This window comes from Oryctolagus cuniculus, chromosome 14, assembly GCF_051225735.1.
Source record: "Oryctolagus cuniculus isolate XC-2025 breed Fujian yellow rabbit chromosome 14, ASM5122573v1, whole genome shotgun sequence".
Taxonomy (NCBI): Eukaryota; Metazoa; Chordata; class Mammalia; order Lagomorpha; family Leporidae; genus Oryctolagus; species Oryctolagus cuniculus.
Window position 1 is genome coordinate 58,928,717 of NC_142880.1, and position 144,179 is coordinate 59,072,895.

At 44.2% G+C, this 144,179-nt stretch overlaps 1 protein-coding gene and 1 long non-coding RNA gene across 5 annotated transcripts; one reads left to right on the forward strand and one right to left on the reverse strand.

Annotated features, from left to right (window-relative positions):
- Positions 1 to 8,205: 8,205 nt before the first annotated feature.
- Positions 8,206 to 12,502, reverse strand: LOC149122338 (uncharacterized). Its single transcript, XR_016220122.1, has 2 exons — positions 12,177 to 12,502; positions 8,206 to 8,578 (listed from the first exon to the last, which is right to left on the reverse strand). It is a non-coding gene; the product is annotated as an uncharacterized LOC149122338 (long non-coding RNA).
- Positions 11,788 to 94,661, forward strand: NPR3 (natriuretic peptide receptor 3). 4 transcript variants are annotated; one of them, XM_051853840.3, is made up of 8 exons: positions 11,788 to 12,013; positions 26,087 to 26,209; positions 36,839 to 37,005; positions 75,868 to 76,003; positions 82,662 to 82,756; positions 85,623 to 85,758; positions 87,860 to 87,947; positions 88,929 to 94,661. In XM_051853840.3, the coding sequence occupies exons 2-8, from the start codon at positions 26,095 to 26,097 to the stop codon at positions 89,038 to 89,040; spliced, it is 849 nt and encodes a 282-aa protein (XP_051709800.1). In that variant the 5' UTR covers positions 11,788 to 12,013; positions 26,087 to 26,094; the 3' UTR covers positions 89,041 to 94,661. The 4 variants fall into 4 exon arrangements, with proteins under 4 accessions (XP_051709800.1, XP_089168816.1, XP_069912728.1 ...); XM_089312690.1 differs by having other exon boundaries at positions 11,792 to 12,013; positions 87,863 to 87,947; XM_070056627.2 differs by lacking the exon at positions 11,788 to 12,013 and adding an exon at positions 12,563 to 13,741.
- The last annotated feature ends 49,518 nt before the right edge of the window (positions 94,662 to 144,179 follow it).

Genomic DNA, 144,179 nt, shown 5'->3' on the forward strand with positions numbered 1-144,179 from the left:
CTCCGCCTGCGGCGCTGGCATCCCATATGGGTGCCGGGTTCTAGTCATGGTTGCTCCTCTTCCAGTCCAGCTCTCTGCTGTGGCCCGGGTGGGCAGTGGAGGATGGCCCAAGTGCTTGGGTCCCTGCACCCGCATGGGAGACTAGGAAGAAGCACCTGGCTCCTGGCTTTGGATCGGCGTAGCGCAGGCCGTAGCGGCCATTTGGGGGGTGAACCAATGGAAGGAAGACCTTTCTCTCTTTCTCTCTCTCTGTCTATAACTCTACCTGTCAAATAAAAAAAAAAATAATGGGATTGTTCAGGTCAAATATGACTATTTTTTCTTTGAATATTTTAACTGCTTCTGTTCTCAGGTACACTTTGATTGGGTACCTGGCTTAGACAGAGACTTTCCCTGAAAGCATTTTGTAAAAACTTGCAGTAATTTTTTTTAGTTTCATAGTTTTTCAGGCAAAAAGCTCCTATGACATAAAACTTCGGAGTCTTTGATACCTGTAAGTCGTTTTGTCCTGATGACTTCCTTCAGTGTGTCTTTATTTTTTTATTTTTAAAGATTTATTTATTTATTTGAAAGAGTTACAGAGTTGTAGAGGCAGGGAGAGAGAGAAGTCTTCCATCCACTGGTTCACTCCCCAAATGGTTGCAACAGCTGGAGCTGGGCTGATCTGAAGCCAGGAGCCAGGAGCTTCTTATGGGTCTCCCACGTGGGTGTAGGGCCATCTTCTACTGCTTTCTCAGGCTGTGACAGAGAGCTGGTTGGGAAGTGGAAAAGCCAGGACTTGAACTGGTGCCCATATGTGATGCTGGCACCGCAGGCGGCAGCTTTACCTGCTAAGCTACAGCGCCGGGCCACCAATGTGTCTTTAGTGTTGCGCTCATCACCACCATTCCTGTTGCTATCACATTAGTCTATCCAGGAAATATGATTTCACCTACCTCTGGACTGGCATACGGACCCTTCAAGGTGCTCCTTTCCTGTAGACTCCTTCAGCTCCAAACCCATTTTTTATATCAATACGAGGCTGACCTTTTATTTTTTTTTTTATGGTGAAAAAACATATATTTAGAATTAGCCAGCTGGACTCCGTTCAGATGATCCCAATTTTGTTGGCGACGTCCAGAGCATCATAGTCAGGAGCCAGCTGCACACACGCCTTCTTCTCTCCGTCAGGGCTGATCAGGGTGTTGACTTTGGCCACATCAATGTCATAGAGTTTCTTCACAGCTTGTTTGATCTGGTGCTTGTTGGCCTTGACATCCACAATGAACACCAGTGTGTTGTTGTCTTCTATCTTCTTCATGGCCGACTCCGTGGTCAGGGGGAACTTGATGATGGCATAGTGGTCAAGCTTGTTTCTCCTGGGGGCGCTCTTCTGAGGGTATTTGGGCTGCCGTCGGAGGCGTAGTGTCTTGGGCCGCCGGAAGGTGGGGGGATGTGTGGATCTTCTTCTTCTTGTGGTTGTGGATGCCGTTCAGCACTGCCTTCTTGGCCTTCAAGGCCTTTGCTTTGGCTTCGACTTTAAGAGGGGCAGGAGCTTCCTTCTTCGCCTTCGGCGCCATCTTGGTGAAAAGGAGGCTGACCTTTTAAATGGTTAGTTTCAACAGGTTGTCCTCCTGCTCAAAACTTTTCAGGCCCTACTCAATGATTTTAGGAGAAACCCCGAAGTGTAAAATGTTGTGAAGTGCTTTCCATGTTCTCCCACTCCAACTGTCCCTCCAACAAGCTATGTCATCCAAACTCACTTTCTGTGTCCAAACTAACTTGCTGCAGTTGCCCAACAGGAGCTTCGTCTCCCAGGGAGCCTCATTCCTTCGAGTCCACCCAGCATCCCGCACTCCACTGCGAAGCTCCTGCTTATGCTGGAACTTCTGTTGGGAATAATCGGTGTCCTTCCTTTGCTGTGTCCAAATGTTTTTCATCTTTTAAAGAAAGTTTCGAGGTTTATCTGATGGCTCTCCAGGGTCTTCAAGGGAATGTCCTTTACTTAGTAATTCAGAGTGTCTGATGTTTAAGTATGACTGTGTGTCCAAGTGTAAAGGAGAGGGCTATTCGTGGTTCCAATCGTGTTCTCTCATTTTGTCATTACCAACACCACTTGTTGCCCCTTGGAAAACCTTGCTTGTTTATAAGCAAAGTCCTCTCCTTCTGCACTCCCTGGATAGAGGTGAGACCAAGGCAGAACTGCCAAAGACTTTTCCATATAGAAGGGAAGAACAAAAGAAAAATAAACACCAGAGTCCACAACCAATCCAATTTATTAATACAAGTTACTTAACCCATCTTGATGTATTTGCTAGGATTAGATTCAAAGGTAATGGCCAGGGACTGGCATTGTGGTATAGCAGGTAAACCCACTACCTGCAATGCTGACATTCTAGATGGGTGCTGGTTCAAGTCCTGGCTGCTCCACTTCTGATCCAGCCCCCTGCTAATGCACCTGGGGAAAGCAGCAGTAGATGGCCCAAATGTTTGGACCCCTGCAGTCTGCCTGGGAGATCAAAAAAATCCTGGCTCTTGGCTTTGGCCTGCCCCAGCCCTGGTCATTGTGGTCATCTGGGAAGTGAACCAGTGGACAGAAGATCTCTCTCTCTGTCTCTTCCTCTCTCTCTGTAACTGACTTTCTTTATTATTTTTTTTAAAGATTTATTTATTTATTTGAAAGAGTTACACACAGAGAGAAGGAGAGGCAGAGAGAGAGAGAGAGAGATATGTCTTCATCCACTGGTTCACTCCCCAACTGGCTGCAACAGCCAGAGCTGTGCAGATCCGAAGCCAGGAGCCAGGAGCTTCTCCTGGGTCTTCCACACGGGTATAGGGGTCCAAGGACTTGGGCCATTTTCTTCTGCTTTCTTAGGCCATAGCAGAGAACTGCATCTGAAGTGGAGCATCCAGGACGTGAACCAGTGCCCATATAGGATGCCGGCACTGCAAGCGGTGGCTTTACCCGTTACATCACAGCATTGGCTCCTGTAATTGACTTTCAAATGCACAACTCTTTTTTTTTTTAAATGAAATGTAATTGCCAAAGCTCAAAGAACTGGGTAAAAATATGAGTTTATTCACTTTTGTAAAAGAAAGCTGCAGGTCTGTCACTGAAGTCTCAGATCTTGATTTCTTATTTATTTATTTGAAAGTCATAGTTACAGAGAGATGGAGAGACAGAGAGATTTCCATCGGCTGTTTCACTCCCCAGATGGCCACAACAACTGGAGCTGTGCTGGTCTGAAGCCATGAGCTAGAAGCTTCTTCCAAGTCTCCCACATGGGCAGCAGGACCCCAAGCACTGGGGCCATCTTCTACTGCCTTCCCAGCCACATTAGCAGGGAGCTGGATCTGAAGTGGAGCAGCAGAGACTGGAACCAGTGCCCATATGGGATGCCGGCACTGCAGGTGGCAGCTTTACCTGCTGTGCCACAACACCAACCCCAGATCTTGAGTTTTACCTCACATTCTTTGCACAAGGGCCCCGTTGTCAGCATAATTTTCTGGCCTGCTGTGACTGATGGAGTTCTAGCCATCATGTTTGTATTCCAGAAAGGAAAAAGAAGTTTAATTGGCCTTAGTCTATGTCCTCCTTTAAAGAAGTTTCTTGACCATTTTCCCAACAATTTCTACCTCCATCAGTACAGTTTTTAAGCAGAGCAAATTGCTGCCTTGAATAAAGTAGGGTTCTATTAGTAAGGACAAAGAGGAGAAGGAGCATGGCAGGACAGAGAGCCATCTCCTCCACAGATCACTTCCACGGCTCAAAAGCCCTATTCAGTAGAAGTCTTCAAGCTCCAAAAATCTGGCAAGAGCTCAAAGCCCCATTGCCTGTGCTTTGAGCTTCTCTGCAGTCTCTCTATGTGGAGGTGTCACCCTATAGTCTGTTTCCATGGTGCTCCCTCCTTATGTTATGGGCTGGCTCAAGTCAGAAGAGCGAGATGTTTCTATGGGCTTGTCACAGATGGTTTTAGTTACTGGGCCATTTTTTTAAACAATATTTATTCATTTATTTATTTGAAAGGCAAAGTGACAGAGGAGTGAGGGAAAGAAGGAGGGAGGGATGGGTACAGAGAGAGAGAGAGAGAGAAAGAAATTTTATCCACTGATTCCTTCCCCAAATGTCCAAAACTGCCAGGGCTGATCCAGGCCAAAGCCAGGAACCTACAATTCTACCCAGGGTTTTCGTGTGGGTAGTAGGAGCCTAGGTACTTGAGGCATCTTCCACTGCTTTCCAAGGTGCATTAGCAGGGAACTGGATTAGAAGCGGAGCATCTGAGAAATTCCTAGAAACAGCACTCTGATATAGGATGCAGGTGTCACAAGTGGCTGCTTAACCCACTGTGCTACAATGCTGTCCCCAGGTTGTAGTTTTAAACATATACTCTCCAGTGAGCACTTGCTTTTGATAATTAAGCACCTCTCTCTCTCTCTCATAACAACACAGAGATTTTACTTGAGGAAAACAGTGATTCAACTATCACACACAGTTCCTCTGCCCACAGTGATTAGACAGGAAGAGGCAGGTGACCTAATCAGGACAATGAAAGGTCAGGTCCAGGACTTGTGTTCAAACTGTCTTTTCATCTGGAAGACAGAATCTAAAGTTAGGAAGGATCTCAGGTAATTGGTTCAGTCCTTCTCTTTGATGATGGAGACAAGCATTAGAAACATACTAAACTTAGACCCAAGGAAACCCATGTAGAGTTGGTGCAAATGTCAATGGATGTGCCGTTCTGCGGAGCGCTCTAACTGTAGTAAGGAAAATCAAAGCACATTATTCATACCTCTGAGTCCAAAACACATACACCTAAGAAATGCTCATACATGTCCATATGGGGACACAAGATGAGGCCCTTCATCAGAGCAATACTGGTAGCAGGGAATTAACACAGTTGTCAACAGCTGGGAGAATGAGTACAGAAAATTACGGTAAAATATTCAGCATGCAGTAGTCATGATGTCGATTTCACACAACATTGTTCTTTACATCTATCTCTGTTACTCTCTGGAAAAATAAGAATTAACACAAAATAATTTCTGTATTGGAATGCATAGCATGCATACACAAGAAACTTTCTGAAGAGTATAGATTTATCTGCAGTGTGTATTAAGCACATTAAAAAGGATCCTATGGAATGAAAAGAATTTGAAGAGAGCAGTGAAGGGGAGAAATCAAAATAAGACACGGACCTTGCAGACTGATAATGTTGATAATGAGAGCGTGCCAAGAATTGTGGATGTGATTAATTAAAAAATTGTGTGTGAGGTTAGCAAAGATTAATAAAGTGATTCACTATAATGCGAATGATTTGCAATGTGAGATAATGTTTGAATATAATAATATTTGAAATTGCCGAAGTTGAATGTCATTTCCATGTCAGACCACAGGACAACTCAAAATCTGAAAAACAACAGGGTTCAAGTTAAAACAGTCCTTCCTGTTTCTCCCAGGCAGCTTGCAAAGGGAAAATGAAGATGAAGGCTAGAAAGAGAGTATGTTTGCAGAACAGATGAAGAGCAAAGAAGAACAATTCATGTCAAAGGAGTTACAACAATTGAGTAGGAACAATGTCAACTTGATGGAACAATTTTCTCCACTAATAAGAGGGGGAAATTTGATGTCACAACATGATTACCAAAAATATGAGAGGGCAAATGTCAAGAATTTTCCTGATGTTTTCCTCATGCATTCTATTCTATTTTAGTCTCAGGCATCAGCTATTCAAGATTTAATACCAAGTGGAATGTACTAGTTGGAAAGAAATAAAAAACTGCATCTCATAGCCTTGCACATGAGGTAACAGAAATTTTCCTCATTACCTTTAATTTCTGTTCATAGCATGATAAAAGATAATGCATGTTTTTTTAAAAGAATACTGCAATTTTTTTCTCATTAGAAAGGAAATAATCAAGAATTAAGTATGAATGATGAGTGCTGTAATTTGACACCCTAAGACCTCTTAAAGTTGGTATTTAGGATCTTTGGCCTCTTATATTATTTTCATAATCAGAAATCCAATGTGCTCATATCTGAATGTTTTGAAAATTACGCCTTTAGGAGTTTGTATATATGAATTTATATATGTGATCAATGCTCTTTATCTTTCCTTTCCTTTTATTATTTCTTTTAAATTATTTTCCCAAAATAATCTTTGCATTCTTTTGATTAGTCATTGATAAAATGAAATTGAGTACCAACCTAGTGTTCAGGAAGGAAGGAAAATAAATCACAGCTCTCGTGAGTTTATATTTTAATGACTTAATGCTCATAAGAGTATAAAATGTTCAATATTAATAAAAGATCAGAAAAATGATTTTTATTATATTTTTTAAAAATTTGACATATTTTTGTCCTGATAATGTTGCTGTTAAACAAAGGGGCATATTTGACTGTTATGTTGCCTCTCAGACAGTCAAAAATATTATTTATTTGAGAGACAGAAACAAAGAGAGAGAGAGCTGTCACCCCTTGGTTCACTCTCCAAATGCCTGCAACAGTCGTGGGTGGACCAGGATGAAGCCAAGTGCTGGGATTTCAACCTAGATTTCCTTTGTGCGTGGCAGGGACCTAAAAACTTGAGCCGTCACCACTGCCTCTTGGGGTGTGCAATAGCAGGAAGCTGGAGTTAGGAGCTTGAACCCTCAAACAAAGGAAAAGTATCTCAAGCTATGGAACACCATGGTCTTTGACACCCTACAAATGTTGGAAAAGATTTGTTGAATTGGACATACGCATTAAGCCCAATATTTATCAATCCTGAGTATTTGGTACATCAAGGTGTATTCTTTCCTCTATTTATGGTAATATCCACAACTATAAATTAAATGCATTTCTCCTAATACAGTTCTCTTTCTGTTTTAATACAGTCTTCCCCCATCCTCCGAGTCCTGCACCTTGCATAGCTCTCTGTTTTTGTTACTCCCTAATTCATCCCTGTGTCCTCTTGATCCCTGGAGTCCTCTCAGCCTGCGTTTCTGGAGGAGTCTGAGAGCTGTTCAGGGCAGCTGATGGGCGGAAACATGAGCTCCTGCTTTCTTTGCCCAATTATGTAGGAGAAAGGATAAGGAATAAGTTCTTGTCTCCAGCTTACTAGTAAATATCCAAGGCTGGGAATCCAGGGGGCCAATATCAAAGTGATCGCCAACAGAGTTCCCCCAGGGAAGCCACTGTTACCAAACATTGCAAAAGAAGGTCTGTTGTATCAGGCAGTAGATAATCTTAAACAAACTACATATAAAGTCTATCGTTTGAGTTTTGAATTCATTTATTCATTCCATAAGTACTTACAGGACACTTACTTGGTGTAAGAATTTTTTAACAGGCACTGAAGAGACTGTAAGAAGAATTGCCACTTATTAATTTTCTACTGAATACCAAGGATTTTGCATTTGCTTTTTTTTCAACATTAGAACAATATCTCTATCTTGCAAGAGGAGAATGGAGGAGAGTGAAGAAGCTGATGGTCAAAACGGTTAGGTGATAATCTAGCAACATATTTGTAAGGCTTTTTTTTTTTTTAAAGATTTATTTATTTATTTGAAAGTCAGAGTTATACACAGAGAGAAGGAGAGGCTGACAGAGAGGTCTTCCATCTGCTGGTTCACTCCCCCAATTGGCTGCAACAGCTGGAACTGCTCTGATCAGAAGCCAGGAGCCAGGAGCTTCTTCCAGGTCTCCCATGTGGGTGCAGGTGCCCAAGCACTTGGACCATCTTCCACTGCTTTCCCAGGCCACAGCAGAGACCTGGAATGGAAGAGGAGCAGCCGGGACTGGAACTAGCGCCCATATGGGATGCCAGCGCTTCAGGCCAGGGCATTAACCCGCTGCGCCACAGCGCCAGCCCCTGTGAGGCTTCTAAATGCGTGCTCTCTCTGCATTATGCCACCCTGGAGACTGGATCCCAATTCAGGCACACCTCCTTGTGAATGGAAATAAAGTTTAGTGTGATCATGAACTCAAGGAATGCTACGGAAACTCAGATGGGAAAGCAGAAAATTTCTGAGCCTTGGAGCCATTGCTAACAGCTCATAGAATAAAGTACAGACCAGGAGAGGAGGATTCAGTGACTATATGTTGTCAGGAGGAAAATTTTCTAAAATTCCATTTTGTATTTTTATGAGCCTTCTTATATCCATTTCTGGAAGAATGCAATGCACAACTAAAGAAACCAATTCAATGTAATCAGTATTGGTAGGCATGAAGTTGAGGCAATGCACTTATTCTTTTTGTTAACTTTTATTTAATAAGTATAAATTTCCAAAGTACAGCTTTTGGATTACAGTGGCTTTTCCCCCCATAACTTCCCTCCCATCCGCAACCCTCCCATCTCCTGCTCCCTCTCCCATTCCATTCACATCAAGATTAATTTTCAATTCTCTTTATATACAGAAGATCAATTTAGTATATATCAAGTAAAGATTTCAACAGTTAATGCACTTATTCTTATAAATGCAATACTCTGTTAAATAATTGGCCTATCCGTCAGTGATAAAGGAATTCTTCATGTAGCTTGCAAGCCTCATGCCAGTGTCACAGTGAAATCACAGATGTCTTTTTCAGAAGTGTTTCTAGTGTCACTATGTCTCGGATCACCTTCAAAGACATGAAAAAAAGATCAAGGTAAATGATTATACAGCAACAACTCTGCATTTTCAGAAGAATCTCAAGCTTACATTTCTGATGAAATCATATAAATTTAAATAAAGAAACATGTGAGATTATTATTGTTTGGAGTGCTAGCAAAGAGAATCAGAGACTTGTATAGTATGTAGGAGAAAAGGGGTCAGTTAACAGAACCCTTGCAAAGCAAACTAAAACCCAGAGGCAAAGTTTTAATTTATTTTTTTTGGCATCTATAGACTTTTTTCTACATCTGGAATGGTTTCCTCTAAAACATCAACTATATGCTAAAAATGAAATCCCAACACATTAAATTACAGAAATGCACTTGACTTATGTGGAACGTTCTTTCATCTTTTCTGCCTCTAGGGGGAAGTGTGTTTTCAACAATTCTGTCCCCAGAAGGCATTCTCTTGCGAGCAGCAGACTTGCTGGGGTATTCTTTACTGTCACTCCGGAGCTGGCCAGGAAAGTGAGATGAGGCCCATCCAGTATCGGCCTGGGCTCTTACTGTGGCACTTGCTGCCAGGGTTCCGAGGGAGAAGGGTGAGAGATGCTGTTTAAACCTTAGTGGAGAAAACCTCCTTCTGAGAACATTTCTAGTGCATTAGAGAATCTCACATTTGGTTCGCTGTGTAATGCTGTCTTCCCTGATAGTAGAGGAGTAACTTCTGGACATTAAGTTTCATTTCATAGAGCTGGAAAGCTAACAGTTGAATACATTAAAGAAAACTTGCCATCTTACTTTAGTAGGTTATAGCTAAAAACAAATCATGGTTTGTGGCTACTCATGAAAATATTTCTAAATCCTACAGAAAGTCTATTAGTTTCTATAGCACCACGTTTAGGGCTAACATTGCCCAAAGACTTTCAAACGGTTAATTTTGTTCTATTTTATGGCATTTCTACATGCTTTTCCTTTGTTTTTATCCAACAGATGAACAGTAAAAGGTAGTTTTTGGACCTGAGGAATGAATTGTTTTTATTTCCCCTTCTTTGTTGTTTGGTTCATTTTTCTGATTAAAGTACTGCAAAAATTCTTTTAAAAAGTGATGTTACACCACTATAATCCAAATAGTTGTACCTATGAAATTTATATTTATTAAATAAAAGCTTTCTATAAAAAAAGTGATGTTACTTTTGGTTTTACTGTACTGAGCAACCTCAAAAGTTAGCTATATGAAATAAAGTTTTGATATAAAGGGTGTTACTACTTAAAGCAGGTGATAGCTTCATCGCCCCCACCCTCTTTCACATGGCATCATAGGTGGTATATTTTTAAAAACGAATGTCTCTTAAAAAATTTATTTATTTGAAAGGGGGGGAGAGAGAGAGAGAGAAAGAGATCTTCCATTCACTAGTTTACTCTCCATATGGCTTCAACAGCCATGTCTGGGCCAGGCCTAAGTCAGAAATTCCATCCTGGTCTCCCACATGGGTGACAGGGCCCCAACTGCTTCTGCTGAATTCTAGGCCACATTAGCCAGAAACTGGATTGGAAGCAGAGCAGTTGGGACTTGAATTCAGACCAGGACATGGGATACCACAACGGCAATGGGTGGCTTGACCCGCTATACCACAACCCCAACCCTTGCTCCTAGGAATGGCCAGGGGTACGTTTTGAGCATCAGCAAGTGCAGTAGCACAGGTTTCCCTCCTCCTGTGTGTGTGTGTGTGTGTGTGTTCCCCTCCACAGCTTGCTCCTGATGCTCTCTGGTGACAGGCTGGCGGGCGAGAGCTCCTATTTAAAGACCACGGAGAGGCCACCGTGCTCACCCCAAGGTAATCGTGCTGCCCTGCGGGTGACCCAAGGGCGAGGGTGATGGGCGAGGCATTCATGCCCAGTGCCACTGAAACCCCAGACTCTCTGAGTAAGCCCACATCACACACTGCAGAATCAAATCGCCATTGGCTGGTGTTTCAGACCAGGGCATAGGGGAGTAATAGGAAACCTCGGTTCCCTCGTGTCTCCTGGCAACCCATTTCGAAATCCACTAAGACCCTTGGAATTCGGAGTTTAGCTGTTGTTCTGTTCTCTCTCTCCTCTCTCTTTCTCCCCCACTTCCAAAAACAAAACAAAACAAAACAAAACCAAAAAACCAAAAAACCAAAAACCAAAACTCTGATATAACCGCCTGCCCCTCCGAGGAGTCCAGGATGGATTGAGTTGCTGTGGAGTGCGAAATTCCAGTTTTTACTACAGGTGGCTTTCCCCACTTGGGGAATGAGATTTTATGTAGATGCGTCTTTTGTAAAAATTTTTAAAAGCAGCTTGAATTAAACAAATGAACATTCTCACGGCTTCTCCACTGTGAAGATTTTGGGACCACAGTGCATAATGTGCAATCTGAGAGACTCCGAGGAGAAAGCGTCTCCCCTAACAGCGCTAGCGGTGCCAGACAGGGGAAGGCGGTGGAGGGCGGCGGCCGCTGAGGCCAGCAGTTGCCACATGGCCGGACACCTCCGATGGCCTCTTCGCTGTCGCGGTGGAGGAGCGCCAGCGTGTTTCAGGGCCTTGGCCAAAGAAACGCGGCGCCCGGGGGAGTAGGGGGGGAGGCGGTAGCACCATGGTTAGGCGTCGGGTGCAAGTTTCTGCCGAAAGAGGGCGTCGGTCTAAGACGAATCGAAAAGGGTCGACACCGACGCCCAGGCCAGCCAAAGGCCGTTTTAAAAACATTTTCAACTTCTTTTAACTTGTGAGCCTTCGGCGGCGGCATTCCCCGGCCCCAGCGCCTCTTGGGTCCCACCATACGCCACTTGGGTCCAGACCCGCTGCGTCCCGCCCCGCCGCGGCTTCCCTGGGCGGTGGACCTCCCCACAGCGCTTCCGCAGCCCGCCTGCTCTGCTGTCGTCCCCGCGGCCGGTGGGGGGACTCGGGTCTCTGAGGCAGGAGCTTTCTTGGCACCGCAGATCCCCGAGCGCAGTGCCTCGAGCACCGAGGAGGCGAAGCTTTGGGAGCTCTGCGCGCTCGGGCTGGAGGGGAGCGCGCATCCCTAGCCGGGGACCCTCCCGGGTCGCTTGGTCCAGTTACCTGGTGTAGCAAACATGGCCCCGGAGGACGCCCGGGAGATGCGTTTCAAGCTTTGCCGAACCGTTCTCTCACCTTCGGGAGCAACAAGTTTCTCTTTCAGGCTCTCAGCGAACCGGCGGGGACTGTGCGCGCGGGCACGCCTTGACCCCGGCGCCGCTGCGACTCCGCCGCGAACCCGCGCGGCTCAGAGAGAGGGGCCGGGGGCCGGCGGGGGCGCGGGGGACGCGCGGGCCGGCTCGGCACCCCAGGTTTGCAATCAAGCCGTCTGCACCGGGACCTTGGTTCTTGTCCCCTGTCCTTGCGCCGGGCACCGGGGAGGTCAGGTGCCGGCCAGGAGTTGGCGCGTCAGGAGGGACCGCGGCGGGCGCAAGGAAAAGGTGAGAGCCAGCGGGACCCCCGGATCTTTGCACCGAAACTACCCATTGCTAGGGCCACCTCGTCCGCCCCCCCCCCCCATCCTGTTGGTTTTTTGAGGGGGCGGTGTGTGTGTGTGTGTGTGTGTGAGAGAGAGAGAGAGAGAGCTCGCGAGCATTGCCTTACTTTTCAAACACATTTCCTTTTCATAAACCCTGGAGCCGGAGGGAGCGTGGTCGGGCAGAGGCGGGCCGGGCCCGCAGGCGTGCGCTGCGCTGCGGGAGCTCTCCGCGGATGCAGACTTGGGTGGCTGCGTCTTGAAGGAAAAGGCAGCGGGCCAGCAAGGAGTGGGTGTCAGGACCCGGGAGCGCCGGGCGGGGAAGGGGTGCGGGGAGGAGCCCTGATGTAGGAATGCTAATGAGAGGCTCCCCCGGCCCAGCCTCCACCTCCCACACCCGCGCCCACCCCACCCGCTGGAAACACAAGCCCAGCCCGGGCGCGCCATGTGTGGTAACGCGCGCCGCTGCTGCCACGCTATTTAAACGCAGGCTGGGCATCCAGGAACCGGCGCGAATCAATGAGATCAAACGCGAGGGAGATGCACCGTCAATTACAAGCACTTGGACAAGTCTAACTTTTTTTTTTTTTCCTCAAAAAGCAACCTTAGCAACGCCCAAATAAGAAGCTACCTCTAAGCAAAATAGTATATGTATCAAGGGAGGGCGAATATATATATATATTTATAATAAGTCGATGTGTATATTACAGACGCACAGGTTTACACTTGGTGAACTTTTTCTTTTTTGCGAAAAACTAGTAACATTGCGGAGGACTCTTCCGCTCTCTCTTCGGGCGCGTTAGGGAAGGGGTATTCTGTTTCCTTGGAGCGCCCAAGGGGGCGCAGGGACCTCGGAGAGAAGAGTGGGGAGGAAAGAGGGAGGTGGGTGGGGGGCCGAGGGCGAGTCGGCGCCGAGGGCCAGCGCTTTCTGGCCGCACGATGCCGTCCCTGCTGGTGCTCACTTTCTCCGCGTGCGCCCTGCTTGGCTGGGCGTCGCTGGCCGGCGGCGCGGGTGGCGGTGGCGGGGGCGCGGGCCCCGGCGGCGGGCGCCGGGAGCGAGAGGCGCTCCCGCCGCAGAAGATCGAGGTGCTGGTGCTGTTGCCCCGGGACGACTCGTACTTGTTCTCGCTGGCCCGGGTGCGGCCGGCCATCGAGTATGCGCTGCGCAGCGTGGAGGGCAACGGCACCGGCAGGCGGCTTCTGCCGCCCGGCACTCGCTTCCAGGTGGCCTACGAGGACTCGGACTGCGGCAACCGCGCGCTCTTCACCCTGGTGGACCGCGTGGCGGCGGCGCGGGGCGCCAAGCCCGACCTCATCCTGGGGCCGGTGTGCGAGTACGCCGCGGCGCCGGTGGCCCGGCTAGCGTCGCACTGGGACCTGCCCATGCTGTCTGCCGGGGCGCTGGCCGCCGGCTTCCAGCATAAGGACTCTGAGTACTCGCATCTCACGCGCGTGGCACCCGCCTACGCCAAGATGGGCGAGATGATGCTAGCCCTGTTCCGCCACCACCACTGGAGCCGCGCCGCGCTGGTCTACAGCGACGACAAGCTGGAGCGGAACTGCTACTTCACCCTCGAGGGGGTCCACGAGGTCTTCCAGGAGGAGGGCTTGCACACGTCCGCCTACAATTTCGACGAGACCAAAGATCTGGATCTGGACGACATCGTGCGTTACATCCAGGCGAGTGAGCGAGGTGAGCGGGAGCGCGTCCCGGGCCCTTGGTCCTAACCCAGCTGCTCTCCGTGGCTCTCCTCACGCACCGGTCCACTCCTCTGCGGACCCCATTGCCCTCTTTGGAACCGAGGATTCGGGGAGGGAGCGCGCGGGGATGGGTTCAGGCGTGCGCTTTCTGGCTGCAAGGACCTCTGCGGATCGCTCAGCGCAGCGGAGGGGTGTATGCTTAGGGTGCCCGGGAAGTGTAAGGGGCTTGGGGAGGAGGCGTCCGAGCCCGCCGCCCCGGCAAGCGCAGGTCTGACAGGTGCTGTCGAACCACCTGGGTGTTTTTTCCCTTCGTCTTTCCCCTTTGGCTGGCCGGTGGGGGCGCACTCTCGGCGCTCTGCGCCGTCCGGGGTCTGCAGCCTACGGAGGACAGAACTTGTCGCCCTATTTTTCTCCTGGCGTGCGCCCCTCTTAGAGCCGAGGCGTCGGCGGACGCTCTTGCAGCCGCGCGCCGCGGCTCGGCTAGGTCGGGTGCCCCGGTTTGCCTGGCTGCGCCTTCCACAGACCTCAGGTTTCTTTTAAAGGCTCATTGTATCACCCTTCTCATTCCCTGCATGGTCCCTCCAGTCCCTTATAAACGAGCTTCTGTGGTTTCCACCGAAAAGCCCTGCTATGTCTGGACTCAGGCGACGCTCAGTTGTCCCGGCCCCTCACCTCCCTGGCGCGTTTGGCGTCTCCGTCTCCAAAGCGCCCGGGGCTAGGCTTGGCAGGACAGCGCCCTGGAGCAGTGGACTCTGACCCTCTTTTCCCCTTGGCGCCCTTGCTGCCACCAAGTTTTCTCCGCAGGTCTCCAGAGGTTTGGAATAATAGCAAAACTGTCCAGAGAGCTCAAGGCTGGGGATAGTGGCCATGGCTACAGGGAGTGGGTGGTGGCGGACGCAGAATCGCGGCAGCCCCCGGTGCAGCCGGTTTGTCTGGAGGGTAGACTGGGCTGGCGGGCGGGCTGCGGCGCAGTGTCCTCCTCCTGGGATCTGGGCTGGGTGCGCGGTGCGCATGGAATCCCACCTCGGCTTCCTCTCGGTGCGCACACGCCTGGGATGTCCGAGGTGTAGCCCTGGCAGAACTCCCAGCGACCCCTGGTGCCAGGAGCAGAGCTGAGCAGGCAAAGCGCTTGTCCACTGCTTGGCAGGGTTGGGCACCTGGGCGCGGCTCTGGGGGACAGCACTACCTGAGGCTAGAAGCAGGACAGGTGAAGTGGGCAGAGAAACCATCGAGGGTGGGGCTGCAGCTATCCCTCTTCCCAATTTGGCCACCTGCGACTCTAGTGAACGCACCCTGTGGAGCGAAGAAGTAAGAGGTGTTGACAGTGGGGATGTGTGGCCAAGGTTGGAGAGTTCGAACTCTAGGCTGTCTGCGCCCAATCCCTGCCAGCTGAGCGGGCGGGGCGCCGGCTTTTCTGATTACGCAAAAGGGCGTCTGTGCGCGCCGGCTGCGGACTGTGCCATCTGTTTCTCAGTCCTCGGGTAACCGTAGCCTCCTCCAGCCCTCGGTACCCGAACCTGCTGCCTTCAAGCTCGCCTCTTTCACGGGCTGGGGGCTAGAAAGTGGAGACGTTCCAGTGCTGACTGGGGCTGGGGGTGTGTCTCCCCTTCAGCGGGCTCTTCGTTTGTGAACACCGCGCTGTAGGTCCCAAGGGCGGCAGTGGCAGCCACTGGGCCCCTCAGCCATACAGCGGTGGCTGGGGTCAGAGGGCACTGACCCTGTGGGCCTGGGGGTTGGTGCGCCCGGCTAAAGAGGACTTGGGTCGCATCCTGCTGCGGATTCTTTTTTTTGTTGTTTTTGTTTTTAAATCCCCAAAGCCTTGTAGATGTTCTCAAGTCTCCTCGCCCCCCTTTTTCCCCTCCCAAGTTTGAATTCAGCAGTGAAATATCTCCCTGCTGAGATGCGCGTGTTACAGGTGGCAGATCTTCAGAAATGAGAAACAAATAGTTTCTCCCCTAAGTTTCTCCAACACCACCTCCCCCTCCCAAGTTCCTTACTCAGGAGAGAAAGCTGATAACAAAACTCCTTAGGGAGATGTTTGATAAACACATAAAGTGCATTTCTTGGCGGAGGCAGTCCTTGTGTTAAACAGAAGCGCAGGATACAAGCTCGGCCAGTCACTGGCTAGTGGCAGCAACCTCATCTTTTGGGGGTGCCTGGAGGCTTAAACGGAGGTTAAACGAGGGTTAAACCCACAGACTGCGGCCAGCATGTCCCAGACACATACTAACTGCTCAAAGTGTGGTTTTATTGTAGCTGTTTTGTTTGGTAGAAAGTGAGTCCACACAATGGGAAAGAACCTAGCCAGAAGCAGGTGCATCTGGGTTTGAGGTTTCCCCTCTTCAGCTTGTGGCCTGTGCAAGACACTGACTGGCCTTCTCAAAGCATGAGCTTTCTCCTCTGTGAAACTCAGCCGGATGAGAATGGGGCCTCTTCGAACTGATGTGCCATGGTCCCGATTTGTGACTATGAACTGGAGTAGAGAAGAGGTCCTTTCCACACTCACCTTTTGGAGAGAACATTTTTAGCACTTTTTTTTGGGGGGGGGGGCTTACATTAATCTTTAAAATCCAGTCACAGATGCTTGAATTTCTTAACAGGTACAGTGCCACCCTCTCAGACATTATTAGGGCTAACATTTCATTTGGCTGTGTGCTATACTGGATAAATAAAAAAAGGGCTTTAGTTATTCTTTTAAGGATATTTCAGGCAATAGTTAAAAATCTTGAGATTTTTCTTTTATGCTTTTAGCTAGTGTCATTGAAGTGCACAAACCTGAGCATTTTTTAAAAAGTTTATTTAAGAAGGATTCACTTTCTCTCAATATTCCATACTTAAGGATACATCTATTTTTAAAACTATAGGTTTAGAAATAAATGAGTTTTAAAAGACATATTATTTGAAGGGAAAAATAACAGATAGAGGCAGAGGGAGAGGGAGAGGGAGAGGGAGAGAGAGAGAGAGAGAGAGAGAGAGAGAGAAAGAGAGAGATCTTCCATTCACTGGTTCACTGTCCAAATGACTGCAGCAGTCAGGGTTAGCCCTGCTGAAACCAATATCCTGGTCTTCCACGTGGGTGCAGGAGCACAAGTACGTGGCCCATCTTCCACTGTCTTCCCAAGCACATTAACAGGGAACTGGATTGGAAGTGGAGCAGGCTGGCATTTGAACTGGTGCCCATATGGGATGCTGGTATTGCAAGTGGCAGCTTAACTCACTGTACCACATGTCAGCCCAGTAGAAATAAATGATTTTTTAAATGATAAAAAACAGTAGTAGTTCTGTATTTGTATCTTAAAAGATGCAGAACTGAAAGTATATTATATGCAAACATTCATGTATGAGGAAGTGAAGTTTTATTCTTTTTGTTATTAATATGTCATCAACCTGAACCTATATAATTTGTAGAGATAATGGCATTTAATCAGTACGGGAGTCATTCAAAAAATTTTTTTTTAATCTAAAAGTTTTTTTTTTTTTTTAAAATCTAAAAGCCCCTTGGAGAAGGGCTTGCAAGAGAAGAAAATCCAAAGGGGACTGGTGGCAGTTGGCTTAAGTACAATTTTGAAGGAAAAAAAAAAACTTAACAATCAGATTGGCATTCAGTTACCAGGTGGGGACAAAAACCATCAAAAGGCCTCATTTAAAATTCTCCATCCTACCTGGCATGCTAAGGGTGGGGTAGATAATTTGTTTTCACAATAAGCCATGAGCTCTGGAGGAGTCATTTATTTTTAGAATTGGGATAAATGACCAAGTGGTTGATCAGCAGTATTTTTTTTTTTTTTAGTATTTGTTTACTTGAGAGGTAGAGTTAGAGAGAGAAAGAGAGAGAGAGAGAGAGAGAGAGAGAGAGAGAGAGAGGTCTTCCATCTACTGGTTCACTCCCCAAATGGCTTCAACAGCTGGAGCTGGGCCTGTCTGAAGCCAGGAGCCTGGAGCTTCTTCTGGGTCTCCCACATGGATGCAGGAGCCCACGACCTTGGGCCATCTTCTACTGTTTTCCCAGGCCTTAGCAGAGAGCTGGATTGGAAGAGGAGCAGCCAGGATATGAACCTGTGCCCATATGGGATGCCGGTGCCACACGGGTGGATGCATAGCTCACTAAGCCGCAGCACCGGCCCCGGATCAGCAATGTTTTATAACAGAGCCCATGATAAGTTTAGAATAACTAATGCAAGGCAGGGGAAAAAGGGCACAGTGCAGGCTGCAGCACAGACCTCTCCCAGTGGATGGAGCTCTGTGAACATCAGAGTTAAGGATGTGCTCTGTATTCTGCAGGTGATGTCCACTGCTCTGTGGGGAAGTCCTTTTTTTTAAAAAAAATAAAAAAGTGGATTTTTCTTTTTAGCTATATAGCTACATAATCTAAAATTAGATTATACAAGTCTTAGTAGGAAAAGTAGTTTCCCATTTCCCATTTTATTTTTTTAAAGACTTATTTATTTGAAAGGCAGAGCTACAGAGAGGCAGAGACAGAGAGTGAGAGAGAGAGAGAGAGAGAGAGGGAGAGGTCTTCCATCCGCTGGTTCACTCCCGAGATAGCTGCAATGGCCAGAGCTGAGCTGATTTGAAGCCAGGAGCCAGGAGTTTCTCCTGGGTCTCCCATGCAGGTGCAGGAGCCCAAGGATTTGGGCCATCTTCTTCTGCTTTCCCAAGTCATAGCAGAGAGCTGGATCAGAAGTGGAGCAGCTGGGACATGAACTGGCCACCATAAGGGATGCCGGCAGTGCAGGTGGCGGCTTTACCCACTACACCACAGCACTGGTCCCATCACTTTATTTATTTATTTATTTATTTATTGACAGGCAGGGTGGACAGTGAGAGAGAGAGACAGAGAGAAAGGTCTTCCTTTGCTGTTGGTTCACCCTCCAATGACCACTGCGGCCGGCGCACCGCGCTGATCCAAAGCCAGGAGCCAGGTGCTTCTCCTGGTCTCCCATGGGGTGCAGGGCCCAAGCACTTGGGCCATCCTCCACTGCACTCCCTGGCCACAGCAGAGAGCTGGCCTGGAAGAGGGGCAACCGGGACAGAATCGGGCGCCCCGACCGGGACTAGAACCCGGTGTGCCAGAGCCGTGGGTGGAGGATTAGCCTATTGAGCTGCGGCGCTGGCCCACTTTATTTATTTTTTAAAAAGATTTATTTATTTATTTTAAAGTCAGAGTTACAGAGAGAGAGAGAGAGAGAGGAGGGAGGGAAAGAGAGCGAATGAGAGAGAAAGAGAGAGAGAAAGAGGGGGAAAGAGCTTTCATTTGCTGGTTCACTCCTGAGATGACCACAGTGGCCAGGGCTGGGCCAGGCCAAAACCAGGATCTGGGAGCTTCATCAGGATCTCCCACATGTGTGGAAGGGGCCCAAACACTCAGGGGATGCCAGCATTGTAGGTGGTGGCTTTACCTGATAGGCAACAATGCCAGCACCCCCATTTCTCACTTTAGAGTGACCATTTTTGTCCCTTGTAGCTGTTTCTGGAGGAATTTGTCTTTGTATCTTTAGATGACTGCTACTCTTGAATTTTTCAGTTTTATATCTTATCTCCTGGTGTCCTAGCACAAGATGATGATTTGTTCTCTCCTAGGACTCGCTAACCACAGTCATCCTCAAGTATGGCTCAGTGAAACTTTCCAATTAGCTCAGTTTTCAGTATCGATATCATCTTAACTTCTAAATGCTATTTGCAGTTGAGCTATATGGGGTACTATCATGACACTTCCTTTCTTGTCTGTTTTTTCCCTTGGGGTTAAAAAAAAGTCTGTTTTGCTTGGCTTGTATAGTTTCAGATGGACTTGTAACTGAATCACCTTCCAATTCTCAGTGTTGAGCCTCCCAAGCTGAGTCATTTCCCAGACAAGTCGCACAGTTGTCACTCTGTGTTCTTTCTTCCATTTCTTCCTGGGACTCGCCTTGCCTCTGTCTTGGCCTGGACTCCTGTGTGCTGCTCTTTCTTCAGTTATGCTTTTGTTTTGGTGGAGCACATCCTCTGGGAGCTTTTGGAGAAAAGATGGATGAGAACTACATTTTGACACCATTCATAATTGAAAAGTTCTTCATCCCACCCGCACACATAATATAGAATTCTGGATTGGAAATAATTCCCCCTCCAGCTTTGATAGTGATGCTCTGTGTAGTTCCAATTCTGTTGTTGCTATGGGGAAGTTTGAATGAATTAAGATTCTGCATATTGGGGCCAGCGTCGTGGCTCACTTGGCGAATCCTCTGCCTGCAGCACCGGCATCCCATATGGGCGCCGGATTCTGTCCCGGTTGCTCCTCTTCCAGTCTAGCTCTCTGCTGTGGCCCGGGAAAGCAGTGAATGATGGCTCAAGTGCTTGGGCGCCTGTACCCGCGTGGGAGACCAGGAGGAAGCACCTGGCTCCTGGCTTCGGATCTGTGCAGCGCCAGCCGTGGCGGCCATTTGGGGAGTGATCCAACGGAAGGAAGACCTTTCTCTCTCTGTCTATAACTCTACCTGTTAAATAAATTAAAAAAAAATATTCTGGATATGTTGTTTGTTACCTGTTTCTCCCCCTGGAATTTTTGCACCGTCTGTTTTGATGTTTCACTTATGATGTGCTTTGGGGCCAGTATTTTGCCTTGTGCACTCAGTGGGCTCTTTCTAACCAGAGCCTCATTTTGAGAAAAATCTCTGAAAGCATTTCTTTGATTTCATCCTCTTTCTACATTCCCCTCCTTATTTGGATGTTAGGTCTCCTATACTGATTCCCTACTCTGATGATTTATTGTTATTATTTATTCTTTATCCTATTTACTGCCTTTTGTTTTTAAAATCCTTTTGATTGGATTTAAAAAAAGACTTCCAAAATTACTATTGAGTTTTGGTTTTTCATTTCTGTTATATTTTCAGTTTTAGGACATGGCACACCCTGCCTTATTCCCATGCAGTAACATCCCTCTTTTCCTCCTAGGTTTAGAAATAAATGGAAGATGGGTATAGGAGTCAGATGGAGAATATGAAAATATCCTTTTTATTACTGATAAAACTGACTGGAGAATTTGGGTTTAGATCTATTGCTAAAGGTGCTTTCTAGCTATTACTTCCTCTCCAAATTAGGCAGGAATGTTCACCAAATCACAGACAACTCTGCTCAACTGCTAGTCTGCTCTACAGGGGTAGGTCCCTTATCATGTGACACAAGTAGGCAATAAAAATATGCTCTCTGCAAGCAGGCATGTCCCAAAGAGGAAGAGAGATAGGCCTGAGGCCAGTATGCCCAGTTACTTCCTCCAGCTCACCATTCAGACAGTTCACTCCATTTCCTCTTTTTAGAGTTGAGGAGGGGGAAATTGCAGGCACATTGAGAGATGAGGAACGTTAACCCATTAGATGCTGCACCAGAGGGAAACCCGAGGCTGGGCACAGGATATCCACTTAACGCAGGTTTATCACCTGGGATGTTGTTGGTTCTCTGAGTTGACTTCTGGAGCCATCCTTTTGCACTTCTATCTGCCATTCTTTGGGTGCAAGAGTGTGCTGCAGTAGTGAGAGGTCATTTACAGAAGGTGTTGTGGGAACCAGACAGTGGGGATGGCTCAGAAGTTTACAAGGTCTTTGGAAAGGAGCAGGAGATAGAGCAGAGTGAAGAAAAGTCTATCCAGACACTTAGAGTCACACCTTATGCCTTCAGTTTAACAAAAATTAGTATTTGAATATCGTTAGAACAGGAATGGGTCTCCCAGATCTGCATGGATGCAGTTTGTAAGGTTAGCTGATGCTCTCTGTTCATCTGTGAATCTTGCTAACTCTTGGTACGTGTGGGCCTGCCGAGTATGGTACTCATGTCCTAGACCTCTGTGTACACCTTCCAAGAGTTGTCCCCAGAACTGTTTATGTCAGCTGTGCTTATTGTTTTAAGTATGTAATTACGTTAGTTACTACGAGAGGTCTTCAAGCAGTTCATGGAAAATGTGCCTTATGAAAAACTTCACATGGATTTCAATCCTTTTTGCATCTAAATGAACTTATTTTTTAATCTTGTGAACTTTTTGAAGTACCCTCATGTAAACAAAAACTGATGAAACTTGAGTAGGAGGGGATAGCTGTTTCAATGAAAGCTATTTTAATCTTCTGATAGATTGTCTAAAGGCCAGTTACTAAAAATACTCATTGTTCAATCAGGCATGAATGAGACAACCAGGAGAGACTGGGGATCAGCAGGAAAATCTGGGGTTCTGCATTCTGCCTTGCCACTGAAACGAGGTGATACTGTGCACTATGAGTATTTTTTTTTTAAGAAAATTGTCTTATCCATGAACTTGGAAATTAGGGTTTCCTGTTAAACCACAACACAAAAAATGTTTCCTGTTAAACCACAACACAAAAATGGATAGAATTTAAATAATCAAAGTCTTGTTAAGACAGGCAAATGCTGCACCATGTCACTCTTGCTGTCTAAGTAGGTACTAACGTTTGTCCATCAGATGGGATTGGTGGTGGTGGTGGTGATGGGGAGAGAGAAGGAGACAGGCTAGAAATGTTAAAACGGAAGAGCCACAGAGGCTAGTATTGGGCAGAACCCACTGGAACTCTGGGAAGCTTGGGCCCAGGACATAGCCTGTTTATTCCTGGACCAGGTACATGCCTCAGGTGTGTGCTTAGCATTGTCACAGCCCAGTGCCTTTGGACACCTGATCCTCCCATTGAATGCCCTGACTGTGAAATCACCCACACCAGCATCCTTCTGCTTATAATTTGGCTTCCCTAATTAGCATGTCCACTTACAGGGCATGTGGACACAGACATGTTCTCGATCTTTCTGGTCCTCGCTGAATTTAAGTAATCTGCAGTTCAGATGATCTATAAATATCTGAGTTCGTTCACTGGGACTCTGACCCTACATGATGAATCTACTCTCTCTCTATGTGCTGACAGAAGAAGATTCTGCTTCTGAGGACCCAGATCAGTTGATCCAAAAATGATGAGGGCTGCTTGGTGGACAGCCAGCCTGGGTGGGCTTCCTGGGCCTCATGGAGATGCCTACTCTAGGGGTCCACACTTTATTTTAAGATGATTTTATTCAAAAGAGTTACAAAGAGAGATAGAGACAGAGAAAGAGAGGTCTTCCATTTGCTGGTTTACTCCCCAAATGGCCACAATGACCAGAGCTGAGCTGATCTGAAGTCAGAAGCCAAGAGGTTTTTCTGGGTCTACCACGTGGGTGCAGTGGCCCAAGCACTTGGGCCATCTTCTGCTGCTTTCCCAGGAGCATTAACAGGGAGCTGGATCAGAAGTGGAGCAGCTGGGACTTGAACTGGCACCAATATGGGATGCTTGTGCTGTAGGCTAAGGCTTTAACCTACTGTGCCACAGCGCTGGCCTTGGGTCCATACTTTACTTTTTTTTTTTTAAGATATATTTATTTATTTGAAAGTCAGAGTTACACAGGGAGATTAGAGGCAGAGAGAGAGAGAGAGAGAGAGAGAGAATGAATCTTCCATTTGATGGTTCACTCCCCAGTTGGCTGCAATGGCTGGAGTTGTGTCCATCTGAAGCCAGGAGCTAGGAGTTTCTTCCTGGTCTCCCACGTTGGTGCAGGGGCCCAAGGACTTGGGCCATGTTCTGCTGCTTTCCCAGGCCATAGCAGAGAGCTGGATTGGAAGTGGAGCAGCCGGGTCTTGAACCAGCGCCCATATGGGATGCCAGCACTGCAGGCTAGGGTGTTAACCTGCTGTGCCACAGCACCGGCTCCAGGTCCATACTTTTCGAATTGGTCCAGCCACAGCTCCTTGTTGGCTGCTTTGTGGGATAACTTGGCTTTTCTTTTTTTTAACTGAAGGTGCTGGGATCAAATCAGAACTAAAGCAACAGTTAAGATCATTGTAATAGGAGTTTCTTTGAAAGCTTCATCACTGAGGCATCTTCAATTGATTATCTAGCCCAAATATATATCTGTACATCTAGGCACAAAGGACACCTTTGCCTGTGGTTACAGGCCTTGGGGAGTTTCACATTGTTTTAAAACTGGTCCTCCAGGGCTTGTACCCTGTACACCGAGCCCTTTTGTAGTGAGAAATGTTAGAGTTCTGATCTAACACTGAGTTTATGTGTGCAGTAAGCTAAAGATCAGTCAGAGCGGAGCCCTCCACACAGGTTGCCAAGGCCACTTTAGCATGGCCTGAAGCTCGTTTTACGTCTTTCAGCACCTGTGCTTTTACAAAGAACATACACGTCTCAGAGGGCTGGCATCCATCAGGGTAACGCGGTGAGAGCACCCAGATCTCTGTGAGCTTGCCTCCACATGGTGCGTGTGTGCAGCACAGCCTGGTTTGCTGGTGGGGCCTGGGGTCCATCTGCTGTGAACAGAGTCACTGGGTAACGGCCAGGTCCCCACTTCACTGCAGCCCGTGTGGCTCTTACAGGTCAGGCCACAATCTTCTGGAACTGCTTAGAGCCCTCAAATCCGACGGTGTGGATGTGAACTGAGGGGACGTGGGGGAGGGACCTGGGGTCTTGGTAACGATTTCCTGTGTGTGTGGAGACAACCTGAGAATGCTGTTGTAGCATGCAGGCAGCACAAACCCTGTTGCATTCACCATGTCCTCTATTTGCCAGAGGAATATTCTCTCTAAAACTCTGAGTTTGCTTTTCCAGGAAAATGTTATTAAGTAGAAAGAGCAGGTGGCTGCCTTCACTGTGTTACATTGGTCTACTCTAATGATTTAATTGATGCATTAAAAATATTTTGAATTCATTTTACACTATTGAAAATGATGTAAGAAAATTTAAAGAATCTCTGTACAGCCTCCATTCCCAGATTTTCACCAATTGTAAATATTTTGCTGCATTTGCTTTTCCATTCCATATCTCTCCCTGTCCCTTTCCTTCCGCCTCCCTTCCCTATCTGTCTGTCAATATACATACATATGCATGTATACCCAGTCTTCAAAAAGTTCACGGAAAACAATTTATGAAAGAACTGCACATAGATTAAATTTTTTTGCACTAAAATAAACTTCCCTTTTAATTCTATTTTTCCATAAATTTTTTGAAGCATCCTCATACTTACACTGAGAATATTATCTTTTCATGAACCATTTGAGACAAGATTATGCTTAAAAAAAACCCATTTACCTGAAAGCTAGAGTGACAGAAGGAGAAGGGGGGGGGGCGGAGAGAGAAAGAGAGAGAGAGAGAGAGAGAGAAATTTTCCACCCACTGGTTCACTCCTCAAATGCCTGCAACAGTTGGGGTTGGGCCAGGCTGAAGTCAGAGCCAGGAATCCCATCTGGGTCTCCCATGTGGACAGCAGGAACCCAGGTTCTTGGGCTACCATCTCCCAGGCTTGTTAACAGGAAGTTGGATCAGAAGCAGGAAGTAGCTGGGACTCCAGCTTGCATTCCAGTATGGAATTCAGGTGTCCCAGATGGTGGCATAACCCAGAGAGCCACATGCCTGCCTCAGGGTGGTACTTCTCACCTCTAAATATTCAAGTGAGTGTTTCCTTAGAACAAGGACAGTCACTTTCCTAACAACAGTGTAGGTATGAAAGGCAAGAATTCCAACACAAATCATTCTGTTATCTAGTTTGCAGACCTTAGTCAAATTTCATTAGTTGTCTCAGTAATGGCCTTCATCATAAAATTTATTTATTTATATATTTAAGGTTCTGAACCCAGTCCAATATCACATGTTGTGTTTAGCGTTTTGCTCCTTTAAATTACGTTCAGTCTGGAATTTTCCTTAGCCTTTCTTTCTTTCTTTCTTTCTTTTTTTTTTTTTTTCATGAAATTGGTTATTTTAAAGAGCATAGGTCAGCTACAGTACAGACTTTCCCCAGGTTGTGTTTGTAGACAAGATGCAGGCTGGCCATGTTTATGTTTCTGGCCCTCCTTGAGCTGCACTGGGAGGCTGAAAATCTCATTCCCGTGGTTGGTCATGTTGGTCCCCATCATTTAGTTATGGTGGTGTCTACTCGATTTCTCCCTGGCAAAGTTACTATTTTTCCCTTGGTTGTTAAATTAGTTCTGCATATCTGTGACTTCATTTTCCAAGGTTTCAGTCAATCATGGTCCAAAAGTACTACACAAACCATTCCAGAAAGAAACAATTCATAAGTTTTCAGACACTTTTATGACAATGCATTGTTATAAGAATCCCATTTTATTATTGTTGTTGGTCTTGTCTTACTGAGTTTAATTTGTAAACTGAACTTTATCATGGTCCATATAAGGCTTTGTTGCTGTCCATGGTTTTAAGCATCTGTTGGGATCCTGGGACATGTCACCTGTGAGGATGTAGCCCAGGACCAGGGAAACACCCATCCTGGTCCCATTGTCACCATGCAGGCATCTCACACATGTCCTCTGTTCCTCCTGCAGTGGTGATCATGTGTGCGAGCGGTGACACAGTGCGGAGCATCATGCTGGCGGCACACAGGCACGGCATGACGGGTGGAGACTACGCCTTCTTCAACATCGAGCTCTTCAACAGCTCTTCCTACGGTAACTTGCTCAGGGCGTCGCCACCTGCGGCTGAGGTGCCAGAGAGGGTTTCTGAGGAGGATTCAGAAACTTGAGTTATGCAACCCTGGAAAATAGGATTGGGGAAATTTGTGATCCTGAACACTTGCATTTTCTGATGATTTCTCAAGCTTTTCTTTCTCTCTGAGACCTCAGTGAGGCACCATGTGCCCATGATGTCAAGGCATGCAGCTGGAGGGGGGCATAAATCCAAGTGATCTTAAACCTAGGCCCCAGGACCCCTGCCCAGTGCTTTTCCAATTGCAAATGACTACAATCATAATGGACTGCTGAGATTATTTTAGTGAGATTTAGGTCCAATTTTTAATGGGATGAAACAGAGTAAAGCTAACATAACAGAACGTGTCAAAGTGTGCTACACTTAGCACATGAAGGATCTCCTAAAGTTCTTGGAAAATGTGTATTATGGAAAAAACTACATAGATTTCAAATTTTATTTTGCACCCAAAAGTCTTATTTTTAGGTTCTATTTTCCATGAACATTTTGAGATACCCATTACTTGTTGTTTCATGCAAATATTTATTTCAGACATAATTGCCCCCTGGCTTACTAGAGAGTTAGGTCCCAACAAACCCATTGGAAAGTTGAAAAATCACAAATCAAACCATGGTATGTCAGGACTGTGTGTATAGTTGTGTGTGCGCATGTATTTATGCATTTTGCATATATGTTGTTGGTTGTGGATATCAGTGTAAGATAAAATGTTATTACTACATATGGAGATAAAAACATTTGAAAACGACTTCTTTCAGTCCCCTTTCTTTCCAGATTACTGTGCCTTAAGCCTCTCCTCTATAGAAATTCAAGAGCCAGTAAGATACAGGATTGGAACCATTGGATTCCTTACAATGGGTTTGGGGAAGTTCCCAGGGTTCCTGTGATGGAGGGTGTTTAAGGAGGTCATCCAAATCACAGGCCCAAAACATTTCCCCTCTGACTGTAGCTCGGGCTTTCTCTGAAGTGGACACTGTAGGGCTAGAGAATGTCACGTCGGGCTCTGCGTGCAGCTGCTCAAAGCTGAGCAGTTACAGGGAACTGTCAGTGCGCCTATCACAAACGGCATATTTATCCTGAGCTCCACTTCCCAGTTCTTGATAATCAGACCAGCTGAGACCGGATCTAAACCTTAAACATACACCCCGGTTTCCTGCCCTGATATGCTGGCTTACTTAAGCAGTAGATCATTGTGTATACACAGATAATAGAACACACTTCTCATGGGGTTAAAGAAAAGTGGATGAAACAAAAAGTAGCTGTCACTTCCTGTAGTGGATAAAACTGGAGATTTGAGGCCTGCAGGATAAACACTCCCCTCTTTTTATTTTTTTCCCCCTACTTGCTGCTCTTTCCTTCATGTAAGCAGAGTGGTGCTCTCACTTCTTGACCCAAGATCAGAACACCATTACACTATTGTCTACAGTATTGAATTCATTGAGCTGGTTGCAGTGACTGGTGAAAATGAAAAAATTGGTTCTGAGTTTGTAAGTTGGTAATTGCAAACATAGAATGTGGAGGTGACACCTGTGAGTGATGCTACAGATGGGCAGTTGTGTCTATCTTGTGCATTCACATGTGTTGGGCACCTGGTCCTCATGCACATATTTGCTGCTAGGATTCTTTTCAGGCACAGATAAATCTTGTCTTACTTTTCCAATTTGCATAGTTAATTCCAATGTGAGAATGCATAGGCTTCAAAAATTTTCGCATCCAAAACAAACTTGCCTTTTAATTTCATTGTCCCTGAACGTTTTGAAGTACCCTGAGATGTATTACAGAAAATTTGGAAAACATAGAAAAGCAAAGGGAAGAAAATAAGTACCATAACTGTGCTCTACATAAAAGTATATTGCTAATTTTTACAACTCTGTACATCCTGCTTTTGAAATAGGTACATTTTGCAGAAATATTTTAATAAGATGATCATACCATTTATGGCATAGCTATATTGTTGACTTGCCATCTTTAGTCAGCCTCCTAGTTTTCAATATTTATGTTCCCAGCTCTTTGCTATTAAGAACAATGTGATACTGTAGGATAAATTTCTAGGAGTAGAATTGCTGGCTCAGAGCTTGTGCACATTTAAATTTTTTTAGGTATTGCCAACTTGCCCTATGGAGATGTTTACCAATTTACACTTCTAAGATTATCTGTTTTCCTACATCTTTGTTAATCCTGCATTATCTACAAGTAACTTTTAAAATTATTTTGTTTGAATTTTTTATGTTCATATCCATAAGCAAAATTTTGAAGTTAATTAATGCATACATTTATTACTTAAAATTTAAATTTTATTGATATAAAATGAACTATTTTAAAGTGAATAGTAACTTGACATATCCATTACCTCATTAACTTGACATGTGTTTGTGGTGATAATTTGAAATTCTTTCTTAGTTATTTGGAAATATTTGATTATCATTCTTGTTGAGTCTAGTTTTAGGAATTTTATGTATTTATTTTTAATTTAATTTATTTAAAAAGTTATTTGAGAGGTGGAGAGAAGAACTCCCATTTGCTGGTCCATTCCTCAAATGCCCATAATGCCTAAGACTGGGCTGGGGCCAAATCTAGGAGCCTGGAGTCAGTCTGGGTCTCCCACATAATACGCAGAGACCCAATTACTTGATCCATCACCTGCTGCCACCGCAGTGCACATTAGCAGGAAGCTGGAATTGTGAGTGGAGCTGAGACTCAAACCCAGATACTCTGATGCAAGATGCAGATGTTTCAAGTGTTATGGTAACTGCTGTCCTAAGTGCCCACCCTATGACTTGACACTTGGGAGGAGTCTGTTGTATGGTAGAATGTCTCTCAGTTTAGATTTAGCCGATATTTTCCTATGGGAAGATTGAGTTTATGCGTTTTGGCAAGAATACTCCAGACGTGAGGTTGTGTCCATCTCGGTCATAATATCAGTGCAAAAGAAGTCCTGTCCGTACGTATGACTTACTGCTGGCGAAGTCTGGACAACTTTTAAAACTTACTTTTCCATGAGTTCAGTTTTCCTGCTTGAAAGTTTCACTGGCCAGTTATACAGAGTGCTCTTCTATAGCTCACAGAGTGTTTCTGATTAGATGCCCTTTATGCTTCCTTTTACACTGTGGTTGCTCAGACCCTGGGCTGTGGAGTCAGTCTTCCTGACCGAGCTGTGCTGCATGGTTTCTCTCGATGATAAAAGCTAAGGGCAAAAACCCTGCAAAGTAACTCAAGCCTGCCCTCCTCCCAGAAACTTAGTTTCTTCTAATGCTGTTAATTGTCCTTACCTAATGCGTTCAGGTCTGTGAAATCTATAGCAAACTTCTTGGCCTATAATAACTGTTTAATAAATGTCAGCTTTGCTTACTGTTAGTCTTCATTTACTCTGACCATTATGTGTAATAATTTAAAATTATAAGTAAAGTTTACATTTATTTCTGTGGTGGTAGTTTTAGGATAGTGGATATTTTATAGCTAGGTTCAGGACCACATATTCTGTTACCAAGATAGCCAGTTTTTATGATATATCCCAAAGGCCCAGATACATTAGGAATTGCATCTGCATGTGCACAACCAAGTTACCCAACTGTAGTGAATTAAATAAATGTAGAGGTTTATTCTCTTGCCTGAGAGAAGTCTGGAGGTCGGAAGTCTGGCCAGGGATGGTGGTTCCATGATGTCCACGTTATGTTTCTCTCTTCCCTCAGCCTTAGTGCATGATGTCCATTCTCAGGCTTGCAGAGGGCTGCAAGGGTCCAGGAATCATGGTGGCAAAGCCAAGAGGAAAGACAGTAGGCAAAAGAGGCTCTCCTGGCTGTCTTGGTTCTCTTGGAAGGGCTCCTCTGGCAGCCTCGCTCGTTAACTTCTGCTTTCTTATCTTTGGCTACTCCTGGTTGCTAGGGTGGTCAGGAAGCACATGCTTTCAGTTGGACTCACTGATGTCCTAAATCAGCTTAGGAATCTGTCACTGAGGAAGATGGGGGAATGGATGTCGGGAGACATCTGTCCTTGCCTTCCAGCAAGCCTGAGGCTCCCCCCTTCTCCGAGTGGAATCATGTGGTGTGCAGAGTGACCAGACCAAGTTTCTTGTGTACATCATTAGGAAGGGGCTTTTTTTGAGATTTTATGTCCTTATAATCAGATCTGTGTTCATCAGAATTTCTTCAATGCCCACCTCTCCCTCTGCTTCATCACATTACGTCCTATGTCTGTTATAGACAAAGACCTCTATTTTAACTGACGCTTGCTGGATATCATTTTTAAAACTACTGATAACGTGTCCATTTTTACTGATTACAGGATTGTTTGGCTTTGGTGAACTCACAAAAGAATTCTCAGAGTTGCCCAAAGTGTATGGTTACAAGAGGTCAGTGGGTAATAAATTATGGGAGACTCAAGTGATTGAGAATAAGACTTAAAAGGCAAGTTTAAAAAAATCCAGAGAGAGGATGATATACACTTCCTGGTAGAGTTTTTAATAGCACCTCTTGGTGGCATTTTTGTCCATTGCATTATCCTCTTAGAATGTAAATTGTGTGGGAAGTTGTTGGAGTGAACCTGGACGGGATTACTAAGATGATTGTAGAGCTTTCTGGCCTTCCTGAGAACTCAGAGGGTACTAGAGAAAGTGAGGGCAGAAGCATAGTGGAGACTGGTGATGCACACATATTAAATTACTTGCCTAAGAGTAGAAAATTCACTGGGGAGGGACTGAACTTATTTTGCTACAGAAGTGATATTTGCACATTGAAGTCAATTTAGAACAAAGGGAAAAGGAAAAGAATTCTTACGTAATCCTTCAACTGTCACAGTCGCCAAACAGCATTTGGGAGTTTCTTTCTCTAACATTTTTTCCACTGCTATTTAATGTATTTATGTGTTTTTTTTCTTTTTGTTATCAACTGCATGTGCAGTATTATTTTTAAGAAGGCTTATACTTGTTTTATTTGACTCATGCATAGAACAAGAAAGAAGAGAGAGAGACAGAGATTTCTTCTATCCAGCGGCTCACTCTAAATGCCTGCAACAGCCGGGACTAGGCCAGGCTGAAGCCAGGAGCCAGGAGCTCAATCCAAGTTTCACACGTGGTGGCAGGGATCCAAGTACATGAGCCATTGTCTTCAGCCTCCCAGAGTGCCCACCAGCATGAAGCTGGAATCACAAGCAAAGCTGAGACTTGAACCTAGACTCTCAGAGATGGAATGTGGGTGCCCCAAGTGGTGCTTGAACTGTTACACCATGTGCCCACCCTGCACAGGCAGTTTTAAATCTTGGAATACTTCCAACTCTGTTGAAATGGTTGTCAGAATCCTGCTTCTGTTCTTTCTTTAAAGATTTTTTATTTATTTGAAGGGCAGAGTTGCAGAGAGAGAGAGAGAGAGAGAGAGAGAGAGAGATCTTCCACCTGCTGGTTGAACTCCCCAAATGGCCACAGCGGCCAGGGCTGGGCTAGGTGGATGCCAAGAACCTGGAACTCGATCTGGGTCTCTCATGTGGGTGACAGGGGCCCAAGCACTTGATCCATCTTCCTCTGCTTTCCCAGATGCATAAGTAGTGAGCTGGATCAGAAGAGGAGCAGCAGGGATTTGAACTGACGTCCATATGGCATGCCAGCATTGTAGGCTGTGTCTTAACCTGCTGTGCCAAAACCTTGAACCTCTATTACTTCCTAGCTAAATAATTTCAGGCATGAGCATCTCCTTGAGCCTCATTTTCTTAATCTGTAAGTTGGACTTAAATCTTTTAGTTTGTGTGAGTTAGAGAACGAAATGCTACCATCAGAAGAGCTGAGCTGTGTGCAATGGCATCACCCAGTAGGCGGTGCTGTTGTTACTGATGGGTGGAAAGGGACCTGACTCGCCATGGCAAGTGAGTACCACGGAGCCATTTGGAAAGTGAGAGGTGAGGCCAGTGCTTTTCCTTGACGTAACTGGCTGCATGCCCTGAAGCTCCTTGGTGCCGTGTGGCCAGCCCAGGTGAATGCCAGGCATTCATCTCTTGGGCAGATTCTGCAATGTCTCACTTACTTGCCTGGGCCATGTAGATCAAAGGCCTACTATGTGCTGGGTGCTTTGCTAAGAGCTAGGACCCACAGAAGGGTAACAGTTATCTCTGCATGGGCACCTCTCACTGGCGCCAGCTCTCCCACCATGGGATTTCTGGCCACAGAGCTTGGTGTGGAGCAGTGTGGTTTCTCTTGCATAGACTTTCTCTACCCTTGGCACTCCCAGTGCAGGCTTGGATCTCCATGATGTTGAACACAAGACAAGACAGAGCACAGCACATCTGCTTTCCCTCATCCCCAAAACAACCGCCAAGAATCACCCTCACTCCCTTCTCTCCCCAGCGGTCTGCTTTCTCCTCTTCTTGATCCCTTGCTCAGGACCTTGGTAAGAATGTGACATTAGCACCGCCCGTTCTTCCGAAGGTGCCTTCCTCAAGGTTACCAGGACCGTCTCATTACCAAATCCATTAGCCTTGTCTGGAACGGTGCCTTTGAAGCAGCCCTGTCCAATGGAACTTCCTGTGGGGCTGGCTGCATTCTCTTCTGTGCTGCCCAGCACAGTTGTCAGTAGCTACGAGTGTGTGCTGAGCACTTGAAGTGTGGCATGTGCACCTGAGGCACCTAGTCTTTAATTTTAGTTCATTTGAACGTCAGTCGTCACCCATGTGGCCCGTGGCTACTGTGCGAGATGGTGTGGCTTAGAGCATCCAGGATGGTTTTCCTCTACCTCTTTCTGGAAACCCTCTGCCTTTATCTCTGGTGGCACAGCATTCTTCTGGTTCTCTGTTAGCTCCTCTCTGTCTCCTCCTACTCCTCCTGCCCGCTAAAAATAGCCTCCTTGAGGTATCTATGCCCAGCTTCTCTCCCTTCTCTTCTGCACTGTCCCATCCAGTGCAGGCAGCCCCCCAGGCAGTAACAATGAGCTGTGTGGAGTGCTCTCTCTTGCCCTCTCTCCTCTTTCTGGCTTCAGGTCGCTGCTCCAGCCCCAGCCTGGCACTCACTTGGGCATTCTGGGGTCACCTCGGGAGTAGTGTGAGCCTCACTGAAGTCATCAACTCCATGCCCACCTGACTCCTCCTCTTCCTCCCGGCTTTGCAGGCTCTCCTAGTGACCGTCGTGACTTCCTTTTCTCCTTGGCATCGCCCGGCCTGAGCCTCCCTCTCTGTTGTTCCTCACTCCCTCACTGCTGCAGAGTCTTGAGATTCTTCTTGCACAGAGTCTGCTTTCATTCTTAAAGGCTCCACCTCTTTTTATGATTATAGAAGTAGTATTTATTATTGAACATTTTCTATATTCAGGAAAATGCCAAAAAAGAAAAATAAAGAAAAGAAAACTTGCTCCTAATTTTAACCATGCAGAGAACCGTTTTAGACGTGTGTGACTTCCCCTGTATAACCTCTCATAACCTCTTGCCTGGATGACCGTGGCTGTGAATGCTCAGTGTCTCCCCACTCTAATCCGCTGCTATTTCCCAAGGCATAATTCTCTTCATGTCACTCTTCTGTTCCGCTTATAAATCTCCAGAGGCACCCAGTTGTCTATGGAATTAAATTTGTCCCCACTGATGGAACATCATGCCAAGCCGACCTCTGCTTTCCTAGTGCTTACCAGCCTTGATTTGGGAGATGTTACCAGCACATCACAATCAGAAATGCCCACAAAAGCTGGAAGTTGCACTATTGCTATTTAGCTTGGCTTAAATTGATTAAGCACTGTTGTTTCCTACTTTTTTAAAATAAAAAACAAAAGCCCGACACGATTTCCTTTAGACTGTGGCATACAGATTTATTGAAGTGGATTTTTCTTCTTGTAGTAGCAGAGATGGGTGCTGTTTGCAGTTCTTGATGTACTTTCTAGTCACATGATGTAAAACTGGAGGGGGTTAAGTATTGCTCTTCCTTGCCTTGGAGAGAACACTTCCCCAGTGTTGAAACTCTGGATCTCTCTGCCTGCAGAACGTTACCTCTGCTGAGTCTTGATGGCTCGAGTCAGTTGTGAGTGAATCAGTGAGTACTGATTGCGTGCCTATATGAAATGGGTTTCTGAATGGGATGAAAATGTTCTGGGCATTCTTAGAATCTGGGGTCTTCTTGGCCGATGGATTCGTCCCCTGGACAAATGTGCCATTGTCTGTGTCTTGGGGACGGGGCACCCAGTCCCATCTGCCTCGCCTGTTGGCAGTGAGGCCCCAGGCATGGGCTTCTTGCGTGCAGGTGTGGCTCTGCCCATGCTCTGGCCTCCATGGGGTTTGGGAGGCTTCACGGGAGAGGAGGAGGACTTTGTCAGGTTTTGTTTGGTGGCTTGAAATTTAATCTTGTGCTTATTGAGCCTGGACCTAGTCCTTAATGAATTCTGTCCTCAGCCCTGTCTTATTTATCTTTTCACAGCTCCCTGGCACATAGTAAGCAATTAATAAAGGGCTGCTATTATTGGGGTTATGAGGATACAGCTGCCTCCACACACCCGTTGTTTGTCTCTGCCTTTTCTTGCACACCAGACTGCGGCTCCCAGCTGCCTGCTGGACGTCATACACCTTGCACCTTTGCCCGTGCTGTTGGCTCTGCCAAGCGTGCCTTCCCACCTCCTCTGCTCCTGTTAGAAGCCTCTTCACAATCAGGGCGGGGGTAATGCCTCCTCCTCACATGAAACCTATCCCTCCTCCTCGCTATTCTTCATCGTTTCCTTGAAATCCCCCGGCCTGTTCCCCACAGCAGGCTGTAGGGCCTCCCTGTCATGATCGTAGGCACTGGAGACTGACTGGGACATTGAGAAGGCCCACCCTCTCACAGTCTTGCCTGTAGTCCATAGTTCATACCTGTGTGTCCGAGTCAAGCCTTGGTAAGTTCTTTTTTTATTTTTTTTAACTTTTATTTAATGAATATAAATTTCCAAAGTATAGCTTATGGATTACAATGGCTTCCCCCCCATAACTTCCCTCCCACCCGCAACCCTCCTCTTTCCCGTTCCCTCTCCCCTTCCATTCACATCAAGATTCATTTTTAATTCTCTTTATATACAGAAGATCAGTTTAGTATATATTAAGTAAAGATTTCAACAGTTTGCACCCACATAGAAACATAAAGTGAAAAATACTGTTTGAGTACTAGTTATAACATTAAATCACACTGTACAGCACATTAAGGACAGAGATCCTACATGAGGAGTAAGTGCACAGTGAATCCTGTTGTTGACTTTACAAATTGACACTCTTGTTTATGGCATCAGTAATCTCCCTATGCTCCAGTCATGAGTTTCCAAGGCTATGGAAGCCTTTTGAGTTCGCCGACTCTGATCATATTTAGACAAGGTCATAGCCAAAGTGGAAGTTTTCTCCTCCCTTCAGAGAAAGGTACCTGCTTCTTTGATGGCCTGTTCTTTCCACTGGGATCTCACTCACGGAAATCTTTCATTTAGGTCATTTTTTTTTTTGGACAGGGTGTCTTAAGCCTTGGTAAGTTCTAAAGCCACCAGGTTTTTACCGAACTTCTAGAAGTGACGAGAGAGTGCCACAGACTTGGCTGCATGCCTCAGAGACATCTTCGCTGCTTAACTGCTGGGCCCGAGGCATCTTCCATGGGCTGGGAGCTTGGGTGAGCAAACGGCCTTGGTGCTGGGCTCCCGCAGATTGAATTTTTTGTTGTATTTTTCAGAGATCTACAGGAATCTTAATAACAATTCCCAGAAAAAACAGCTGATTGTGAGATGTTGGAGGTTCACCTTGTCTTTTGGGCTCTGTAACCACGTTATTTTTTTCCCAAGATGAAATAATAAAGAGAAGAGTAATGATTCTTAGCCGTGTAACTTGGCTTTGCTTTTGTGAAGGGGAGCAGAGGTTACCCACCTTCTAAATGTCTCAGCTTCCCTACCTGTTAAAAAGACAGGACAGCAGTATCACATCATGAGGTCTTGTGAAAATTAAATACACATGAACTATTCCATAAAAGAGCTGTTGTTATTATATTATGAATGCACTCGATACGTGTTAACAGTTATTAATATTGATGCACTGATGAATATTACCCTGTAAAATTTTTTATGAGCTTGCCAGTACTTGAGATACTAGTCCTTAAGTTCACCTAAGCTACTTTTCACCCCAAAGAGGTGCAAACACTATGAACGATCTCAAACCTGTTCTTTACACAGTGCCAACTTCAGGATACTTACACATATCCATTGTGCCGCATAGCTGTACCCCGACATGGTACACCCACAGAACATGAGGTTTATAATGCCCCACTAATAACTCGCTTCCCTCTCAAGTTGGTGCAGGTATTAAAGAACGGTGTGAATGGAAAAGGACAACAAACTTGCTTCTTACCCCCGCAGTGCTGCAATTCTGGGGGGCTGAATGTCGTTGCGAGGCTATTTTAAGGCAATCACATCAACAGAGCTTTTCTTTCTCTCTCACATTTCAAAGGAACATGTGTCAAAGGGCCTTCTCCTTTAACGATCTGACATTGTCACTTTATACTGAAGTGCACAACTATGACAATACCCCTTGCCCTGGCTGCCAAAAGTGACACGCATGGACACAGCGCAGTTGGGAGGGGAAAATGCCTTCTTTCTGGTGACCGGCTTGGAATGATAAACATTTTCATTGCTCCTGCAGGAGATGGCTCGTGGAAGAGAGGAGACGATTATGACTCTGAAGCCAAGCAGGCGTACTCGTGCCTCCAGACGGTCACTCTACTGAGGACGGTGAAACCTGAGTTCGAGAAGTTCTCCCTGGAGGTGAAAAGTTCTGTCGAGAAGCAAGGACTCAATGAGGAAGATTACGTAAGTGCTTGATTATGCACCTCGCCTTTCAGCACCCTGAAACCATCTCATAATTAAAGCCGAGGTGGCAATGTCCCATGCTGAACCATTCAAAAATCCCCAGGTTCAGGTCGCAATGTCACTGTAGCCTCCTCTGTGTGCCTTTTTTTTTTTTTTTTTTAAAGATTTACTTATTGATTTGAAAGTCAGAGTTACACACACAGAGAGAAGAAGAGGCAGAGAGAGAGAGAGAGAGAGAGAGAGAGAGAGGTCTTCATCTGCTGGTTCATTCCCCAATTGACCACAATGACCAGAGCTGTGCAGATCTGAAGCCAGGAGCCAAGAGCTTCCTCCGGGTCTCCCACGTTGGTGCAGGGGCCCAAAGACTTGGGTCATCTTCCACTGCTTTCCCAGGCCATAACAGAGAGCTGGATGGGCAGTGGGGCAGCCAGGACTTGAACTGGCGCCCATATGGGATGCTGGCACTGCAGGCAGCGGCTTTTCCCACTACGCCACGGTGCTGGCCCATCTGTGCGCTTTTTTCTGGTCAGTTTTTCCCCTCTCCCTTGCCATCCCCTAGCTATCCCCACCCTTCAGTTTCACTTTTTCGGCTGCTGCAGGTACTGCTGAGCAGAATTTCTGTAGGCTTTCATCACCTTGTCGGCTAGGAGGGTGTTGGGGGAGAAAGGTGGTTGAAAGAGTACCCCAAGTTTTATGTGCCTCATTTTTCCCAAGCTTGGTGGCAGAGTCTGTTTAGAAGGCTGTTTCTTGTGCCAATCCCTTAGCTTTATGGCCAGTCTGCTTTTCTGTCTTGCACGCTGTGTCATTGTCCCTGTCTGCTGCAAGTTGCTTCCTGCTCAGGTTTTCCAGGGCCCCCCACTCCATCTGCACTGAGGTGACTGATTGATTTTCTGAGCATAGACTGGAGTCAGAAGCCTGGTCTAGGCTAAAGATTAAGCAGAGGAATCATCTAAGACTGGCACTGCAGACAGATGGCCATCTCTTAGTGCCATTGTTCCTGCTGCTTGTGGCACACGTGTGTCCTCTGTGCCTCCATGTCACTCCTGAAAATCCTTTCTCAGACCAGAATGAGCCCTCAGCCCTTTGGGTCAACTGTGTGGGGGTGCTGGTTTTCAAAAACAGTTCCAAGTTTCCCAAAACAGAAAAGGGCACCTCCTTAATGTAAGATGAGTGGGTTAAACAGTGCCTGCCCCAGCAGGATAAAGACCAAGTTCGTAAGATACGGTCATTTCTAGATGGGCCCTCTCCCCATGTCTTAAGTACCGTGGAGTATTGGTATTGACCTTGGACAACCTCACATTCAGAGCTCTGTGGTCTTGGACAAATGACTCAGTCTCCCTGATCCAAATTGCTTCTCTCTGTTGGAAGGACTGCGGACAATTTTATCTAAAGCATTAAGCTCTGACCATGTCAGAAAGTTGAAACTCAGTAAATGGTACCTCTTTTGTATTGTTACAAGATTGTTCCTGTCATAGGAATTTGCTGTCAAATGACATGAAAAATGTCTTAGATAAATACTTATTCATGTTTTAAGTATCATGTGTATGAGGAGGCTTCAAAAGGTTTGTGGAAAAATGGAATTAAAAGATAAGTTTATTTTGGTGCAAAAGAAAATTCATGCATACTTTTTTCCTGTGGCCTTTTTGAAGATGCCATCTATCTATATCTATATCTATATCTATATCTATATCTATATCTATATCTATATCTATACCTATCTATATCCATCTATATGGCTTAGCTGTTAAGATGCCATATCTTAAATCAGAGTGGCTGGGTTCAATCCCCAGCCCTCGCCCCTAGCTCCAGCTTTCTGGCAACACAGACCCTGGGAAAGAGCGGTAGCAGCTCCAGTGATTGGGATCCTGCTACCTACCCTTATGGAAGACGGGGATTGTGTTTCCAGCTCCTGGCTCTGGCCTGGGCCCAGTGCTGAATGGGAACTTTCTGTCTGTCCCTCTGTCTCTCAAACAAATAAATAAAATTAAAAACAATTATATGTACATCACTCTAAATACCTTCTGACCCAATGCTGTCCAATAAGTATAAAAATGTGAGCCACACATATGATTTAAGAATTTCCAGTAGACTGATTTTAAAAAGTGAAAAAGACAAGTGAAATTAATTCAAATACTTTATTTAAAATAAAAAATTCAAACATCATTTTAATATGTAATGAAAGTAAAAATTGTTAGTGAGATGTTATATTCTTTTTCTTGCATGATGTCTCTGAGATCCAGTGTATGTTTTACACTTTTATAGTGCGCTAAGCTCTTGTGCACACGCATGGCAACCATGTGACTGGTGGTTCACATACTGGACAGTGTATTCTGAAAGACAGAGGAAGAAGGATTTCTGCCACAGGGCCCAGGTTTAAGGAAAGCTGTGTTGGCATTGCCGCCATGCGAATCCTTTGCCTCAGAAAGAGGAGTGAACACGGAAGTCAAGCTTCCCTTGGCAGTGCTGCTGAAGTGGCCTGTGCCAATAGTGCAGAATCCAAAATCTTCTACGTATGCCAAATGCCACTGTATATTAGCTTACTTTTTTAGGCTCACGTTAATTTTATGGCTTCAAAACTCAACAATGGTGTCATTTTGTCTGGCTTCCTCCTTGAGGTTGTTGAAGTTCAACTATTCCAGTGTAAGTTGTCTAAATAATAGTACTCACTGGGCAAATGTTGGCATCCTTACACACCTGTGGATAATTCTTGTTGGTCATCAGTTATTCTGTGTTTAGAATATGAAATATTGTTATTATTATTTTTTAAAGATTTATTTGTTTATTTGAAAGTCTGAGTTACATAGAGAGAGCAAGAGGGGCAGAGAGAGAGAGAGGTGTTCCATTTTCTGGTTCACTCCCCAAATGGCCTCAATGGCTAGAGCTGGGCCTATCTGAGGCCAGAAGCCAGGAGCTTCTTCCAGGTCTCCCATGCAGGTGCAGGGGCCCAAGGACTTGGGCCATCTTCCACTGCTTTCCCAGGACATAGCAGAGAGCGGGATAGGAAGTGGAGCAGCTGGACTCAAATTGGTGCCCATATGGGATGCCAGCACTGCAGAAGACAGTTTTACCCACTACACTACAGCACCAGCCCCTAGAATATGAAATACTATTTTAATAGTAGTCTAAGAAAAATCTTACTGGGACAGCTATGACAAAGATCCGGAGTATATTTGAAACCAAGTATCAACACTTTAGAGATTGTTTGCAGTCATGTAGATTATTTGCAATACTGCTGCTTTCTTATGGTAACATTATTTAAACTGACTTTATAAATACATAGGAATAAGTAAAAGATGTAACTTTAAGTGGAAATTAGAACTCATTTTAATAACTTGTTCTATTTCTGAAAGTGTGTCCATTTTTTATATTTATGGATATTTTACTTATTTATTTTAAGCTTTTTATTTATTTGAGAGAGACAGAGAGAGAAGGAACGAGCGAGAGAGAGAGAGCATGAGCACTATCATCTGTTGGTTCACTCTCCAAATGCCTGCAACAACCAGGGCTGGGCCAAGCCAAAGCCAGGATCTGGGAACACAATCGAGGTCTCCCACGTGAGCGGCAGAAACCCAGTTCCTTGAGCCATCATTGCTGCTTCCTAGGGTCATCATTAGCAGGAAGCTGGAGTCAGGAGACAAAGGTGGGATAGGGAACTCAGGAATTCAAATATGGACATGGGTGTGTGTCTTCACTGGCATCTTTGCCACTAGGCCAAATGCCTATCACTGTGTGTTTTAGTTGGGCTCTTTTGAGTGCCACTGTGATGTTTATTGAGTTAACTTGGACAGGAGGTCACAATGAGTACTGTGCAAGAGAAAGCCATGGGAGCCAAAGAGCCAGGAGCTGGTGTGGCTCAGCCTTGTGGACACTTGGCCTGGATCTCATGCAGTGGGAGGTGCTTCACAAGCCCTGTGGGCTTCCCCTGGGATGCAGGCTTTTCTGGGGTCCTGTGCTTCTCATTTCCTAAAGGGTTGTCTCATTTGCCTACTCAGAACTTCAGTGCATTATGCCGCCAGCGCATCTGCAACCCCTGACATCCAACTCACGTCCAGCAGATTTTGGTGGGTTCTCTTCTTAGTCCTAAAGTTTACCATGCTTTCTCTAAACAATCACATGATCAGTGAATAGTGATAGCTTTGCTTCTTTAATTTTAATTCTATTTTTAAGTATGCCCAATTAAAAGTATACTTCAGTTTAATTACATGTAATTATTAATTCAGTGTAAGTATGCAATTAAGCACAGTTATTCCTTATATGTGGAGGGGGATTTGACCTAGGACTCCCTGAGGATGCTGAAATCCAAGGGTGCTTAAGGCCTTTGTAAATAATGGTGTAGTATTTGCAATGCCATGAGCACATCATCTTTCATACTTCAAATCACCCCCAGATTGCTCATATTTAAAACAATGTCAGTGCTATGTAAATAATTTTAATGCTGTATTGTCTAGGGAATAATGTCAAGAAGAAAAAGTCTGTATGTGTTCAGTACAGACACAATTTTTTTCCCCTGGATATTATATTCTATTGGAAGTTGGTTGGATCTGTGGATATGGAGCCCATGGGTATGGAAGGCCAGCTGTATGTTGAATTAAAATTAAGTGTCATGAACTAAATTAAAACTGTTAATAGCACTGAGCGGATCCTAACACAATATTGAACATAAGCGATGAAAAGTAGTATCTTCACTTTAAAATGAAGATCGTATAACAGATTTCATATCTGTTCATATTATGACTTAAGCAGAATGTTTGCTATGGGGTTTTGGTGGAGTCCTTACCAAAGTACAGAAATTTATTCTTTGTTGAAACTTTTCCCCCCTTTTGCAAAATGACACCTTTTGCTGGGATAACTGAAACAAAAATAGCACAACAAGGATCAAGGATCATATAAAGTAGGTTAAGGAAAGGCTTTGAACATAGCTTTCTATTTTAGGCATTATAAATTATGTGATGTCCCTGCTTCTGTTTCATATATGTTAGTATCACATTCATCATATTGGCATACTATCAGAATCCTTGAAAAGGTTGTGACCTCAAAATGCAAAAATTGAAACTTTGAAAATTTGACAGGCTATCCTGAGGTATTGGGAGGATGGACTGAAAATGATGTTTCTAGTATAGTTCATATTTTACATTTTTAAATTAAAAATTTTGATGCTTTTATGCAGTTTGGTTTCTGTAAAACCTCTTTCTCCTCCTATTTCTTATTCTCTCTTTTGTTACTGACATTTATATTGAGGCAGTTGCAGATTTGCATGTGTTTTTCAGAGGTAGTACAAAGGAATCTCTTGCATAATTACCCAGTTTCCTCCAGGTATACACCATTGGGAAATTATACATAAGATCACAACTAAGGTATTGACACTGATACAATGAACTGACTGTACTTAGATTTTCCCAGTTTTATTCATGCTCCTGCATGTGTGCATGTGTGTGTGTGTGTAGATTCTATGCAGTTTTATCACCTGTGCAGATTTGGGTGTTTGAGTTTTATTAAATATCTTGTCTACATTATCGTGATGATCAGATGGTCTCTATTCTGTTATAAAGTTGAATGTGGTGGTTTGCATTACTAAATTTTTCTAATTTTAATCATCCTTATACTCCCAGAATAACTCTTAATTGTCTCCATTTCCAGACTTTGAGATTCTGTGTTTCCCAGTTCATATTTTGGGAAACATAGTTATGATTGAATCTATATCTGTTCACATAGGTGATACTTTTCAGGCTGGGTCCTCTCAACCGCTATTGACAGCCTGTAAATCTCTGGGTCAAAAGTGCACTCTTGTGGCAGGTGGTTGAGTTGTGCTTCTGTGTGGTGTGATACAGAATGGGATTGCCCAGAGTGGTATTGTCCCTGGGGCTGTGAGTGTTCCTGTGCTGTAATTGTCTGGTTGTTACTATATGCACCTTATGACCGTATCTCCTCCATTCCTATGGTTAATATGATAATACTTTAAAAGGTATGTTCATCTTCCTAGAAGCAAGCCTGGTGGAAGCTTACTCCATTTGGACACATTCTATATTTTTTTTAAAGATTTATTTTATTTATTTGAAAGACAGAGTTACAGAGAGACGTAGAGATGGAGAGAGAGGTCTTCCATCTGCTGGTTCACTCTCCAGATGGCTGCAACAGCCAGAGCTGTGCCAATCTAAAGCCAGGAGCCAGGAGCTTCTTCCGGGTCTCCCACGCAGGTGCAGGGACCCAAGGACTTGGGCCATCTTCTATTGCTTTCCCAGGTCATAGCAGAGAGCTGGATCAGAAGTGGAGCAGCCGGGACTAGAACTGGGACTAGAACCGGGATGCCAGCACTTCAGGCTAGGGCTTTAACCTGCTGTACCAGAGCGCTGGCCCCGGACACATTATATTTGAAAAGGAGGTTCAATGGCTACCACTGGAGACAGTATTGCCCACTAGTTGAATATAGAAGCTTGAGATTTCATAGACCTGGCTCCGCCTTTTACTCTTGTTATCTGGGTCACATTTCTGAAACTGTGTGCCTTACTTTATGGACTGTAAAATGGAGATGACTTTTTTTTTTAACTGAAAATGCTGTTGAAAGAACTCAAGAATTGTATATAAATAGTGTTTAACCCAATGCCAGACACTTAGCATTCAATGGATGGTAGCCATCTTCTCTTACTTTCTTTTCCTTTACTCCGGGCCAATGTGTGCGGTACTCCTGCATGTCTGACGCCCACAGTACTCCTACTCATCCCTTTCAATCTTAACTCAAAACACTGCTCTCTCCAGGTGGAGTTTCTTGGCACCCCCAGACCATCTCTCAGCCCTGCTTAGTTTGGTCAGAGCATGTCTTTCTGGTTGTAATTATATACCTGTGTGTGATATCTTCTAATTAACTTTGGTCTCTTCCACCTGATTGCAAACTCAGTGAGAGCAGAAACCACATCTGTGCCCACTCTTGCATCCCCTTACCATATACTTGGCACATAGGAAGCCTCCATCAAAAGTAACTATTCTTTTTTTTTTTTAAGATTTATTTATTTGAAAGGCAGAGTTACAGAGAGGCAGAGAGAAAGAGAGAGAGGGAGGTCTTCCATCTGTTGGTTCACTCCCCAAATGGCTGCAACAGCTGGAGCTATGCTGATCTGAAGTCAGGAGCCAGGAGCTTCTTCCAGGTCTCCCATGTGGCTGCAGAGGCCCAAGGATTTGGGCCATCTTATACTGCTTTCCCAGGTCATAGCAGAGAACTGGATCGGAAGTGGAGCAGCCGGGACTTGAACCTGAGTCCATATGGTATGCTGGCACTGCAGATGGCAGCTTTACCCACTATGCCACAGCGCTGACCCCAAAAGTAACTATTGTTACTTTTATAGGGTGAGCATCCCTAGTCTGAAAATTCAAAATCCAAAAGTTTTTGAGCACTGTTTTGTGATGCATTGCATTCAACATAGAGGTGCACTAAAATATGTATAAAATTAACTTCAGGCTGTGTGTAAAGAAGCATAAATTCATTTTGTGTTTAATTGTGGATATCATCCCTAAAATATTTCATTATGTACATGCACATATTCTAGGATCTGAAAAAAATTAGAAATCCCAAACAATTCTGGTCTCAAGAATTTCAGGTAAGGGATACCCAACTTGTGTTAGTTTTGATAGTGTTGAATTAGAAGGGCATAAAATCCAACCCCCTTACTGTAAGGTGGTAGAAACTGAGGCTCAACAAGGTGGGATGGCCTTTCCAAATACAACCAGCATATTCTAGTCAGTATAACATTGGCTGGCAATGAACTCCTGTGCTTAGCCCTTAATGCATCAAGCCAGGTGTTCAGTAACTTACACTGTGGAGATGGTGTTGGAGGGAGCAACGGGGTTTCATAGTGGGGTTTCTGAGGACCATTTGGGGGTCATCAGAAACGTGAAGTGAGAAGTAGAGCCCCACTGGAGCTGCCTGAAAGTGTCAGTGAGGCTCAGATGTGTTTTGCCAAGTGCCTGCCTGGCCTTCTCGGGTGGTTTTTATTAGGTTGCCCACATGTGTGGAGGCTCTCACTCAAGGGTGTCTTAATGGAGGTGCTTGACTGCTGCCACACAAGTGATTCCAATTCCAGAGCACTGGCATTTGGTTTTAGAATGTGCTGTGTGGTGGCCAAGCCAGGATTAGTTGCATCCCTTAACTCTTGGGTCAGTGACTTTAATTTTCCACTACATCAGTCTGATCCTTTTAACAACAATGTGCCCAATAAGGTGGTGAACCCATGACCTGAAGATTAAGTGTCTCAGGCTCTACGAGGGAGCCTGGCAGGCAGAGCAGGCTGGAGTATTTCCTTCCTTTCCCTGCCCCCACCTGCCCAAATACACACTTTTGAGATATCAGTTTCTCTTTACTCTTTCACATACCTGATGAAGTCTGGCTAGGACTCCATCTCCTCTTCACTCACGACAACCCTTATTTCTTTCTGAAGTGTGAACCATCCTTTCTTTGACCATAAGCCACTGTTTGTTAAGTGCCTTGTGGGGCATGGCTGAGAGCTTAATCCTGGACAATAAGTGGTCCCCTCTGGGGTAGAATCCTCATCCCTAAAGTACGTAGGCAGGTGTCCAAAAAAACCCATAGCCATGAACGGTGGGGGCCCACAAGAGCTCCTTCCTGTGTCAGCATGCACACAGAACATCATGCACATGCGTGAACAGCACTCTGACATGGTGATAACTGACATGGAAGACTGGACTGTATGTCTTGTAGCAGTCCAAAAGTGGTGCATGTGTGAAAATATCCATGTTTCCAGGGAGTGAAATCCATGTGAGTGGGTTCATTTTGTTCTTTTTAGTGGGAAGCTCCTTTCAAATTCATCCAATTTTCCAGAGCTCTTTAAGTAGATAAGGATTTATTAACCCAAGAAATTAACTATATTTGTGTACAAAATTTGGTGTGTAAATGCCCATTTGTATACTTTTGGAGAAAGAGATCAATACTTCTCATTTGATTCTCAATGGGGTCAGTACAGCAAAAAGCTAAGCATCATTGAATCAGACCATGGCTGGTCAAAATCCCTTCTCCCAGGTACTGTCCCGAGCCCTATTTATTCACATAGGGAGGATCCTCTAACATTGTATATGTGGGGTTATTTGGAAAAAAATCACTCCTGTGGAAGAAGATGGAAAAAGAACTAAATGCTCAAATACTCCTTCACCATATATTCAGAAACCATTAGTTTTATTTCTGAGATGAAAGAGATTCCATTCATTCTGGACTAGAGTCAGTGTAGTCTTCCCAGTGTTTTCATACTGCACTTGCAAATGGCAGACTTTAATTCGTCCCTGCTACTATTTCTCAGGTTAGGCTAAGCCAGAATTGGAGACACTTTTTCCCCTCTGGCAGCCTCTCTGGTTTCTCCACCCTGTAAATCCCACTCTTGGCCTTGACCTATTCTCCCTATTGTGTTTGGCACTTTTGAGACCCATTCACTGGTTGGCTTTTTAATGGCTGGCTCTGCCCTTGGGTAAAGCTCTCCTTCTTTCCCTGTTGTTGTTGTTTAAATCAAAGTAATATCTGACTTTCCAGATTGAAAGGGCCAAATACAGTAAATGAAAAAAGATCCCATACTGAGTTAAAAATAAACTCATGGTACTGTAGAAGTTACAGATAAAAGTGAATCACCTGTTCTGTCTTCTCTACTCCTGACTCCTGAATCTTAGAAGTAATAATCATCAATGTCTTAATCTGTTTTTTCTGATACTCTCTTCCATATTTCTTTTCTTGAAGATTTGTTTATTTATTTGAAAGGCAGGGTTACAGAGAGGCAGAGGCAAAGAGAGAGAGAGAGAGAGAGAGAGAAGTCTTTCATCTGCTGGTTTACTCCCTGAATAGCTGCAATGGCCAGAGCTAGGCTGATCTGAAGCCATGAACCAGGAGCTTCTTCCAGATCTCCCACATGGATGCAGGGGACCAAGGACTTGGGCCATCTGATACTTCTTTCCCAGGCCATAGCAGAGAGCTGGATCAGAATGGAGCAGGGGGCTGGCACTGTGGTGTAGCAGGTTAAGCTGCTGACTGCAGTGCCGGCATCCTATATGGGTGCTGGTTCAAGACTCAGCTGCTGCACTTCCAATCCAGCTCTCTGCTATGGCCTGGGGAGCCATTACAAGATGGCTCAAGTCCTTGGGCCCCTGCACCTGCATGGGAGACCTGGAGGAAACTCCTGGCTCCTGGCTTCAGATCGGCGCAGCTCTGACCATTGTGGCTAATTGGGGAGTGGACCAGCAGATGGAAGACCTCTCTCTCTCTCTGCCTCTCCTTTTCTTTCTGTGTAACTCTGACTTTCAAATAAATAAATAAATAAATCTTTAAAAAAATAAAAATGGAGCAGCTGGGACTCAAACTGGCGCCCATATAGGATGCTGACACTGCAGGTGATGGCTTTAGCCACTATGCCACAGTGTCACCCCTTCTCTTTCATATTTCTAGTCACTTATTTGTAGTGCTGTTTTTGATATTTAAAAAAATTGGTATTATCTCTTGATTTCCCAAAATGGAAAAAGACACAGGTCTCTTACACATAATTTCTGTTAATACTTTGTTTTCCTCCTATCCTACAATATTTTGTAACACACTTTTTACTAAAACGTAGACTAAAAAATAAGATTTGAAGAAAAACTAAAACTCACATTAAAATGTTTTATTATTATGACCACATAAATATTTATAACAGAATCCTGTAGATTTCTATGATTATATATTACCTCCTCTGTAGCTTTTTATTTTCTCTGGGGTTAGTAATTGCTTTGGTTTCTTATTTGATTCCATGTAGCTCTCACTGTTTTGCTCTTATTCTCTCAAACATTTCAGTTAGTAATGTTAATTATTTGAACCCTTTGTCTTCCTGATGTAGTTTAGAATAATTGAGTCTTTCATTATCAACCTGGACATGTCTTTATTTCTCTCTAGTATTTTATGTACTTTTTCTCAGAATTCAGATCTCCTTTCTTGTATTTCATCTTAAGTATTTTTTTAAAGATTTATTTATTTATTTGAAATGCAGAGTTACAGAGTGGCAGAGGCAGAGACAGAGAGAGAGGTCTTCCATCCACTGGTTCACTCGTCCATATGGGATGCTGGCACTGCAGGCAGCAGCTTTATCCATTATATATGGTGCCAGCCCCTTCATCTAAGTCTTAGAAAGAGGGCATAAGTGAAAAATCTTTTGAGACTTTGTGTCAAAAACCATTAGTTTCATACTGATATTTAATTGGAAACTTAGCTGGGTATAAAATTTTAGTTTGAAGATTATTTTTCCTCAAGATTTTAAGGTCAAGGCCCTATTGTTTTATAGCTTTTGGTGTTACTATTCTGATTCTTTCTACTGCTATTTTATTTTTCTAGAAACTCTTAGTATTTTTTCTGTATTAATACTTGTATCAGGAAAATAGAGCATATTTCAGATAATTCAATGGAAGGGATTTAATCAGAGGACACAGCTTTAAGGTGTAGGGAGAACTGAGGTGCTAAGTAGAAAAGTAAGGAAAGTCAGAGATTACTAACAACAAAAAACCACTGTCACCTCTATAGCTTGAAGGGTCAGGGAAAAGACAATCTTACCAGGACTCAAAAGTAAGGCCTGCCTTTAGAAACCAGATGCATGGAGTAAATGCAGCCTCAGCCAGAGATGCTACCTGTTTATTCAGTTTTCTGTTACTCTAACAAAAAATTCGAGATGGGGTGGTTTATAGAGAAAGTTTGATTTAAACACATGGCTCTGGAGACTGGTGAGGTGCTGGTCTCTGCTTGGCTTCTGGTGAGGGTCTCAAACAGTTCCAAATTCATGGTGAAAAGTGGGTGCATGTGAAAGAGACGGGACATGAGTGGTCTCCTCGCTTTAGTTTTATTTTTCTTTGGTAAAGATTTTTTATTTGAAAAGTAGAACTAGAGATAGAGAGAGGGAGAGATGGAGAGAAAGGTCTTCCATTTGCTGGTTCACTTCCCAAATGACTGCAATGGCCAGAGCTAAGCTGATCCAAAACCAGGAGTCAGGAGCTTTTCCCAGGTCTCCCATGTGGGTGCAGGGGCCCAAGCACTTGGGCCATCTTCCATTGCCTTTCCAGGCCACAGGCAGAGAACTGGATTGGAAGAGGAGCAGCTGGGATGTGAACTGGTGCCCATAAGGGATGCCGGCCCCACAGGCAGAGGTTTAACTTATTACACCACAGCACTGGCCCCGGTCCTCTTGTTTTATAACAACCCCCTTTGGAGGTATTGACTCTGGTCTGGTGAGAGTGAGAACTCACTCTTACAAATTGGCATTAGTCTATTCATGAGAGTGCCACCTTCAGGATCCAAACACTTCCCAGTAGGCCCCACCTCCCAACATTGACATATTAAGAAATTAAGCCTCAACATGAGTTTTAGAGGAAACAAGCAATATTCAAACCACAGCACTATCCAAGTTGGGGCAGGGGGAGAGAGCGAGGGAAAGATTGATTGATTGATTTTTCTCCTTCCATCTGGCTCTTGTCTCTCACCAGCCAATCAGAAATCAGGTGACAGGGAGATGCAGCCCAGAGGAGTAATACAGAGCAGAGCAGGTAAAGGGAGAGAGGGGAATGAATTGGAGATCAAACAGGAGACAGTTGGGCTAACTGGGCATTAGAATTGTATAACGATGTGTCTTGGTGTGGATATTATTTTTGTTTTTCTTTTTTAAAGATTTATTTCTTTATTTGAAAGTTACACAGAGAGAGGAGAGAGAGAGAGAGAGAGAGAGAGAGAGAGAGGTCTTCCATCTGATGGTTCATTCCAGCCACAACGGCCGGAGCTGCGCCGATCTGAAGCCAGGAACCAGGAGCTTCTTTCCAGTCTTCCACATGGGTGCCGGGGCCCAAGGAGTTGGGCCATCTTCTACTGCTTTCCCAGGCCATAGCAGAGAGCTGGACAGGAAGTGGAACAGCTGGGTCTCGAACCGGTGCCCATATGGGATGCCGGTGCTTCAGGCCAGGGTGTTAACCCACTGCACCACAGCACCAGCCCCTGGTGTGGATATTTTTAAGTCTTTGTGCTGATTACTTTGTCAGGTTTCTCTGAAACTTTAAGATTAGATGCTGGTTCTCCTGCATTGATTCTCTACCTTTCTCTGTTTTCCAACTGTGCCTTTTCCTTTTCCTTTCTGAAAGATTGCCTCCATTATATCCTCCAACTTGTGTACTGAATTTTTAATTTCTGTTGCCATATTTCTAATTTCCAAGAGTCTCTCTTGTTCTCTGAATGTCTTCCTTTTCCAAAACAGCACATCATTCTGTTTCCTGAATGTAACAGCTTGTCTTTCTGACTGTCCTTTCGTAAGTGCTACATTTTTTTACTTTATTTAATATTATAACTTATGTAAAGTTGGGATTTATTTTATAATTGGTGTGCTGACATAACATACTAAGTGAGATTTAAATGGAATTTTTTTCTAAGGGCACATAAAACAGAGGTTCTTATTATAATTGTTGATATTTTTAATTGGTTGAAATAAGGTTATTATTATTATTTTTTACATTTTCTTCTAATTCATACACTGTCCATTTTTTCAAGTTCATTTTTATTGTTACTTTTGAGCACTCTCTCTCTCATTAGAAGATTTTTTTTTTTTTTTTGACAGGCAGAGTGGACAGTGAGAGAGAGACAGAGAGAAAGGTCTTCCTTTCGCTGTTGGTTCACCCTCCAATGGCAGCCGCGGCAGGCGCACCGTGCTGATCTGATGGCAGGAGCCAGGTACTTATCCTGGTCTCCCATGGGGTGCAGGGCCCAAGTACTCGGGCCATCTTCCACTGCACTCCCTGGCTACAGCAGAGAGCTGGCCTGGAAGAGGGGCATCCGGGACAGAATCCGGCGCCCCGACCAGGACTAGAACTCGGTGTGCCGGTGCCGCAAGGCAGAGGATTAGCCTAGTGAGCCGCGGCGCCGGCAGAAGATTTTCTTAAACTTTTGATAATCATTGGCTGTCCATTTCTATTTAAGGGTGAAGCATTACAGAACCCCCCCCCCCCGAAACTCCATGTATGTGGGTGGTGGACATTACTATTGGATAATAAGTTCTCAGGGCTACTTTATTGGAGGATAATACTGTTCAGACCAGCTTTTTCAAAGGCTTAACTCAAATATGACTATCTGGAAGTTGTTTCTCTTAGGCTGATTAGTCTCACAAAAGAATTCTCCTGGAGCCCCTTCCTGGGGTCATAATGCTGCCCCATCTTCTGGGAGCTCCCCTTCAGGACAGCAGACCTATCATTCCAACCCCTTTTTGGTTTTATGCTTCACCCTATTTCCAGCTGTCTTGATACCTTCCTGTTCAGTTCTTTGCCACAACATTGACAGCAATTTAATTCCTGTCTTCTTCTGCCTGCATGGGGAGAGATATTTCTCTGTGTAAGGTTTGGGAGGAAACTTGACTATTTAAGTGTTCCTTATACATAGGTTCAACTACTTCTGCTTCTTTCAACCCCATTACCAGAGGTAACCAGTGTAGCTACTTCTACATCCTCTGATTTAGAGTGGCTTTGCCTTTGCCCAGGGTCCCTGCCATCCTTCCAGTGCACATGTGGGCATTACTGACTCAGGTCTATTGAGTCAGTTACTCCTTTCCAGCTTCCAAAAACACTGCTTATGTTTCTCATGTGCTGCTTCCTTCCTGTACCCTTCAGAATTGTAGTTTGACACCTTTAAAATTTATTTATTTTCATTTTAGTGATGACTATAAAGGGAATCTGTATAAATGGCTGTGACTTGCTTGTATTATCTTCTGGATTGTTGAATCCTAATACCATGCAGGTGTTCAAAGATGGTGGTGCTATTTATCTTTGTGGGTTTTTTTTTTTTTTAATTTTTTTGATGAGGTAAAGGGAAAGTGTGTTTGAGAGAGAAGGAGTGGGCAGGTTTCTTTTGACTCAGGATGCTCCAGCTCCTTTAGAACTTCCCACTTAGTTTCTTTCTAATGGTTACTTCTTCTATTCACTTTTTAAATTTAATTTATTTGAAAGGCAGAGAGGCATAGGGAGAGACAGACAGGGATCTTGCATCTGCTGGTTAATTCTCCAAATGCCCACAAAAGCCAGGGCTGGGCCAGGCTGAAGCCAGGAGCTAGAATACACTATCTCCCATAGGGATCCAATCTCTTGAGCCATCACCTGCTGTCTCCCAGGGTGTGCATTAGCAGGAAGCTGGAATTCCAAGTGGAGATGGGATTTGAACCCAGACATTTTGATAATTCACCTCAAGTGGTGAATTAACTATTATACCAAATGCTTGCTTCTTGATTTACTAACTCCATGGTTCATTTCTTATCCTCACAGACATATCTGGCTTCTGTGATTCTTTAAAAGTATTGAATTCAATAACATAAATTAACAATCATCCACACTAAAACAAGAGGCTACTCTTTCACAGGTTTGTCACACTGAAATTTGTGGACTGTTTATTTTATTTTATGTCCAGGTTAAACTGTTTTCTCCAATGTAGCTCATATGGCAGTTTCATGGTAAAAACAATTCTTTTGTACATATAGAAGAACTTCATGTAGGAATCCTGCAGAATTTTAGGTTTCAAAGCAGATTTTTAAAAAGATTTTCTCGATTAAGATTAGAAAAGGGACATATACATTCAAATAATTGGAGAGGTTTGTGTCTTGGAAAGGTATTTGGAGTTTATTAAAACATAACAGTCATAAATAAATAAATAAAAAATGTAACAGTAGCAATTTTATACCCTTTCTAGAATCTGTTATGATTCTTTTGTTGGAAAATAAAATACTTCAGAAAAAAAGTCAAAAACTTTCAGAACAGAAACTTGTTAAGAGGAACCCGGTATGAGGCTGTTACCTTCCAGTGTAACCATAAGAGAGCAGAGACCACCTCAGAGAAATGGCTCCATGCCTGGTAATCTCCAGGGCCATCGTTCTAGTGCCCAGAGAGAGAAGGCAGAGTTTCTGACCAGGGACTTGGGCCGAGAAATCTCTCAGCTAGGACCCATGGCTTTCTAGGGCTTCCTCTGTCGTGCGATCAGAGGTCTGGCTGGCACCTGCACAGGTCTTCCTGTTTCCAGGAGTCTCCTCTTGTGTGTCCAGAGTGTTTTTCTAACTGTAGCCTTAATTGAGAGGCTGGGTTTCATTGTCATTATCTGAGTATGCAATTTACTTACCGTTTATTTTATTTTTTTTTTTTTTTTGACAGGCAGAGTGGACAGTGAGAGAGAGAGACAGAGAGAAAGGTCTTCCTTTTGCCGTTGGTTCACCCTCCAATGGCCGCCGCGGCCGGCGCGCTGCGGCCGGCGCACCGCGCTGATCCGATGGCAGGAGCCAGGAGCCAGGTGCTTTTCCTGGTCTCCCATGGGGTGCAGGGCCCAAGCACCTGGGCCATCCTCCACTGCACTCCCTGGCCACAGCAGAGGGCTGGCCTGGAAGAGGGGCAACCGGGACAGAATCCGGCGCCCCGACCGGGACTAGAACCCGGTGTGCCGGCGCCGCTAGGCGGAGGATTAGCCTAGTGAGCCGCGGCGCCGGCCCTACTTACCGTTTATTGAAAAATCACAGTATCACAATCGTTAGAACTGTCTCTTCCCCCCGTTTTTGGCGAATTATGTTAAAAGAAAAACATTTTACTGCTTGTCACGATTCATCAGAAAAGTCTCTTGGAAATTTTCATTACTCCAGCTTTAAAACACAAAGAGCCAGCTTTTCTGCAGCCCCAAACTGGCCCTCATTCTATGGTGTGTAACTGTTTGTACGTGCAGAACCCACTGTTGTATACACAAATTAAGTAATTGCAATGTTCGATGTCCAATTCGCCTTTGCAAAGGTCCAGCTGCAAGTGTGTCGTTTTGCAAACATAAAATTAGAGCCTAGTTTTTAAGAGTGGATCAGTATTCCTCCAATAAATTTGAAAGGTGGCTTTTTTGGTTTTGTTGTGTTCAGGAAAGATGTTTCAGTTATAACGCATGTGTAGAGTCCGTTTTTTATGAAATAATGCTGCATACTTAGTACTTTAGCTTTCAAATTTCAGTTTCATACTTCTTAATGCGACTTCTGTTCTTGAGTTGGGATAGAATTTGGTGAAGGCTGTTTTTATTTCTAACCAGGTATTCTGAGCTGGGGGTGATTTTATAACCCTGGATATTTGCTCATTTGAGGTCAGCGGGCCACCCATAACTTGTTTTTTCTTCTCATTTAAAAATTGAAAATTTAACTAATTAAACAAACACATGGCAGTGTCAGATGCACAGAAGTATTGTTAGGGAGGTGAGATGCCTCTGTGCAGATTCTCTCCCTCCCAGGTCTTCTGCTGACACTGAAAAAAGAAGCGAGAGCCTTGAGAGCTGGCGATTAATCTTGCCAAGGTTATTTGAACAAGGACAAGGTTTAATAAATAATTGTTTAAAGAAGCCAGACATTACATTTTGGAAAGTCCAAAATGCTGAAAAGCAGTGCTCTAATTTCCTTCCATGAGGGGCAAGGCCCAGCCACCGTTAAGTTGTTTAAACCACCTTGTATTTTATTTTATTTTTTTAAGATTTATTTATTTATTTGAAAGAGTTACAGAGAGGCAGTGGCAGAGAGAGAGAGAGGTCTTCCATCTGCTGGTTCACTCCCCAGATGGTTGCAATGGCAGGCTGCGCTGATCTGAAGCCAGGAGCCAGGAGCCAGGAGCCAGGTGCTTCTTCTGGGCCTCCTAAGAGGGTGCAGGGGTCCAAGGATTTGGGCTGTCTTCTACTGCTTTCCCAGGCCATAGCAGAGAGCTGGATTGGAAGTGGAGCAGCTGGGACTAGAACTGACGCAAATATGGGATGCCGGCACTGCAGACCTGGGCTTTAAGCTGCTGTGCCACAGCGCCGGCCCCAGCATCTTGTGTTTTGACATTAGTTTTGTACAGAGGCAGTGTGGCAAGGGACTGCTGCTGAACAGTGATCGGATCATCCGTAAAATCTTGGCCAGACACTTCTCTCTTCTTGTCTTACATGATATCATTTAATTGGAACTGTATACTCTTCCAAAAAAGTTGAAAAGTTAGGTATTAAGTGAAAAGAAAAAAACCAACAAAACAGTAGCCCATGCAGGCCATCTTTTCTCCACTTCTGGGAGACTGTGCAGAGGCAGGCACTTCTGCTAAAGCTGTGTCAGGGTAGGAGAGCCTTGCCCTTCCCTCCCCGCCTCAATCCCTTTCTATAAAGTCCCTCAGGAAATAATTTGTCCAAATGAAAAGGCCCTTTCAGGCACTGGAGGACTTGGCTAATTGTATTGGAGAGAATAAAGCAGAACCACAAGTTGGCTTTTAACAACAGAAAAAAACCATGAGTTCACATGCCAACATGTTAATAAGATTAGTTTTGTTGGGAAAATGTAATGGGGCAGGCAAGGCACTGCAAGAGGAGTGGCCTATTAAGTCATTTGTTTTCTCTTGCTAAAGAAATTTCAATTGTTTTTTAAAACATTTAAATAAAGAGTATTGAAATGTAAAAAAATGCATCACTTTCATTTTCTTGAAATACAGGAGATAATTGCTTTGAGCTATTTTTTTCCTGTAACAATGACTTAAGTTGTACGATATTAAGGTATTGATAGAACTTAGAAATCTGCAGATTAAAGTGTTTTTTCTTTGTGAATAAATATCCATTTGCTTGTGATTGCCACATATTGGTGGGTGTGGATTTATTAATTGCAAAAACACTGTTTAATTGATGTAATCTGAAAGTGTTCAAGGAAGAAACCCCAGTATCTATGAGAAAGGACTTTTCTAAGCAGCAAGCCTCATTTTGTTCTTTTGAAAGGCAGTCACTAATTTTTTTCTATTATGTGTGGTGATGCAATTAATTTCAGTTGGAAAGAAATTTTGCAACATTGCTAACAATACACTCAAGTATACATGACTAAAATATCTCTGCACTGTGAAATATGTCCCACAATGGAAAGACTGAACTCCCCCACCCCTCCATATTTTTACTGCAGAGTGGAAGGGCATTTCCAAAAAACTTAAATTGTTTTTTAGCATAGTCAGATCACTTCAAATGTGGACTGTGGACACATGACCAATTCAGCCTGCAGAAAGCACATATATTATCTCTAACAATTGTACCCAACAGTGTAAGTGAGGGAGCTGGGGCAAAGCTCAAGTTCATTTCCTCTGCCTTTCTCACCCCTTCCAGTGCCTCTATGCCCCTAGGGTCTCAACATTCCTTCTTCTTAGCTTGGTGAGGGATGCTTTACACAAAGACATCTGGACTCAGTAGATCAGCTTTGCTAGGGCATAGTGCATTTGAAGGAGGAACCCGGAAAAGGAAAGCTTACAGAAAGCAGAAGAGAAGGTGGTATTTTGCTATCAAGTAGAGAAGAAGAGAGAGTGCCCCTCAAATGCCAGAAGTTCCTCCTACAAGAGAGCCCTGGTCATGAAACATGTCTGTAGATGGAGGACCCAGTGGTAGAGCAATTGCTGCTTTCAGAACTTGGCATTTAACTAACAGAGCAAAATCACTGCGCTTCGGATCATTAGACAGGAACCAAGCGAGGCTGACAGGTCACTGCCAGCTTCCCTGGCCACTGCACCAGCAGAGGGCTCCCATGTTTGATGCTGCAGCAGCCACAGGTCTTTTTTTTTTTTTTTTTAAGATTAATTAATTTATTTGAAAGAGTTACACAGAGAGAGGAGAGGGAGAGAGAGAGAGAGAAAGAGAGAGAGAGAGAGAGAGGTCTTCCATCCACTGGTTCACTCCCCAATTGGCTGCAACGGCTGGAGCTGTGCTGATCAGAAGCTAGGAGCCTGGAGCTTCTTCCGGGTCTCTTACATGGGTGCAGGAGTCCAAGGACTTGAGCCATCTTCTACTGCTTTCCCAAGTCATAGCAGAGAGCTGGATTGGAGGTGGAGCAGCCGGGACTAGAACTGGTGCCCACATGGGATGCTGACACTGCAGGCGGCAGCTTAACCTGCTACGCCACAGCGCCGGCCCCTGGCCACAGGTCTTTAAAGCCTTAGGGCAGAGTTCTAGTCCAGAAGGCCGGGCCATTGATGCTACCATCCACTTGGGTAGATGAGGTGCAGGAGCCCAAGATCACGGCTAAATAAACATTAATTGATGGGCACTGAAACAGTTGATGACCCAAGTCATGCCACCTTGTGTGCCAGAGACTTTCATCTGTTAAATGGAGAAAATCACACGGAGTTGCTCTTGGAAGATATGAAAAATGATTGTAAAGGGGTTTTTTAAACTTCAGCATCTAGAGTGATAGTGTCCAAAGCAAACAGCCGCAGCACTACAGAACAGAAGATCCCTGTGGCGCTGTGAGCAGTGTGTGGTAGCAGTTTTAAATGACATCCTTGCTGGGGTCTGGCCAATTGTAAAAGAGAGGAACTGGAATAATATATTGCTTGGGATTCGACCCTCTTCCTGGTTATGAAATCTGAAAGTAGCTCAAGCTCTAGGAAATTATTTTGGGTTATTCCTTATCTTCTGATTCTTTTTCCCTCTGCCTGGAATGAACTTGCTTTATTTTATGAGGCTCTAAAAATCCTGCCCCCGCAGGCTGTGATTTGGAGGTAGGGAGGCTAGGGAGGAGGATTGTTTTAAATGCATAATAAATAATTTGATTGTCAGCCTGCATTTGGGGACCTTAGTTAATTATTTCTTCCACCCAGTTATCTCTGTGGGTTAATTACTGCCTCATTGGAGTTGGATAGCTGTTTTTCTACCTTATCCTAAAGATCTTGAAGAGATTTAATTTCTTTATTAGTAAACAGTCCCACATCATGTTTGGCATACTAATTGTCCCATAGTTGTTGTATGACTCACATTCATTCTACTCTTAGATCATTTTCCCTTTTCTGTGAAGTGTATTTATGGCAATCATATGTCCAAGATTTCCTTGGATTGAACAGATTCAGATATGGTTTATTTGCCCAAGTGTACATGTGTTTTGCTGATTGCTGGACCCATGTATCACCATGCATATAAAGTTAAGACTGGAAATGGTTGTTGATTGAACCTCTGTGCACACCAGCAGCATTTACTGAGCTCTTCCCTTGGTGGGATTGTGTACTTGTTGTGTAGGTGGTAGAATAGATAGACACAGATGAGCCTCCTCAGGGAGGAGAATACAGGGAATCCTAGTTTGGAGAAGGAGTGACACATTTAGGAATAATGAAATACCCCAGCTTGCATGGAGGACTTCCTTAGAAGAGTAACTTGGAAATCCTCTCTCTCTCTCTCTTCTGAAATTTGCTCTTCTCTTGGTTGTCCAAACACCACCATCTTCAACTTCTCTGCCTTCGGTGCTGTGTCCTTCTTAGTCGTCTTTGATGACTGCTTGTTTCCACTTGCTTTGTGAGTATTGGTCTTTCCCAGGATTCTTCCCTTGGCTCTCTTCTCTCTAAAGACTGCTTGTGACAGCACATGCACTTGCCAGGTGTGGATGATCACCTCTGGATGGATAACACCTCAAATTACGTCTTTGAGTTCAACTTCTCTCTTGAGCGGCAGGCACCTCTTCCAGCCGCCCACCGGCACCTCTGTCTAAATAACACTGTGTCTACCTCCCTTGCCTCTCTGTATTTCTCTTTTTAAGATTTATTTATTTATCTGAAAGGTACAGTTACAGAGGGGGGAGATACACACACATACACACATACACACACACACACACACAGAGAGAGAGAGAGAGAGAGAGAGAGAGAGAGAGAAGGAGGGAGAGAAAGTCTTCCATCCACTGGTCCACTCCCTAAATGGCTGCAATGACCAGAGCTGGGCCGATCCAAAGCCAGGAACCTGGAGCCTCTTTCAGGTCTCCCATGTGGGTGCAGGGGCCCAAAGACTTGGGCCATCTTCCACTGCTTTCCCAGACCATAGCAGAGAGCTGGATCAGAAGTGGAACAGCTGGGTCTTGAATGAGTGCCCATAAAGGATATTGGCACTGTGGTGTAGCAGCCCCCTCCCTTGTCTTCTTACTGAGGGCTACTCCCCTCAGTGCCCTGGAGTGGGGAGAATGGAAATCTGAGTTCAAAGAGGTTGTTCCTACAAAGGAGAATGTAGGAAGGCTAGAGAATTGTAGTAAAAATAAGTTTTCCAAAGATTTTGAAAGTAGAGCAGTTCTAGGTGATGCTAAGGTCTAGGGTCTTGCTATTCAAAGCGTGGTGTCTGGACCTGCAGCATGACATCACCTGGGAAATTGTAGAAAGAAGAAATCTTCACTCCCCCTTCCTTCAGAACTACTTAATCAGAATCTGTAGTTGACAATGATCTCTAAATGAACTATCTGCAGATAGCCTTGGTCCAGATTATGTGCCTGAGTGTGAGTTTCTGGAATTCATTTTTGTACTGGTGTCCAGGGAATCAAGAGGCTCTGCTTTAGAGTGAATGGAGAATGTCTGGGGGGAGTGAAGTGGCCCACTGTGATTGCGTTGATGTGGGTGGAGAGGAAGAACGTGAGCCAAGCCAACCTCCTTAATGCATCCATTGTGCCCTGGGAGCGAGGGAGGGCCCTTGCATCGGATGATAGTGATACTTGGCATAGAACTTTTGAGAAGTTCTTCTTCGAGAAGAGAGTGTCTGGTTAGGGATGTTTTCTTTTTAAATGTATGTTTCAGCTCTTGAAAAATTATTGTAGTCTGTAAATGATGATGAATCTACTGTATCAGCAGTGGACTTAAAGAGCATATGTCTTTTTTTTTTTTCTAGTTTTATGCCAATGTACAGATTTTTCCCCACAGCAAGCTTAAAGTGGAATTTAACAATCAAGTATCTGATTTTTACCATTCTCCTCTTTGATCCTTTTTTTTTGATGCATAAAATAATCGTGTTTGCTGGGTCGAACTTCTTCATTCTATTTCCCACTCTTTTCTGATATTCAGATAACATCTTGGAAATCTTTGTACACTCTGGAGAAGGCCTATTGAGTTTTGTCAACAAGAGGCTGAGATATTTGGTGCTGTGTTCTTGGGTGAGAGTTTTGTATTTAGGGAGGTGCCTTGTTGAAAAACAATTGAACGCTGGTGAGGACCCAGCTTGCTTGGAGTCAGGAGCCTTGATTTCTTGTTGCAGCTCAGTCTCACCCTGTGCATGGCATTGAGTGAATTAAGCAATTGTACTGGCTTCTGCTTTTCATCCACACAAAATACTCAGAGGGTCTAGATGAGCCCTAAATTCACTTCAAGTTGTAAAATTTTTGTGATTCTACCATTCTTTTGGCTAAGAATACCAGAAGTTAAGATCATGCACCCCCAACAACATGTACCCAAGAGTCTCTCTTTGTTTTATTTTATTTTATTTTATTTTATTTTATTTTGACAGGCAGAGTGGATAGTGAGAGAGAGAGACAGAGAGAAAGGTCTTCCTTTGCCGTTGGTTCACCCTCCAATGGCCACTGCGGCTGACGTGCTGAGGCCAGCGCACCACACTCATCCGATGGCAGGAGCCAGGTACTTATCCTGGTCTCCTATGGGGTGCAGGGTCCAAGCACTTGGGCCATCCTCCACTGCACTCCCTGGCCACAGCAGAGAGCTGGCCTGGAAGAGGGGCAACCAGGACAGAATCCGGCGCCCCAACCGGGACCAGAATCCGGTGTGCCGGTGTCGCAAGGCAGAGGATTAGCCTGTTGAGCCGCGGTGCCGGCCCCAAGAGTCTCTCTTATACTATGGCCAATGTGTTTATTAAAGTCAGGTCATCCCAGATTTCAAAATACTGGGATTATCTTCATCGTTCAAAATCATGATATGTCTGCATCCAGAATATTCTGCATAGTGTTGGTAGATTTTTAAAAAGAAATGAAGCTCCTCATATTAGTAAAGTAAGTTAGCCCTACCTAAAGGCTTTAAAAAAGAAATAGAATCTCTTTTAATTGCTCAAGACAGTGAGACAATTTTATTATGAAATGGGCTTACAAGATCAGTTTCTTTAAAACACTAATATATAACAAGATAGAGGATGATGCAGCCTTATCAAAATAATGAGGCATTACTTGAGTTTTGAAGACTTAGCTGAATTCTTAAATGATAAACCTAAAGAAAAATAGGGAATCACTATTTTTCATGCTAGGAAGAACACAAAACTTATTATTTGCATAGTTTCCAAAGATTGTTTTAAAACGAGTTCCAGAATGATTTAGATTGGCTCAATGGTGTATCCCAAATGGGATTGAGAAAGTATTGGTCATTTGGTATGTTGCTTTATTCTTTTAGGTTAATGAGATCTATTAATGTCTTTTTTCAAAAAAATATTTTCGTTCAATGATAAGGAAAGAGAGTAGTGGGCTGAACAAAACAAACGTTGACCTTATTTTGTATTTTCATATGTTTTAAATACCCTCACTGTGGAAAAGCTTTCATGATTTTCCAGGCTTTTGTTGTTCATTTCAGGAACTGATTAATAAGGAAAATATTTAAATGAGAACATTTCAAATCTGTGCACTAATAGGGTCTGGTATAGCAGAACTCCATGTCCCCATCACTCTACCCTGCAACTCAGTCTAATTCCATCTATAACATTTTTCCTGGGCCCGCACTGTGGCACAGCTGGTTAAAGCCCTGGCCTGAAGAATCTTCATTATTTCATTCAAAAAAGCTTATGCACAGTGAAACTGTAGATTTTAACTGCACAACTTGGAACTTTGATAAGTGTTTACTTCTGTGTAACTGTCACTCTACCCAAGAAATAGAACATTTGTATGATCAGATACAGTTCTTTCATTCCCCTTTTCAGTCAATTTTCCCCTCCATGAGCAACCATTCTTCTGATTTCTATTACCATACATTAATTTTGCCCAGCCTTGAGTTCATGCACATAGCAAATATATATTTTATGTCTAGCTTCTTTTCACTCCATTTGCTGCTTTTGAGATTTTACACAGTATTGTATATATTTGTAGTTTCTTCTTTTTACAAACTGCTGAGTGATATTGTATTGTATAAATATGCCATAGTTTGTTTATTTTCCTGTTGGTGAACATTCACCACCTCCAACCCCTGATTTGGGACTATCTCTAAAGCTGCAATGAGCATTCTTGTGTGAATCTTTATTGTAGATACAGGTTTTCATTTCAATTGAGTAAGTATCTAGGAGTTGAATTGCCGGGTCATAGGACAGATGTATGTGTAACTTTAGGGGAGCCGGCCAAAACAGTGCCATTATACAGTCCCACAGGCATGTATGAACATTCACCTATTCTGCAACCTCATCTACATTTGGTATTGGCAGTATTTTAAGTTTAGCTATTCTGATGTGTGGATACATGAGAATGGTTTCTTGTGCCTTTAAATTGTATTTCCCTGATGAGTTATGATTTTGAGCCTCTTTTCAGCTGCCAGTTGACTACTTCACTTTTGTGAACTGTCTGCTGAAGTATTTTCCCATTTAAAATTGAATTATTAGTATTTTTTAAATATTATATTTATTTACTTAAGAGGTAGAGTTACAGACAGTGAGAGGGAGCCAGAGAGACATAGGGACAGAGAGAAAGGAGCCAGGAGCTTCTTCTGGGTCTCCCACATGAGTACAGGGGCCCAAGCACTTGGACCATCTTCTACTGCTTTCCCAGGCCACACCAGAAAGCTGGATTGAAAGAGGAGCAGCTGGGACTGGAACCTGCGCCCATATGAGATGCCGGCGTTGCAGGTGGAGGATTAACCTACTGTGACACGGTGCCAGCCCCTAGTATTTTTATTATTTGAATTCTTTTTTATATTCCAAATGTAAATCTGATACATGTGCTATGATTATTTTGTCTTAGTCTTTTGCTTAATTTTAAATCTTTTTTTAAACATGGACTTATTTATTCAAAAGGTAGATTGATAGAGAAATAGGGAGAGAGAGAGAGAATGTCTTCCATCTGCTGTTTCACTCCACACATGCGTACATGGCTGCAATACCTGGAGTTCAGTCAGGCCAAAGCCAGGAGCCAGTATCTATCCTGTTCTCCCACTTGGGTGGCAGGGGCCCAAGCACTTGGGCCATCTTCCACTATCTTTCCAGTCACATTAGCAGGAAGTTGGATAAGAAGTGAAGTAGCCAGGAATTGGATCAGCACTTTGATAAGGGATGCTGGTGTCACAAGTTGTGGCTTAACCTGCAGCACCACAGCCCTGGTCCCACTTTTCAATCTTTTTAATGGCTTGTCTTGAGGACTAGAGTTTTTATTTTAGTTTAAAGGAACTCATTATTTTTAAAAAATGCTCAGGGCTTTTATATATCCCGTTTGCCAATCTCAAAGTCAGAAAGACATTCTCCTATTTCTTTCAGAGCTTTACTATAAAAGTTTTAGCTTATTTGTTTAGGTCTATGCTCTATTTCAAATGAACCTTTGTATATTCTGTGAGTTAGGTATCAAGTTTTAGTTTTTTCCAATTTTTTTTTTAGTTGTTGTTGTACCTGTGTGTTTATTTTTCCCATTGAAATGCTCAGGTACTAGAGTTGAGATTCATATGGCTGTATAAGGGCTGTTTTTAGATTATTCTGTTTCATTGATCTATTTGCCTTTATACTGATTATATACTTTCTTAAATATTGTAGCTTTAAGTAAATCTTGAAGTCTGTTAATGTGAGCCTGTACATTGTTTGTTTTTTAAGATTAATTTATTTGAAAGTCAGAGTTACAGAGAGGGGGGAGAGGGGGGAGAGGGGGAGAGAGAGAGAGAGAGAGAGAGAGAGAGAGAGAGAGACTTTCCATTCAGTGGTTCACCCTAGATGGCCACAATGGCCAGGGCTGGACCAGGCTGAAGCTAGGAGCCAGGAGCTCCATCAGGGTCTCCCTTGTGGGTGGCAGGGGCCCAAGCACTTGGGCCTCTTCCGCTGCTTTTCCCAGGCCATTAGCAGAGAGCTGGATTGGAAGTGGAGCAGCTGGGCTACAACATAGCACCTACATGGGATGCTGGCATTTCAGGCAGCAGCTTTACCTGGTATGCTACAGTGTTGGTTGCCTTATATTGTTCTTTTCTTTCAAGAAAGTTTTGCCTATTCTAAGTTTTGTCCTTTTCATCTATATAGATTTAGATTGAACTTGTCAATTTCTGTAAAAACTTGTTTATATGATCACTCTTTTTGTCCTTTTTTTCTTTTTTCTTTTATCTATTTATTTAAAAAATTATTTAAGTGTACACATTTCATGTATTTCAAATATACAGATTTTGTAACATAGTGATACTTTCCACCCTACCCTCCCTTCCTGCCCAAGCTCCAACCCTTCTTCCTTCTCCTTCACCTATTCCCAATCTTAATTTTTACAAAAATTTATTTTCAGTTTATTTTATATTCATAAGGTTAATCCTACACTAAATAGAGAGTTCAACAATAGTGTGAAGAAAAAAACACTGTTACTCAGTAGTAGAGACAAGGGCTGTAAATAATCATTGAATCTAAAAATGTCCATATCACTCCAATACATTACATTTTAGGTACTCTATTAGTTACCCCAGATCAGGAAAAACATATGATATCTGTCTTTCTGAGACTGGCTTATTTCACTAAGTATAATGGTTCCCAGTTGCATCCATTTTGTTGCAAAAGAAAGGATTTGACTTTTTTTTTTTACAGCTGAGTAGTACTCCATTGTGTATATATATGCCATAATTTCTTTATCCAGTCATCAGTTGATAGACATATGGATTGATTCCATATCTTAGCTATTGTGAGTTGAGCTGCTATAAACATGGGAGTACAAATAACTTTTTCACATACTGATTTCTTTTTGGGTAAATTCCCAGGAGTGGGATGGGTGGATCACATGGTAAGTTCAGATTTCTAAGGTTATCTACATTCTGTCTTCCACAGTGGCTGTACCAGTTTACATTCCCCCAATAGTGGATTAGGGTACCTTTTCCTCCACATCCTTGCCAGCATTTGTTGTTTGTTAATTTCTGTATGGGAGTCATTCTAACTAGGGTTAGAAACCCTCACAGCGGTTTTGATTTTCATTTCCCTGATGGCTAGTGATCCTGAGCATTTTCCAAATGTCTGTTGGCCATTTGCATTTCCTTTCTTGAAAAATGCCTGTTCAAATTCTTTGCCCATTTCTTAATAGGATTGTTTGTTTTGTTGTTGTTGAATTTCTTGAGCTCTTTATAGATGCTGGATATTATTTTTTATCAATTGCATAGTTTGCAAATATTTTTTCCTATTCTGTCTGTTGCCTGTTTACTTTGCTGAATGTTTCTTTTGCAGTGCAGAAGCTTCTCAGCTTGGTGTAATCCCATTTGTCAATTTTAAATTTTATTGCCTGTGCTTTTGGGATCTTTTTCAAGAAGTTTTTGCCTATACCAATGTATTGCAGGGTTTCCCCCAATGTTCTCTAATAATTTGATTTATCAGGTCATAGATTTAGGTCTTTGATCCATTTTGAGTGGATTTTTGTGTAAGGTGTATGGTTTAAGGTAGAAGTTTTTTTCATACTTCTGCACACAGAGATATAGTTTTTCCATTACCATTTATTGAAGAGACTGTCCTGGTTTCAGGGGTTTATTTTAGCTCCATTGTCAAAGATAAGTTGGTTGTAGATGTGAGTGTGGATTGGTTTCTGGAATTTCTGTTCTATTGCATCAGTCTACACGTCTGTTTTTGTGTCAATACCAGGCTGTTTTGATTATAACTGCATTGTAATATTTCTTTAAATTTGGCATTGTGATGCTTTTGGCTTTATTTTTGTTGTTTAAAATTGCTTTAGCTATTTGGGGTCTCTTGTGTTTCTATATGAATTTTAGCATCTTTTTTTTCTAGATCTGAGGAGAATGTCATTGGTATTTTGATTGGGATCACATTGAATCTGTAAATTGCTTTCAGCAGTGTGGACATTTTGATGATATTGAGTCTTCCAATTCATGAACTCCATCTTTTTTTTGAAGTGTTAAAAATATTTGCTACCATTGTTTTATCAATTTAATGTTAAATCTTGTAATCATTAACTTATCAGTTAATTCCAACATTTAGATAAGCTCCAGGTCACTGCCTGGTCATTTTTTCTTGCCTATATGATTGTTATTGTGAGAGCTAATCTTGAGCAAACTACTTGGCCACAACTAGACTGCTGTTTTAAACAAAAACAGAACTATAATACTATTACCACACCCCAAAAGTTACCAACAGTGCTTCATGATTTATCTTCGTTAGCAAACAACGTTCAAAATGTAGGAAATTGAATTGGTTGCAAGAGAGATGACATTTAATTTAATTTATTTTATTTTTTGGTAGCAAATTTGATGAAAAAGATTTCTCAAATGAAACTAAATTAACTCATTCACTGGATGAGAAGTGTTTCGTTAGTGTTAGTATGGGCATCTCTGTATTGGTGTTTTTTTTTTAAATTTATTTGACAGGTAGAATTGTAGACAGTGAGAGAGAGGCACAGAGAGAAAGGTCTTCCTTCTGTTGGTTCACTCCCAAATGGCCGCTACAGTCAGAACTGTGCTGATCCGAAGCCAGAAGCCAGAAGCCAGGTGTTTCCTCCTGGCAGGAGCCCAAGCACTTTGGCCATCCTCCACTGCCCTCCTGGGCCACAGCAGAGAGCTGGACTGGAAGAGGAGAAACTGGGACTAGAACCCAGTGCCAACATGGCATGCTGGTGCCGCAGGCAGAGGATTAACCTAGTGAGCCACAGCACCAGCCCCTGTATTGGTGTTAAAACCTGGAAGTCTTTCCCTTAGCAGTAGCTGCTGAACCACTGTTATGGCAATCCCAACTATGTGAGACTCAGGAGCAAAGAAGGGGGCTGGGTATTTGGTACAATGGTTAGTTGCTGTGTGGGGTACCTGTATCCCATATTAGAGTGCCTGGGTTTAAGTCCTGGCTCTGCCCCTGATTCCAGTTCCTGCTTACGAGCACCCCTGGAGGCAGCAGTTGATGGCTCAGATAGTGGGACCCTACCATCCACCTGGAAGACTCCCACTGAGTTCTGGACTCCTGGCTTCAGCCTGGTCTAGTCCTTTTGTTGCAGGCATCTGGGGAGTAAACAAATGGATGAAAGATCTCTCTCTGACTGTTTCCTGCCTTTCAAATAAATAAAAAATAAGTTATATTAAAAAAGAGCAAAGAAAGTCTTTGAATAGCTCCCATATATAATTTTTAATTTTATAGTAAGACTGTCTAAAATCCTCATTTGTGCCCATTTACCTGTATTTTAAGAGTCACTATAACAAGCCTTGAGGTTTCTTCTCCCAGCTTACAGAACAGTTGTAGCAGCAACTGAGTGTTGGTGGTATGCTAGAGACAAGCACAGTGGGAGTAGTAGGAAGTGACAGGTGACAGTGGAGTTGACTCAAGTGCTGCAGTCTCTGTGTCTGATGCAGGATACATAATTTCTAGTGAAACAAAGGTACATGGCTTGTGCATCAAGGATCTTGTGCAGTGGCAGGTACACATGCAGGCAAAGGTATACACCAGACTGATGGGAGAAATCATGAGTTGGCACTAAGTGCGGAGGAAAGGCAGGCCTGAGCGATTAAGAGAAGGCTTTCACGAGAATCACTGAGTGAGTCACAGAAGGCTCACGTATCCGTAAGTGAGGGTCCTGGGAGGAAATGAAGACATAGTTAAGGGAAATCAAAGAGAACCCAATAAAGGTACTGTTTACAGAGGTATGTGTGAGTTAAAGGAAAAACAGGGAAGGATGACAAAGACCTCCTGGGCCTGCAAAAGTGAGGCACTGTTATCATTCCTAGACTGGAAGAGATAGGAAGAGGAAGAGGTTACCAGACTCTGCAAGGCCAGTGGCAGTGGGAGAGAGCCAGCTGTGGCCTCTGTGCAGGACAGCAGACTCGGACTTCCTGGCCTCTAGTGACTTCTGCCCTTCCCATCTCAAGCTGGCTTGGTCACTCTCCCCTTCCTGTCGGGGGTTTGCATCACTGCCCAGCAGAGTGTGTGTAGGGTACTGGCTGCCTGCCCCTGCTCTTCTCCTGTTGGGTTTTGGTTTCTGCCTTTGCCCATCTCAACATTGTACTTTGACAGCATAGCGCTCTGGGAAGAGAGGTCAGCATATGTTTGAACAGTGCTGTGGTGGTTGGATCACCAGCATTCCAGAGGTACATCTGGCTGTGGACTCTGGTAAGGCCAAGGACAGGTATCAGTAACTTGCTCATCTGAAAGCCAGGGACAATTATGTCATGATGCGTGTGCCTTTCCCAACTAAGCCTTCTGGGATGATAGGTGATGAGCAGCATCCCTAAGTGGCATGTGTGTGCTGCATTCAAAGGGCAAATATATCAGGTGACTGCACTAAGAGAATTTTAAAAAGCCAGTCTCCTTCCCTTGTGCTCCATATCTGCCAGTTCTAAAAGTAAAGCCCATGGAATCTTCCTCACTGTTCTCCATGAATGGGCCCTGGGTGCTTTTCCCTGCCGGGGTTTGCTGGTGACAGTGGATCCCATGTGCCGGCCCTGCAGCCCTGTGCTCGGCCCCCACTGCTGTGCCAGTCATTCTGGGAGATGAAAGAGGGTTCACAGCTTTACTACAGAATCTTCCCAGGACTGCTTTTGTTTCATGAGCCATTCTGTCCTAGGTGATGGGAGAGAAAATGATCTGCTCCAATCTGCAGGCAGCCACATTGGAGGCTACAAGATCTAAGTTCATTTGCCAGTCAAGGGCATTGCTACAGGGGTAAAGCTGAGCTCAGGATGGAAATGATTATTTGGGACACTTAGGGCAAACTCCCACCCCCAGTAAGTCATAGCTTCAGTTTGGGGAGAAAGAAGTTTGCCAGGTGTGCTCGCATCCAGTGTAGAGCTGTGTGAAGGTGGAGATTCCGGCTCTCAGCTTGACTGACCATCAGCCTTGCCCTTTGCATTCCTTGGGTTTCAGCTGGATAAGGGTTCAGATGCTCAGGTTGACTTCTCTCCAGGCTAGCATAAGGCAGCAGGGGACAAATGTGAATTCCATGAAGGGGGCCCCATAGAGAAGAGCAGACATTGGGGTGTCTGTCAGAAGGCATGAGAGCCCCTGAGGTGTTGAGGTTGTGAGCTCAGGTGTGGTGGTTGCTGCTGTTATGATTCAAAAGGAAACTGCATGAAAACAAAGTATGGCGATCACTTGTAAAGTGATCCTCAGATGCAGAATACCCTTTTACCTTCGGACCACACTTGTGCTATTCCCAGTCCACTTCCTTCTGCTGTCTGCCATCTTCAGGCACCCAGGAGAGCTGGGCAAGGTTAGTTTTCAGGGTCTTGATCCTAATTGGACAGGATTATGCTGCTGTTGTCAACAGTGATGGGGGAAGGACAGGTCCTGGGCCATCTCTTCTCTCACCTGCCCTCCACCCAAAATTCCCTTTCTTCAATATCCCTTTCAACCAAATGGGAAGTTAAAGGCGTATCTTTTTTCAAATGAGAAATGTTGCCCAATACCCTCAGCTTCCCTCATAACTGGCTTGTGGTAAGGAAGATAGAACCACCATGTGATACACTTGAGTTTGTGTGAATACCCCAAGCAAAACCCAGGGACAGCCTAGCCTTGCATTGAACTTTGGTAGCATTTTCTCAGCAACCGCTATCTAAGGGCTATACAGGTTTCCTCAGACATCCACGAGCTGGAGCACTCTCACTTTACAGAACCACCGAGGCACACAGCATTCTTTGCTTACTGGTTTGGAACACAAGCGCTGAGGAATTCGACTCAGTATGCATTTTCCTCCTCCAGAGGGAAATGAGAAAAGTGCTGCCCACACTGTCAGATAAGAGCCATGCCAGGAATGGCAACTCAAAGCTCCATTAAAAAAGAAGGAATAACAAGACTCTATTCAGCTTTCCCCATGTTGGAGGACTAAGAAAAACAGCAGTAAATAGATGTGGCTGGCAGATACTATCATAGAGGCATGCCAGTATCAAACATGGCATCTTTCACTGAGCATACCAGATGCTAGCCAAGTGCGTAGGGCACAGTGAGTGAACTGGGATGCAATGATAAGAGATTATTGGGAGTGTGCTACCTTCTTCTGGCAGACTTCCCAGAATGAGTGGAAGATGGTGAATGCTTTTCATCTTGTTTGAATGCCAGATACTTTATTTAATTGCAGGGTAAATCATGATCACTCGGGAGCTTGGCCCTCATGGTGGTCCACTTTACCACTCTGTGCCTACATGTCCATGGGGAGCGGCAGTGCTGTTGAGGGGGAGATTGTAAACTGCATTGTTTTTTTAATCCAGCCTGTTCAGCTTCTTGAAACAGAATGGCTGTATTTAGGGATTTAATGAAGAGTTATGACTATGCACATTCTGGCTAGAAGGGATGCCAGGTACTAGAACAGGGAATTCCACTTTCTGCATTTGATAACAGCAGCATGGCAGGTGTCAGTCAGGACTTGAGGTTCAATTGTCCAGAGACAGGACACAGACTGGGTGACCTTGTTCCTTTCAGTCCAGAGGTCCAGTAGAAAGTGTTGTTGATGCAACTTAATACTCTGGTTTTTTTTTTTCCTTCTCTTTTTCCCTCTTAATTTTCACTTCCAATTTTCAGTGTCTATAATGTGCTAACGGGCTTTCCTCCCATTAAAAAACACGTGTGGATGTGCAAATGTTCTCCTTGAGAAAAGATGGTCCCTAGGGTTTGCTTCTGGCTTGAGGGCCGATGAGGTAGGTGTTATGAAACCTCCCCCGCAGCAGGCTGGGGTGCCAGCGAGCCTCAGCAGGAACAGCAGCTCTCCTGCTAATTTTGGCAAGAGAGGGAGACACTCAGCCTCTTTGATAGGGAAGAAGGTAACTTTTGCGATCCACTTGCAAATCAAGATAGAGAGTGTGTTTTCAAAGCTGGGCATGTGTTCTCTGTATTCTCACCCGCTTTCGAACCTGTTAGGACAAAGCAAACCAAGTTGATCTTTCTTGGCCAGATAATTGTTCTTCATATCCTGGCTTGTAGAATGCATGTCAAGAGGAAAGGGAGCAGAAGGCCTGGATGGAGTGGTGTTGAAGAGCATGTCCAGTGGTGTGTGTGGGTGACCACCATTAGTGTGGTGGGCCTGACAGGAGGAACAGAAAGAGAGGTGGATGGTGTGGCTTAGCTGCTGGACGTTTAAGTAGTGACCATCCTAGGTGTTCCAGAAACCAGGAGCTTCTGGGGACAACAGTCAAGTACAGAATGCAGACAGATTGAGGTCAGCAGTCTCAAGGTAAGGAGAGATTAGACCAGGTACCTGTACCTCTCACCTTCTACAACTCTGTGATTGCATGATTTCCACTGTAGCAAGATATTTTCTATGCAGTTATTAAAGGGAAGATATATATATATATGTATATATATATTTAAGTATTTATTTATTTGAAAGGCATAGTTACAGAGAGGCAGAAGCAGAGAGAGAGAGAGAGGGAGAGGGAGAGAGAGAGAGAGAATGTTCCATCTGCTGGCTCACTCCGTGGATGGCCGCAATGGCCGGAGCTGTACTGATCCGAAGCCAGGAACTTCCTATGGGTATTCCACTCAGGTGCAGGGGCCATCTTCCACTGCTTTCCCAGGGCACAGCAGAGAGCTGGATTGGAAGTGAAGTGGCCAGGACTCAAACAAGTGCTCATATGGGATGCTGGCACTGCAGGCAGCAGCTTTACCCACTATGCCACAGCACTAGCCTGGGAAGATATATATATATATATATATATATATATATATATATATAGACAGGCAGAGTGGACAGTGAGAGAGAGACAGAGAGAAAGGTCTTCCTTTTGCCGTTGGTTCACTCTCCAATGGCCGCCGTGGCTGGCGTGCTGCAGCCGGCGCACCACGCTGATCCAAAGGCAGGAGCCAGGTGCTTCTCCTGGTCTCCCATGGGGTGCAGGGCCCAAGCACTTGGGCCATCCTCCACTGCACTCCTGGGCCACAGCAGAGAGCTGGACAGGAAGAGGAGAGACCGGGACAGAATCGGGTACCCCGACTGGGACTAGAACCCGGTGTGCCGGCACCGCAGGTGGAGGATCAGCCTAGTGAGCCGCAGCGCCGGCGGGAAGATATATTTTTAAAACATATACTGTGGCATGTGAATTAAATGACACAGCTGAAGACCACTGGTAAAAATTCATCAGCATGCATCCTTTCTCAAGCCATGATGATCTCATGGCCTGAGTGAGAATTTCATATTCCTTTGGAAAATTGAATTAGCATGGCCAAAGCAGCAAAAAATTATCTTTGACAGGTAGATGTTATTTTACATCATTCTTCTTTGCCCAAAAAAATTAATGACTCCAAGACTTATGCTTGACAGCTAAAAGTAGGAGCCAACATTTACCAGTTGCTTTCATGGCCCCAAGAACTGTTTTAAATGTGTTACATGCACTGTATCATTTAACCCCAGAAGAGCTCTATGAGATGAGTCAGTACTAATGCCCAATTTAACAGATGATGGACTTGAGGGTTAGAAAGAGTAAGGAATGTGTTGGGGTGAAGACTGGGTTGGGGTCCAGCCAGTTAGTGCAGAGTTCGCCTGTGAGCCAGTACTCTCCTGCCTTCCTCCTCTCTCAGAGGGTCAGTGGGATCCACCAGCTTGGGTTGTGGAGAATTCAGAGCATGGCTTGTGGCAGCTAGAATTGCCTGGGGTACCAGGGCCTGAATGAGGGGCCTTGGTTCCTGTTAAGGGTACACTGGATCAATAATATGTGTTAAAACTGTAAGAAATGGCCGGCGCCGTGGCTCACTTGGCTAATCCTCCACCTGCAGTGCCGGCACACCGGGCTAGTCCCAGTCAGGGCGCTGAATTCTGTCCTGGTGGCTCCTCTTCCAGGCCAGCTCTCTGCTGTGGCCCAGGAGTGCAGTGGAGGATGGCCCAAGTGCTTGGGCCCTGCACCCCATGGGAGACCAGGAGAAGTACCTGGCTCCTGGCTTTGAATTGGCGCAGCGCACTGGCCATGGCAGCCATTTGGGGGGTGAACCAATGGAAAAGGAAGGCCTTTCTCTCTGTCTCTCTGTCTCTCTCACTGTCCACTCTGCCTGTCAAAAAAAAAAAAAAAAAAACTGTAAGAAAATCACTTGTTTTCTCATATTGCCATTAGGAATTAGAGATGAACCAAGATTTCTAGGTTGTTCATTTTTCCTCTGTAGACAACAGCAACAACCAAAGCTACCAGTGAGTGCTGACTTTGTCAGACACTGTTGCAAGTCTCTTATATTTATTCATTCATTTAAACCTAACAGCAACCCCGTAAGATAAGTACTAGTATTTTCCTCATTTTTCAGATGAGTACATAAGGGCTCTGAGTGGTACAGAATCACAGCCAGGAAGTGGCAGAGCTGGAAAGGGGTCCAGGCTCTTTAGCTATTATTCTAAACTGCTTCTCAGCACCGACTTGGGCAAATCTGAAATCCTTTAGGGTGGGATGAGCTCGTGGAACTGGACACTGAACTGTGCCTACTGTGAATGTGCATTCTATCCAGTGATGCAGAACGCTGTGGCTGCCTTCTACAGGGTTTTATCCCTAAAGATGGGTCAGGCAGTGCCTCACCCAGGAGTCTCACAATGGCCTTCGGTGGAGTGCCCCATTCATTCCCTTTTTCTTGAAATCAGAAGTCTTTAATATTTTGTTCTTTTTAAATACAATTTGTTTGCAAACTACTCCGTGTTTCCTGACGGCATTTGCTCATTTTATGTTCAGTGGGTTAAAATGTGGCATTAGAATTTACCAAAGGTGCTTATCATTGAGTTAGGGGAGGAACTAAAGTGAACCAGAACAATCAAATGCTGGGTGAGGACAGCCCACATTCCTCAGTCTGGCCTCCTGGTTCTTCTTCATGATCTGACTCCCCTCGCCTCTCCAGCCATGTCTCCAAAAGACATGGTAGGATCTTGCCTTCCTGCCCCTAGCCTAGCAAAACATTCACAGTTTCTAAAATACACCAGGCCATCAGGGGGATGTGCTGTGAGTCTGCATTTGCCCACATCACTCTACCTGCAGTATTTCCCCAACCTCCCATCCTGTGAAACAGCTCTTTAAATTCAGAACTCAGTTAACTTTCCTTTTTTCTTTTTGACAGGCAGAGTGGACAGTGAGAGAGAGAGAGAGAGAGAGAGAGAGAGAGAAAGGTCTTCCTTTTTGCCGTTGGTTCACCCTCCAATGGCCGCCACGGCCGGCGCGTTACGGCCGGCACATCGCGCTGATCCGAAGCCAGGAGCCAGGTGCTTCTCCTGGTCTCCCATGTGGGTGCAGGGCCCAAGGACTTGGGCCATTCTCCACTGCACTCCCGGGCCATAGCAGAGAGCTGGCCTGGAAGAGGGACAACCTGGACAGAATCCGGCGCCCTGACCGGGACTAGAACCTGGTGTGCCGGCGCTGCAAGGTGGAGGATTAGCCTAGTGAGCTGCGGCGCCGGCCCAGAACTCAGTTAACTTTCACCACCACTGTGGAGTCTCTCTTGTCTGCTCCTCTTCCACCCATAATATCAATCAAACACTTTTTTGTATTCTTACTGTATCCTGAACAGGTTTATAACACAGAACTGATGACACTTTTTCAGTCCACAAAATAGTCATAATAGTATTGGCTTATATTTATTGAAAACTTGATATGCACCAGGTTTATGATATTAAGCAGTTTAGGTTAGTTGTGTCATTCATGAGGGGGCTTCAAAAAGTATGTGGAAAATTAAATTAAATGATCAGTTTATTTTGATGCAAAAAAATTGAAATACATACCTATCGAAAAATGCACGTTATGGAAAGGCTATTTGTGGATTTCAATTTCTGCACCAAATTGAGATTATCTCTTCACTCCCTTTTCCAGGTTTGAAATACTCTGGTAGTTCTTGCAAATACTTCTTGCAGCAAGCACTAGTATTATGGTCAATATACAGAAGAAAGGAAGCTCAAAGAGATTAAGCAACTTTCCCCAAGTTCACATGGCTAGTGTTTATGGTTATGCAACTGTTAAGTTTCTTGAAGGCAAGAACTCTCCTACTTGAGCAGGGACTCAGCTGGAATATACCAACAGCCCCAAATTGTTTTCAATTCATGCCCTTGGAACTTAACAGGGGGAAGGATAGGGAGTGGTCAGACACACTGGAATCACTGAAAGCACAATTGGAAAGAAAGCCTGAGGCATTGTTGAAGAGAGGATGCAAACCTTGCACACCAGCATGCACCTGATGCATGTACCAGCACCAGCTCCTTGACGCCAGCATGCAAGCAGGCATTCAAGAGTAGCCAAGGATGAGTGAAGGGCTCCCAACTGTTCTTTCATCCTGTTCCACCTGTGAGCACAGAGAGCTCAAGAGGGGTTTTGAGGGTGGAGAAAACACAGTTAGTTTGCCTTGAGGTGCAGAGTGAATGGGGGGAAGAACAGCTGTGCAGAGAGAACTATCAGCAGTGGTTGATGTCTCTGGAATGCTTAACCTGATCAACAAGTTCAGTTTTCTTTTCTTTTCTTTTTTTTTTTTTGATAGGCAGAGTGGACAGTGAGAGAGAGAGGCAGAAAGAAAGGTCTTCCTTTTCCGTTGGTTCATCCCCCAGTGGCTGCTGCCGCCGCCAGCGCACTGCGGCTGGTGCACTGTGCTGATCCAAAGGCAGGAGCCAGGTGCTTCTCCTGGTCTCCCATGGGGTGCAGGGACCAAGGACTTGGGCCATCCTCCACTGCACTCTCGGGCCACAGCAGAGAGCTGGCCTGGAAGAGGAGCAACCGGATAGAATCCAGCACCCCGACCGAGACTAGAAGCCGGTGTGCTGGCGGCACAGGCGGAGGATTAGCCTAGTGAGCCGCGGTGCCGGCCTAGTTTTCTTGACTTCCATAATGATATGTCTGTTCTCCAAATTCCCAAACTGGGGAAAGACTTTCCTCCTTCAGTCAGTGCTGAGAAAGCCATAGTGTGAGTCCTACTTGCTGCCCTTCTGCCCACTTCTGCCGCTGCCTGGAGACCTCAAGTCTAGCTTGTTAACCCTCTTGATTGCTGTGTGATTCCTGAATGTGAGTCAGTTGGTGCTTGGGCTCACCCAGCTGGGGTTTCCTTTACAGGTGAACATGTTTGTTGAAGGATTCCACGATGCCATCCTCCTCTACGTCCTGGCTTTACACGAAGTACTCAGAGCTGGTTACAGCAAGAAGGATGGAGGGAAAATTATCCAGCAGACTTGGAACAGAACATTTGAAGGTGGGGATTCAGTCTCTAAGGCAACAACAGCCCACTGAGCTGCTTCTTCCCAGGTTCTGTTTTTTTTTTTTTTTCTCTGTTGCAACTATGAGGCCTTTCCTTCCCAGCTGTGAAGGAAAGATAGTAAATCAAGATCGACCCATCTGATGGCTGCTTGTGAAAATCAAATGAGATAATGTACCTGAAAGTGCTTTGACAAGATCTCACTGAATCAGGAAATGTCTCATCTTCTGTTGGTTTAGATAACAACTCTATGCTCTTTCTTTTTTAAAAAATATTTATTTATTTATTTTGAAGGGCAGAACAATAGAAAGAGAGGGAGATTTCTCATCCACTGGTTCACTCCTCAAATGGCTACAATGGCTGGGGCTGATCTAGGCTGAAGTCAGGAGCTTGAAACTCCATACAGATCTCCCATTTGGGTGACAGGAGCACAAATACTTGAGGCATCTTCTGCTGCTTTCCCAGACAACATTAGCAGGCAGCAGAGTTGGAAGCAGAGCAGCCAGGACTTGGACCAGTGCTCTGATGTGGGATGCCGGCATCACAATAGATGGCTTAACCCACCATGCCACATGCCAGTCCCAGCTCTATGCTTCTTAAAATTATACATAACACAAGCCTTATTCACAGCAGAATGATCAGTTTTGGAAGAGTTCTATGATTAGTTTTAAAATACATATTAATCCCAGATACACATTCCTTTATTCAGAGGATATTGTTTTTTGTGAAACTCCAAGAAAATTAGTTATTGTGACTAAACCTGGTGGCTCATTGATTAGCAGGTCCAAGTGATTTATTTTAATCTTAAAATGGTAAATATTAGTTGCTGTTTTCTTAAGAGCAGAGAAGTATAGAAACTACAACAACAAAGTGGCCCATAATCTTATCACTCAGGCAACCTCTGTTGACATTTAAGAATTGTACAATAATGAGGCTGTTTTTTGCTATGAAATTTAAGCAGTACTAAAATGTACAAAAGGAAAAGCGAAAGCTTTCCTTCCCACCCTTGGCTCTCTCCCTAGAGTAAGCATTATTAACAAGTTCTTACGAATATGTATACAAAGATTTTATGCCTTTTGCCAGCACAGAGACATTTGGATGTTTCATCGAAAATATTTTACACAAAAGAACTCAAACCAGAAATGCCATTTTTTATTGATTTTTCCCTTGTATGTCAAGTCAAGTAATTTTCTTTGTGAACACTCATAGATCCAACACATTTTTTAAAGAGGTTTATTTATTTATTTGAAAGGCAGGTTACAGAGAGGCAGAAGGAGAGAGAGAGAGAAAGAGAGAGAGAGAGAGGTCTTCCATCTGCTGATTCATTCCCGACCTGGCCAAAATGTCCAGAGATGGGCTGATCTGAATCCAGGAGCCAGGAGCTTCTTCCAGGTCTCCCATGTGGATTCAGGGGCCCAAGGACTTGGGGCATCCTGCGCTGCCTTCCCAGGCCATAGCAGAGAGCTGGATAGAAGTAGAGCAGCTGAGACTAGAACCCAGCGCCCATATGGGATGCCAGCACTGCAGGTGCTGGCTTTACCTGCTATGTCACAGTACTGGCCCCATCCAACACATTTTAAAATGATAGTTATGTATTATCCACCATATGGCTAGACAAGAATTTCTTTAACCCATTTTCTTGCTATTGATGGACACTTGAGTAGTTTACAGTTTTCATTCTTATTTAGCATGCTATCACAAGCCTCTTGCACATCTTGATGAATTTTTGTGTGTTTCCAACAGGGAACATTCTTAGTCCAAAAATATGTTTGTGCTTCTCAAATTGTGTTTGATATTGCCAAATATTTCCCAGAAAGTTCTGTTAACCTATATTTTTGCCAACAGTGTATATGTGAGTGCTGGTTGTGTTTCAACTCACCAACACTCTAGAAAATTAACTAGAGAATCAATATGGGATGATCTCGTTGTTGGAGCCTTGCAGATGTCAATTTTTTATTTATCCACTCACCCATCCGTTCATTTGTTCAACAGATATTCACTGAGCACCTCCCACATGCCAAACGCTGTTCAAAGAGCTGAAGGTTCCTCAGCGAACCAAAGATTTTCCCTGCAATAAGTTGAGTTTAACATGCTGGTGGAGGTGTGGGGAGAAGCAGGAAATAATCAAATAAATGTGTCATTTCAGGAGCCATAAAATAACCCAGGGCAGGGAGATATACAGTAGTGGAAGGGAGGCTTGGAGTGGCCACAGAAGGTCTCTGTGAGAATGGTAGCTTAGTAGAGAAGTGCAGAAAGGGAGAGAAGTTCTGTGGGTGTTTGGAGTGATCACTGCAGAGGGAGCAGCAAGTGCAGAGACCCCAAGTGCATCTGGTGGGAGAGTGAGGAGCATCTCCGAGGAGCCAGGAGGGCGCTGTGGCTGATCCTGCATCTGGGGGGTAGTGTACAGGAGTCAAGGCTGGAGAGGTAGTGAGGGCCACATCCTGGGGACAGGGAAGTCTTGTGGAGGACGTGGAGTTCCACCTGAGTGAGACAAGTCCCTTCAGGGTTTTGAGTGAATGACCTGCCTTGGGTCTTTAAAGGGAGGTCCTTACTGCTGCTCTGGGGCAAATGAACTGGAGTATGCTGGGGACAGGGGGCATCATGCCTTGCAACCCGCATCCTGACCACTAACTAGAAACCACAGTTCTATTTATTCACCTGTACAACAAGGAAGTAGGGCCAACTGAGGACTGACAAGAGCCCCTTCAGTTTTGCATTATGGTAACTCTTCCTTTAACCCCTTAGTGGATTGGGATATTTCTGTATTTGTAATTATACTCTGCCAATTTTTTTATTTTTAAGCATTTTATTTGTTTGAGAGGAAAGGGAGAGAGAGGGAGAGAGAGAGGGAGAGGGAAAGGGAGAGGGAGAGGGAGAGGGTGAGGGAGAGGGAGAGGGAGAGGGAGAGGGAGAGGGAGAGGGAGAGGGAGAGGGAGAGGGAGAGAGAGAAATCTTCTATTCACTGGTTCACTCCCTAAATGGCTGCAACAGCCAGGGCTCGGCCAAGACCAAAGCTGGGAGCTGGGAACGCAATCCAGGTCTCCTACAAGGGTGGCATGGACCCAATCACTTGAGCCATCATCACAGGCTCCCAGGGTCTGCATTAGCAGGAAGCCGGAGTCAAGAGTGGGAGATGAACTCCTATGTGGGATGCTAGCCTCTTAACTGCAAAGCCTTGCAAAAATTTTTGAATGACAGCAACAAGGACTGACAAGTCCATATGTATGGAACATGTTTTCCCATTTGGGTCTTTTACCCATCCACTGCCATGGCTTGACTTCGTTTCTCAGAAAGGGTAAGATGGTGGGGTGGGGGGCAGATTGTAGCCAGAGCCATCTGGGCAGTAGGTATGGAGGCAATTGGTGGATTTCATTTCTCCTTGATCGTTTCATGTCTTACTCAAAACCAGAGTGATATCTCCTTTGGCTTAGACAGATTGTGGGATGAGGGCAAGTAAATCTCCAGGATTGTCTCATTTTACCTCTGGCTGCTTCAGCTGAGAAGCTGGAATCAAATAGGGCAATTCAGGGGGCATGTTAGGACAGAGTCAGGTTTCCCAGAAGTTGTGCACAATACACTGAGAAACTGGTGTGTGTGTGTGGACACCACCTTGGTAGTCCACATCCCATTCTTAGCTTTAAGTGCATGGTGTGGTCATTTGTTCTTGGTCTTCTGACAGAGGGACAGGAGCCAGAGTCAGGGGACACTGGAGGGCAATATTGAGGGAGAGTAAGTACCCACAATGGTCTGAACATAGTTTTATTTAGAGCCAGGAATGGGCTAGGCTTTTCCATAGTCCGACTTGACGTTTCCATTTGAGGACCAGGTCTATGCAGTCCTGAAACAATTATCTGGATAGTTCAGTCTAAAATAAGAATCTCATTTGTCCAAATGTAGAGATAATTGAAGCCAAGGCAGGTTTTGGGTCTGAATTGTTTGGAGAGCCCATTTTATTTACCAAACAACGATCCATTTGAAGGTAGGCCCAAAAAGAACTTTAGAGGTATCTGTGTGAAGAAAAATCCTAACCTTCCTAAAATTACAAACAGTTTTAATTTTAATGGTCACTGTAAGTGGCCATTAAGTTGTTAAGGGGAAAACACTCTGGATGTTATTTGACAAATTTGGATGTTTACTGCTCTGAAACCTATGATCAGCTGTCAAAGCTTCCAATAAATGGTTTGGGAAGAGTTTGAGCATCCTCTGTGTGAGAGGTCAGAGCGACAAGGTAAATAGGACTGTGGCCCAGAGCTTGAGCTCCACTACCAGCAAATAGAAGTGAGGATGGAGAATCTCATTGCTTATGTACGGGGAAGTTCTACTGTCAGCTCGATGATCTCACCTTGTGGGCGACACTAGCAGGTGCGGTCTCACCTTGCTTCTCGGCCACCCTGAGGGATCTCACCCCATTTCTTGGCAGAATTGTAATAACATAAAGACGTAATGAGGTCTTGGCTTACTAGAGCCAAGTTGTCTTATACAGCACTATGCAAGAAGACTTTGCAGGGCACACCATCACAGATGCCTTGGGCAGGATGACAGTTGGTTTTGGAGAGGCCATATGTTTACAGATGATTGCAATTGTTTTTTAAAAAATTCATATTTATCACTTAAAGTTTTATACGTTGTCCAAGATGTACAAGTTTGAGATGGGTGAGTCTTTGTAACTATTTTGTCTTCACATAAAGAAGACACAAAAATCAAGATGGATGGTAACTTCATTCTGTTTCCGGCAAAGTCGACCAAAGTCTGGAAAAACCAGTGGGTCTTCAAACCACAGTCCAAAGGAGAGTAAACCCAAACACCTGCCCTCTCCAGACCACGCTGGAGGATGGAACTTTCCCTTGGGATCCTTTCCCCAGACATTAATTTTACCAAATGAGTTGGGACTTCTGGAAAGAGCCAAGTCAATAGAAACACCAATTAAAAATGACCCTGAACCCTCCCACAGTGTAAGAGAGAAAACAAGTTATGTTATTGAATTAGAATGTGGCTGATGTGTGCATTCTGTTATTTCTCTTATTTAGTGACATATTTAGACATAATAGACATATTTAATATCAGTCAGTGATACATAGTTGATTTTATGTAATTAATTGGACTAGGCCACCATTGCTGGCAAAAGCAAGTGGTACCCAGCCTTACCTCTGGCTGCCCTACTCCATATACATGGACTCTGTCCTTGAAAATCTCACAGTTCTGGTCCTTTTTGTCTTCTGTGCCTTTCTAAATATGAGGCCAACCTTCCTGCCTAGAATATGCCTGTTTTTTGATTGCTGCTGGTGGAAATTATAGGTTTCCTCCAATATTCCTATAAAGTTGCTGTTTTTGACTGATTCCTCCTGAATTCTCCAGTGTGATGTGCTAGCTCCTTGGAGTGGCGTGGGTATGGTCTGGTGCTCACCACCAGACTTCAAGCATAGTAATAATAACAGTAATCATAAAATAAATAGTTGTTGAGCATTCCTAATCTGAAAATCCAAAATCCAAAATCCGAAATGCTGCAAAATCTTGAAACACTTTAGTGCCAACTTGTTGCCCTAAGTGGAAAATTCCTTACTGTGAAGCTTTCTTTTCATGCACAGAAGTATTAGAAATACTGTACAAAATTATCTTTAGGGTGTGAGTATAAGGCCTACATGAACATAAATGAAATTTCTGTTTAGACTTGGATCCCATCCCCAAGACAATCTCATTATGTATATGCAAATATTCCAGAATCCAAAAGACTTCAACAATCTCAAATGCTCTGGTCTACGCATGTCAGCCTGTAGAAGAGAATAGCTAATGTCTCTCAGACTTGTGTTGAAAATGCATCACCTGCTTTACCCCATTTAATCATCTCCACGGCCTCAGGCGTGGGAGGTACTATTTTACCTACTTTACATTGTGAAGAGTGAAGTTCCCAGAGGTACTAGGCAGTTTGCCCAAGATCACAGAGCTAGTGCATGTAAAAATCTGGGATTCAAATGTAAGTAGTTTGATTCTGGTGGGAGCAAGCTAGTTTCTTAGTCCAGGCTGCCTCCCTCTCAAGTGGGGACAGTTCAATTCATCTTAGTGTCAGCTACAGCACTAATTCAGCAAGTAGTAATCTTCCAGATCACATTTGGATAGACAGTGAGTGACAGCTACCCTGGGAAAAGCCCAAGAGGGCTTCTTTAGCTCTTGGCTCCAGTGACCACAAAGCAGGCCCTTGCTCTGCTGTGAAAGCAGTCCACAACAAAGTGTGTCCACTGAGCTCTGGACCTGGGATGGTCTTCCTTTAGTCTGATGATAATGCAAACCCATGACAAGTGTATGAATGCACTGCACTTTCACTGCTCATTCTGCAATTTTTTTTTTAAGAAAAAGAATACAAAACTCTAGGATAAGTGTGCTGTGTCTGGAGATGAACCTTAATCCTCTTTTTTGTAGAACATATTCCCCAAAGATTTTTTTTTCTTTTCATTTTTAAATGGAGCAATGCTAAGAATTTAGGAATGCAGACACAGATAAAATTACAATGTCTTTCCGAATGCCAACAAAAGCGCTCAGTCTGATGAGGTTCCCTGTGGCCTGAGTTTAAAAAATCCTGTCAATTTATTTACTTGTTTTGGTTGGCAAGCAGAAGTATTTCAAGCAACTAACTTGGAGCTCGTCCCTTCTTGCCCTGTAGGTATTGCTGGACAGGTGTCCATAGACGCCAATGGAGACCGATACGGGGACTTCTCTGTGATCGCCATGACGGACACGGAGGCAGGAACCCAGGAGGTGAGTGAACAGCACTCCACCAGCTGCTGCTTCTGCCTGTTAGGACTCCGAGAATGTGTTTGTTCTGGTGCCCAAAGAGCTGTCCCAAAAGCAACCTCCAAATAGGAATGAGTTGGAAACTTGGGAGTTTCCAGGTAGGGGTAGCTTCCTTTTGGTTGAGGAAGGGAGTCCAGAAAGGGTTCCATGTCGAGTCTAAGTGGGGAAGTCCCACCTCTGAAGGAGCAGGCATCACACCTTAACTCTGCACAGGGGCTTGTTGGATAGAAGAGGCAAAGTGAAACATATTTCTTACATGAGTTTTGGGATTGTTTTTATCCTATTTTATTTTTGGTGGGTGGGTGTTTACAAACTGGGCATGTGTTAATCTTTCAAAGATGATTAACTTCAGGATAGCAAGAGAAAAAAATGTGCTAAAGGCAGAGAGGCACCTCCAAGGCTTGCTGGGGGTGTCCTCTCTGTAGCATGGAAATCGTCATATCTGCCTTGCGGATATACTATGACTGCTATGAGGACCAGCCAAAATGACATCTAGAAAAGTACTGTATGTGCTGGAAGCCAGGTGGCCACATGGCCCAACCACCAGTGTTGGCCCCACCCCCATCCTAATGGGATTCGCTGCTCCTACTTCCCTGCCTGCCCCCTGGCAAAGTTTTAAAAGGACCTGTTCCTGAACACATAGCTCTCTTTCTCTCCATCTCCTGATCCCTCTGTCTCTTGACCTTTCTCTCTCGCTCTCTCTCTTACACTTTCATTTTCTCTCTTTTTCTTTCTTTGCCCCTTCTCTCTGTCTGTTGGGTTTTCCCAAACAAACCCTTTCCCTTAAAAAAAAAAGAAACTACTGTATAAACTTCAAATGATAAATAAAAATATGTATATATTAAAACTATGTAAATATGCAATACACATGCATAAATGTACAAATAAATATATGTTATTAATATACATATACTACACAATTGGCATTCATGTATTATTTGTATGCATATTGCACACATATATGCATATATTACATAATATGTGCATGCATAATTTATATGCAAATATGCACATACAAATATGCATATCTACATATGTATACAAATACACACTGTTTCAGGAAATAATGTCACTTGCTCTGGGTCGTGGCTCTGGTTACCTTTTCTGGGCCCCAGCGTATGAGAATTGCTGTTTTCCTTTTTGTTCACGCATGCCCAGTGTTGTAGGAGGGGCCCAGGCTGCCTAGTATCCCCTGCTGTGTTTATGGAATGACTTAGATCTCCTGTGTGATCTAGTCTCCCCCACAGGAGAAGGTGGGTCACCATCCATCGTAGGGCTACATAGAGCACTGGGTACATGCTCAGTATGCATCAGCAATTGTTATCTTGGGAGGATTTAGAATTCTTTTCACTATGGCCTGACAGAACTGTGAGAGCCACCCATGCCTCCAACAGCAGGAAGAGAGAAAGAGGGAGAAGGAGAGAGGGAGGGAGGGAGAGAGGAAGAGAGAGAGAGAGAGAGAGAGAGAGGGGGAGGGAGAGAGGGAGAGAGGGAGAGAGAGAGAGAGAGGGAGAGATGGAGAGGGAGAGGGAGGGAGGGGTCACAGTGTGCTCAAGAGCTGTGTGCTGATGCCCAGACAAAAGAGAAATGAATCCTGAGAACCTGGGTTCTTCCAAAGTCATTTTAACCAGAAACTGAGGGGTGACCCTGGTATTGAGCCTGAAAAGATAAATGATTTCAGGAGTTTGAGATGCTCATGGAAGGTGAGAACTCAGCCCAGAATGGGGGTGTGAATAGGTGAACTCCCCAGGGGGAGAGCAGAGCTCCTACAGCATGGGGAGGGCACCTCTGGGAGATGGGCTGTCTCTCCAAGAGCCTCCAGTGCTTTCACTGGGTGCTGGGCTAACCGGGGAATGGGGCTGGATGCCCATCATTTGTTGAAGCTGGGCATTTGGTGGACCCTGGGTCCTCCTGACCATCCCTGAAAGTAACCTGAACCTTATAAATGGCTGAGCATGTGGGCTACTCTGGGCAGATGGCTGAGCCAGTGCCCTGTCTACTTTTTTTTTTTTTAAGATTTTATTTATTTATTTGCGAGATAGAGTTAGAGAGAGGGAAAGACAGAGAGAGAGGTCTTCCATCCACTGGTTCAGTCCCCAAATGGCTGCAATGGCCAGAGCTGCACTGATCTGAAGCCAGGAGCCAGGAGCTTCTTGCAGGGGCCCAAGAACTTGGGCCATCTTCTACTGCTTTCCCAGGCCATAGTAGGGAGCTGGATTGGAAGTGGAGCAGCTAGGACATGAACCAGCACCCAAGTGGGATGCCGGTGCAACAGGCAGAGATTAGCCTACTGTGCCACAGTGTCGGCCCCCACTGTGCCCTGTCCATTGAGCAAAGAAAAAGCCATGACTTCTGGATGATTGACTTTTGTAGGGAAAAATTCTTCCTGTCAGTGTTCCTGAAGAATACTCAGGGACAATGCTGGTGGGACTCAGCCCTTCCCACCATGGCCCTCCTTCTCCCCCTCCACATCCTCCATGCTGCAGACCACTGGCTCCGCCATGGCGAGGAGCCACCACTCTCACTCACCTATGCCCCTCTGGAGACATCCTTAGTGATTTCAGATCTTAACTCTCACCGCATCCTCAGAGATGCATCGTCATAGTCAACTTGTACAAAAGGGGCGCCTCCCAGTGCCACTGAGCTCCCTGCCCTGGGGAGGTTACTGGACAAAGTCTGGCCTCCATCTGGTTGGCTCAGGCTGTGCGTTTGGGGAGGAGCTGTACAAGGCTGTGGGCTTTGTGCTTCCTTGCAAACTGCTAACTTTGACCTTTCAGCTTGTATACGTGTGTGTGTACTTTTTATTTATTTATTTGTTGCCTTTCTGTAGGTTATTGGGGATTACTTTGGAAAAGAAGGTCGTTTTGAAATGCGGCCTAATATCAAATATCCCTGGGGTCCCTTGAAATTGAGAATAGATGAGACCAGACTCGTGGAGCATACGAACAGCTCTCCTTGCAAATCATGTAAGTTCAGAGACTTAATTTGCTCGGTATTTCCTCATCTCTAGTCTCAGGATGATGCAAGTTTAGCACATGAGTGTCCTCCGGGAACTCGGGAGCTGAACGGCCCCATTTCTTTGGTGGAATGCCCCACAGCTCGGCATGCTTCCTGGCACGGAGGCCTCGGGTCTCTCTTCCACTCCATTCCTCTCTCCCACATGGTCAAAGCCTGTGTCCCAGTTTTATATTTCTTACTACCATCTCTTAGTTATTTGAGGTTTCCACTTTTAGGGAAAAATCAAAAGATCAGCTATTAAATGTCATTCACCTGTTCAGTTCTTGTAGCAAGTCTCATTTCAAAATTTTCACTATCCTCCAAGCCTTGAGAACCAAAGAATAACCCTTAAATACCTGAAAATTGACAAATAAATATAAAACATGTTATGTAGGAATAGTTTCATACATAAGTGGAGAAACAAGTGGACATTTTAAAAAATATTTTATTTATTTGAAAGGCAGAGTAGAGAGAGAGCTCTTTCCATTGGTTCACTCCCCAAATGCCTACAGCAGCTGGCTTTAGGCCAGGCCAAACCAAGGAGCCATCCAGGTCTCCATCCAGGTCTCCCATGTGGGTAGAAGGATCTCAAGTCCTTGAGACGTCATCCACTGTCTCCCAGGAGCATTAGCAGAAAGATGGATCAGAAGCGCAAAGTTGCAGGGACCAGACCAGGCACTGTGACAAGGGATGTGGACATCTCAAATTTAACCCCTGTGCCACAATGCCTGCTCCAGAAGTGGTCATTCTAAGAAGTTGCTTACAAATTAGAAGATTGTTAGAAACCATTATTTTAGTGAGTACTTCAACTAGCAAGGGAAAACAAAGTGAGTATCAGTCTTCCAGGCTTGCTGGGCATTGTCAGCTAATATCCGGGAGTGTGTGCTCAGTGTGTTTTTGGACCATCTTTCAAGCTGTGAAGTGTTTCTGTGTATGCAACAATTATAGGAAGGAAGGGAGGAAGGAATGAAGGAGACAGTGGCCCTGGAAATGAGGTCTCACCCAGTCACTTGCTGGTTTTGTCACTCTAGGAGAGTTTGCTTCCTTATGCCTCAGTTTATCCATATATACAGTGAAAAAATTCTCAGGCCTTTTTGAGGATTAAATGAGATGTAATACACTGAGGGCCATTTACTCAGCTCTTTATGCATAAACTTTTTATTTTATCCTTTTTATGTGTCCGGATGCTACTGAACTTGATTGTTTCAATGTGAATTGTGTTTCAATTGCTATTCACATTTTCACAAAGCTATACAGGACATTTGGATGTGAACTCTGGCTTTGGTGAGAGAGTATGTAAAAGCAGAGCACTGACCAGTGAGTGTCACCATCTGACTGTGAGAATATGAAGTGGAAGGTCAGGGCCATTGTCCCTCTGATTGTCTTCTTTGGTTGTAAACTCAAGACTGGGTGTATCTGAAACCTTTAGTTTTCATTTTTTTTCCTCAAATGCCTCCTTTTTTCCCCAAAGATTTATTTATTTATTTGAAAGTGAGAATTACAGATAGAACAGGGAGGGAGAGAGGGAGAGAGCTCTTCCATCTATTGGTCACTCCCCACATGCCTGCAATGGCTGGGGCTGGACCAGGCCAAAGCCGGGAGACAGGAGCTTTATCCAGGTCTCCTATGTGGGTGGCAGAGGCCCAAGCATCTTCCACTGCTTTTGTCAGGCACATTAGCAGGGAGCCAGATTGGAAGTGGAGCAGCTAGGGCTGGAGCCAGCATCCACAGGGGACACTGGGGTCTCAGGTGGTAGCTCTGCCTGCTACACCACAACTCCAGCGCTCCCCTTAGACCCCTCTTCAATCTGCTACTTTTCCCATCTTGTCCTCTCTCTTGTGATTGTTTTTCTAATACTTTCTCAAAGGCTTCTTAAGCTTTGCACTTGGATAAGAAAGATAAAAGTGCAGGATCTCCTAGAATATCTTTCTAAAAAAAAAAAAAAAAAAAGAAAGAAAAAAGAACATTTGCAGCAACTAGGAAACTGAGAAACACCTTCCTTGAAGGAACCTTGAGGCATTTCTAACTCCTTCTCAAAGTGAACCCTGATTATCTATGCTTCTTTTCAAGCAGGTGGTCTAGAAGAATCAGCGGTGACAGGCATTGTTGTAGGGGCCCTACTGGGAGCTGGGTTGCTAATGGCCTTCTACTTTTTCAGGTGAGAATTGTTTATACAATTCACTCTCCTTTGACTGCCTTTGTCACTTGTCTTGGCATGATCCCCCTTGTGACTTGTCCACATCTTTCTTACACCCAAGAAGCCTGGTGGTTAGAAGACCTAAGCAGTCCTTTTGGTGTGACCCTGGATTTGGTGGTCAGTGGGTTAGCATTGCTGGTTATTAGAGTTACGATATTCCAGTGCCTTACCCTAAAGGCCAGAGAGCCATTGCTGTCCTTAGTTCACAGATATTTCGACAGCAATTCCTACCACTCACCAAATGCACACATGGAGAAGGAATCTGGACAAAGGGGAAAATCAACTTTCTTGTTCTCAGACTGCTTCCAATTCAGAAATAGAGGCTTGACTTAACCTTCCTAAAGGGAAGGAGGGAGCTGGGAGTAGTCTGTGCTCCCAGGCTGATCTAGGCTTCGTATTTGGAGCCCTGTGAGCTTAGCTCACTGTGGGGTAGCCTCAGGACTTGCACAATTCTAAAAGGTGCGTGTGTTCAAGGCAGCCATTGTTCCACGCTCCAAGGGCAGCCCCTTCCTTTGTAACCTTTGGTGGTTGAGTTTGTGACTTATAGATCATTAGACTCTGGGTGGATGGGACCCCTTGTGGGAACAGCTGTACTCCTTCGGTCCCACTGTACTTAATCTGATCTTTATCTAGGGCATTTCCTGGGAGTCAGGGAGTGTGTCTGTGGCAGAAGTGACAAGACTTAACCCCACAAGGCACTCAGGGAAGAAGGGGAGGTCTTGTTCTCTGGCATTTTGGAAAGCATGCCGACTTTCCCCCTTGAAAGAGGGCATAGTGCCTTGGGCACACTACTTTAATCTCTGACCAGGGTTTCATATTCTGTCACTTCTCATTTGTCAAACCAAACCCAGATGTCCCCTGAGGGCATTCTTTGTAAGAGAAACCCCAGTATTTTGTAACCAAGAGATGTTTTATTACTGCATTCACTTTCCCTTTACCCAGGAAGAAATACAGAATAACCATTGAGAGGCGAAACCAGCAAGAAGAAAGTAACGTTGGAAAACATCGGGAGTTACGAGAAGATTCCATCAGATCCCATTTTTCGGTGGCTTAAAAGAAGCTTAAATTTTTTTTTCCCCCTTTCTGCCTGAGGTTACTTAAGGAGATAGCTGGGATGAAAGACATCAGTGGAACAGAGGGGTGTTCTTGAAGCATTCATTCTTTTAAGCAGTCATTTCATTTTAAACATTCTTTAGAAGCTCAGGAACTATTATTAATCATGATCTGCCTCCAGGCCTTTCATCTCATGACAAACAAATATAAGGATATAATGTCACTTTGCTAAGTGTTCATACTGCTTCAAGGGCATATAATTAGATTTATGTTTTAAAATCTGATGTCTCCATATCTTGATGGCTCTTGGGGACATTTCACACAAGGACATAAGATGTGATTTTCCTACATGAAATGTTTTGTAGCTAGAATAAAATCATTTTTACAAGTAGAATATTCTTGGGAAGAGTTTGACACCCAATAAGAAGGAAATGTAATGAGAAAATCCCAGGGTTGGGAATACACCATCACTCTCTCTAGAGCTGGCAGAGAGATGGTTGAGGATTGCTGTGTCCAATGTCTGCAATCAGGTTCTGACTTTGAATCTGGAAAAGCATTTTTTCCTTGTCTCCTTCAGTGTCTCATAAGAGCTACTCTGAAAAGTTGTAAATATTAGTGAGGTAGGAAGATTTATACAAGAAAAGCAAATCTGAATTTTGTGTGTAAAAAAGCCCTATTTCACACTAACATTCTTATTTTTAACTATCTTAATCTTATATTTTGATGTTAGAAAATATGTCTATTTTTTCAGTTTGAAGATTAAATTTCACTTATATTTTAAAAGCATGGGTGAAGTGTGTAACAAGCCAGTAATGATCAAAGAAAGATGCTTTTCTTTTTCTCTGTTTCCTCCTTCTCCTGGTCATAGCCAAATGCCAATTGCTGCTTTAATTACAGAGATCTAAAGATGTATGTAGATTGCAAACTCTATAGGAGTACATTCATTTTTAAACCATTTGCATTTTGAACCATTTAAAATGCAATCTATTGCTGGGCTGCATCCCTTCCAGTTCTGACCAAATGGTGTTTCAAGATCCAGAGTGAAAAGCGATTATAATTAGGTAAAATTTTAAAGGGAGGTAGCCCTTCCCCCTCAAGAATAACTTAAGAAAGACTTAGAACTTGACAGAAGGATGGAATTGATAAAAAAAAAATGCATGGCATTTACCAGAATTCACAATGATGAGTTTGGATTTTTTTCCCTTTAATAACACTCTTTTACTTTAAAAGTTTATGGGGGTAATCTAAGTACCTTCTATGTGAGTATTCATTCTCAGTCTACTCTGCAGTTTTACAGGCATCCACCAATAACCTGTGTGACAGTGGGTTGGGTGTGGGTGTAAGGCATTGGGATGATTTGTAGGGATTTCCTGGATATCTGCTTTGCACCCAGTACTCTGCACATAGGTTTATTCTCAGGTTGTCACATTCACCTACAGCTGTGGAGAAAACAGACAGCAAGGAAAGAAAGGGAAGTGTCAGGTAAGAGTGCTGTCCTGTAATGTCATTAGGTTATTTCCTAGCAACATTTTGAGCATATGAAAAGTATTTTTGCAAATGATCTTAGTGTCTATAAAAGACAGGGACAGAGGGGAGTTTAAGCAGTTCCTTGGTGGTGATGGAGGTTGTAACTCACACTGGTAACAGAAGAGGAAAAAGTGAGTGACAGCTCCATATTTTAAATCTTGGCTAGCGATTGCTTCCCCAGAGGGGTCTGCCTCTGTCCACAGCCATCACAGTGAACTGATGATATCTGCCTGAGGCACCTTTCCTCTCCATTGTTTGAAAAATGGGATGCAGGATGCAGGCATGACAGAATGGGAAGGCAGGGTAGAAGAATTAACTGCGAGGAACTGAAACAATGTTGCAGTCCGTCCCGCTAGACAGAAAGAGAAGAGTGCTGGATTCAAATAAGGATGGAAAAAGAAGGCAAGAAAGACAGGCGCAAAAAATTCTAATGGAGGAAGAGGGTTTGAAAATAAGACCCAGGACAGCAAAACATTTGACAGCTTGGGACTCCCCCAGGTGAGAAGAGAATGGAAAGAGTGCTCTATTCTCAGTCACAGGAATTGGAGAGCTTATTTCTCTCATTCAAATTCTTCATGATGTTTTCTTATCCTCTAGAGATAATAATTTTCTATTATTTTGTGTTGGTAAAAAACACATTTTGAGCCTGTATTTGTATTTTCGGGGGGTGGGAATACTGTCTACCTGGCTTCAGTCTTTGGGTTCTGAACGTGTCCAGTCTTTCTAGAATTTACATAATAGTCCATCAGCAGTTTTAGAGAAAATATCTTTTATTTCTACTGCAGGTAGAAGAATAATTATATGTATATATTTTTAAAGATTTATTTATTTTTCACTTGAGAGTCAGAGTTACACAGAGAGAGAAGGAGAGGCAGAGAGAGAAAGAGAGAGAGAGGTCTTCCATCTGCTGGTTCATTCCCCAATTGGTGGCAATTGCCAATTTGAAGCCAGGAGCCAGGAGCTTCCTCCGGGTCTCCCATGTGGGTGCAGGGGCCCAAGGACTTGGGCCATCTTCTACTGCTTTCTCAGGCCATAGTAGAGAGCTGGATTGGAAATGGAGCAGCTGGGACTAGAACTGGTGCCCATATGGGTTGCTGATGCTTCAGGCCAGAGTGTTAACCTGCTGTGCCACAGTGCCAGCCCAGAAGAATAATTATAAACTTATTATATCCCTAAATAAGATCTTGAAGATAAATGAGGATTTAGTATTTAAAAAAAATGGCAACACAAATCACAAAGTTTCTGGTATGAGGATGCCATTCTTTTCCAATTTAAAAAGCAAATTCTGCTGTTTTTAAAGATTTATTTGTATGTCTGTTGTCTATTATTTGTTCCCTGAAATCTTCATATGAATTACCAAAACTCCATTAAGTTTTGAAAACTCCATAAAGTTGGATAAATCTCTCCAAAAAAAAATAGGTGTCAAGCATAAGTTGACTTAGGTTAAGACTTCTTAACCCAGATTGTATTTTGCAATTTAAGTTTCCAACTGCTAAGTAACATCTTTGGCAAATAGTCATTCATATTCTGCCAGTAGCCACATATCATATAGTAAAATAAATTGGGCTTTAGTTTTTAAAATCATTTCTATAATTTTTTTACCCTGAAATCTAGGATATTCAAATTTCAAAAGGCTATTTTATCTGTATTTTCTCAAATACTGTCAAACAAACTTACGTTGAAACAGACCCAAAGGGGTGTGTACTCTTTTGGTGTGGAAATAAGTATCGGTTTTATGGTTGTCATTGTCTTTTTGGATTTAGAGGGGACAAAGAGGAACTCAGAAATAAAAGGTTCACCTAGATGGTAACTTCCATCTGGAAAGAACTTTCCCTACAGAGTTCATGTCTTCCTTTAGCCTGGGCACAGATTTTGTGAGGAAACCCCTATAAACATTACATTTCTCTGAAGAACCATCAACTTCCTGAACCTCAGACATGGTTCCACAGGCCTTACATCTTTACTTTTCAGAAGCTGTATTTAATAGAGAGAGAAGAGAAATGTTTGAAAAGAGAATGCCTCTCTCTCCTCTCAAATTCAAAGCCTTTGCTTGGTGATGCCAATCACTTCTCCCTCTTCACAGGCTTCCAGAATCATTAATTTACTCAAAGCACAGGTGCCTTCCTTGTCCCTAACTAACCACTTTCCTTCTGGTTGTGGCTGACTTGGGGGTGCCTACAGCTTACAGTAAGTAGTGAAATTAAGGTCATTGTATAGGCCACATCCAGACAGTGGCAGGGGTTCAGAGCAGGTTCCAGTGGCTTCACCACCTCCTTGTAAGTGAGTAAACACTAGCTATTTGTGGGAGTCTTCTCAGGAGACCACATGGAATATTACGCCACTGGTTTTAAGAATGAGTCCATCAACGGGAAGGAATGAGTATCTGTATGTCCTGGGAGACGGAGTACTCAGATCTTGACTGTATACAACCACCAAGACAAATGCCAACTGAAACCAGGCCTCTGGATCTATGTTTCATGGGTTTTATTCAGTAACACCCTGTGGTTCAGGGCTTCATGAGGAAACTGGTAATGAGCTGAATTTCCTGATGGGTAGGGAAAACAGAAACTGTCTAAGAGCACAGCATATGTTTTAAAGCAGAGAGAATGGAGATGATGGTGCTCAGGGGGACTAGTTTACTTTTCAGTTGGTCTTTAGAACAGAAGAATAGCTAATAGTTTAGTTCCTCTACTACAGAGAGTCTCAGCAAGAAGCTTGGGACGTGCCAAGTGAGAAGAATCAGGAGCTTGGTTCTTCAAAAGAAAGAGAAGAGGGTAGCTTTGCAGGCTGCTTCTGTTTTTACCCCTTCCTCCCATCACCAGCATCCACCCTGCATCATACCTTCAGTGGTGGACAGCATCTTGCTCAGGCAGGTGGAAGCTTGTGAGCAGGCGAAAAAGATGGAACAGCGCTGGCTTTAAGAAGGTAGCTGGCTTTGAGTCGGCAGCCTTGCATCAGCTAGACCACACATGCTCTCTGGACAGTGTGAGCCTGGGATGTGCATGTACTCCAACAAGCCTGGCTTTGGTTTTCAGCGTGCAGATTTCAAAATTGTCTCTTGTGGGATTAAAACAACATTTGAAAGGTGCTGGGTTGGAATTTGTTCAAATTTCTCATTAACCACTAATGTTAATTCATACCAAAGGTAAATCACTCCAAACCAGCGGATGCTGTTCATGTCTGGTTTTAAGCTACTTTAAACACAATGAAAGGGTTTTAATGGAACTGAGTCTTAGACGTAAGAATCCTTGTGCTATGAGAGCTCTTTGAGGTGTCAGGTGTCAGGCAAGAGATTTAAACAAGCAGAATCAGGAGTTAGCAAAAATGCTGCATTGTTTTGATTCACGTTTAGAAACCTAAATTTCTATGCACAAGGAATAAAGGGTCCACGTATCAAGTGTAAATCACTCCATAGGCTACCAAATTATTTTTTATTTGCTAGGAGAACAAAGCTGTCATAACACATAAAAATCGGGCAGAGACTGCTGAGAAAGAGGAATATTTGCATTTTGAAACAGGATGTCATATACGTTGTTGAACACGAAGATCTGAAAATCTTTACAAGATGGGAATGATGTGCCCCTCCCAGCGTGGGGCTGCTGTGTAGGGTCCTGGGAATCTGAGCTTTGTTCCCTGTGCATGGAGGATCACTAAAGCCAAGAGGTCATGGGATACACACTATGGAGGGTCAGTTCTGCAGCCCTTGTCTTCTGGGCCATACTACTCATTGTTAGTTTAAACATAGGACTACCAAGCAATACAAACTGACTATGAGTTTAGTAGGGAAGTGAAAGCAAAATCTGCACAAGCTGCATACAGTTTATTATTCTAATGTAAGTAGAACTATCTGCATATAATGTGATTTAATTTATTGTCATTTTGTGTAGAAATGAGAATTAGTGACTGTGGATATAACCCCTGTTTTGTATAATATATTTTATTTCTGGTGCAAACTGGTCATTTAAAAGATCTAATTCATTTGGTGTTTGGATATAAATGTGTACGTGTTCTTGTAAATGTTTCTATTAAGCAAGAATGCCACATCCTTGGAGTATAACAATGTGTTCCCATTAAAAAAATACATCCCACAGAAAACTTTTCCTGTTTATAATTCAACCAACATACATTGCACGTCTCCATATTCTCTGAGGACTTTCCGTTCTCCTAGACCTAGTGTAAGTAAAAGATCAGTCAGTGGGCATGATGAATTGCAGTATTTGAATGATACCCTTGAATGGGGCCATGAATTTCTGCTCAAAGATGGGCATTCGGTGTAGTGAGTAAGATGCCAGTTAGGATGCCTGTGTTCCATATTGGAGCACCCGGGCTTGATACCCAGCCCTGGCGTCTGACCCCAACTTCTTGCTGAATCAGTCCTTGGGAAGCAGCAATGATGGCTCCAGTACTCATGTCCCAGCCACCCACAAGGGAGACTGGATTGAGTTCCTGACTTCTGGCTTTGACCTGGCCCAATTCTAGCTGTTGCAGGCATTTGGGGAATGAGCTAGTGGATGGGAGCTCTGTCTGTCTGTTTGTGTCTCATATAAATAGGTCAAAGAAATGTTCCTGCTCATAAAAGGGAAATTTGTAGAAAGAAGAAATTTTTTAACTGTTATTAAAACAAGGGGCAAGGGGTTGGTGCTGTGTGATGTAGCGGGTAAAACCGCTGCCTGCAGTGCCGGGATTCCACATGGGCACTGATTCAAGTCCCAGCTGCTCCACTTCTTATCCAGCTCTCTGCTATGACCTGGGAAAGCAGAGGAAGATGGCCCAAGTCCTTGGGCCTCTGCATCTGTGTGGGAGACCCGGAAGAAGCTTCTGGCTCTTGGCTTCGGATCAGCTCAGCTCCGGCTGTTGCAGCCATTTGGGGAGTGAACCAGAAGATGGAAGACTTCTCTCTCTGTCTCTTCCTCTCTCTGTAACTCTGCCTCTCAAATAAACAAATAAATCTTCAAAACAAAACAAAACAAAAAACAAGAGGCAAACCTTGGCTTGGCATGTAAGGGAAGAAGTCTTCATGAATATTTTCTGTCATTTTGAGTCTCCAAACTTGAGACCGCTGCACGCTGAGAGTTGTCCTCATTGATTCATCACATCCCTTGCTCACTTTAAAGATGCCCTAAATCAAATTTGCCCCTCTAATGAAATCCCTACGTGCCAGTGTACTAAGATTAGTCAGCCTTCAATGCCTCCAGTTGCCTCTGGGCTGTGAAAGCTGCTCCACTTTGGGCTGGCATTGTGGCACGGTGGGTTAAACTATAGCTTGTGATGCCAGGGTCCATTATTGGAGTGCGTAGTTTGAGTCCTTGCTGCTCTTCTTCTGATCTAGTGTCTTGCTAATTCGCCTTGGAAGAGAGGATGATGGTTCAAGAAGCTGGGCACCAGCCACCCATGTGGGATTTGGGAAATGAACCAGCGCATTGAAGGTCTTTCTTTCTCTCTGTCTCTCTGGTACTCTGCCTTTCAAATAAACAAATACATAAATCTTAAAAAAAAGAAAGATGCTTTGGGGCGGGCACTGTGGCTCAGCAGGTTAACGCCCTGGCCTGAAGTGCTGGCATCCCATATGGGCACTGGTTCAAGTCCTGGCTGCTTCTTTTCCGATCCAGCTCTCTTCTGTGGCCTGGGATAGCAGTAGAAGATGGCCCAAGTCCTTGGGCCCCTGCACCTGCGTGGGAGACTGGGAAAAAGCTCCTGGCTCCTGGCTTCAGGTCGGCACAGCTTTGGCTGTTGCGGCCATCTGGGGAGTGAACCATCGGATGGAAGACCACTCTCTCTCTCTCTCTCTGCCTCTCCTCTCTCTGTGTAACTCTGACTTTTGAATAAATAAATAAATCTTAAGAAAAAAAGAAAGCTGCTTCACTATCTGGGAAGTTACTTATGGTCTATTTGAAACCCAAGAAACACATTGCTATTTACATGGTTCAAGCAGTGCTTCCCTGGTCCAGTCATTTCCTGTCTTCTATGTACATGATCTCTTCCTTTCCATCACCTTCCACATCCAATCAGATACCATCCCTCTCTCCCACTCGATTTTCACTGCCTTTAAGCAAGGTTTTCATCAATGTAGTTCCAAATAAGCAGAGAGCAGCCTCCTGTCTCCTCTTATTTCTATGTTTTCTACTCATTTCTCAGACCCACCAGTCTTCCTAAAACATTGTGTTGATAATGTTACTCTCTTGCTCACCAACCTTTAATGACTCCCATTCCCTGATTCCCCACAGGTCAGATTCAATACTCCATGCCTGGTGGCCACAGCCTCTACCCGCAGTCCTTCTGTGTCTATTTGTTATTCACAATTCCTTTGATTCAGTTACATTGTGCTGAATTTGACTTATTCAAAGGATCTATTTGTTACTGCAATATCATGACAGTGGATTTAGTAACCAAGGTGGCTACTAAAGTGACCAGTGGGCAGGTAGCATATAAAGAGTGGATACACTGCACAAAGGAATGACTCACATTACAGATGGGACAGAACAAAATAGCATGAGATTTCATCATGCTACTCAGAAAGCACACAATTTAAAACTTATCAGTGGCTTGTTTCTGGAATATTCCATGTAATGTTTTTCAACTATGATTGATCTTGGGTAACTGAAGCCTCAGAAAGCAGAACTGCAGATAAAGGGGACTGTGATACAGGGGAATTGTCACAAGCATAAGTACTAAAGAGCGACATTTAAGACAATAATGTTCTTTTCTGAGATTACAACTGATTTTATGTATGAGTTATGAAAATGTCTTTTCTCTTACAAAATGATAGTAATAGTGGATTTTTTCTCTATATCTTTAGTCGACCAAATAAAAAGTCACCAAACTTCAAAAAAATCTTTTTGACAGGATTGAGATTCAAGAAACCTGTAAATTTGATATCATTCTTTTAGTCTGTTGGAATTATATAATGTCTGCTTGCTTATTCATAATAACATGCTATATATTCTTTTTTGAAAAAATATTGTTTTATTTGAAAGGTAGAGTTAGAGATAGTGATGAGAAAGAGAGAGGGAGGGAGGGAGAGAGGGAGAGAGAGAGAGAGAGAGGAATACAGAGATCTTCCACCTGCTGGTTCAATTCCCCAAATGTCCACAATGGCCAGGCAGGGTAGGGCCAGGCTGAAGCCAGGAGCAAGAAACTCCATCCATATCTCCCACACAAGTGGCAGAGGCCCAAGTGCTTGGATAATCTTCTGTTGCTTTCTCAGATGCATCAGCAGGGAGGTGGATCAGAAGTGGAGCAGTTGGAACTCTAACTGGTGCTCATATGGGATGCCAGTGTCATGGGCGGGGCTTAACCATTGTGCCACAATGCGGGCTCTGAGACTCTAGCTTGTATTCTGAACATCAGGACTCAAGCTTTCCCCTTGTTTTGCATCCCAGTGACTTAGAGATAGTTGTTTGGTAAATCCCTGTGTTACCCTGTGTAAAGGTAACACAGCCCAGCCTAGCTTCCTGAGTTTATCTCCATCCTCCTTGGAGAGAATTCTCATATTCTGACTATAGATGAGTGACTAAGAAGTCATCCTCAAGCCAGACTATTGGCAAAGGGAACATCTGACAAATATACTGCACTTGAAAGAGTTTTATAGCTGTTTCTCAAAACTGGTCCCCAACATTGACTTCTACATCTTATAAACAGCTTCTAGGGGCTGGTGCTGTGGCGCAGGGGGTTAACACCCTGGCCTGAAGCGCCGGCATCCCATATGCGTGCCAGTTCAAGACCTGGTTGTGGCACTTCTGATCCAGCTCTCTGCTATGGCCTGGGAAAGCAGTAGAAGATGGCCCAAGTCCTTAGGCCCCTGCACCTATGTGGGAGACCCGGAGGAAGCTCCTGGTTCCTGGCTTTGGATCAGCACAGCTCTGGCCACTGTGGCCAATTGGGGAGTGAACCATCGCATGGAAGACTTCTCTCTCTCTCTCTGCCTCTCCTCTCTCTGCTGTGTAACTCTGACTTTCAAATAAATAAATCTTAAAAAAATAAACAGCTTCCAAGTTGAAACCTCACTGTTGCTCAGGTCATTATGACAATAACAAGAGTAAATCCACTAGAGACTTTCACTTAGTGGAGCCTTCCAAACCATGGCACCATTTTTTTTTTTTTTTACTTAAGACTTTTCTGAACTTAGTTGTGTTGACTTAAGAGAAAAAGAAGAAAAACCCTTGACTCCAAATCCCTGCATATCAGTGTGGATGCTTTTTTGAATTTTACTCTCATTTCTACCCATCCAAGGTCCTGTATCTTCTGATTTCAAATAAGCATTGGCTAAAAGCTACTCTTAGATTTTTACTTAAGAATTAATTGGAATTCTTGGGTTTGTCTGTATTATGTGAAAAACGAACCAAACTGCTGCTAGTGAGCTGGAGCTGGCTCATGCTGGCTTATGGGAACATATGATTGAATTTTCAGGAATTTTGTCAGGGGCTTGGTAAGTAAGTCATTCTGAAGACACAAAATTACAAAAATTTGCACTTAAAAATAAATTCTATAAGATAATAAATACTCAAAAACATCACTTTCTAATTATTTAACTACATTTTTCTTTTTTTTTTTTTTATTTGACAGAGTTAGACAGTGAGAGAGAGAGACAGAGAGAAAGGTCTTCCATTGGTTCACCCGCAAGTGGCTGTTATGGCCGGTGCTGCGCCGATCCAAAGCCAAGAGCCAGGTGCTTCCTCCTGGTCTCCCATGCTGATGCAGGGCCCAAGCACTTGGGCCATCCTCCACTGCCTTCTCGGGTCACAGCACAGAGCTGGACTGGAAGAAGATAACTACATTTTTCAACTACTGGTGCTATTGGGGTTATTTCCGTTTGCTGCATATGTATGGTGAAAATGTTATACCAGTTTTGAGATTAGATGATTGTTTACAGTCCTTGTCTCTTCCATTGAGGAACAGTGTTTTCTTCTTCATACTATTTGTCGAACTGTTTTACTTAGTGTAGGGTTAACTTTACTACCATTAAATAAACTGAAAATAGATCTTTGTTAAAATTAAGAGTGGGAATGGGAGAAGGAGGAGGAAGAAGGGTTGGAGCATTCATGGGTGGGAGGCAGGGTAAGGTGGGAAGTGTCACTAGGTTCCTAAATATATATATGAAATACATGAAACTTGTATGATTTAAATAAGATTTAAAAAAGAAAATACTATACTGGGACTTCAAAAAGTTCATGGGAACTTTACATTTTGGAACCCATCAGCGTTAACTATACAACCCCTCTGTAGACCAGTGATTCTCTTTTAAAATCTCTTACGGGGTGAATGTTTGGCTCAGCGGTTAAGATGCTGCTTGGGATGCCCAGATCCTTTGACTGCCTGGTTTCAAGTCCTGACTCTGTTTCTGATTCTGGCTTCCTGCTAATCACACCCTGGAATGCATCGGGTGATGACTTGAGTACTTGGGTCCCTGCCACCCACGTGGGAGACTTGGATTGAGTTCTGGACATTTGGCTTAGGCCTGGCTTAACCCTGGCTGTTGGGGGGCATTTAGAGAGTGAACCTGCAGATGAAAGCTCTCTCTCTGTTTCTGTTTCTCTGCTTTTCAAATAAAATTTAAAAAATTAAAATAAATCTCTTATGGAGCAATTTTTTAAAAAGATTTGTCCATTTATTTGAAAGGCAGAGTTACAGCGAGAGAAGGAGAGTTCGTCCATCTGCTGGTTCACTCCCCAAATGGCTGAAATGGTCAGAGCTGGGCCCGTCTGAAACCAGGAGCTGGGAGCTTACTCCAGGTCTCTCATGTGGGTGCAGGCGCCCAAGCAATTTGGCCATCCTCCGCTGCTTTCCCAGGCACATCATCAGGAAGCTGGATCAAAAGTGAGGGCAGGCCGGCGCCACAGTTCACTAGGCTAATCCTCCGCCTTGCGGCACCAGCACACCGGGTTCTAGTCCCGGTTGGGGTGCCGGATTCTGTCCTGATTGCCCCTCTTCCAGGCCAGCTCTCTGCTGTGGCCAGGGAGTGCAGTGGAGGATGGCCCACCCTGCACGCCATGGGAGACCAGGATAAGTACCTGGCTCCTGCCATCAGATCAGTGCGGTGCGCCAGCCACAGCGCGCCAGCCGCGGCCATTGGAGGGTGAACAAACGGCAAAGGAAGACCTTTCTCTCTGTCTCTCTCTCTCACTGTCCACTCTGCCTGTCCAAAAAAAAAAAAAAAAAAAAAAAAAAAAAAAAGTGAGGGCAGCCCTTTCACTCTGTGTGTAATTCTATTTGTCAAATTAAAAAAAAAAAAAATGGGGCCAGTGCCATAGCTCACTTGGTTAATCCTCTGCCTGTGGCACTGGCATCCCATATGGGCGCTGGGTTCTAGTCCCGGCTGCTCTTCTTCCAGTCCAGCTCTCTGCTGTGGCCCGGGAAGGCAGTGGAGGGTGGGCCCCTGCACCAGCATGGAAGACGAGGAAGAAATACCTGGCTCCTGGCTTTGGATTGGCACAGTTCCAGCCATAGTGGTCATTTGGGGAGTGAACCAATGGAAGGAAGACCTTTCTCTCTGTCTCTCTCTCACTGTCTATAATTCTGTCAAATTAAAAAAAAAAAAAGAAGTTAGGCAGCTGGGACTCTACCCGGTGTTCTTATGGGATGCTGGTTTTAGTAAAATGGTGCAGTCTTATCTGTGGAACCATCTACGCCCTGGACACCATCCTAGGTTCTAGCACCCCCACTGCCATTGCTGGAAGCCAGGTGACCACATGGCCCAACCACAGCTGTCAGCTCCACCCCTACACTAATGGGACTCACTGCTCCTACTTCCCTGCCCACCCTCCGGCAAAGGTTTAACAGGAACTGTTCCTGAACACACGTGTGCTCTTTTGTTCTCTCTCTTACATTCTTTTCCTCTTTCTTACCCTCTTGCCTTCTCCCTTTGTCCCATTGGGCTTCCCTTACCCTACAATAAACCTTTTCTCTAACTCCAGTGTTTGGTGTGTTTTGTGGTGGCCTCACACTGGTGCCGCAGGCTGTGGCTTCACCTGCCATGCCACAGTGCTGGCCCCGTTGTTTTTTTAATATACTTGGTTTTGCTCTGTATACTTAACAAAATGGGTAGAATAATTGAGGATAAACCAATGGCTTGTTTTATCTTCAGGGTATTATCTACATGACCCAACTACTGCCCTCAGAGAACTGACAGCTTTTTCTCTGTATCTTACTTGGCCAAGTATGCTCAGTGTGTCCACGGGCATCATATCTATGCTTCCTGGATGGTGTTTCAGCCTCTGTACACTATTCCCTACCCATCCTCTCACCACTCAAGCTTTATCTTCTTTTCCACCATGGTAACTCTGGTACCTTATAAATGTTTCCTCTAACAACCACCATATGTAGTATTAATAATAGAGGGTTTGTCTACATGCAATGTTATGCTATGTAAAACAGGGCAGAGAATATTTCTCTATGCCAAGCCATGGACTTGAACATTTAAATTCCAATGATCTCTTGAATTTTTAAAGTATGAGTGATGCTTTCTTATACACAAATTGAGGACTGGAAGTAGGCGAGAAAGGAAAAATGAGTCTCCTCAAGACTGCAGTGACTCTGGAGGGTTGGAGGAGAGGGCTCACTGAGATGTTCAGATAATTCTCCTCTTCACCATTATGACATCAAAATGGATACCTGGCGGTATTTAGCATAAACCCTGCAATCAAGGAAAGGTAACCTAGGTATTTTTTCTAGCACTGGGTTCATGTAACATGTGGCAGATACAGAGACCAGTCACCACTTACCTCCATGGATACCACTTTGCATTGGTGAGGAAGATTCCTGATGTGACTCAGACTTCTCACCCGTGGCTTGTAAAAGCCAGGCTAACTCAGCGGCACTGGTAGGTCCCCAAGGGCTTCATTCTTTAAATCCCTTTCGAGCATGTACAGGAGACATTCCTGCAGACTGCTTAGGAAACTATTTCTTGAGGAACCGTCATCACATTTCTGAAAAATTATGGTGGCAGCTGATCCAAAATCTTGGCCTTGAACTCCAGCCAATGTTTTCTTGACTCCAAAGTGTCCTGCCAAAACAAAGTAATTGCACAGCTGAAAGAACCTCTCTTGTTACCTCTTAGGAATGACCATAATTTACAGCCTGCAATGCCAATGGGGGTCTCCCGGTGAATATACAGCTACTCTGGGTGCATTTCAGTGAGTCAGCTCAGAGCTAACTGACCTTCTCAGGAGAACACGGAATTCCTTGTTTGAAAAGAAAGAACAGCACTGATAAGGAACCCTGTGTTACTACTGTAACTGTGTGCTCCTTGTTCCTCCCAGGTGCCTACTGGCTTCCTGACCTACAATAGGTGTCACTTCCTGAGACTTCCAGTTGTTCCGGGTGCTGCTCCCAGACTTCAGGGAGCCATCACCAAAGCTGTCATTATGGAGATTTGACTTAAAAAAAGGTGGTGGTAGGGGGGAGGGAGAAGCTCATTCCTTCTAAAGGGAAGAATTGTGTAATTCTTTTTAAAAATTTAATTGAAATTTAATATATATAGAGAGAGACAGAGTAAGAGAGAGAGAGAGAGAGAGAGAGAGAAATGATGGCTGTGAGTTGGGAACCCAGGTTCCCACATGGGTGGCAGGAAACCAGTGACTTGAGTGATCATTACTGCCACCCAAGGCCTGCATGAGGAGGAAACCGAAGTCAGGAGTGGAGCCTGTAATTGAAACCAGGTTCTCTGATGTGGGACAAAGGAATCTTAACCAGAGTTCTAACGACTAGGCCCAACAGCGGTCCTCAACTTTTCTTTTGTTTTTTAAAAGACAAGGTAGTTTCTGGGCTTAGGTCTTTTGGGCTGTAGAGTCCAGATGCCTTTGGAATGCTGCAGGCGGAGAACACAGGAGATGTATTCCAAAGCTGGAGGACTCCATGGTTTTCTGGGAACTGTTACTGAACTTAAGTGGCTTAAATGTCCTCTGCTTTCTGATAGGGAGAAACATACGCAGAAGAAGCAGAGAGACAAGTCAATTCATCACAGTCTTCCTCAGGATCAGGGAAGACATTTGGTGTTAGTTTTGACTAGGAGGCTAGGAGGCATCCAGAAGCACCCAAGAGAGATACCTTGGCATGGCAAATTTTCTCTGTAGCATTCATTCTCTGCACTTACATAGCTGTTAAAACCCAAGTCCTGGTTAGTGCAAACTGGTAACCTCTCCATCCCTTTGAAACCAGCGCAGTGGCCCTAAGGCTCATGTTTTTACTGTTCTTGGGGTCAATCAGTTCATTCTGCATTTTAGGCCCTGGAACTTTCTCCTTGTATTTTTGGTGGGTTCAGATACACGTTTAAAATAATGTGATGTTGCCGGCGCCGCGGCTCACTAGGCTAATCCTCCGCCTGCGGCGCCGCCACACCGGGTTCTAGTCCCGGTTGGGGCGCCGGATTCTGTCCCGGTTGCCCCTCTTCCAGGCCAGCTCTCTGCTGTGGCCCGGGAGTGCAGTGGAGGATGGCCCAGGTGCTTGGGCCCTGCACCCCATGGGAGACCAGGAAAAGCACCTGGCTCCTGGCTCCTGCCATCGGATCAGCATGGTGCGCTGGCCGCAGCGCGCTGGCCGCGGCGGCCATTGGAGGGTGAACCAATGGCAAAAGGAAGACCTTTCTCTCTGTCTCTCTCTCTCACTGTCCACTCTGCCTGTCAAAAAAAAAAAAAAATGTGATGTTTATCTAGTATTTCTAGCTGTTCTGTAATGGAGTTTCCAGGTACTCACATCTTCCATAGTACTAGAGATAAAGTCTGCAGTACAATGGTATCTGATAGAGACCAGCAGTGGATGTCCTTTCTTTGTGTTAGTAGCAAGTGTGAGATATTGGCTGAGTCCTGAGTCAGGGCCTAGGAGGGGAGGGGAGCTTTTGTATGGAGCTGTCTGTATGAGGGTACTTTAAAATGTTTGTGGAAAATAAAATTAAAGAATACATTTATTTTTGGTGCAAAGTTTTTTTTAAATCCATATTAAATGTTTTTCTTTTCTGTTCTTTTTAAAAAAGATTTATTTATTTATTTGAAAGGCAGAGTTACAGAGAGGCAGAGGTATAGAAAGAGAGAGTGCAGTCTTTCGTCCACTGGTTCACTCCCCAGATGGCCGCAATGTCCAGTGCTGCATCAATCCTAAGCCAGGAGCCAGGAGCTTCTTCTGGGTCTCCCACGTGGGTGCAGGGGCCTAAAAACTTGGGCTGTCTTTTACTGGTTTCCCAGGCCATAGCAGAGAGCTGAATCTGAAGTGGAGCAGCTGGGACTTGAACTGATGCCCATATGGGATGCCAGCACCACAGGTGGCGCCTCCATCCACCACGCCACAGTGCTGGCCCCAGATGTTTTTCTTGAACCTTTGGAATATCCCTGTTATTCTTCCTAGGGGAGCTTACAAGGACACTGAGTTAAATTCTGAGGCAGGGATTCTGGATCTGCTGCCTAGACCACCTGACTGGGTCCTGAAACCTCTGTCGGTCATACTCTCTGTGTGAGAGCCTGCTCCTGCTGTGATCCAGACTACTGGTCTCTGTTTCCTAGGTTCTGATCTGTTGTTTTGCCTTATTTTCAGTTTTTGGTTATCCTGTGGTTTTATTGCCCGATTGCTTTGTAACATTGCCTTGTTTCAATAAAGAACATATAGATGGCTCACATAATTGCTAGGTTTCCCTCCAGGCTCAACCCACTTTTGTGTTTCAGTGTCTGGGTGCAGCATTTTCTTTGTCTTCTACTTGGCACTGACAGGGTCAAATCGTATAAACACTCTGCCTTGAAAGTTCAGGTAGGAGATATTCCAAGGAGGAGAGAGGGAGTCTGTGGTGATGCAGATCTACTAAGACATTTAGGATAGAGGAGACCTGGAGCAGGCAGAAAGGAGGTCTGGCATGGGTCTGTGCAATGCTCTTATATTCTGGGACAATTATTATAGCTCTGTCTTTAACTTTACACTCTGCAGCCCCAGTAGCTCCCAAGTCACAGGGAAACACAGACAAAATGGACTCTTTAAAACTCTGTTCCTTCTCCCACCCATTTATTTGTTGTTTGTTAGGAAGTCTCCCACTGAACCTTTCCTGCCTCTCCTGTGGTAATTGTCAATAAAGGTATTGGTGATAGCTTTCCTTTTCTCCCTCTCTCTTTTTTGTTATGACAAAAATACATGACATAAAATTTACCATCTTAATCATATTAAATATACTGTTCACTAGAGTGAAATGTATTCACATTGTTGTGAAACAGATCTCCACAACTTTTTCAGTTTGCTAATCTGAAACTCTATACCCATTAAACAATTCCCTCATTTCCCCTCCTTCCAGCCCCTGGTAATCACCATTCTGTTTTCTGTTTCTGTGAATTTCACTACTTTGGATACCTGATATCAAAATGTAGTCATAGGGTATTTGTCCTTGTGTGCCTTTCTTATTTCATTTAGCACTATGTCCTTAATATTTATCCATGCGGGCCCAGCTTGCAACACTGGCATCTTATATTGGAGTGCTGGCTTGAGTCCTGGCTGTTCTGCTCCTGATCCAGCTTCCTGTTAATGTCCCTGGAAGGCATCAGACAGTGGCCCAAGTGCTTGGACCCCTGCACTCACATGGAAGATTGGAATGGAGTTCATGGCTTTGGCTTCAGCCTGGCTCAGTCTTGACTGTTGTGGCCATTTAGGGAATGAACCAGTGGATGGAGGAAGATATCCAGGTCTCTCTCTCTGTAGCTTTGTCTTACAAGCAAACAAACAAAAAACCCCCACATAAATCTTAAAAAAAAGATTTATGCATGTAGAAGTATGTGACGGGATTTCCTTTCTTTTTAGAGCTGGATAGTATTCCATCATATGGACACACTTAGAGTTCATGTATCCATCCAGTCACAGAGGTACCAGTTGCTTCCACCTCTTGGCTCTTGTGACTAGTCCAGCACTGAACATGTGTGTACAACTATCTCTTGGAGACTTTTCTTCCAATTATTTTGGATATAAATCGAGAAGTGGGGTTACTAGACTCATGATAATTCTTATTTTTAATACTTTGAGGGAACTCCATACTGTTTTCCATAATAGTTGTACCCTTTTACAGTCCTGCCAGCAGTGCACAAGGGCTCCAGTTTCTCTACATCTTTGCCAAGGCTTTTTGTTTTATCATATTATTGTTTTTAGATAGTAGCCATATTAATGAGTGTGAAGTGGCAATGTCTTTATTATACTTCATAACATGATTCCTGTGATAAAGGATGTCTTAAAAACATCTGCTCAGTCAACCTTGGGTAGCTCTGTTCATTTTTAAGGGCAGAAGGAGATTCAAATGATCTTCAAAATGCAAAAAAGTTTGCATAAATTTAGAGTTTTTGGATGAAGAGTGGAAAACATCCAGGATATTCATGTTTGATTTTCACCCTAATTTGTCACCCAATTATCACAAATTCTACCTGATTTCATGATACAAACTTTATAGAGCTCTTCTTCTTTCTGTGTATGTTCCTTTTGTGTATGTTGCTAATGATGGAAAGATCACTTCATCTTGGCTTTTACTTCCTTCTGGGAGCTCATCTTAGGGTCATTATATGATGCGTTTTATATCCTTGGATTAGACTAGCTCTGTAGGAATGCACTCTTGAGTCTTGTCTCTCAGGCTGAAGTGGCTGGCTTCTTTGGAGGTCACATAGGCCACTCGGACTACCTATAAGGATTGACCACAAGGAACATATCAGTTTCATCTCAAATGATTTTATTGTTCATAAGATTTTGTTTGCAGTTGATATTGAATCAGAACTTGATCTATTTAAATTGGCAACCTTGTGTTCAGGTAAGCATCATGCTATTCCCAAGGAAGGAAAGGGAGACATACTTTTGGGTGTCTCATTTTGCTAGACTGTCCAGTGAGCCTCTCTTCTGATGTGGAGCACTAAAATAAGAAATCATCTTCTTACATTAAGTTTTATTTCCTTATTGTCTCTTGAGTTATGGGCTTGTACTCATTTGACATGGTGAAGGATATAGCAAGGGGAGAATGTGTGAAACACTATGATGAATATTTTATTTTACTGGGACATATCCCAAAGGCAACACATTGTGCCAAATTGACCAAACCCAACTCAGCAATTCAGTGCAATGGTGCTCAATGCTTCTGGTCCTGAAACCACTGGCTTCTAGTGTCTGGTGAAAAAGCTGGTATTGGATCACAACACTTTTTGGTGATGGGAAGTGGTGTAATTCTCAAAATTGCAGGTTTTGGTGATGAAACAGCTCCCATGGATCTTATATAACTGCTCACACTTGAAAATACTTTGAAAAAAAAAATACTTCGCTAAAATTAAGAGACAAAATGAGGGCACTGTAGATAACAGTTCAACTAAAGATCAATAAGGAATGAACATTTTCCTTAATAACACAAAACTGTGATGAGCATAAATCAGAAAACTTTAATTCATTGTTAGAGATGAAAGAAGGAAGGAAGGTGGATCCTTAAAGGCACTGATGATCTGGGACCTATCTGGGACCCCTATTTTTGAGTACTTCTTGTTAAGTGACATTATTGTTGTTTGTCCTAGTGGCGTGTGTATGTGTGTGTGTGTGTGTGTGTGTGTATACTCTGTTATTTGCAGCCCTAAGTGTCCAAACCATGGAGTATGGGGGGGATTTGGTCTTTTCTTTTAATTATTATTAAATATTTAATTATTTATTTGAAAGGCAGAGTCATAGAGAGAGTGAGAGTGAGGTCTTCCATCTGCTGGTTTACCCCCCAAATGACCACAATGGCCAGAGCTAAGCTGATCCAAAACTAGGAATCAGGAGCTTTTTCCGGGTCTCCCACATGGAGGCAGAGGCCCAAGCACTTAGGCCATCTTCTACTGATTTCCCAGGTGCATTAGCAGCGAGTTGGATCAGCAGTGGAGCAGCTGATACCCTAACCAGTGCCCATATGTGATGCCAGCACTGCAGTAGGAGGCTTAACCTACTACGCCACAAGGCTGGCCTCCAGGGTTTGATATTTAACTAATGAAAAATCAAAGCCTGCTAAGGAGTTTTAGTGGAAGTGTGACACAGACAGCTGTGGGGTTGTGTAGGTCAGCTTTTTGTTACTTTATCTAAACCTGAGAGGAGATTCTTAGGAAGGAAGAAAATTTATTTCAGCTTACAGTTTGGGAGGTTCACAATCTAAGATAAGGCAGTTTCATTGGTCTGGCATTTTATGAAGGTGCAAAGTGTATGGAGGGAGGATCACAGGGTGAGTAAGAAAACAGAGGGAAGGTGGGTAGAACTCAACCCAAATAATCAATTCTCTTGTGAGAGCTACCTTCTGAGGGCAAGCCTCCCATGACCTAAAGACTCACCTCCAAGATGAGGTCAAATCTCTGCTCTTAATCCATTAGTCATTAACATAAGACTTTGGCGATAAAGCCCCAGTACATGGATCTTTAAAGGACATCCAAACTACTATACAAACCATAACATGGGTTTAAAAAGTGCTCTAGTGTCCGTGTATGGAAATGGCATTGTAAGTATTCAAGGATGGATGCAGGAGGTAAGTATAAAGGAAGACCAAGGTTGGAGGTGGGGCAGAGGATGAGGTAGATCTTCAACAAATTGAGTGTAAGCAAATTTTAACTTTTCCTAGTGGAGATGTCAAGCGATCAGTGAAATATATGAATCCAGAACATAAATGTGAGCTCTCGACTGTAGAGAGGAATTTAGGTGTAATTGATATACATAATTATGAAGTCATACATGTAGATTCATACACCTGGGATTAATCCTTGAAGAATTCCAGTATTTAATGGCAGGATAGAAATGGTGAGTCTCTTGGGGCTGGAGCTGTGACATAGCGAGTTGAGTTGCCACCTGGGACACCGGCATCCCAAATGGATGCCTGTTATGTCCTCGCTACTCCACTTCTGATCCAGCTGCCTGCTAATTTGCCTAGGAAATCAGCAGAAGATGGCCCAAGTGCTTGGGCCCTTCCCACCCACATGGGAGACCTTGGATGAAGCTCCTGGCTCCTAGATTCAGCTTGGCCCAGTCCTGGCCATTGAAATCATTTAGAGAGTGAATCAGTGGATGGACAATTTTTCTCTGAATCTCCTCTCTCTAACTGTGCCTTTCAAATAAGTAATAAATAAATATTTAAAAAATACTGTTAGTGTGCTGTACATTGAGATTTAATGCTATAACTAGTACTCAAGCAGTATTTTTCACTTTATGTTTCTGTGTGGGAGCAAACTGTTGAAGTCTTTACTTAATGTATGCTAAACTGATCTTCTGTATGTAAAGAGAATCTAAAATGAATCTTGCTGTGAATGGAATGGGAGAGGGAGTGGGAAAGGGGAGGGTTGTGGGTGGGAGGGACGTTATTGGGGGGAAGCCATTGTAATCCATAAGCTGTACTTTGGAAATTTATATTCATTAAATAAAAGTTAAAAAAAAAATAAAGGGTGAGTCCCCAAAGCAAACAGAATGAGAGGTGACATAGAGCATCTGCACACCTTCAAGCCAGTCCATGGATTTCCACTTGAGAACTCATGGGTTAGAGAATTGCACTTGATGCTATTCTCAGACTCCTCCTGTGGGGAGCAACTCGGACTAGACTAAGTTACTGGAATTAAGACTTATTCTATGCATCTGCTCTCCCACAATATGGCGCTGAGAAGGGAGAAACAGCTTCTACACAGCTGCCTCCAGTTCAACCAATAAACTGTAGGACCTGCTCCTGATTGGAGGAGAGCAGCGTACTCGGCGTGTGGGTAGCAGAGTTGGGATTGGTGGAAGAGGACTATAAAGGAGGAGAGAGACAACATGCACCAGGAACATCTAAGGGGAACATCTGAGGGAACACCTGTGCAGCCCCTGAGAGAGCCGGCCGGCGGTGTGCTGCTCCCCTGAGGAAGTGGGGAAAGTGGCAGGGGGAACCGCCCTTCCACGGAGGTGGAAGGGATGGTAGCCAACCCGGGAAGGACCAGCAGCCAACCTGGGAAGGACCAGCAGCCAACCTGGGAAGAACCAGCAGCAAACCCGGGGAGGGCCGAGCAGACGAAAGAACAACGCAGGGTCCTGTGTCGTTCCTCCACGAAGACGGGGAGCGACATAATGGTGCCGTGACTCGGATATGAAGCCTAGGCAGGGTCCTATGTCGTTCCTCCATGAAGAGGGGGAGCGACATAATGGTGCCGTGACTCGGATAGGAAACTTAGGAGGGAAGAAATGGGAAAATACCGGAGAGAGAGACTAGCGAAGAGCCTAGGGGAAAGCCGGACGAAAAAGGTGCCGGAAGAAGCTATTGAAAGCCTAGGCATAGACTCGGATACGGACTACGGGGGGAAGCCGGGAGAAATCTCTAAGGTCTAAAGCGAAAGTGAAAGCTAGAACAAACAGACTCGGATACAGACTGTGGGGAGAAGCCAGGAGAAATGAGGGAGGAATATTGTTGGAAGAAAACTTATGGAAATATACCGGGTAGAGAAAAATGTTAGGGAAATTGAAGCCGCGGGGGGCAGGCCGAGGCGGAAACGTAAGCCAGTTTGGAATTCTTTAAGTCAGCCCGGGGGGCAAAAGGCGAAAATCTGGAACCAGAGGCAGAGACGTGGGCCGCCAGGTTGGAATCTGTCAGATTAGCCCGGGGAGTAAAGGACGGGAAGCCAAGCCGAAGGGCGCAGACGTGAGCTGGGTTGAATTCACCAGGTTAGCCCGGGGAACTTGGACTGAATACCGGTGGCGGAAACGTGAGCTGTGCTGTGTGACTCGTGGAAGCCGCCGCGTGCAGAGAGAGCACGGGGCATGAATAGATAGGGAACGTGGGGCTAGTGCGAGGCCGTGGTGCGGGCGCGTGAAGCCGGGAAGCCGCGCAGATGAGAGAAGCGCGGGCTGAAGCGGCTCAGAGCCGGGAAGCCGCCGAGAAGCAGCCTTGGGGCGGGCGCCGGGAAGCCGCAGGGATAAGAGAAACAGAAGTTTAGAAGTAAAATGAGAGAAATAGGAATGCTGGCAGATAGAAGTAAAATAGGAGAAAGAGGAATGCCCGGAGATAGAGAAATAGAGAAAAATAAGGCCTCCCCACAACACAGCAATGAGAGAGCTTGGATTCGGTCTGCCTGATTAGGGAGGTGGTGAGCACCTGCAGGCGGCTAGCAGCTTATGTGCTGCAGGTCACCGAAGACAGGCACGAATTAACATCAATAAGTCTCCCCACAATACGGCAATGAGAGGGCTTGGATTCGGTTTGCCTGATTGGTAGAGCTTGTAAGCACCTGCAGGCAGTTCTAGCAGAGCAGAGCATGCGCTGCAGGGCACCGAACACAGGCACGCATCAGCGCCTAAAAACCTCCTTACAACATGGTGAAGAAAGGACCCGGATTCGGTTTGCCTTATTGGTAGGGCTTGTAAGCACCTGTGGGCAACTCCAGCAAGCAGAGCAGAGTGTGTGCCGTGGGGCACCGAAGACAGTTGCGTATCAATGCCAAAAAATAAAAAGAAAGGGGGATCTGTGGGGAGCAACTCGGACTAGACTAAGTTACTGGAATTAAGACTTATTCTATGCATCTGCTCTCCCACAATATGGCGCTGAGAAGGGAGAAACAGCTTCTACACAGCTGCCTCCAGTTCAACCAATAAACTGTAGGACCTGCTCCTGATTGGAGGAGAGCAGCGTACTCGGCGTGTGGGTAGCAGAGTTGGGATTGGTGGAAGAGGACTATAAAGGAGGAGAGAGACAACATGCACCAGGAACATCTAAGGGGAACATCTGAGGGAACACCTGTGCAGCCCCTGAGAGAGCCGGCCGGCGGTGTGCTGCTCCCCCGCAGAAGTGGGGAAAGTGGCTGGGGGAACCGCCCTTCCACGGAGGTGGAAGGGACGGTAGCCAACCCGGGAAGAACCAGCAGCAAACCCGGGGAGGGCCGAGCAGACAAAAGAACAGCGCAGGGTCCTGTGTCGTTCCTCCACAAAGAGGGGGAGCGACACCTCCCAATTCTGAGGCCTTTGGTTTTTAACACAATTCTGATTGCTGCATTGTGTGATACAGCCAATAGAAACAATTGAATATTCTTATTTTAATCTTGTCAATCACAAATAGTCCCTTCTAAGCAGAATGGGAGTGAGTGAGGGAGGAAGGGAATTATCATGTTCTTGGAATTCTATCTACAAATCACATTGAATCTGTTAAAAAATAATTAAAATTAAAATAAATAAAAAGCAAAAAAATCCTTCTAATTTTTGAACCCACATTGTATATTATTTGTACTTCTCCTATGGCATATGCTATCTTGTATTGTGATTATGGGTAAATATGTCTGATTTCTCTGCTAGATTGGGCATTTTTAGAGGCCAGGAATTATGTCTTACTTATTTCTCAATCTCTCCTCACAACTACTCCATAGTTGGCTAGGTATTTTTGCATATAGTTGGAAATCAATGCATTGTTTAGTGAATGAGTGTTTGTTAACCAATTAAAAATGCTGAGTGAAGTTGCCAAAATTTTTCTTTTGTTGAGTTGTTGAATGTGAATTAAAGTCTGATTCAACTCAATGGTAAATAAGAAGCCCACCCTGGGTGGGTATTAAGTTCAGCAGTTAAGAGGCTGCCATTCCTGGAGCTAGCATTGTGCCGTAGTGGATGCCAGATGGAGTCCTGGCTGCACCACTTCCCATCCAGCTCCCTGCTAATGGCCTGGGAAAATCAGTGGAAGATGGTCCAAGTGCTTGCGTCCCTGTGACTCACGTGGGAAACAGGAAAGAAGCTCCTGGCTCTTGACTTTGGTGTGGCTCCGCCCTGGCTGTTGCAGCCACTTGGGGAGTAAACCAGTGGATAGAAGATACCTCTTTCTCTGTCTCTCCCTCTCTCTCTTAACTCTGACTTTCAAATAAATCAATAAATCTTAAAAAAAAAAGAGAGAGAGAGACTGGCATCCCATCTGCCACATATGTGGGAGACCTTGATTGAGCTCTAGATTCCTGGCCCAGCCCTGGCCATTGTGGGTATGTGGGGCGTGAACCAGTAGATACAAGTTCTCTCTCAGTGTCTCTTTTTCTATGTGTGTCTCTTGCTTTTCAAAAAAAAAAAAAACAGTTTAAAAATCCCACCCTGAATATATCTAAGGGTTAGAGAACATGTCCCGTAAGTCCTACTGGTGAGCATCCAGTGGTAGGTTTAAGGATGAAAGATTGTTCCCTACTAGTCACAGATTTCAGACTCCTGACTCAACTTAATGATGAAAGAATACGGGAGATAAAGTACGCCTTAATCAAATGGGTCATTCTTGTGTCCCCAAAATTAGTCATTCTCCTGTTCCCTATAGTGCTCCCAGATTGGTTCCTTCTTTAGTTGAAGAAAAACAGGAAGGTTGTAATTGGTCAAAGAAGGCTTCCAAAATATATTTAATACCAGTTATCATTACTGTTGCTCCCCCTCTTCATGGAGGAACGACACAGGACCCTGTGCTGTTCTTTTGTCTGCTCGGCCCTTCCCGGGTTAGCTGCTGGTTCTTCCCGGGTTGGCTACCATCCCTTCCACCTCCGTGGAAGGGCGGTTCCCCCAGCCACTTTCCCCACTTCTGCGGGGGAGCAGCACACCGCCGGCCGGCTCTCTCGGGGGCTGCTCAGGTGTTCCTTCAGATAGATGTTCCTCTTAGATGTTCCTGGTGCATGTTGTCTCTCTCCTCCTTTATAGTCCTCTTCCACCAATCCCAACTCTGCTACCCACACGCCGAGTATGCTGCTCTCCTCCAATCAGGAGCAGGTCCTACAGTTTATTGGTTGAACTGGAGGCAGCTGTGTAGAAGCTGTTTCCTCCTCTCCCAGCGCCATATTGTGGGAGAGCAGATGCATAGAATAAGTCTTAATTCCAGTAACAGTCTAGTCCCAGTTGCTCCCCACAATTACAATCTTCAAGATAGCTAATGTCATCAATCTAGTTCTAGTCCTACTCCAGCTCAAGTTTGTGACTGTGATATCTACCCAAAACAATATATTTAAAATTCAGCTATGTTAGCAAAAAAAAAAAAAAAAAAAAAAGGTAAGAATTGGCAAAGAATTTGACCACCATCCCTATGGGCCATTAAAAAAAATAAAAAGGACAAAATGGCAGATGAACTTGAACTTAAATGTAGTAAAATTTGCTATTGGCTGAGAGTTCTTTAACATTATTATTTATTTTTTTAAAAAGTTTATTTATTGATTTTAATTATGAGAGGCAGAGAGAGAGAGAGAGAGAGAGAGAGGAAGGGAGAGGGAGAGAGAGATTTTCCATCTACTGGTTCACTTCCCAGATGCTCACAATAGCCAGGGTTGGGCCAGGGTGAATCTAGGAGCCCAGAGCCTGGTCCCCCACGTGGTGGCTGAGGCCCAAACTCCGCTGTTGCCATCTGCTGCCTCCCAGGATGCTTTGTCAGGAAGCTGGGTTGGAAGCAGAAGTGCTGGGACTCAACCTGGCACTGTAATATGGAGGGTGGGCATCCCAACTGCAGTGTAACTTGCTGTGCTCCAGTGCCTGCTCCTCTTATTTCTTTTGACAAGAAGAATCAATATGTATATGTGCATGTTTTCTGGCTTTAGCTATGCATCTCCAAGTAATGAAAAATCTGAACCTTATTAGTCCAGTCACAATTACCAGAATTAAGAAATGATTTCAAGGTTTGTAAGAAATGTAGATTGGCTCTTCTGTTTTCTTATATTCAACAGTCCCTCAAAGTTCCCCTTTCTTAAGCCAACAACCATTAAGTTACTCTTAAACCCACACTAAGTACTATTTAACAGAGGGGACAGCCAGCCAGATAGGTCTGGTTTCAGGTATCAGTACAGTCTTTGTTGTGGAAAGATGTTAGCTCCCAATTTCTCACTACACTGTACAGACCTGTGTGCCTCAGGCAACTTTATGGCTCAAACCTCACTCCCCCCTACTCCTTGGGGACTTATAGCAACTTGTAAATCCATGAGGAATTTTTCAGCAAAGTTCTATTTCTTAGTTTATTCATGGATTAGGTTTGTAAGAGTAGATTCATTCTAAGTCTCTAATGAGTAGTTTTTTACCCCCTTACACTGGAAAGAACACTTGCTTCTCTTTTTCCAACATTCAGCTTATGATGGTTTTAGAATTTATGTTCTTAGTTATATCCCCCATTGACTCTGAGAACTTAGAAAATACTTACCATGGTTCTTCCCAGAATCCAGCACTATTCAAAGCTTCTCTTTATGCAGCACTAGAAAATGGAGACCCACAAAAGCTATTTCACATAAATTTGTTGCTCTGGTTTGTTTCTAAGAACATTGGCTCTGCTCTTCCAACTGACCAGAAGTCAAGACAGCGGTCTAATACTGAGCAATGTCTGTTATTAGGGGAGGGAAACACGAAGAGGATTTCCACGCTAAGTTTCTCTCAGTCAGGCTGAGGGTAAATTCTTTTTTTTTTTTTTTATCCACTGGAAGACATTTGAGCTAGGTTATTTTTCAACAATGTGTGTCTTCAGAATAACGTCCATGAAAACAAGCTAGAGGTGTTAGCAGCCCCATTGCCCAGCTGGCTGGCTATGCAAGCATCATGTCTGCAGTTAGTCTTGGTTATTTTATTTCATTGACTTTTTCTCTTTGTTTTAAAGATGTATGTATTTATTTAAAAGGCAAAGTGTCAGAGAGAGGGAGATAGAGATAAAAATAGATAGATAGATAGATAGGGCAAGCCAGAAAGATACCTTCCTTCTGCTGGTTCACTCCCCAGATGGTTGCACTGGCTGAGGCCGGGTCAGGCTAAAGCCAGGAACGTGGAACTCCATCTGGATTTCTCATGTGGGTGGCAGGGACCCAAGTTCTTGAGCCATCTTCTGCTGACTTCCCAGGTGCATCAACAGGGAACTGGATTGGAAATGGAGCAGGCAGGACTCAAACTGGTACTCTGACAAGGGATGCTGGCATTGCAAGCAGTGGTTTAATCCACTGTTGACATAACACTGGCTCCATATCATTGACTTCTATGGGGCTGTCAGTGTATGAGCTCTCTTTATTATCCACTCAGCTGAATTTCCTTTTGGTGTTCAATAATTGCTTATTTCTTTTTTTTAAAGATATATTTATTAATTTGAAAGGCAGAGTTACACAGAGAGAGAAGGAGAAGCAGAGAGAGAGAGAGAGAGAGAGAGAGAGAGAGAGAGGTCTTTCATCTGCTGGTTCACTCTCCAATTGGCCGCAACGGCCAGAGCTGCACCAATCTGAGGCCAGGAGCCAGGAGCTTCTTCTGTGTCTCCCACATAGATGTAGGTGCCCAAGGACTTGGGCCATCCTCCGCTGCTTTCCCAGGCCATAGCAGAGAGCTGGATTGGAAGTGGAGCAGCCAGGACTTGAACCGGTGCCCATATGGGCTGCCAGCACTGCAGGCAGCGGCCTTAACCATTGTGCCAGAGTGCTAGCCCCAACACTTGCTTCTTTCTTTCTTTCTTTCTTTCTTTTTTTTTTGACAGATATAGTTAGACAGTGAGAGAGAGAGATAGAGAGAAAGGTCTTCCTTTTGCCGTTGGTTCACCCCCCAATGGCCGCTGCGGCCGGCGCACTGCACTGATCCGAAGCCAGGAGCCAGGTGCTTTTCCTGGTCTCCCATGCGGGTGCAGGGCCCAAGCACTTGGGCCATCCTCCACTGCCCTCCCAGGCTGCAGCAGAGAGCTGGACTGGAAGAGGAGCAGCTGGGACAGAATCTGGCGCCCCGACCAGGACTAGAACCCGGTGTGCTGGCGCCACAGGCAGAGGATTAGCCTATTGAGCCTCAGCACTGGCCAACACTTGCTTAATTCTATTCTACTGTTTACAAACTTCATTCTTTTTGGCTTCATTTCAGTTCAAATGAGTTTCAGGCTTATCACTGTCTTCATAGAACATAGTACACAGACTTTCTTTTTTTTTAAGTTTTTTTATTAATTATTTGATAGAGACAATTAGAGACAGAGAGAGGGAGAGACAGGGAGAAAGGTCTTCCATCCACTGGTTCATTCCCCAAATGGCTGCAATGTCTGGAGCTGGGCCAATCTGAAGCTAGGAGCCAGGATCTTCTTCTGCACCCATGCAGGTGCAGGGGCACAAGCACTTGAGCCATGTTCCACTGCTTTCTCAGGCCACAGCAGAGAGCTGGCTCAGAAGAGGAGCAGCTGGGATACAAACTGGTGACTGTATGGACTTTCTTACCTAAGAGGTTCCTTAGATCTTTCCAAGTTCAGTGCCTTCATTTTACAGATGAGAAAACTTAGAGAGAAGGGAAATGACTTGCTGGTCACAAAACCACTTAATGAGATTTGTCTTACTTCTTAGGTCTTCTGAAGTTCAATTTAGTCAGCTGCCCAAGGAGGCAATATAATCTGAGCCAGGGATCAGAATCATGGCACATTTCTGAGTAGTTTGTTTCCTCAGCATCTCCCCCTACATTTGTCTTCTATGCTTCTAAGAAATTGTCATAAACATGGCATCTTAAAAACAACATATATTTACTATTTTACAGTTTCTCTGCATAAGGGATCTAATCAAGATTTATCTGGATTCTATGGATTTAGGCTGCAATAATCAAAGAATGAACTGGGCTGTGTTCTCATCTGGAGGTCTGAATGGGGAAGTATCCACTTTAAAGCTCACTCATGCTGTTGGTAGAATTTATTTACTCATGGCTAAAACTGCAGGCCCTAACTCCTTTCTGGCTGTTGCCTGGGGGTTGTCCTCAACTTCTCGAGATCATCTTCACCTCCTTGCCTTCTGGACCACATAACATGCCCATTTACTTCTTCAAAGCTAGCAAGGGAGAAGGTGTCTAGCAAGATGGAATCTTAAATAACTTAGCACAATCACATGTGAGAAATGGCATCACTTTGTCACATTCTATCAGTTAAAAGCAAGTCATAATTAGTGTGACAACTCAAGGAGATATTTTATGAGGTCTTGAATAGAAGAAAATGAGGATCATTGGAAGTCACCTTAGGGTCTGTCCACCACAACGTCAAACTAGTGATTCACCTGGGCCAACACAGGAATAAATTCTAGGCAAGCAGTATTTTCAATGTGGATCACTGTTAATTTGCAAATATATTTCTAGTGGTTTGTCTCAGAGCCCTGTCCTCTCTGTCATTCAACAATTTCATCTTTTCTACCAATGATTCCATGGAGACGCGAAGGACAAGATTTCAAATTTATGGGTGAATGAGATCAGAGTATTAGCAAGGAATTTGGATGATATAATTAGGTCCCAAGTTTGTATCCCTGCTGATGTAATGGGGATAGTATTTTTGGTAAATATGAAAATGATTTTTTATATGAATGTCTCTGTATGTGATCTTCCCCTGGTCAGTCGGAGGCATTCTTCGGCCTTGGAGGAAACCAGGATCTGTGCAGTAGAAATACGAAGACAAAGGCGATGCCAAGCTTTTTGTGGAAGTTTTGAGTCCACAGACTGGCAGCATTTTGAAAGGAGGCTTTGGTGAGAGAACAGATTTTCTAAACCTCCATAGGTTTTAGGAAACACCAGTTTTGATCATTTGCTTTCATTTGAGTAAGAGAGGAGAGGAATTTCTGCACGAAGTCCCAGAAGCTCCTGCCTCTCAGGAATGAAGGCCAGCTCACTGCCTGCAGTTGCAGTGGTCAGGAGCTGGTATCCCTAAGGAGTTTCTTCAAGGTCAAACGTCCAAGGGCTGCAGAAACATTCAGATCAGTACACGAAACCAGTCATGGTTGCTTCATCACTTTCCTTAGGTGTAGCCTGAGGCCACCTGCAAGTGTTAGGAATTGGCCTCACACCATCCTTTTATTCCATTTATTTGCACCTCGTTCTTGTCCACCTAGTTTACTCCTCTTCCTCCTTTTTGCCTTATTCCCACAACCTTGCAGACCTAACCCTCACAGAATCCCCCTATTGGCTTGGTATACCCCCTCCTACTGCCAAGTCTCTTCCCCATTTTACAACAATCTTTTTCAATGAAGTCTCTCCTTACTAAGACTAAATGTGTTTTTATTTGATAGCAGCATATGGTGAGTTTGTGGCCAGAGGCAAATGACCAAGGCTACTGACTCTAGCCATGGCTGCCAGATGATGCCCCAGGCTCAGATGAGGCCATCTGCACCTCTTGGATGAGACCAGACAAGCTGCCCCATGGTACAGACCAGTGAAGACCAGAGGATGCCACTTGGATCTGTAGTTCCTATCCTATCGCCAGAAGCTGTCACGATTTCTCCTGTAACCAGCTGTCATCTTGGAAAACAGGGGCCGAAGTGTTCCAAAGGACTGACGGTTTACTCAGAAAAAACTGAGTCAATCTCTTCCAGCTTAAAAACCTTTTTGAATGAGATGCTGTTACTGGAAAGTTCATTTTGCTTTTACTTGTTACACAAAAAGAACTTATGAGGGTAACTAGTCTGTTACCCTGAGTCAACAAAAACCACATTCCTTAGTACAACTGACAGTTGTGTGTGCAGATCTGTGACCAGCTACATTAGAATTATGAATCAAATAAAACAAGATGATATCCTGCCTTTGAGTTAAAAAACATGTAAGTGCAGGATGCAGAAACTTGGTTTTAGGAGCAGGATGGCAGAACTCAGGAAGAAAAAATTAGAGGGTGCATTAGTCAGGAATTTTTGATTGCAACTTACAGAAATCCAACTAGGATTAGGCAAAAGGACAAAAAAGGAGTTTATTGGCTCTTGGAATACAAGAACAACCAGAATGAGGGAAGAGGAGGATGTAAAGGGACAAGAGACACAGAAGCCCCAGGGCTCTCTCCCTTCCTAGTCTTGGCTGGCCTCTCTGGGTGGTGTTCTCTCTCTGTTGGGCAGGATTCTGGCCTTAAATGTTTCAAAGTCTCACCTCTTCTGACTTCTGCCATTGAGTCTGCAATTGAGCATGACACAATCTGGCTATTTCAGATACAACTGGAAAAACTGTGGGAGAATTTTGATAGGCAACATGGTATGGGCTCTCTTGTAGCCAGCGAGGCAGTTACGTCAAAGCTTGGCTGTTCTCAAAACAGCCATTTACATGTGCTTTTGGGGAACTAGGGAGAGCTGTTTCAAATTTTCCAGAAGTAAAAGCGGCTTCTGGATTAACAACTGCATCAAGCCCAAGTGAATGAGAGTTGTCGATGTCCATATAAAGCCAGTGACAAAGTGTATTTCAGAGCTGCTGGTACAGTGGAAGGTTGCATCTGTGAGAGTAAAGGGTTTAGGGTGCAGCAGGTAATGTACGTGCTGGCTGGGTTTTCCTTTAGGGGGGTCAGTCATGCTTATAGGAGGTGATAGAGCAAAGGGAGGGTGAAGAAAGCAGACTGTTGGGTCAATTCCAAGCATTTCATGTTATTGCCAATGGTGCAAGCTCACGGAATCCCTGAAAGAACCAGGGGCATTCAGAGCAGAGAGAGGGCAGCTGCTTCTATTCTTTATGGACCAACACTTAGATGCTTTGGGGCAATAGATTCTAGGGATTTTCTCACAATTACAGCCTCCCATGGGCTTATGTGAGGATACAGAGAGGTCACATAAAACATCATAGGATTGGAAATCAATTTTGTGGGTCACACCCAGTGCAATTTAAGATGCCATTGCCTTAGCCAAAAAGGTGATTTCTTATTAAAAAGAAATGAACCCTGAATGATTCTAGGACCGGATTCTACCTGGTCCATCCTTTAGACCTGCATGAAGTTGAATGTGTTACATTGCATCTCACAACACAAACATCACAGCCCACTCTGGTGGAGAAAGGAGGCTGAGTGTGAAGAGCGAGGAGAACAAGAGGAAGTGAGGACATGAAGGCCCGGAGGAAGGGGCAGCCGGGGCTGCTTCTGAGGCTCTTACAACCATTGGTGATTCTAGGCCTCCGCTCCTTCCCCATGTATGAGTCAGGAGACGTGGACTGGAGGCATCCTCTGCCTACCCAAGTTTCTCTGACTGCCGCCTCCATTCCTGCACAGATCTGAGGAGGGGACAGAAATTGAATGGAAATGGAGTGGACAGAGCCAAAGCCCAGGGAGGTCTCCAGGGAGCAGGAGGCCCCTCCCCTTTCCTTCTGCTGAGCCCCATTCTCCCTCCAGGAACGTCCCCCTCCTGCACTCCCATTCCCCTCCACCTTGGTCACCTTCGCCAACCCGAGAGCCCTTCTCTGAACTCCAGCAACACTTTCTGCTGAGACCTCTTCTGTGTCCTCTCAGAGCCACCTGCACAGACTTCCACCAGAGCATAGCATTAAAGCACTGTCCTTGGTTGACCAGCTACCTCAGCTCGAGAGTCAGTTCCTGGAGGGTCCTGAGGTCATGTCTGGTCCTCTGCACAGTGGCCACCCACACATTCCCACTGGCTTTCATTCTTTCATTTAGAAAACAGTAACAGTGCAAGGACCCATCAGGCACTGTACCAACACTGTAACAGTGTAGCAGTGCTGAGCTGCTCTTGTAGGACTTGTCCATTTATCGGTGAATGAATATTTGCCAAATGATTGTAGGGATGAAGCAAGAATCAACAAATCCTATGAGGTTCTATGTGACCTCTCTGTATCCTCACACAAGCCCATGGGAGGCTGTAATTGTGAGAAAATCTCTAGATTCTATTGCCCCAAAGCATCTAAGTGCTTCATGATTTTGAAAGCACTGGTCGTGACCCACAAAATTGATTTCCAATCATGAAGCAGGATTGAATAGAATGGAATGGAACAGAGGGTGGAGGCAAGATGGCGGAATAGGAAGGGAGCACACTGATAGTCCGGGGAGAGATAGTTTAATAAAAGTGGAGATACTGCAGGTTCAAGGAAGAGTAGGGGAGGAAACAGCAGAAGAAACTCTTCCAGAACGCGTGATTCACAGCGGACCTGTGTGGAGAGCGTGGGAGCCCACAGTTCGGGACACCAGCGGCAGACTCAACACACCAGCGCTGGAACGCAAGGTGAGCCGAACCTCAATAGCCCGAGACACCGGCAGGCAAGCAGAGAGAGGAGACTAGAGGGAACGACCCCCGGGGGGGAAAAGTTCACCAGGCTAACTGGAAGAGAGAGAGAGAGAGAAAAAAAAAAAAAGGTGACTGGTACGGACACGGGTTTCTCTCTCTCTGCTCACCTCTCAAGGGCGAGCAAGACAAAGAGCAGGCGCCATCTTGGACATACGTCATAAGCAGAGCGACCTCAGGTCTGCACCGGCCCTGAGCCTAGCAGAAAACCCTGACTCTGGGCGGGGCGAATTAACAGGAGATTAGGACCTAGTAAATTTGTGGTGCTACTGAACTGAGACTGTGAAAAAAGAGACGGTGGGGGAGAGAACTCACGGAATTCACCTGAGTACTCTCCAGAGACGCTACAATTCCGTAACTTTGGCAACCCAGTGGGAGACTGAAGGAGAATTTGAACCCACTCTGAGGGCCAAACAGATTCCCTGTGTGGTCCTTGGGAAAGAGCTTCCGATCTCTGGCTCCTGTGGGTATATCATTTGCCTGCTAACTACCTCCAACTTCGTTCAGCTGTGCGGAATTACTTCCCTTTTGAATCAAAAAAAGAAAGAGAGAGAAAGAGAGATTTACCACTCCTAACCTGGGAGTGTCACCTTTGGGACACCAAACAGAGCTCTCAGGCCACACCCATCTCAAGCCCTAAGGCTCCATCAAAAACAGATAGTCCACTTAATCTAGAGTCATAGTATAACAAGAAAAAGCACCACAGTGAAGAAACCAAATATCTCCAATATGCCAAATAACAAATGCAAAAACCGAGGTAATAAAAACAAGGAAGTCACCATGACGCCCTCAAATGAAAAAGACACCCCAATTCAAGATTATGAAGATGATGACATAGAAGAAATGCAAGAAGCAGATCTCAAAAAATTGATAAGAACATTAAGAAGTTCTCAAAAACAAATTCTTGAACTACATAAAGCCTTAATGGACAAGATAGAAAATCTCTCTCGTGAAAATGAAATATTAAGGAGGAATCAAAATGAAACGAAACAGTTAGTACAACAGGAAACTGTGATAGTGACTGAAGTGAAGAATTCAATAGATCAAATGAAAAACACAATAGAGAGCCTTACAAACAGAATGGGTGAAGCAGAAGAGAGAATATCGGACTTAGAAGAGAGAGAACAGGAAAGGATACAGTCAGATCAAAGAAAAGAAGAGGAAATTAGAAATCTAAAACATATTGTCAGGAATCTTCAGGATACTATTAAAAAAACCAACATTCGGGTTCTAGGAGTTCCTGAAGGCATGGAGAGGGAGAAAGGATTAGAAGGCCTTTTTAGTGAGATATTAGCAGAAAATTTCCCAGGTTTGGAGAAGGACAGAGAAATCCTAGTACAGGAAGCTCACAGAACCCCTAATAAACACGACCAAAAGAGATCCTCACCACGACACGTTGTAATTAAACTCTCCACAGTGAAACATAAAGAAAAGATCCTAAAATGTGCAAGAGAGAAACGTCAGATTACTTTCAGAGGATCGCCAATCAGACTCACTGCTGACTTCTCATCAGAAACTCTACAAGCTAGAAGGGAATGGCGAGATATAGCCCAGGTACTAAGAGAGAAAAACTGCCAGCCCAGAATATTATATCCTGCAAAGCTATCATTTGTGAATGAAGGTGAAATAAAGACGTTTCATAACAAACAGAAATTGAAAGAATTTGTCGCCACTCGTCCAGCCCTGCAACAGATGCTTAAAGATGTGTTACATACAGAAACACAGAAACACGGCCATCAGTATGAAAGAAGATAAAGGAAGGAAACCTCACAGCAAAAGATCACAGGGAATTCAAAGCATATATTAGAACTTATCTTTGGCAAATGGCAGGGCAAAGTTACCACTTTTCATTAGTCACATTGAACGTTAATGGCCTGAACTGTCCAGTTAAAAGACACCGATTGGGATTTGCTTTTTAACCTGATGCAATTTTAAATGATGCTTAATTTTGTTTTTAAATTTCAAATCCTAGCTCTTACCCATACATGGAACAACAATTAAATTGTACATGTAATTCGCCACTTTGCTACACTAACATTGTTCCAGGGGTACTTATGATGTACTTTTGAATTTTCTATACATGCAATAATGACATTTGCTAGCAGTTTTATGTCTTCCTTCCCAATATGTATGCATTTTGTATCCTTTCTTTGTGTTACTGCACTGTCTAGTAATTCCACCATAATATTGAAAAGTAGTGGTGAGAAAAAGACACTTCCCCCTTTCCCCAACTTAAGGGAAAACTGTCCAATTTCACTATTAAAGTTGGTTTTGGTAGATATTCTTTATCTAGATGAGGAATTTCTCTTCTGTTTCTTGTTTGCTCAGTTTTTTTTATGCCAAATATCTTTTACAAAAGTTGATGTAACCATTTAACATTTTTGCAGTTTGTGTAGTATGTCCAATTTATTGATTTTTTAAAATGCTGACAGCCTTGCTTACGTGGGATAAATACCACTTGCTTGTACTACATAAAATTGTTGGATGTTACCTATTATTTAAAAAAAAAGAGAGATTTCTAAAGGCAACCCAGAGGAATCCTTAATCCAGTTCTTCATTAGAAGAGATGTGCAATTCGGGACATGCTCAAGCTGACTTACCTCAAACGGTAGAGTTAGAAACATACCAGGGGATTCCAATTCAATCCCATCAAGGTGGCATGTACCAATGCCATCTCACTAGTCCCAGTGATCAATTTCTGTGCACAATTGATCATAATGATAGGACTAAGAACCAAAGGGATCACATAAACAAGAATAGTGTCTGCAAATACTAGCTGATAGAATCAAAAAGGGAGAGAATGATCCAACATGGGAAGTGAGATACACAGCAGACCCATAGAATGGCAGATGTCCTAAACAGCACTCTGGCCTCAGAATCAGCCCTTAAGGCATGTGGATCCAGCTGAAAAGCCCATGAGAGTATTTCAGGCATGGAAAGCCAAGACACTCTGGGGAAAAAAAAAATGAAAGATCTCCACGAGTGAGATCCCAGTGGAAAGAACGGGTCATCAAAGAAGGAGGTACCTTTCTCTGAAGGGAGGAGAGAACTTCCACTTTGACCATGGTCTTGTCTAAATATTATCAGAGTCAGTGAACTCAGGGGGCTTCCATAGCCTTGGAAACTCATGACAAGAGCCTAGGGTGATTACTGATGCCATAAACAAGAGTGTCAATTTGTTAAGTCAACAACAGGAGTCACTGTGTACTTACTCCTCATGTAGGATCTTTGTCCTTAGTGGGCTGTACATTGAGATTTAATGCTATAACTAGTACTCAAATAGTATTTTTCACTTTATGTTTCTGTGTGGGAGCAAACTGTTGAAATCTTTACTTAATGTATGCTAAACTGATCTTCTGTATATAAAGAGAATCGAAAATGAATCTTGATGTGAATGGAAGGGGAAAGGGAGTGGGAAAGGGGAGGGTTGCGGGTGGGAGGGATGTTATGGGGGGAAGCCATTGTAATCCATAAGCTGTACTTTGGAAATTTATATTCATTAAATAAAAGTTTAAAAAAAAAAAAAAAAAGAATGGAATGGAACAGAGTTCACAGCATGTAGTAAGGGTAAGTTACGTTTATAGAACATATTTCAGGTTGGCGCCGGGGCTCACTAGGCTAATCCTCCACCTTGTGGCGCCAGCACACCAGGTTGTAGTCCCGGTCGGGGTGCCGGATTCTGTCCCGGTTGCCCCTCTTCCAGGCCAGCTCTCTGCTGTGGCCAGGGAGTGCAGTGGAGGACGGCCCAAGTGCTTGGGCCCTGCACCCCATGGGAGACCAGGATAAGTACCTGGCTCCTGCCATCGGATCAGCGTGGTGCGCCAGCCGCGGTGGCCATTGGAGGGTGAACCAACGGCAAAGGAAGACCTTTCTCTCTGTCTCTCTCTCACTGTCCACTCTGCCTGTCAAAAAAAAAAAAAAAAAAAAAAAAAAAAAAAAAAAAGAACATATTTCAGGTAAATTTGTGTGTGTGCGCATGTACTGCATTGCGATGTATTTTTTGCTGTGTGTTAGAGTCCAAATAAACATCTGAAAAATACGATCTTAAATTTATTCTGTAGAAAAGTACAATTTGATTTCGACTCAGTTTTTTTTCTTAGAATTGGGGCAGTCTCTGATAGTCCAGCCTGCTCTATTGTTTTTAATGTCCCATATGAGAGGAGTGGATGCCTCTCAGTTTTTCCCAGTCCTCTCAGGAAATGAAACAAAATGAAGCACTAGCCATTTTTTCCTACTTGCTTAAGCAAATAATTGATTTTTGGTTGAGATTTTGAGGCAAAGATTTCAATTAGTATTTCTAAGCACCTTTGAGATTTAAAGTAATTAATAACAAATGTGTCATTCACAAGAGCAAATGTGGATTTCCTACCAGACTTTGCCATTTGTTGAAGGCAGAAGAACCAACCTGGCTTATTTACATTTAGGGAGGTCACTGTTTGAAGAACTAAGCTTGAGGAAGAGAAACAAGAGCTGCCAGTGGCATTGCGAAGCATTATTACCCTGTGCCCAAAGGCTCAGCCCTTGCATCCAAGGCCCTGGGGGTTGGAACCAGAAGTGTACACCCATTTTCAATGGCAATTCCATATTACAGCAAATGTCAGTGACAACAGTGGTGCTGGAGAAACAGCTGTTTTGCAGAACGGCCTCCTGAGCTCTGTTGAGAGGCACGGAGAATTCCGTTTCACTAAGTCAAGGGGATGCAGAAGATGCCACGACTCTTTGGGTTAAGGTGAAATAGATTCCAGGGGAAGTTCAGCTGGACAAATTTGGGAGCTTCTGCCCGGGGGAAACCACCCAGAATTCTCAACTGGTTGGTTGTGTGATGAAATTTGCCCTCAGTCTGTACCACCCAGATATAAACAAAACAAAATATAAAAACACTTCAAAACCCACAACAATTCTTTGGCCAAACTGATAATAAATAATGAGGAACAAAACCTTCTTCTCCTGGGCTTGATGCCAAGGACAGACTTTATTTTCCTGGTGGTTTAGAGAGGCGGGGTGTGTGTGAAAGCAGAGCTGTTGCCTCTCCTATGTGACATTCCCCGTCTTAGGTGGTCCCTGTGGGTCAGGCTGCCTCCTGCTTACATCCAGATCATTGGAAAAATGAAACCCCAGGAAGCAGTGGGCTTGTGAGCGATTTTTGCCATCTCTCTGAGCCCTCGGACCCAAGGTCATCAGTGGACACAGCATTTCAAGGGCTTCAGCTATACCCTTGATGCTCCCTGCCTGAAGTTCCACTTGACCTCACCCCCAACTGAAACACTATATCCTGGAAGAAGGCCCCTCTTAGCCTTATCTATTGCCCAAATGTTAGTATGAAAGATTTTCAGTTACAAAGGATTTGGATGGGAAGGCCAGGAATACCATATTTACTAGCGTTTTTCTCAAATGTGACCCCTGGAATTTGGGCTGATTTGTTCACTGCTTCCTAAGGGTCTATAAAGAAGCAGTGCAATTAAAAGCAGCAAGCTGGGTCCCAGTGATGCTAAGATACAGACCACTGTGATTAACAGAAGGAGAGATGGTGACATGAGTGATGACGCTGACAGAGAAATGGCAAATACGATCTTATAAAAAGAGAGGTTCACTCAGAAATGAATGGCCTGTTCCTGATTCTTGTAAAGTTACAGGAATCATACCACATCTGATTCGAACTTCACTGAAACAGTTTATGGATCAGAGAAGTATGTTTGGACAGACAGTTGAAGAAATTCAGTAAAAGCATGAAATATAACTGCAATTTACAAGGCTGGAGCCTTCCGTGAATGCTTGCAAGAAGCATTTCCCAACTAGAATTCTTCTGGGACTGTCATATTGGATTCTAGTTTTCATAGTTTGTAGCCTGATGTGTGTCTCTCTCCTGTTTGTGGGTGGGGTGAGTGCATTTAGAATGCTTCCCGTATCAATACTGCTTGGCAGAATGCACACTTTTCCCAGGCAATGTCTGAAGGAAGGAAGAACTGATGGGGAAGAGAAGTAAAGGAGGTAGGGAGAAGTGGAGGGAGGAAAGGAAACAATTCCAACTTGAACTTAGAAAAACGGAGCACAGACAGGAACAGAGGCAGGCTCCAGTTGTCCTGTTTCACAGCCTGGCTGTTGCCAGCACTGGTGTCTACTTCCTCGCTTAGGGAGCAGGGGGAGAGCTTGTCTATCTTGGCCCTGGGATTAGGACCAGAAGTGAGTTCTAGAATGAGCAGTGCCCAGAAGGCCCACTTTAGAGGACTGGTGAGGTAGAGTGAAACTCAGAGAGGTAAGGGTGTCTAGAAAGTTCTCTGTAGGAAAGAGCAAGGCAAATGAGTTTATTCCTGATATGCTCAGCAGGTTGTGCAATGGTAGGTAGACACATAAGGGAAGCCTTGGCCTAGGGTAAGTACTCAGTGCATGGCTACTCAGTGTGGTCTGATAATGGAGCCAAGGGCTGACAGAGAAGTAAAGGCTAAAAGACTTAAGAGGGTAAATGGTTTTCAGGAACATTGAACAAATTAAATTGATGTGCCAATCAGAAATCATTTAGATTTTTTTATGGAGCTAGTCCCTTTAGAATCTTGTTGCTAATATGCAGTTTTACTCCACTGTGGTCATCCTGAGAACTACTTACTAGTTCAAGATTCCATTTAGAAATCCTTTAAATTTATTAATTTGAGAAAAAGAAAGAGAATGAATCAGGAGTTTCCATCTGCTGGTTCACTCCCCAGATGCCCACAATGGCCAGGATTGGTCTCACTTGGGCGATACCCAGAAACTCAATCAAGGTCTTCTACCTTAGTGACAGGAACCTGATTCATTGAGCCATCTCCATTGCCTCCCAGAGTATGTACCAGCAGGGATCTAGAGTCTGGTATTGAATCCAGGTACTCTGATATGGGATGTAAATATCTTCTCCACCAGGTTAAATGCTATTAATACTTAAGACTCTATTTTCTACTTGTAACTTGGAGGCAAAGCCATATACATATCTCCCTGCTGACACCACTGATTCTGGGAGAGGCCACCTTTCCCTCCCACTTTCTCACTCTCCATTTCCATCAGTGTGACTTGTCAAAGACAAAGAACCATCACGTAAAGTGGGGATAATTGCTACTGCTTGCCCATGTTCACCGGAGACTTAGACTTCTCTTGCTGAACTCACCCAAGAGTGCCCTTTCTGTCTTTTCGGGTCCTCATGTCATAGTGGGGAGGACTGCTAACCACATGACTGGATCAAAGGGAATGAAATGGGAAGGGGGTGGTCACAGAAACTGCAACCTGAAGTCTTGGGTTGGAACCTAAGTATATTTCAAAAGTTGAAAGTGCAGATGCAATTTCATGATACTATTAGTATAGTACTATATACTTCAGTCACCAAGTGAGCTCAGGAGACATCTGGGGGCTGGCTCAGAATCAGACTACAATGTTCCTATGGCATATTAGTGACTAATTTGCCAGTAATCAACTCAGAAAGGACTGTTAGAATCTAGACATATTCACTTACAACTAATAAATATCACCTAACAATTTCATGTTTTGCACCAAACTCAGACGGTTCTAGCTCGTCTGAATCAGGGCCTTCAAATAAGGTCTATTGAATAACATCCTATTCCAGCAGCCTTGCCCTCATCACAGGCAATTTTGCCCATAGGGAAAGAGGCAATAAAATCTAATACTCTGGTGGCACTAACACCTTCATGTTGTTTGTAGAAGGAGCAACCCTGGGCCAAGTGAACAAGAAAAGAGGAAGTTTTCAAACCACTTCCAAAGGGTTGAGGCTGAAGAGCAGATGTCTCCGGGCTGCCCAACTGTCTGCCGCATGGCCAGCCATGCTGCCACTGCCGAAACCCCAAGTCTACAGCTCAGGGTGGTCTGGAAGGCAAGGATTGTTTTCCTGAGAGTGGTTTCAAGAATGTAACTCCTCACCTAATAAAAGGAATGTGCAATGATGAACTGGGTCTAATATTAGTATCTGCAAAAAAGAGAGCAATTGCGCCTGGGATGAAAGAGAACAAACCTTGCATGTACTCTCTGCCAGGTAAATTCGGTCCTTTTTTAGTCATAAATCTTCCCCGGATGCCAGAGAAAAATTTCACTTCTGTCACAAACCCTGAGTGAACCAAAGAGAGAGAGCGTGTTGTTTTGGAGATATTGAGTTTTAAAGCTCTTGGTATCTGTTCTGCCTGTTGGGCTTGGGCTGCCCTTGACTTGGCCATGCCTTTTTTTTTTTTTTTTTTTTTTTGGCATAGGATGTGGCATCCGGAACTAAAGATCAGGATAGGCCATTTGCTTCAGGCTTAGCATTCATGAGAGAATCTGAGCTTGACATTGAATCTCACTCTTCCCCAGGGTGGACCATTGGTTAAACTTCTTTGAACACCAATACTTGATAACTAGTGAAGACTACATCAATAGACTTTCGGGTACTCCTTGACTGAAGAGTACTACTCACTGAGATTCAAAACTGAATTGACTTGTTTACCAAGTCAGGTTACCACTCTTGCTGTATCAGATTCAAATTGGTTGTAACTACTTTGCTTATATTATATAATATTTCTTCTTGTAACCCTTTGCTGTAGAGCAATGGTTCTGGAAGGATGGTCCTCACAATATCAGCCTCACTTAAGAACTTGCTGGATGTACAACCTTGGGCTCCATCTACCCCAAATGTATCAAGTCAGCAATATGTGTTTCAGAAAGCCTTCTGAGTGATGCCAATACTCACTGAAGTTGGGAATCACTGGTGTGGGAAACATTATGCCATAGAATTTATTATACACCATCATATCATGGATCATTGAAGTCCTTATAGCTACAACTTTCAAAGCTATGTTCTAGATTTCCAAGCTTTCAGTAGCATGAATATAGTAGGCAATTAATAAGTGTTCCATATATATGGTGCATTTTGCTTTTATTCTCTGCACTGTGAAGTCTGTGAAGAAGAGATGCTCTCTATTCCTAACATGTGAGCACCAAGAAATCAGACAGACTTGGAAATACAAAGGGCATCTATGTTTCCACCTGGAGATGGTCTGCCTGGAAATGAAGACAACTCAGGCAAGCAAAGGCAAATGTTAGGGAGAGAAGTAAAGAGCGAATGTCATCTTCTAAACCTTTAGATTCACCATGCCTTGAAGTCAGAGTTAGCTCTCTTCTCAGATTTCAGATTCAATTCAACTTTCCCTATGGATTCTTACAATCCTGGGGACATCTACCATAATGATTTCTTTCCTTTGATTACAAAAGTAAGAAATACATGCACAATTTGAACTTAGTAGAAATATGTCATGTAGAAATCAAAGTCCCTTGTGATCACCTTAAACCCTGAAATTGACCATATATCCTTTTGTATATATTGCTTCAGCTTTTCCTACCATTATGCTTACCATTATGCTAATAAAATGGGATGTTAACTGAAATTTTTCTTGATATCTTAGTTTTGCTGGAGGCCCATGAATCTAAGAACAAGACAATAGATGCCAACATGTACATTCTAGAGCAAGGTTATCAGTTACCAGACCATGTATGCAAGATTGGTAAACTTGTGATCTAGGACTGTGTCTGCCAGTATTAGTTCACTTTGTGTTAGAAAAGGCTATGAATTAGTGAAGAGGTTCATGAGACTGGCAGGAGAACATCTCTGTAGAGCATTTTCAGTGTGGTGGGGATAACCCCTGTCTTGGAGGGGGATGCTAAGGATAGGGAAGGATTCTCTCTGACCTTGAGCCAAGTGGAGAAGGTGCTTCAAGAAAATCAGCCAGAAGACTTCATATTTATCACCTGGCATTTGGAAGTGGTTCAGAGCTTGGTACCTTATTTACTCCTGCAGTTATCATCTGCAGGGTTGCAGAAGGAAGAGATGAGGCTAAATTCATGACCTGATTTGATTTGACCTGATTTCCCTTTGGGCTGCCTGCAAACTGCCTCCAAAACAGAACCATTGTAAAACATGGAGTCATCTCGGTAGAATATCTGTATCTGATTTGGTGGAAACTTGGGAAACCTTTCTCTATCCCATCCAATCATGAATTTTTCCTACATTCTCACGAACTTTCTTCTACCCTCTCCTGAGTCACTACTCCCATTTGATGTCATCGCCACACAACAAATGCAGGGACAGCACAAATGAGGCTATTATTGTGTCAAGTGATTTGTAAGAGGAGCCACATGTCCAGTGACTTCAGTGAAGAGTCCACAGTCAGTGTAAATCTTCACTGTAATTTCCACACCCATGTCTCAGTTAACATCAGTTTTTTGGAAGTAGAATTCTTTTTCCACCCCCAGTTTCTTCTCCCTGCACCCATATAAACTCCACCGTACAAAGTTCCTGATGACTGCCTACTGCATCTCCCCACACAGAATTCCTCACTTACAGCCTCCTGTCAACAGGTCCTATTCCCTTACAAATGTTTTAAGAGCACTGTTTGTGACAATCATTTGCTAGCTCTCGATAAGCACATTCTTACTGCATTACCTCTTTTACTCATCACAACAGCTCTGGGAGGCATTACTGTCTGCATTTTGAAAACAAGGAAACAGAGACTCAAAGGGCTGAATGACTTGCTCAGTGTACCCCGCACATCAGCAGAGGAGCCAGGACAAGAATTTAGATGCTCCTGACTTGTAAGGCCTATGCTCTTTTCCTTACAACAGCACCTTCTCAGCTGCTTGCTCTTTGAAGCCACAGGACTGCATCCAATCCCACCAGTTCCAGTGGTTTCTCTCCATTCTGAATGTCCATCCTTTCTCTTCAAAGTCTTAGAATTTCTGCAACTGGTAGCGTTACATTGCGAGTACCCTGAGTCTGGTTACAATGAGGGGTACCAGTGTAAAAAGGAATTTTGGGGATTATATTTCTCTGGTGGATTAAACTTGATTTGAGATCTCTGTTCGACAATTAGCTTTTCCCTTATAGGTATTTTCTCTTTTTAAACAGAGCATATTTCTTTGAACAGAAATATCTGAAATTCCCAATTGTGAGATGGGAGAGATTCTTAAACAGTAACAACTTTCATTTTCCAAAGAACTTGAGGAAATACCTGAAAAGTTTGGTCAATTAAAATAAAACCATTGCTTTATTATCATCGTATGTGTTTATATCTTGTTTTCTTTCCTCTTCCCATGGTACTCTTCCTATAATATAATCTGTTGTTATATCATCTTTGCTCTATCTAATTGCTTTTGGTAGCTTTATAGTTTAAAAAGAGAGAACTTGATAATAATAGCTGCTTTTGATATTCCCACATTATATTTAAAAGTTGGCATTTCTGGTGAGCATTGCCACAGAGCAGTGCCGGCCTGCAGTGCCGGCATCCCATATGGGTGCTGGTTTGAATTCCAGCTGCTCCACTTCCTATCCAGCTCTCTGCTATGGGTGGGAAAGCAGTAGAAGATGGCCTGGAAGAATCTCCTGGCCCTTGGCTTTGGATCGGCCCAGGTCCAGTCATTGCAGTCAGATGGGGAATAAGCCAGTGGATGGAAGACTTCTCTCTATATCTGTCTCTGCTTCTCTGTTACTCTTTCAAATAAATAAATAAATCTTAAAAAAAATTTAAAGAAAAAGTTTACATTTTGTAATAATGGAAGGAGTACACATAATATGCATAAAAGTCTATTTTAACTTGTATATGACTTCCGGAACAGACAACACGTGATTTTCACAGCTGTTTTAAAAAAATTTAAATAATTCCTTTTAGGAAAAACACTTTCAAGTACATTCGTTTTTATCTTAATCTGTTTAAATATTAGACTTCCTGGATTCTGTGTTCCCTGAGAGTGGCTTGGATTAACAACATTTATTCTTGGTTCTTGGAAAAAAAGTGACATAACTTCTTAATTTCATATGCCCAAACACACGAGACTGAAAACAGCATTTACAGTAAATGTTGACATACGTAACCTCGCTTGACCTTCCCAACAGCCCAGTGAAATATTGTCATTTATTTACAAGGTGAGAAGCTGAAGGTCAGAAGGCCCTCATTCTGCAAATATTGATTAAGGTTTATAGGGCCTAGGAGGGGAGCGGGTTGATGGGGGTCATTTGGTCCAATCCCTTAGCTTAAGAGGGATGTTCATTTTTGCTGCTATTAAGTAGAGATTTTATCTATGGAAACAGGGTTTGTCCTTGTTTCTGACACCAGCTTCAACCTAGAATTACTCTTCTATCTTCCTCAGAAACCCACATTGCTGTCATCTCAGAAGTGGTGACGATCACTTCAAATTACTGAGGGATGGCAAGTCGGCAGAGTGGCCAGATAAAATACAGGGCACCCCGTTAAATTTGAATTGGAGATAAACAGTGAGTAATTTTAAATATGAGGAGGTCCCATGAAATCTTGGGATATAATTACACTAAAAATTATTCACTGTTTATCTGAAATAAAATTTTAACTGAGTGTCCTGTATTTTTATTTGCTAAATCTGGCAATGTAACAAGTTGGCTTCCCAGGCAAGAAGCAGTTGGTGGCCTGGCCTAAGCTTTAAGAATAGTGAGTTCATTAACACTGTGGGAGGCAGAAAACCGGAGAGGCTGTAGCAGAACTCCGTTTCTGGGTTCTCATCACGGTTCCCCCTCTTCCCAGCCTCCCTTGCCCACCTGAGCTGCAGTGCCCTCCCCTGGAAAACAGTGGGTAACAAGGTCTCTACTTTCTTGGGATGGTTGTAAGAACTGAATGAAATAAGTCAGAATATCTATCACATAGTAAATGCTCTCTAAAAACTTTATTTGTTGCTTTTTAAAAATATAGAATATGGCCGGCGCCGTGGCTCACTAGGCTAATCCTCCGCCTTGTAGCGCCGGCACACTGGGTTGTAGTCCCGGTCAGAGCGCCGGATTCTGTGCCGGTTGCCCCTCTTCCAGGCCAGCTCTCTGCTGTGGCCCGGGGGTGCAGTGGAGGATGGCCCAAGTGCTTGGGCCCTGCACCCCATGGGAGACCAGGAAAAGCACCTGCCTCCTGGCTTCGGATCAGCGCTGTGCTCTGGCCACAGCGCACCGGCTGCGGCGGCCATTGGAGGGTGAACCAACGGCAAAAGGAAGACCTTTCTCTCTGTCTCTCTCTCTCACTGTCCACTCTGCCTGTCAAAAAAAAAAAAAAAAATATATATATATATATAGAATACGATGACAATGAGGCTTTGGATTATCTGTGTATCTAATCTGTCATGTGCATAATAGAAATGTTTCTGAATTTGTGGATTTAACTCAAGGTTACCGTATGACTCTCCCTGAAACTTATCAATCTAGTAATAGCTCTACACGCAGGTGAGAGGACGAGACAAGGGATTTCACTTGTGTAAGCTGTTTGGACTTTCCAGATGCTTTTAGGAAGTCTGGGGATGGTTATTGTCTCTATCACTAAGCTAAGAAGTAGGGGAATATGCAAAGCTGAATGAAACCCAAGGGCATATGATTTATTTGAGGGTGGAAGGATGTTAAATAAAGCATCCACACACCAAACCATGGTACAAAGCTGCAACCAATGAATGAAATCTGATGATGAATACTGATGACACTGTGCTAGTCCAGCGACAAGTGCTTTTCATTGATGTTTAAGTTGTCCTTTCATTTTCTCTTTTCCTCTTGCTGCCTCTTGTCTCCTTTTTTCCTGATATAGACTTTTCCCTTTAGGATTATCACAAGAGGTGACGTTTTAAAATCGTGTTGCATGATACCACTAAACAGCATGCTGTAATGTTTGATTTTATTTAAAAATTTTTTTTCTGTAATGTTTTAAAACTTAGATAGTTTTACAAATTACAAAATACTTCAGACCTACAAAAATATATTTTAAGTCAAGTTCAAATAAAATTAATTGGAGTGGGCATTGTGGCTCAGCAGGTTAAGCCACCACTTGGGATGCCTGCATCCTGTATCACAGTGCTAGTTTGAGTCCTGGCTACTCCAATTCTCATCCAGCACACTGCTGTGTTCCTGGGAAGCAGCAGATGATGGCCTGAGTACTTGGGTCCCAGCCACCCATGTCAGAGACATGGATGGAGTTCCTGTCTAGTGGCTTTGGTCTGGCTCAGCCCTGGCCATTGTGGCCATTTAGGGAGTGAACTAGCAGATGGAAGATCTTTCTCTTTCTCTCTGTCACTCTGACTTTCAATTAAATAAATAAACCTTTAAAAAGATTTTAAAAATAAATGAGCTAACCTTCCCTTATATTACACCAACAAAATTATAGACCAGCACACAGCACCATCCAGTGCTTAGCAGGAGGGGGAACTTCTGGCCTGCAGGCCATATAAGGTTAGCAAAATCATTTGGTGGGTTCTGCCAAGGCAATTGCTGATAGGACTTGAAGTTCAATAAATCTATAGCAGGGTAATTTTTTGAAAATTAATTTATTTATCTGAAAGTCAGAGTTACAGAGAGGGAGAGAAAGAGAGACAGAGATTTTCTATCCACTGGTTCATTCCCCGGATGATCACCATGCCCAGGGCTGGGCCAGGTCAAATCCAAGATTCAGGAGTTTCATTAGGGTCTGCCACATGGGTAGCAGGGGCCCAAACACTTGGGCCATCTTCTGCTGCTTTTCCCATGCCATTAGCAGGGAGCCGGATTGGCAGTGGAACTGCTGAGATATGAACTGATGCCCATATGGGATGCTGGCATTGCAGGTGGTGGCTTCACCTGCTGTGCCACAACACTATGGCTAATTCTTAAGTTGATAATTTTGTATGGCCTCGAATGATGTTATAAATATCCAAGTGGTCCCGGGTAGAAAAAAGTTTCCCCACCCTTGGAGAGATGCAGCCAGTCTGTCCTGTCGGGATTTGCAGGTGGCACTAGAAGTCCCCACACCTTTCTAATCTGTAGTATGCATCAAGAACCCCAATGGTGTTTACACTATTGCTTCCCTAGCCCTGCACCTGAGCATCTAGTCTGAGAGAACAGCAAAGGAAGAGCCAGTTACATATTACGTGTGTGTGTATCATGTATCCAGCTGTTGGTTTAAATCTATGTGTTTAGAGAGAAACTTGTGATTTTATCCTCAGAAAATATTTCCAGTGTTTGAAGAAACAGGCTGGTTATGTGGGTGGGCAACCAAGGCAGTTATACAGGGCCCCACCTTCAGGAAAGGTTTGTGACAGTCTGCAGTGGCCATCTTGGAACTCTCAGGAATTTCCCTTTGGATTTCTGCCTTGTGAATAAAGGCAGGTGGGACATGGAGCACACACAAGATGACTGGAGCTTTGGTTCTCTTGTACTCCCGTCTCCTGCTGCCTCCCTCTCCCCTGAGACTGCCCAGTCCCTTCTGCCTCTGATGAGGATATGGACGGGGTCAGAGGGGACTCAGATCAAGCTCATGCACCCTCTGCATTGCAGGGAGAGGCTCTGGATACCTGTGAGGGTCTCCTTTGGCTCTGATGCTCCCTGTTGCATCCAAGGAGCTGCAAGATTAAACAGTAAAGAGACCAGCTTGAACAGGCCAAAGAGAGACCACAGAAGAAAGAAAACATTTTTTTTTCTTGCTTTTGTGGATAAGCAGCCTACATTTTCAGTTTGTTCTGGGCACTATAAATTATGTAGTCGGCCCTGGTAGGTGCACTTTAGAGATTTTGGGGTGCCAGTGCAGCTGTACCAAGTCATTATTCTGAGTAAAATGGGACAAAGGCAAATTCACTGTCTTAGCCTCAGAACTAGGCTTTAGGAATCCAGCCAGGCAGGGAGAGAACACACCCAGAGCCCATGGAGTTCCCGTGGGCATAGCTTACGTTTTTTCCCACACTGGTAAGAATGCGTCTTCCACTCCTATCTCTGAGAGTTCTTCCCTCTTTGGTGTGTGTGTGTGTGTGTGTGTGTGTGTGTGTGTATGTGTAGGAGGGAAGATGGAAGTCAGTGATTCCTGAGTTACTTTCTGTAATATTTCTTGTGACTTTCCTCTTTGTTTCCTTCTTAGCACTGTTTAAAGAAATCATCCTATTATTTATATCAGAGTTTCTTGTGTGTCTGAAGATCTTTTTAAATTTTTTTTTTTTTCAAAGAGGAAAAAAAACCAACTAAGGTAGATTCAGCATGCCAGGCAGAGTCATCAATCTTGACTGTAATTGGGTCTGCCATTGGTGAGTAGTCACTTGGGAGGAAATTGCTCACCCATGTGGAGTGAATGAAGTCTTTCAGGGTGCTGGGCCTTCACAGAGCACTGCAGGATGGCCTCCTGCCAGACAGCATCCTCCTGGTGCCCTGCTCAGCTGCAGGCACAGGTTCAAGTCAGAGAGCAGCTTGTTCCTCTAGTTGTGTAGATAAGCATCTGTTTGCTGTCTCTTTTCCTGGTTCAGTAGGGCTGGGGTCCCTTTATGAAGGCATTGACATTTAAATGCATGAGGGCTCTTGGTGACAGGAATAGGGAAATGGACTCACCAAGGGCTTTGATTGCCTTTGTTTGACAGAGGGAAGAGCAAGCAACAGTGGTTTCATGACGTCAAGGCGAAATCTGATGAGGTCATTTCTCCTTCCAGTCGGTTAATCTCTCTGGACCGTTGGAAGCCGACTGTTTACGAAGAAAGGCCAACTCTGTTGGCAGTTTCTCCCGAATTGTTCTCAAGAATTGGCATTACTTTTCTTTCCTCTAGATATTCCAGATAATGCCTTGCTGGCCACCCAAAACAACAATGTGAGATCATCTCTTTCATCTGTCAGAGGCGTTGGAGAGAAATAAATTGATAAGGAAGTGGAATTCCTGTGTTTATGCTTTCAGATGATTTGACTAAAAGAACATTTAGCTGCCACTCCTTCCTGTTTTTCCAGAACCATCTGTTCAGGAGAGTCTAATGACTGGATTCTCATGTTCATATTCTGCATAAAATTAAAGAGGAAGGCCCCTTTCTTGTCAATGAATCCCATGGCTCCAAAGCTCATGTGCCTGTTAGCTTCCATTTGGAATGGTTTGGTACTCTGGAGAAATCTCCCTGTGACCTTTGTGACCCAGGGACAACTCTCATGCAGCTCTCATAGGATGACCAATAGCAGTATGTAAAACATACCTAGACTTTCTAGACTCATCCATTTGAAAATAGAGACTAATGCTCTCTTTTCTGGAAAGGACTGAGCTAGGGAATGATATTTACATTTGGGCAGAGTGAAGAGTCTGAGAAGGCAAAGCCACTGAGATGAGCCCATCATTTAGTTGAAGATAAGACTGCTGAAAAATATCCCAAAAGCACTTTGTTCCAAATCTCTTAGCCATAATCATCGTGGATTATGGTTTTGTGTTGATTTGTTGATCGCTCCTATTTGCTTAAGCCTTCTAAGCTTAATCCTTGGAACAAATATACCCTTAAAGGCTTAGTGAGTGAAAGAATGAAGGAAAGGACTTGTTCCTATATGTCAAGAGGTATAGACTGTGGAGGGGCAATTAGGGTGTGGTGATACCCTGAACGAAGCCCTTGTGTATTTTTATGGCCTCTGCCTCAAATAAGCCAAGATGAAAACATTCAAGGGGGAGGAGGGTGATGTTGTCTGAAGGGAAGGATCTATTGGCAACACCCGAAATGTCTTAAGCAACATTAAACAACTTACAGCTCTTGATAGATGAGCTAGGAATTTGGAAAATATATGCTCCTGGGAAATATGCCAAAAACACTGCATGGCTCCATACTTTAAAGCTGTGGCAACAGCTTGGACAAATGAGGTTTTTCTCAACTCTGACCCTTGCAGGATTCCTCCCTGGCCAAAGCTGCTTTCCTTTCCCCTTGGTGTTCTCATTTTACTCCCTGAAAGAGAGCAAAGTGTTCTGCATGGAATTTTATCTTTAACTTTCTGTGGCCAATGAGGAGAGCCCAAGACACATCTTTGAGAAATGGTGGGATCCTGGCCTGTAGTGTCTTCTGTATCCTAATTTCATACACTTGTATTTAGCACTTTCATAGTTTAAATAGAACAAACCTAACTGGGAGCCTTTGTGTAACTTGAGGAACAAATTCCATACAGTTCAACCACAATCAAGGCTGTTCACCAGAATTAAAGGTCACTGTCAAATGCTCTTAGTATTTCCCAATTGCATCTAAATAGACGTGTGAGAAGCCATGGCTGGCTAGAATAATGCTCTTCCACAGGTCAACCTGACAGGATGGGGATTCATCAAGGAATGAAATTCTTGTCAGGCGTGAGCATGCTTAGCTGTCTCCTTCAGTGCTGGATTAATTTTGTCACAGCACAGCACCGTGCTCACCCAGTTTGACAGTGGCTACTGTATGGTACTAATAGCCTTCTGATTCCTCTGAGGGAGATTAAACTATTTTAGTCCAGTACATGCATCATACACAGAAGAAGATCACTCGTTTGGGTTGGCTAGAGTAGGGGAGAAGCAGAAGAGCGGGAATTAGGAAGTCTTGCTTGTTTGGGCATCTTGGTGGGACTGATTTGCACCATGTAACTGAACAGAACAGAATGATGGTGCCTCCTGATCATCGGCTCCCTCTGAGCCTCCACTAGTCTGTATTTGGGCTTCATCTTGCATCTACTGCCTAACTAGGTCTGCTACTGAGGAGATTTATTTGTTTATTTGAAAGCACAATATGACTTTTCATGTGACAGCCTCCACCATTAAACTGGAGAAGAGGCCTGGACATGGAGTTCCACTTCCCCTTACTTATTAGGTGTGTGCATCGTTGGATCCTAGAGGAAAGAGATGGTACGCTCAAACCAGGTGATTGGAGAACAGCTTACTATAGAAATACTTACAAAGTGAAATACAGAGATACAAAGTGAAGACTGAGTTTATGGAAGACAAGCAATAGGAGTGAAATATTTTGGGGGTTATTACTGACATGTTATCACACGGCCAAGGGAGGGGGTCTTGTCTGGAACCCAGAGGGGCTGCTCTGCAGAAGGAGACCATGAGGTGCACTGAGGGATGCACCTGTGCTCTGGCGCCTGGTGGGAAGGGAGCAGGGAAGGAAGCTCCCAGCCTGTTCTCTCCATGACCCTCCTTTCTGCTTCCACTGCTCCTGTTGAGAAGTCCAGTGAGAAGCCAGAAGCCCAGGGAATCCTGGGTCTCTCAGTACAAAGGTGGAAAGAGAACCAGCAGAGGGAGAAGGGAGAAGAATAGGTCTGAAGAGGCAAAAGGCAGGGAGCCAGCACAGGGTCCAGGAAAGGGCCAGGAGATCCAGTGATTTGCCTCCTACCTGGGGAAGGGAGCTCCAGCCATCCCACTGGATATACTAAATATCTAACGCATGTGTGGCCAAGTGCAAAGAGAAATATGTATATTACCTTGGCTTAATTAGAAATATTCACTTTGTGTTGGAGGATGAGAATTCCTATAATTCTATCCTCTTCCAAATCTAGGAAGTACTGCAGTGGACAGTGTCACTGATTCAGTGACAGGACACCCCCTCTGTGCCTGCTGGCCATACTGCCCTCGAATCAATGGGGACCACGATTGGCAAGATCAGCTTTCAGGTCCTGACCTTATGCCTTCAAATTTCCTTTCATATGTGAATGTGTAATATGTTTTCTTCTGTGAGCAGCTTCAGAGTTAAGAGCCACTAAATGCTGTTGATATAGTTCAGCATTATCTGAAAGAATAGAACACTGGATTCATTTGCTCAAGACTCATTAAAAAAACCTATATCATGATTCCTCTGATTCTTATTGTAGCTTTTATCTCCCTTGCAGTGATAAGATTTAAAGTCTTTAGGAGTGGAGTTGGCTCTGTGATGTAGAAGGTTAAGCCTGCACCTGCAGTGCCAGCATCCCATATAGGTGCTGGTTTGAGTCCTGGCTGCTCTACTTCTGATCGAGCTTCCTGCTAGTGTGTCTGGAAAGGACAGAAGATGGCCCAAGTGCTTGGTCCCCTGCACCCACATGGGAGACCTGGAAGAAGTTCCTGGTGCCTTACTTTGGCCTGGCCTGCCCCAGCCATTACAGCCATTTGGGGAATGAATCACTGGATGGAAGATTCTCTCTCTCTTCCTCTGTGTAACTCTGCCTTTCAAATAAATAAATAAATCTTTAAAAAAAATCTTTTGGAGTTAAAAAAAAAAAAACTGTCCTGACTCAATATAACTTGTAGGAAATGAATACATAAAAGTTAAATTTAGTTTCTCAAAACTAACAATTTTTTCATTTAATTTTTTGTATTATCATGCATTTTCATTTATTTTTTTGACAGGTAGAGTTATAGACAGTGAGAGAGAAAAGTCTTCCTTATGTTGGTTCACTCCCCTAATGGCCGCTACGGCTGGCGCTGCACCGGTCTGAAGCCAGGAGTCAGGTGCTTCCTTCCGGTCTCCCATGTGGGTACAGGAACCCAAGCACTTGAACCATCCTCTACTGCCCTCCCGGGCCACAGCAGAGAGCTGGACTGGAAGAGGAGCAACCAGGACTAGTACCTGGCACCCTAACCGGGACTAGAACCCAGGGTGCTGGCACCGCAGGTGGAGGATTAAGCAAGTGATCCACAGCACCAGCCTTTTCATTGTATTTTAAAAAAAATATTTATTTATTTGAAAGGCAGAGCCACAGAGTTGCAGAGGCAGAGGCAGAGACAGAGAGAGATCTTCTATCCACTGGTTCATTCCCCAAATGGCCAAAAGGGCCGGAACTGGGCTGAACCAAAGATGGGAGCCTGGAGCTTCTTCTGGGTCTCCCACATGAGTGCTGGGGCTGAAGGACATGGATCATGTTTTTTTGTTTTCCCAGGCACATTAGCCAGGAGCTGGATCAGACCTGGAGCAGCCGATACTCAAACTGGCATCCACATGGGATGCTGGCGCTGCAGGCGGTGGCCTTATCCACTACGCTACTGCACCAGCCCTGTATTATTTTTTGTAAGTGTGTGTGTGTGTGTATGCCTTCCCAAAACCAGAGTGTTTGAATTTCCTCTCCTCTCTTCTTCCCTTCCTTCCTCCCCCCCTTTTTTTTTTAACCTTTTTACATCCCCATTCATTTAATACGTTTGCTGGACACCCACCATATCATATAGCAGACACTCTTCTATGTAGTAGAGATATAGAAATAAACAAACTGAGACAAATTGCTGCTTATTTTCTCATGGGGAGACAGACAATAAAGAATATATTTAAGTAAAATATGTATCATACTAGAGGTTGGCAATTGCTTGGAAGAAAAACAAATGACACAAAAATGTAGTGAGTAGAACTCCAATCTTTCACAGTGATCAAGGAATGCCCATATTTCACCGTTTAGATTACAAGGTACAATACAGTTGACCTATTGTGGGGAGCAACTCGGACTAGACTAAGTTACTGGAATTAAGACTTATTCTATGCATCTGCTCTCCCACAATATGGCGCTGAGAAGGGAGTAACAACTTCTACGCAGCTGCCTCTCGCCAATTTGATTGACTGAGCTGCAGGAGCTGATCTTGCTCCTGATTGGAGGAGAGCAGCATACTCGGCGTGTGGGTAGCAGAGTTGGGATTGGTGGAAGAGGGCTATAAAGGAGGAGAGAGACAACATGCACCAGGAACATCTAAGGGGAACATCTGAGGGAACACCTGTGCAGCCCCCGAGAGAGCCGGCCAGCGGTATGCCGCTCCCCTGTGGAAGTGGGGAAAGTGGCAGGGGGCCCGCCCCTCCATGGAGGTGGAGGGACGGTAGCCAACCCGGGAAGAACCAGCAGCAAACCCGGGGAGGGCCGAGCAGACAAAAGAACAACGCAGGGTCCTGTGTCGTTCCTCCACGAAGAGGGGGAGCGACACCTATGCTCTACAAACAGAAACAGTTTTGGTTCTGAATCCTTCAACAACATAGTGACTTGTGTAACTCAGGGAGAGGTGTGGAGTCCTGCACTGTCCACCTC

What these genes read in the sequence shown, in the direction of transcription:
- NPR3 (XM_070056627.2), top strand. Translation starts at nt 12,988, where the DNA reads ATGCCGTCCCTGCTGGTGCTCACTTTCTCCGCGTGCGCCCTGCTTGGC. An exon ending in GACTCAATGAGGAAGATTAC is followed by an intron (nt 37,006 to 75,867) that starts GTAAGTGCTTGA and finishes TTTCCTTTACAG; the next exon opens with GTGAACATGTTTGTTGAAGG. An exon ending in TTGGAACAGAACATTTGAAG is followed by an intron (nt 76,004 to 82,661) that starts GTGGGGATTCAG and finishes CTTGCCCTGTAG; the next exon opens with GTATTGCTGGACAGGTGTCC.